Here is a 144179-nt window from a genome sequence, read left to right as displayed (position 1 = left end):
TTCGAATTTGCCGCGAACACCCCAAATTGTTCGCTGTTCGGCGAACAGCCAATGTTCAAGTCGAACATAAGTTCGACTCAAACTCGAAGCTCATCCCTATTTAACAGCCTACTAGAATGGCCTGAAGACACTGAAATAGAGTTTGTGAGAGCACACAGGGCCCTAAGAACACGAGGCCCAGACACTATGCCTCAACATGATGTTATCTTCTGCCTTCAGAGTTTTACATTAAAAGAGGAGATCATGCAGAAAGCTTTCAAATTATCAAATCATATTTAATGGGGAAAATATTATGCTCTTCCAAGACTTGTCTCAAATAACTCTAAAAAATCGCAGGGCTCTATGCCCCCTTCTTGATAAGCTCCGGGAAAAAGATCTACGCTATACATGGCGCTTCCCATTTGCTCTACTCGTGGCTCACAACGGTCGACAACATTCCCTGAGATCACCAGAGGACCTGACTGAATTTTGTGATGCCCTTCACCTGGGCCACGTTGAACTCCCGGATTGGTACCAGGAATTTGGTCTACCCCCACTGGAAAGGAGCCCACCATGTTCGCCTGTCACCTTTCCTGACAAACGTCAACCCAAAAAATGAAACAAGGCCGAAATGGAGGCACAGTGACGGGCACACCAAACAGCAGGGCACACTCTTCTAGGGCCTTAGAAGATACTTATTGAACCAGTTGCTGACAGGAGTCATTGACACTGAAAATAGAGGATTCACATGAGTTCCCATGTTCATACAACCTTTTTTCTTCATTGGTTGGTTTGACTTACATCATCTGATTATCTACGGCCTATGTCGCCATGGTCTGGATATTGCGCAATGGATGTATGCTGACTACAGAAGTTAAAGGCCTCCCTTACTTACATAGGATGAACTTTACTCTATTTCACATACTCGTAATAACACCGAAATACAGTGGAAGACTTACCACATTATGACAAACACAGGGTCCTACCATAGGCTCTGACAGGTACCCTAAATCCCACAAGTATGGAGGTTTTCGATGTCCACATGCCTCACACTGTGGACCTGAAATGCCTATCCTATAGACGCAGACCTACAGACTTTCGAGGGTCTACCATTCTTTTTTCTTTTTTCTTTATAACACATTTAATGTTGTTTGCCATGAATCAGATCCATGTTGGGATATACACGGCATATACTTCCCTGGTCAGAAAGTCCTTTTCCACCTTCCCCTGCCCTTTGTTTGGTAGGTCACATACAGTGACCATAAATGTGCAGGACTACCAACCTAGAAGCACTATATTTGTTATTATTGGTGGCTGCGGCCTCCCCACCTCTAGTTTTATTTTTTGCCATATTCCTTAGTGAGGCGGTTGGCACTAACTGTTACCCTTGTTTGACGTCTCCCTCCGTCCCTCAAAGTGTGTTCTGCGGTAAGGATTAAGTACTCCAGGGCACACTACAAACGACCTTATTGATAGTACGAAACAGGTACGAAGCAGATAACTTCCTTTGTCTCCTTCTAATCTATAATTATTTTTCACACTTCCTGTTTTATTTCAACCTCCTTTTCTCCCTCTTCCTTTTACTCTTTCTCTTTTCTATATATAACTAGTGGTTGTATACACCTTTCTGAATAACTAATAATGCAGATTGAACCTTTTTTTATTTTAAGTGCTGCTTACAGGTCCTGACTCTCTGAATCTGTCTCCAGTGAAACTATGGCGTACTCTTCTCTGGGCCGAAATCCTATGGTGATATCCCATAACGTCCAGGGATTGAACATCCCCAAGAAAAGATCCACCCTCCTATGGGAACTTAAAAAAGGTAGACCTCACTTTGCCTTCCTCCAAGAAACGCTTTTTAAATCTCACAAAATACCTAGGCTCACTGATTCCTTCTTCACTACAGCACACCATGCAACTAATGAACAGGCGAAAACGAAGGGAGTGTCGATACTAATTAGTAGAGAAGCTCCCTTTGAACTAACAGACAAATTAACAGACCCAGATGGATGGTTTCTCATACTGAAAGGGAAATATAATGACAACCCTCTCACGTTGGCTAATGTATACTTTCCCAACAAATCACATTTAGCTTTCTGCAGACATCTGGTACAAGAATTAGAAGGGTTTAGCTCGGGCTGCATAATCTTGGGTGGTGATTTCAATCTCCCTTTAATCTCCCTGACAGACACATCTACAGGCAAATCACACATAACATTCAAGGTCCTCAAAAGCATTAAAAAATCGTTACATTCTTTGCATCTTATAGATTAATGGCGCTTCTTACATCTGGAAGACAAAAATTTCACATTTTACTCCGCCCCACATGATAAATATTCTAGGATCAACTGTCTATTTGTCTCACGTAGAGATCTACATCTCATCTCTAAGGCAAAAATAGGACTCCAGTCTATATCTGACCATGCACCCATCTCAGTTAAGCTAACCCTCAAGACACCCACAAAAAACATATCCACATGGCGATTAAATTCATCTCTGCTGACAGATCCTGTGCTATTACCTAAAGTCAAGTTTCTCTTGAAAGACTTCTTTACACACAATACTACTCAGGACATAGACCCCCTAATGGTTTGGGAGGCTCACAAGTGTACCATATGGGGGGAGCTGATTAAGTTGGGAGTACAACGCAAAAGGGAAAGAGAAAAAGAGGTAACCAAATTGACAGACAAAATATCAAAATTAGAGACATTACACAAACACTCATTATCGTCATGAGTGGCAATTATTAGACACCAGGAAAACATTACAGCAAACGTTAGATGTCGTTTCACAGCGCCTCCTATTTTTCAAGAAAAAAATCTATTATGAATACGGAGACAAGACTGGCAAATTTTTAGCTAAAGCCCTGAAAGGTCCCTGCTACAAAAACAATATACTAGGCATAACTAATACAGATGGTAAACTAGACGTAACAGATGATCTGATAGCCCAACACTTTCACGATTATTATTCCAAATTGTATAACTTACTGAAGCAACACAAACCAGCTGACATTCTAGGGACCAAACACCAAGCTATACAAGACTATTTACTCACCTCTAACCTCCCCAAACTCTCTGACACTGACATTGAGCTCCTTGACCAATCAATAGATTCCACAGAAGTACAGTTAGCAATTAAAGACCTGAAAACTGGGAAATGTCCGGGCCCAGATGGATTTTCCTTGATATATTACAAAACATTCACAGATATATTAACAAACCCCCTCACAAAAGCTCTAAATTCGTTCTCAACCCCAAGAGAAATTCCCCCGACCTTTTTATCAGCCCACATAACAGTTCTGCCTAAACCAAATAAAGATCCAACACATTGTACTCCCTATTAAACTTAGATGTTAAGCTAATGGCAAAAATCATAGCAAACAGACTGAGACAACTACTACATAACCTGATCGGACCTGAGCAAGCTGGTATTATGCCAGGCAGGGAAGCAAAGGACAATGTCACAAAATCACTTAACATCATCCATGCGGCCCATGTGCGAAAAATCGAGGGCCTTCTCCTGTCCACGGATGCAGAGAAGGCCTTTGATCGAGTAGCATAACACTTCATGATGGAGACATACAGATTCATAGGCCTTGGCACTCATATGTTATCATGGATCTCTGCATTATATAAAAACCCTACAGCAAAGTTACGCATCAACGGATCCCTATCAGACACAGTACATATTTCCACTGGTACCAGACAGGGTTGCCCCTTATCACCTTTTCATACTCTCACTTGAACCATTCATCAGGAAACTAATGATGAACCCAGACACTGGAGGCTTTCAGATAGCAAATAAAGAATACAAGATACAAGACAGGATACGCAGACCACTTGCTATTCTTCCTAACAAATCCACACATGTCTCTTCCAAACCTGATACAGGAATTCTCTATATACGGCTACGTCTCAAATTTAAAAATCAATTATACTAAGTCTGAAGCAATGAACATTAATATACCGGATCATACCTTAAAAATCATACAAAACAACTGCCCCTTTAAGTGGGAGAGAACAGCACTCAAATGTCTGGGAATTTGGCTAACCCCAAAACTTTCTCAAATATTCGAGACAAACTTCCCACCACTTCTAAAAGCCATAGAGCAGGATTTGACTATGTGGCATCCAAAAAACTTTTCATGGTTCGGAAGGGCGGCCATATGTAAAATGTCCATCCTACCTAGAATTCTTTATTTATTTAGAACCCTACCAATAAAAATACCTGCAAACTTTTTCAAAAGGCTACAATCAATTCAACTTAAATTTGTATGGGCACGCAAACATCCTCGAATCAGATACTCTATAATGACGAGACCCAAAGAGCAGGGAGGGATAGGCCTACCCGATTACAAGAAATATTATTTTGCATCTCATGTCACTAGAATCATAGCTTGGCATTGCCATGCTGACCTTAAAGACTGGGTCTCCTTAGAAAAGGAATTGAGCCCTATACCCTTGAAATTTGCACCCTGGATATCGGGCTCAAAATACCCACCACTCTTAAAACAACACCCCTTAATAAACACCACTCTATCAATTTTTCATCAGTTAACTAAGAATACAAACTTCTCTACATCATTGAGCCCACTCACCCCACTACACCATTATCCATGACACACATGACACACCTACCGCAATGGACCTATTTGCAGATAGGCAGCTACGCAAATAATACTCATGGTAAAAGACACTTTACCAGACGACTTACTGAAGTGGAATCAGTGTGCCTGGAAGGAGAACATATCCAAAAAGCTACCTCGATATCGTACACATGGTTGCAAAACTCAGGAAAACCTTCTGGGGATAGATTCAGAGAGCAGTGGTCAAAAGAACTCGGTGTGGATCTAACTGATAAACAATGGCAGAATGCTTGCATAATGGCACACAAATGCTCATTAAGCACCAGAATACAAGAAACAGCCTACAATTTGCTCACACAATGGTATGCCACCCCTGACAAAATACACAAATGGCACCCTCAATCCTCTGAACTCTGTTGGGGATGTCAGAGCGATAGGGGCACGCTTCTACATATATGGTGGACCTGTCCCATCATAGCTCAATACTGGTCAGGAGTGAATGCAACCATTAAACACATCACAGAAACCTCATTGAGGTTGGACGTGGCTTGTTGCCTACTTCATGTCACTTCTTTTCCGACGGTACAGGAATCTAAACACTTACAGAATGCAGCTAAATCTCTAGTGCCGCTGTTTTGGAAATCCACTAACACCCCGTCAATCAGAGATTGGCTTTCCAGAATTAAAGACATATGTGACGTTGAGGAGACAATAGCACAATCCAAAGACTCAATTGAAAGATACCACAAAAACTGGTCCCCATGGTTTGCCTTCAGGTATTCACAAAAATACGAGGATTTAAGGGCAACTACATTCACTTGATATTTCATATTCCATACGTGAATAATGATCCCACTCTGCCATACCCCTTCTGAGATGACTGTACCCGCACCGAGAGCCGAACACCAAATAATGATTGTTATAGACCCTATAAATGATAAGTATAACATATATGCTTTTTCATAATTCCTGTAATTTTATTTAGATTGTTATATCATGATTACTTATTGGAAACAAAACATTATGGTATTAGAGACACAAAACAAATTGTCACATATGAGGATGACCACTATACCCTACCCCTCCCACTTTACTTCTTTATAATTTCTTCTTTTTTCTTCGTCACCCTTCTTTTTGCATACCCCTAACAATCCCCTCTATTTCTCTATTCTCTTTCATCAATCTATACTCTAATCTATTATCTAACTTCAGCTTGTTCTCCCTACGCTATAATACTTGATTATTTAACAAATTAAGTATACAAGACTAACTAATTACTAATAAAATATCATAGACACTATGTTATATGTATATGATAACAGAATTATATTACTTGTATTTACACGACTCATTATACGCAATATATACTTTCTGTATGTTTTCTTATGCTTAACATTAATAAAAATGGGAAAAAAAAAGAAACACAATCAAACATAAACCATTCTCATTAATCCAATCCACCTATAAAGCACCTACCTCAGACTTTCTCACTTACCATCGAATTCAAACATGCCTAGCTAAACATTCGAAAATAGAAGGATCTTTACCTATTAAGCTATGGAACTTCTATTTCTCACAATAATCCCACCCAAAAGGTATCTCTCTCATCTACTCCACATTACACGAAAAAAATACCTTTTAGAAATCCAAACCATTCAATGACTGGGAAATGGACACCCAGTTACAATACTCAGACCAACAATGGCAACAGGCACTAAAATTGATCTATAAAGCCACACGATGCACTTCCTCATGGGAACTAACAAACAAAATAACACTCAGATGGTACTTGACACCACTTAGACTGGCTAAATTCCAAACCAACACCACATCCCTCTGCTGGAGAAACTGCAACCACACAGGAACTCTAATTCACATTCTATGGCACTGCCCAAAAATAGCAAATCTCTGGAAGGAAGTAGCACACCTGATTCAAGAAATAGGCCGCTTCCACCTCACTCTCACACCACAACTAGCTATCCTAAATATGATCCCGGATACAATTCCACACACATTCAAAACAATCCTCACTCACATTCTCCTTGCAACCAGATTACTTTTAACTAGAAATTGGAAAACACTTAACATCCCAACTATACTAGATGTGATCACTCTGGTACACTCACACTACACCTACTGTCATGGAACGTCCCACACTCCGCTTGAGTGCTTCCGTCATATACCGCTTCCTAAGTTCTGGAACACGAGTCCAATGGATCTGGCTATAGGAACCCCAAGAACTAGACAACACCAGTCTTGGAGTACATCAGAACTAACTTTTATTTTGAGATCTCACACACATTTATACAGCAGGGATGACTCAAAGCTAACCTAATTAACATGAGCTAATTTACTACAAAATGTACCCAGACCAGATGACAGACATGTGGGGACCGAGCTTCACAAATTAATATAAACACAATAGCTGGAGCTAATTACAATTAACAATACAAACAACAATCTACCCCCTCCTCAGACTAGACCATTCGTCTCCTAGCCAGGGCTGGTGGCTAATGTGATCAGCTCATTCAATTAACATAAACACAGGTTGATGACACCAGCATCTCCTCACAGGATGTGTCCCAACAGAATGAATCAGTCTTATCAGCAGGGGGCTGCTGGAGGAATCCCCCCTCCCTCTTCAGGGACACAGATCCACAGCAAGGAGTCCCCAACAGAATCAAACAACAAACAATATATACATATATACACGACTGAGTCCGATTAATACAGTTCAAACCGGACCTCCAATTCACCCCACAAAGAGCACCGTTCCATTGAAAATCCAGGGCCCATAATCAAAAGGCAACAGGCTAGCGTTCAGTCCCCTCCAATAGCCTCTGTCCTGGGTAAGCCTGTCACACCTACGAACTCATAGGGTCAAGAGGTTTCGCCTCACACTCCAACATACAAAAAGATGGCTGCAATGGCAAAACTGGTATAACAGAGGAATTGCATAATTTTCCTCTTAAATAATTATCCTTCTGATTCTGTGTACATCTGTCTGAATGCTTTAACGCAAGTATTATCCGCATAGAGCTCTCACTCTCCTCCCACCCCTTTCCCCTCATACTCCCCTCCAACCCCTATTTCCCTACTCACCTCTTTCTCTCAAAAGTTCTCCAATTACACTATTGTTGTTTTAACTCAATTCCTGTTTTCTATAACAAAACGTGTACTACTGTTCTTAGATAACTAAGACACGATACAATGTGTTCAGACATACTGAAAGTGTAAATTACATTATTGTCAAAATGTAAAATTCAATAAAAATCTAATTAAAAAAAAAATATATAAAAATAGATACAAATTTATACTACACAACAACATTGTTGCCAGTACCAGCAGTTGTATCTCGGCAATAGAGTTTTATGTGCTGTTTCCATTGGAACAACATACCATCCTGATACCAGTCCGGTATTTACCATTGTTTTACCTGATATAGAGCGGTGCACTGGTGCACCTAATCTATGTGAGTACCCCAGTTGGGGTCCTTTTTTGCTTTCTGTTTATTAAACCGTTAAAACTCTATTACACTATCAAGTCTTTATTTTATATACTCACTGAGCTATCATACTGACGAGTCCAGGATTCTGGTGTAACTACAAGAGCCCAGAGGTGGTTCATATGCATGTTTTTACTGCGCTTAGTTGCAAGCTCGCACACTCTGAGTTGAGCATTAAATACCTAAGGGGAGCACCAGAGTGAGGAACACCACGGCATGTTCTGGATTTTATAATTGCATGAACTTTATTGCACTTAGCGGTTTTATAATCACATGAACTTTATAATCGCATAAACTTTATTTCATCTGGATAGACTCTTTTTGGATACCATACACTTGTACAGGAGCACTTCTTTGAACAACCCAGCAATGCAATATTGATATACTATTTAATACTGGATGCTATGCACAGGAGCACTTTTTTATGCATTAGTGGGTCACTGATAATCTATACAGGATCATAAAAGTGGGAATTGCACCTCTTTGCACAGTAGCACTTTATATCTATTATCATCATTGTTTATGCTTTTATATACACATTTTTTATTTTTAATATATGTGTAATATTTATATTTATTTTTAATATATGTGTAAATTTATTGCACTATTGTCACTTTCCACTGTTAGGAAAGACAATTTTTTCACTATTGGAGGTTTTTTATATGTTTCTTTTTACACTGGTATAGTGTATAACTTTGGAAAGCGCAGTGTATATATTTATACTAATAATACTGTCTTCATCAGCAAATCCTTGAATATAGTCCCTTATTCCCCCCTCCATTAGTAGACATAACATCGTTTCTAACATCCCCTCTAATAGTTTCTAACGTAACATACTATTTATGTTAGACTGACTGGCCTGTAGCTTCCAGGAATATATCTCTGCCCTTTTTAAAACATTGATATGATGTTGGCCCTTTACCAATCCACTGGTACCATTCCTGTCAGTATATTTTCCATAAAAAATAGCAATAGAGGTCTGGCTATAGATTTAGTTCTTTAAGGACTCTTGGGTGTAATCCATCTGGTCCTAGTGATTTATTTGCCTTAAGCTTTTCAAGTCTTTTTTGGACACTGCCCAGATAGCAAGTAATTGTTTGAAAATTACTTGCTAAGCTCTTGCTAGACTTGCCAAGCTTCACAAGTTTGTTGCACAATTGCAGCAAATCTGTATTGCATGACTCCAGATCAACTTTCTTTGCAAACATTCTGCAAGTCTGCTGCAAGTTCTGGTTCAGTTATGTTGTGTAATAGTTATCTGACCACAGGGGCCACTGTGGCTGAATTTTCATTATTGCTCCCTCCTGCGTGTAAGGTTTTTCTTTAGAGTTCAAGGGTATGCCACATGATTTGCAAAGGGGGGTATGATATCAATAATAGGTACCATCATCCTAAATGTGAATAAGACAGAAAATGGGATTGAAAGAGAAACCAGAGCAGAGACCTCTCCAATAGGGTCCTGCCTCTTTCAGAAGAAGAGGGACTATTGCGGTACCATGAGGAAAAAAGACTTTGTTTAAAAAATAGTAAATTTATTTCAAAATGACAATAAAAGGTCCTGCAAGGGACATGTACTATACATTATCATGATTTAACATACACAAAAAATAGTGATTGTTACAGCATTGTTGACACTAAGTTGGTATAACTGGTGCCCACACAGATGCATGGACAGAGGTTATATAATATGATACTTGCAGACGTGACCTCTACAGTTTCGCGGTCACAGCCGCTTCTTCAGGAGGCGTCTGATAGTATATAATCTATAAAAATGAGGGAAACAATACAGTATCAACATGACAAGCAAGAATAAATAAGCAGTTATCAGAAGAGGTACAACATTAATATTGGAGAACATAATTGAAATTTGGAAGTTGCACTCACCAAGCTATAACCTCCAAGGTTCTCTGGAGTGATACTGTGAGACGCCCTCAAGAGGCGTTCCCCCGGGGGCGGGCCAGGGAGACAAATTGGGGTGATACTATTGTAAGAAATTCAATAAAATAAAATTTAGAAATTTGTCCGGTGTGTGTTCTATTTGAGAAACCACCCGGGAGTGTCAAGTTAAAGGTGAGGAGGGGTGGAAAGAGAGGAAAAGGAGGAGGAGAAAAGAGGTCCAAGAATTAAGACCAGGGAATAGTGAAGGGGAAGGGGAAATTAAGAGAATCAGAGGAAAAGAGGGGGGGGGGGGAGGTTGGGATGAAAGGAGGGAAGGAGGGGAGGGAAAGGAGGGAAGGAGGGGAGGGAAAGGAGGGGTGATGAATGGGGGGGAGGGCGGAAAGGCAAGGGGAGGGAAAACAGGGAGGGGAAAGGAGGGAGGAAGGGGGGGAAGGGAAAAAGGGGAAAAGAGGAGGAACGGGGGGGAAAAGGGGAAGGGAAAGGAAGGTGTAAGGGAGGGGAAGGAGAGAGAAGGAGGGAAAGGACATAGGAAGGAACTGGGGAAGGGTAGGTAGAGGGAGGGGGAGGGGGAAAGAGGGTTGGAAAAAGGGGGGGGGAAGAGAGAGGTCACAGGGGAGAGGTGGAGCGGAGTGGGGGTGGGCAAAGAGAGGGAGAGAAACACAAGAGATGAAAAAGAGGGGGGGGAGGGGAAAAGGGGGGGGGGAAAGGAGGGGGGGGGAGGAGAAGAAAGGGGACAAAAAGAATGAAGGAGGGGAAGAGGTTAAGGGAGAAAGGTAATGACCCAGTCACCTGGTTAAGAAGATAAAGAAAAACACTGAATTAAGAAAGGGGTCATGGTATCAAAAAGATTACCCACCGTTACTGTGATAAAAGCTAGACTCAAAGGCTGCTGGCACCCAGAATGACGTGACTAATGCAGTCGATGGCCGATAAGCCACACCACACTGTCAGAAGGAGTCGCTGTAAGGAATGTAGATGGATAAAGGAAAGGTATTAGGAGGTGGTTTAAGGAATATGCATGGGTCGCAAGGTACTCTGAGCCAAGGAGGAGGGGGAGATACCATAAACAAGTAATGGTAATCCCTGTCCTACATGGGGGGCATTGCATGGGTACTTACAGGGGCTCCGGATAGCGTCGGTGAAGTGCTGGGTGTCCGCCTGTGACAGTGAGCAGCCGAGTCTAGGCATCTTAAATGCCTCCAACCCGGAAGTTCAACGGTGCCGAAAACGACCGCCGCTATTACTTCCGGGTCCGGTCCTCCACTGTTGCGCAGGCGCGGGAAAGTCACCCTGCGCAGGCGCACAGCTCACATAGTGATCGGTGCCGAAGCAGTGATCAGACGAAGCAGCAGCTGGGCTCCGTAGAGCCCAGCCTGCTGCCGGAGGAACGCAAGCCCGCTGTAGGGGGAGAATTAACTCCTCACATCCCTCCAGAGAAGGATGGTTTGTGCAATGGGTGATAGTAACTTGAATACAAACAATGTTGGTCAAAGAATAAACTGAGAGGGGGGAGGGGATGCATAGTCTCCAGCGATGGGAGCATATAGGGACCCACAGTTAAGGGGACATGCATCACTGCCCGTCCCAGGATGTTATAAAGACAGTTCAATCTAAATATACATAACTCTTGTTAATAAAGCATGTAATATACTGGGAATTTGGAGTCAGCCATAAAAAGAGGAACATCAAAGAATAAAAATTATATAGTGAAACCACTATATGTGAAGAGTCCACTTACATACAATGCATTAAGTCGCTCAATCCAGAGGGACTCACGTTTTAAAATTTCGCAGTCCCAGTTGCCCCCTCGGGGGTCTTCAGGGACAACGTCTAACACGGTGAACCGGATGTAGTCAAGATTAAAGCGATGGTGAATGCCTATATGGCGGCCCACAGTAGTGAGCTTGCCATTTGTAGAGGCATACAAGTGATCCCCCAGTCTCTGCCGTAACTCCCTGATTGTCTTCCCCACATAAAAAGCGCTGCAGGCGCAAGTCATGAGGTAAATTACCCCGCGTGTGCCACAATGGGCTGAGTGTTTGGGGAAAAACATTTCACCATTGGGAAGTAAAAAGTGTTGTCCTTCTTGGATCCAGGGGCAGTGTGGACAATTGCCACATTTGAAAGTGCCCCTGGGTTCCGACGGACCAGAGGAAGGAATCCTGTAGTGACTGTGTGTTAGTCTATCCCTCAGGGAGGTGGCCCTCCTGAAGACCAAATCAGGAGTTGGTTTAATGTATTTTCTAAGCGTGTGGTGGTCGGTTAGGATATGCCAATGGCTGGACAATATATTTCGTAGTTGCTGGTGGTGAGCAGAGAATTTAGTAATGATCTTAGTCATGTAAGGCTGTTTAGGGCGTGAAGGGCCAAATAATAATGTTTGTCGGTCTAGAGCTAGGGCCTTATTGAATGCTTTTCTCAACACTGTGCGTTTATAGCCTCTAGCCAAGAGTCGTGTGCAAAGAGCATTGGCCTGTCTATAGAAATTCCCGTCCTCTGTGCAGTTCCTTCTCAGTCTCAGATACTGAGCATAGGGAATACTGCGAACCAGAGGACGGGGATGGAGACTGGAGGCGTGCAACAAGGTATTGCCCGCGGTGGGTTTGCGGTATAGGTCCGTGGTTAAATGTCCTGTAGAGTTTTTAGTGATCTGTACATCCAAAAACGGGATGCTCAGTCTGTCGTAAGAAAAGGTAAAATGAAGATTGAAGGAATTAATATTAAGCTTTGCAATGAAAGTTTGTAAAAATTGCTCTGTGCCTGTCCAGATGACCAAAAGGTCATCGATAAACCTGAACCACCCTAAAACATGGTTCAAGAAAGGTTCCATAAGGTCGTCACTGAAGACAGCCCGTTCCCAACCGCCAAGATACAAGTTCGCGTACGAAGGGGCACAGGACGTGCCCATTGTGACGCCTTGAATTTGAAGATACATTTGGTCCATAAGGTTTTTCTTTAATTGGTGCTGGGTTGTGGTGTGCAGAGAGGTGAATGGTATCTGTCACAGACCTAGCCGGGACAGAGGCTGTTGGAGAGGACTGTATGCAAGCCTGTTGCCTTTTGATTATGGGCCCTGGATTTTCAATGGATTCATTCTGTTGGGGCACATCCTGTGAGGAGATGCTGGTGTCATCAACCTGTGTTTATGTTAATTGAATGAGCTAATGACATTGTCCTCTATACAATGTAGGAGACGGGACGACTGCTATTGTGTTAATTAACTGTATGAAGCTCGGTGACCACAAGTCTGGGCGAAAGGTCATGTCTCAGTCACCTAGGCTGTATAAAGGATTAGATAATTAGCTCATGTTAATTAAGTTACAGTTGTATTGTTAGAGGAGGTTCCAACGGCATATAAAGTCTTGTAACTTTGATTCATAATAAACAGTTCTGATGTACTCCAAGACTGGTGTTGTCTAGTTTTTGGGGTTCCTATAGCCAGATTCATTGGACTCGTGTTCCAGAACTTAGGAAGTGGTATATGACGGAAGCACTCAAGCGGAGTGTGGGACGTTCCGTGACATTGGTGGCAAGCAGCGGGAAAGCTTCCTGCAGTCTGGGACATCCAAACTTCCATCTGGATCCAAGGTCCAGATAGCAGGAGAGGAGAGGTACAGATACCAGCCGCCATGGATGAGGAATTCAGAAGGAGGTTGCGAGAGATGCAGATACAGCACAGAGGACCAGTATCGGAGCAGGTCCTGCTGGGATGGTGTGATTCTATTCGCTGCAAACTCTGGATGGAAGCGCTAGCCCGTGAGCAGCGATACCAGGGAAAAGTTCTCCCCTCCATCGAGGAAAGGTACTGGTCGCAGTACGGACTGCGGGTGCGGTTTTTGGGAGAAAAACCACACAAGAAGCAGACAGCTGAATTAAGCAGGCTGGTCTGGGCAGAGATAAAGCTGGATGAGAGCTACAGAGCCCTCTGGTGGCATGTATCCCAAGCATGTCCCTGGATAGCGGATGACAGCCCAACGGAAGGCTTAAGCTACGGCGGCTTGGGACTGTTGTTTGTGAAGCTGACAGGGGACCCTAACTTTGGGAGTGATTTGGAGCGGCGGGTGGACGAAATCATGGATTTCAGAGAAGGGCTACTGAACATTTCGGAAGTGCACTGGGCACAGGAAGATTTGGAGTTTCTGGCCGTTCAGGAATGGGAGCTAGAGATCGCCTACAGACGGCTGCTAGACATTGCTCAGTGCCAGGGCTGGGCTCCCTTTGCCTGGGACTATCAGGAAATACCAGCTGACAACCCTGAAATCCTGGCTGAAGAGTCGGCAATGTGGCAGAGCAATAGTGTGCTTTGCCAACCTGCCCCCACAGCTATGGAGGCGGAGGTCTTATGGCGGATGCAGCAAGTGCTGACTGACCTTGATGATCCTGTTTCTGCATGGGATGATCTTGGATGGAGGAATGTGCCTGTCAAGCAGCATGCCAGAGAATCTGCAGTGGAAAATCTGGAGATTGCCATCCCCAAAGCTGAAGTGCTGACAACAGGGCAGAGCTCTGCTAACCTCTGCCCAGCACTGATAACATCTTCTGGGTTCCATGGACAGGAGATGGTGAACCTCCATCCCCAGACACCAGTTGCAGAGACAAGGGATTTGATAGACTTTTCTGCTGAGGAAGAACCATCGGGTGAGACCCCAGCAGAAGAGTTGGGATTAGGGCCAAACTTCATTGCGCTCTGCTCAGCACTGATAGCATCTTCTGGATTCCATGGACAGGAGATGGTGAACCTCCATCCCCAGATACCAGTTGCAGAGACGGGGGATTTAATAGACTTTTCTGCTGAGGAAGAACAACCTGATGAGCCTCCAGCAGAAGAGCTGCTATCAGGGCCAAAGTTCACTGTGTTCTGCCCAGCACCAACAGTGGCTTCGGCCTTCTTGAGAGAAGAGGTAGTCGGCCTTTCTCCCACAACACTGACAGGGACATGTGATTTTCTGCCAGCAGCATCTATGGAGTTAAAACAAACTTCTCCAGCTGAAGATCTGGTAACTAGGGATGAGCTTCGAGTTCGAGTCGAACTCATGTTCGACTCGAACATTGGCTGTTCGCAAGTTCGCCGAACAGCGAACGATTTGGGGTGTTCGCGGCAAAATTCGAATGCCGCGGAACACCCTTCAAAAGTCTATGGGAGAAATCAAAAGTGCTAATTTTAAAGGCTAATATGCAAGTTATTGTCATAAAAAGTGTTTGGGGACCCAGGTCCTGCCCCAGGGGACATGGATCAATGCAAAAAAAAGTTTTAAAAACGGCCGTTTTTTCAGGAGCAGTGATTTTAATAATGCTTAAAGTCAAACAATAAAAGTGTAATATCCCTTTAAATTTCGTACCTGGGGGGGTGTCTATAGTATGCCTGTAAAGGGGCGCATGTTTCCTGTGTTTAGAACAGTCTGACAGCAAAATGACATTTTGAAGGAAAAAACTCATTTAAAACTACCCGCGGCTATTGCATTGCCGACAATACACATAGAAGTTCATTGATAAAAACGGCATGGGAATTCCCCAAAGGGGAACCCCGAACCAAAATTTAAAAAAAAAATGACGTGGGAGTCCCCCTAAATTCCATACCAGGCCCTTCAGGTCTGATATGGATATTAAGGGGAACCCCGGCCAAAATTAAAAAAAAAAATGACGTGGGGCTCCCCCTAAATTCCATACCAGACCCTTCAGGTCTGGTATGGATTTTAAGGGGAACCCCGCGCCAAAAAAAAAAAAAAAAACGGCGTGGGGTCCCCCCAAAAATCCATACCAGACCCTTATCCGAGCACGCAACCTGGCAGGCCGCAGGAAAAGAGGGGGGGACGAGAGTGCGGCCCCCCCCCTCCTGAACCGTACCAGGCCACATGCCCTCAACATTGGGAGGGTGCTTTGGGGTAGCCCCCCAAAACACCTTGTCCCCATGTTGATGAGGACAAGGGCCTCATCCTCACAATCCTGGCCGGTGGTTGTGGGGGTCTGCGGGTGGGGGGCTTATCGGAATCTGGAAGCCCCCTTTAACAAGGGGACCCCCAGATCCCGGCCCCCCCCTGTGTGAAATGGTAAGGGGGTACTTACCCCTACCATTTCACAAAAAAACTGTCAAAAATGTTAAAAATGACAAGAGACAGTTTTTGACAATTCCTTTATTTAAATACTTCTTCTTTCTTCTATCTTCCTTCATCTTCTGGTTCTTCTGGCTCTTCTGGTTCTTCCTCCGGCGTTCTCGTCCAGCATCTCCTCCGCGGCGTCTTCTATCTTCTTCTCCTCGGGCCGCTCCGCACCCATGGCATGGGGGGGAGGCTCCCGCTCTTCTCTTCTTCTTTTCTTCTCTTCTTCTCTTCTTCATTTTCTTCTCCGGGCCGCTCCGCATCCATGCTGGCATGGAGGGAGGCTCCCGCTGTGTGACGGCGCTCCTCGTCTGACAGTTCACACAGCGGGAGCCTCCCTCCATGCCAGCATGGATGCAGAGCGGCCCGGAGAAGAAAATGAAGAAGAGAAGAAGAGAAGAAAAGAAGAAGAGAAGAGCGGGAGCCTCCCCCCCATGCCATGGGTGCGGAGCGGTCCGAGGAGAAGAAGATAGAAGACGCCGCAGAGGAGATGCTGGACGAGAACGCCGGAGGAAGAACCAGAAGAGCCAGAAGAACCAGAAGAACCAGAAGATGAAGGAAGATAGAAGAAAGAAGAAGTATTTAAATAAAGGAATTGTCAAAAACTGTCTCTTGTCATTTTTAACATTTTTGACAGTTTTTTTGTGAAATGGTAGGGGTAAGTACCCCCTTACCATTTCACACAGGGGGGGGGGCCGGGATCTGGGGGTCCCCTTGTTAAAGGGGGCTTCCAGATTCCGATAAGCCCCCCGCCCGCAGACCCCCACAACCACCGTCCAGAGTTGTGGGGATGAGGCCCTTGTCCTCATCAACATGGGGACAAGGTGTTTTGGGGGGCTACCCCAAAGCACCCTCCCAATGTTGAGGGCATGTGGCCTGGTACGGTTCAGGAGGGGGGGGGCCGCACTCTCGTCCCCCCTCTTTTCCTGCGGCCTGCCAGGTTGCGTGCTCAGATAAGGGTCTGGTATGGAATTTAGGGGGAACCCCACGTCATTTTTTTTTTTTAATTCTGGCCGGGGTTCCCCTTAATATCCATATCAGACCTGAAGGGCCTGGTATGGAATTTAGGGGGACTCCAACGTCATTTTTTTTTTAAATTTTGGTTCGGGGTTCCCCTCTTGGGGAATTCCCATGCCGTTTTTATCAATGAACTTCTATTGTATTGTCGGCAATGCAATAGCCGCGGGTAGTTTTAAATGAGTTTTTTCCTTCAAAATGTCATTTTGCTGTCAGACTGTTCTAAACACAGGAAACATGCGCCCCTTTACAGGCATACTATAGACACCCCCCAGGTACGAAATTTAAAGGGATATTACACTTTTATTGTTTGACTTTAAGCATTATTAAAATCACTGCTCCTGAAAAAACGGCCGTTTTTAAAACTTTTTTTGCATTGATCCATGTCCCCTGGGGCAGGACCCGGGTCCCCAAACACTTTTTATGATAATAACTTGCATATTAGCCTTTAAAATTAGCACTTTTGATTATTCATGTTCATGTCCCATAGACTTTAACGGTGTTCGCGTGTTTGAACAAACTTTTTTCCTGTTCGCATGTTCTGGTGCGAACCGAACAGGGGGGTGTTCGGCTCATCCCTACTGGTAACTGAACAGAGGGTCCAAGACCTCTGTCCCACACTTTTACCAATTCCAGAGACTGGGGATTTAATAGACGTTTCTGTAGAGGAGGAACCACCTGGCAAACCCCCAGCAGAAGTGCTGGCAATCGGACAGAGGGTCCAAGACCTCTGCCCCACACCTGCAGCAATTGTGGAGGCTCAGGCTGAGAAGATGGCAATCACTTCCCAGCAGCAGATACAGGGGGAGAAGGGAGAGGAGGTGTGTGTTGTCCCTCCCCAACAGTTGGCCAGGGTGGAGGAAGTGGGCTTTCCTCCCCAGCAAAGATCCGTGTACCTGGGAGACAGTACCATCGACATGTCATCCCAGCAGCCAGATGAGGGAATGGAAAAGGAAGCAGCCGGCTCACCTCCCCAATGGCAGCTACACAGTTTGGGAGTGGAGGAAGCCAGCCTCCTGCCCCAACAGTTAGCCAGAGCAGAGGATGCGGAGTCCCCAGCAGAAGTGCTGGCAACAGGGCAGAGTGCTACCAACCTCTGCCCAGCACCGGCAACAACTACAGAGTTCCAGGGAGGCGGGGCAGTTGGCCTCCCTCTCCAACAGTTAGCCGGAACAGATGGTGTGGGGTTTCCAGCAGAAGGGCTGGCAACAGGACTGCTGGACTCTGCCCTCAACTAACAGAGGATGGATTTCCTGTGAAGGTGGATGGGACTTCAGTCTCCACCTGTATACCCCAGGGATGCTGGGCAGTGGGCCCCGATCCCCAACAGCATGACAGAGTGAGCCCAGACACCCTGTCTTCTCTCCAGCGGCAGAAAGGATTCCAGGGAGAAGAGCCAGTCCAGGCCTCTCCCCAGCGGCAGATATTTTCTCTGAGAGAGGCAGAGGTTGGCTGGGTGAGTAATACTCTGTTTGGAACAATTTGTTTGGGGTACTGTGTGGGTACAGGCAGTAGAGGACTGGAACTATGGACTAACTTCGGAGTCAACCCGTCTGGGGTCTCCTCCTGTGTTAGTCTCCTGCCGAAAGGGGAGAAATAATGTCACAGACCTAGCCGGGACAGAGGCTGTTGGAGAGGACTGTATGCAAGCCTGTTGCCTTTTGATTATGGGCCCTGGATTTTCAATGGATTCATTCTGTTGGGACACATCCTGTGAGGAGATGCTGGTGTCATCAACCTGTGTTTATGTTAATTGAATGAGCTAATGACATTGTCCTCTATACAATGTAGGAGACGGGACGACTGCTATTGTGTTAATTAACTGTATGAAGCTCGGTGACCACAAGTCTGGGCGAAAGGTCATGTCTCAGTCACCTAGGCTGTATAAAGGATTAGATAATTAGCTCATGTTAATTAAGTTACAGTTGTATTGTTAGAGGAGGTTCCAACGGCATATAAAGTCTTGTAACTTTGATTCATAATAAACAGTTCTGATGTACTCCAAGACTGGTGTTGTCTAGTTCTTGGGGTTCCTATAGCCAGATTCATTGGACTCATGTTCCAGAACTTAGGAAGCGGTATATGACGGAAGCACTCAAGCGGAGTCAGGGCCGTCTTTACTATTGATTGGGCCCTGGGCAAAAAAAATTCTTGGGCCCCCCAAGATCCACCCCAACATTTGAAAAAACAAAACAAACACATAAACTTATGTATTGCATTGTATTGTACTTGTACTGTCTGCCCTCATGTTGTAAAGCGCTGCACAAACTGTTGGCGCTATATAAATCCTGTATAATAATAATAATGATGGGGGGAAGAGATAGAGAAGTCCAGGATGATGGGTGGGGGGGAGATATGGGAGTCCAGGATGATTGGGGGGGGGGGAGATGGGGGAGTTCAAGATAATGGGGGAAGGGGGGAGATAGGAGTCCAGGATGACACACGGGGATTGGGGGGGTGTACTTTGAGGTGTTTGTATCATACAGGGCACAGAAAAAATCAGCACAAGGGGCAGTACTTGCATATCCTCCTCCCTCCCGCAAAGTAACTATCTATTGTTCACCTCTGCACATCACTTTGCTTACCTCTGCTTCCTCATCCACAGCTCACTTCTGTATTCCCTGTCTATCTCTGTCCCCCCCCCATACACAGCTCACCTCTGTACCCCTCTATCCACAGCTCACCTCTGTACCCCTCTATCCACAGCTCACCTCTGTACCCCTCTATCCACAGCTCACTTCTGTATCCCCTGTCTACCTCTCCCCCTCCCATCCACAGCTCACTTCTGTATCCCCCATCCACCTCTGTACCCCCCCCCCCCCATGTCCACCTCTATATCTTTCCGTCCACCTGTGTTCAGCTCTGTACCCCCATCCATGTTCACTTCTTTATCTTTCCGTCCACCTCTGTACCCCCCCATGTCCATCTCTGTACCCACCATGTCCACCTCTGTACCCCCCATGTCCATCTCTGTACCCCCCATGTCCATCTCTGTACCCACCATGTCCACCTCTGTACCGCCCATGTCCATCTCTGTACCCCCCATGTCCATCTCTGTACCCCCCATGTCCATCTCTGTACCCCCCATGTCCATCTCTGTACCCCTTCCACCTCGGTACCCCCATGTCCATCTCTGTACCCCCCATGTCCACCTCTGTACCCCCCCCATGTCCACCTCTGTACCCCCATGTCCATCTCTGTACCCCCCATGTCCATCTCTGTACCCCTTCCACCTCGGTACCCCCATGTCCATCTCTGTACCCCCCATGTCCATCTCTGTACCCCCCATGTCCACCTCTGTACCCCCCATGTCCATCTCTGTACCCCCCATGTCCATCTCTGGGACCCCCCATGTCCATCTCTGTACCCCCCATGTCCATCTCTGTACCCCCCCATGTCCATCTCTGTACCCCCCATGTCCATCTCTGTACCCCTTCCACCTCGGTACCCCCATGTCCATCTCTGTACCCCCCATGTCCATCTCTGTACCCCCCATGTCCACCTCTGTACCCCTTCCACCTCTGTACCCCCCATGTCCATCTCTGTACCCCCCATGTCCATCTCTGTACCCCCATGTCCATCTCTGTACCCCCCATGTCCATCTCTGTACCCCCCATGTCCACCTCTGTACCCCCATGTCCATCTCTGTACCCCCATGTCCATCTCTGTACCCCCCATGTCCACCTCTGTACCCCCCATGTCCATCTCTGTACCCCCCCATGTCCACCTCTGTAACCCCCATGTCCACCTCTGTAACCCCATGTCCACCTCTGTAACCCCCATGTCCATGTCCACCTCTGTACCCCCCCATGTCCACCCCTGTACCCCCCCATGTCCACCCCTGTACCCCCCCATGTCCATCTCTGTACCCCCCATGTCCACCTCTGTACCCCCCATGTCCACCTCTGTAACCCCCATGTCCATGTCCACCTCTGTACCCCCCCATGTCCACCCCTGTACCCCCCCATGTCCACCCCTGTACCCCCATGTCCATCTCTGTACCCCCCATGTCCATCTCTGTAACCCCCATGTCCACCTCTGTAACCCCCATGTCCATCTCTGTACCCCCCCCATGTCCACCTCTGTACCCCGCATGTCTATCTCTGTACCCCCCCATGTCCATCTCTGTACCCCCCATGTCCACCTCTGTACCCCCCATGTCCATCTCTGTACCCCCCATGTCCACCTCTGTACCCCCCCATGTCCACCTCTGTACCCCCCATGTCCATCCCTGTACCCCCCCATGTCCACCTCTGTAACCCCCATGTCCACCTCTGTAACCCCATGTCCACCTCTGTAACCCCCATGTCCATGTCCACCTCTGTACCCCCCCATGTCCACCCCTGTACCCCCCCATGTCCACCCCTGTACCCCCATGTCCATCTCTGTACCCCCCATGTCCATCTCTGTACCCCCCATGTCCACCTCTGTACCCCCCATGTCCATCTCTGTACCCCCCATGTCCACCTCTGTACCCCCCATGTCCACCTCTGTACCCCCCATGTCCATCTCTGTACCCCCCCATGTCCACCTCTGTAACCCCCATGTCCACCTCTGTAACCCCATGTCCACCTCTGTAACCCCCATGTCCATGTCCACCTCTGTACCCCCCCATGTCCACCCCTGTACCCCCCCCATGTCCACCCCTGTACCCCCATGTCCATCTCTGTACCCCCCATGTCCATCTCTGTAACCCCCATGTCCACCTCTGTAACCCCCATATCCACCTCTGTAACCCCCATGTCCATCTCTGTACCCCCCCATGTCCACCCCTGTACCCCCATGTCTATCTCTGTACCCCCCCATGTCCATCTCTGTACCCCCCCCATGTCCACCTCTGTAACCCCCATGTCCACCTCTGTACCCCCAATGTCCATCTCTGTACCCCCCCCATGTCCACCTCTGTACTCCCCATGTCCATCTCTGTACCCCCCCATGTCCACCTCTGTACCCCCCATGTCCATCTCTGTACCCCCCATGTCCACCTCTGTATCCCCCATGTCCATCTCTGTACCCCCCCATGTCCACCTCTGTACTCCCCATGTCCATCTCTGTACCCCCCCATGTCCACCTCTGTACCCCCCATGTCCATCTCTGTACCCCCCATGTCCACCTCTGTACCCCCCATGTCCACCTCTGTATCCCCCATGTCCATCTCTGTACCCCCCCCCATATCCACCTCTGTACCTACCATGCCTTCTCACTTCTGTACCCCCCATGTCCATCTCTGTACCCCCCATGTCCATCTCTGTACCCCCTATGTCCACCTCTGTACCCCCCATGTCCACCTCTGTACCCCCATGTCCATCTCTGTACCCCTTCCACCTCGGTACCCCCCATGTCCATCTCTGTACCCCCCATGTCCACCTCTGTACCCCCCATGTCCACCTCTGTAACCCCATGTCCATGTCCACCCCTGTACCCCCCATGTCCACCCCTGTACCCCCATGTCCATCTCTGTACCCCCATGTCCACCTCTGTACCCCCATGTCCACCTCTGTAACCCCCATGTCCACCTCTGTACCCCCCATGTCCACCTCTGTACCCCCCCATGTCCACCTCTGTACCCCCATATGTCCACCTCTGTACCCCCCATGTCCATCTCTGTACCCCCCCATGTCCACCTCGGTACCCCCCATGTCCACCTCTGTACCCCCCATGTCCACCTCTGTAACCCCATGTCCACCTCTGTACCCCCCCATGTCCATGTCCACCTCTGTACCCCCCCATGTCCACCCCTGTACTCCCCCATGTCCACCCCTGTACCCCCATGTCCATCTCTGTACCCCCATGTCCATCTCTGTACCCCCATGTCCACCTCTGTAACCCCCATGTCCACCTCTGTAACCCCCATGTCCACCTCTGTACCCCCCATGTCCACCTCTGTACCCCCCCATGTCCACCTCTGTACCCCCATATGTCCACCTCTGTACCCCCCATGTCCATCTCTGTACCCCCCCATGTCCACCTCGGTACCCCCCATGTCCACCTCTGTACCCCCCATGTCCACCTCTGTAACCCCCATGTCCACCTCTGTAACCCCATGTCCACCTCTGTAACCCCCATGTCCATGTCCACCTCTGTACCCCCCCATGTCCACCCCTGTACTCCCCCATGTCCACCCCTGTACCCCCATGTCCATCTCTGTACCCCCATGTCCATCTCTGTACCCCCATGTCCACCTCTGTAACCCCCATGTCCGCCTCTGTAACCCCCATGTCCACCTCTGTACCCCCCATGTCCATCTCTGTACCCCCCCATGTCCACCTCTGTACCCCCCAATGTCCACCTCTGTACCCCCCATGTCCATCTCTGTACCCCCCCATGTCCACCTCTGTACCCCCTATGTCCATCTCTGTACCCCCCATGTCCACCTCTGTACCCCCCATGTCCATCTCTGTATCCCCCCCCATGTCCACCTCTGTTCCTACCATGTCTTCTCACTTCTGTACCCCCCATGTCCACCTCTGTACCCCCCGTGTCCATCTCTGTACCCCCCATGTCCATCTCTGTACCCCCCCCCATGTCCACCTCTGTACCTACCATGTCTTCTCACTTCTGTACCCCCCATGTCCACCTCTGTACCAGCAATTCTCTGCAGTCTGAACAAATGAATCCTCTTCCCCTTCTCTTCACCTTGTTCTTTCTTACCTGATAACACGGCGACAGTCCCAGCCTATCAGACCCAGCACACAGCCAGAAAACTTCACTCGGCTGTGTGCTACACAGGTCTGCCAGGCGGGGGTGGGGGCGGGAGGAACACAGAGCGCCGCTCTCGCTCTGTCATTGACTAGGGTTCGCAGCTCCTGACAGAGGGAGAAGCGGGACGAGCGGGCTCAAACACATGAAGCCCGCAGCTGTCCCGCTCTCCTGTATAATGAATGTAGCCGCTTAGGAGAGCAGGGGGGATCGGCTCCCCCCGCTACTCCGCAAAAACTGCGGGCAGCGCAGGGCTTAAGTGGCAGCTGCTTTGGGCCCCACAGCAATGACAGGGCCCAGGGCAGCTGCCCTGAGCGGAGTGTGGGACGTTCCGTGACAGTATCTATGAGATCTGATATGGAGTTCAGAGAGGTAGAAATCAAGGAGTGACTGACCCTAATATCCCATTGGTGGAGCACAATTTGGAATGTTCTTTTTTTCCTTGTTTATATGCTAGCATCTCACTTTAACAACTTCAGCCCCGGAAGGATTTACCCCCTTCCTGACCAGAGCACTTTTTACAATTTGGCACTGTGTCGCTTTAACTGCTAATTGCGCGGACATGCAATGCTGTACCCAAACAAAATTCATGTCCTTTTCTTCCCACAAATAGAGCGTTCTTTTGATGGTATTTGATCACCTCTGCGGTTTTTATTTTTTGCGCTATAAATGGAAAAAGATGGAAAATTTTGAAAAAAATGATATTTTCTAATTTTTATTATAAAAAAAAAAATCCAATAAACTCAATTTTAGTCATACATTTAGGCCAAAATGTATTCGGCCACATGTCTTTGGTAAAAAAAAGTCAATAAGCGTATATTTATTGGTTTGCGCAAAAGTTATAGCGTCTACAAACTAGGGTACATTTTCTGGAATTTACACAGCTTTTAGTTTATGACTGCCTATCTCATTTCTTGAGGTGCTAAAATGGCAGGGCAGTACAACCCCCCCCCAAATGACCCAATTTTGGAAAGTAGACACCCCAAGGAAATTGCTGAGAGGCATGTTAAGCAAACTGAATATTACATTTTTTTGACCCAAGTGATTGAATAATGATAAAAAAAAATTACAAAAAGTTGTCACTAAATGATATATTGCTCACACATGCCATGGTTATATGTGGAATTGCACCCCAAAATACATTTAGCTGCTTCTCCTGAGTATGGGGATACCACATGTGTGGGACTTTTTGGGAGCCTAGCCACATACGGGGCCCAGAAAAATAAGCACCGCCTTCAGGATTTCTAAGGGTGTAAATTTCACTCTTCACTGCCTTTGACAGTTTTGGAGGCCATGGAATGCCAAGATGGCACAAAAACCCCACAAATTACATCATTTTGGAAAGTAGACACCCCAAACTATTTGCTGAGAGGCATGTTGAGTCCATGGAATATTTTATATTTTGCCACAAGTTGCAGGAAAATGACAAACTTTTTTTTTTTTTGCACAAAGTTTTCACTAAATGATACATTGCTCACACAGGCCATGGGCATATGTGGAATTGCACCCCAAAATACATTCTGCTGATTCTCCTGAGTATGGGGATACCACATGTGTGGGACTTTTTGAGAGCCTAGCTGCGTATGGGGCCCCCAAAACCAAGCACCGCCTTCAGGATTTCTAAGGGCATACATTTTTGATTTTACTCCTCACTAACTATCACAGTTTTAAAGGCCATAAAATTGCAAGATGGCACAAAACCCCCCCAAATGACCCCATTTTGGAAAGTGGACACCCCAAGCTATTTGCTGAGAGGCATGTTGAGTCCATGGAATATTTTATATTTTGCCACAAGTTGCAGGAAAATGACAAACTTTTTTTTTTGCACACAGTTGTCACTGAATGATATATTGCTCACACAGGCCATGGGCATATGTGCAATTGCACCCTAAAATACATTCTGCTAATTCTCCTGAGTATGGGGATACCACATGTGTGGGACTTTTTGAGAGCCTAGCAGCGTATGGGGCCCCCAAAACCAAGCACCGCCTTCAGGATTTCTAAGGGCACACATTTTTGATTTTACTCCTCACTAACTATCACAGTTTTGAAGGCCATAAAATTCCAAGATAGTACAAAACCCCCCCAAATGACCCCATTTTGCAAAGTGGACACCCCAAGCTATTTGCTGAGAGGCATGTTGCGTCCATGGAATATTTTATATTTTGCCACAAGTTGCAGGAAAATGACAAACTTTTTTTTTTGCATGCAGTTGTCACTAAATGATATAGTGCTCACACAGGCCATGGGCATATGTGGAATTGCACCCCAAAATACATTTTGCTAATTCTCTTGAGTACGGGGATACCACATGTGTGGGACTTTTTGGGAGCCTATCCGCGTACGGGGCCCCGAAAACCAAGCACCGCCTTCAGGATTTCTAAGGGCGTAAATTTTTGATTTCACTCCTGAAGGCCATAAAATGCCCAGATGGCCAACCCCCCCCCCCCCCCACACATTACCCCATTTTGGAAAGTAGACACCCCAAGCTATTTGATGAGAGGCATAGTGAGTATTTTGCTGCTCTCATTTGTTTTTGAAAATGAAGAAAGTCAAGAAAAATGTATTTTTTTTTCTTTTTTCAATTTTCAAAACTTTGTGACAAAAAGTGAGGTCTGCAAAATACTCACCATACCTCTCAGCAAATAGCTTGGGGTTTCTACTTTCCAAAATGATGTAATTTGTGGGGGTTTTGTGCCATCTGGGCATTCTATGGCCTCCAAAACTGTCATAGGCAGTGAAGAGTGAAATAAAAAATTTACACCCTTAGAAAGCCTGAAGGCGGTGCTTGGTTTTCGGAGTCCCGTACGCGGCTAGGCTCCCAAAAAGTCTCACACATGTGGAATCCCCAAACTCAGAAGAAGCAACAGAATGCATTTTGGGGTGTACTTTCACATATTCCCATGGCATATTTGAGCAATATATCATTTAGTGACAACTTTGTGCAAAAAAAAAAAAATTATGTCTTTTTCCCGCAACTTGTGTCACAATATAAAATATTCCATGGACTCGACATGCCTCTCAGCAAATAGCTTGGGGTGTCTACTTTCCAAAATGGGGTCATTTGGGGGGTTCTGAACTGTCATTTTATGCACAACATTTAGAAGCTTATGTCACACATCACCCACTCTTCTAACCACTTGAAGACAAAGCCCTTTCTGACACTTTTTGTTTGCATGAAAAAATTATTTTGAACCCCCAAACATTATATATTTGCAACTGAATGGCGTACCTGCTAAGCAAATGATGGTTAACATAAAACAAAATAACATTACAGTATAACAGTAAGGCTTACCATACATGCAAACATAGGCGTGCGCAGCCTATTGCATTAGGGTGTGCACCCGAAAGCTCAAGCACACATACATACATATATACTGTCAAAAGTATTGGGACACCTGCCTTTACACGCACATGAACTTTAATGCCGTCTTATTCCGTAGGGTTCAATATTGAGTTGTCCTACCCTTTGCAGCTATAAAAGTATCAACTCTTCTGGGAAGGCCGTCCACAAGGTTTAGGAGTGTGTCTATGGGAATGTTTGACCATTCTTCCAGAAGCGCATTTGTGAGGTCAGGTACTGATGTTGGACAAGAAGGCCTGGCTCGCAGTCTCCACTCGAATTCATCCCAAAGGTGTTCTATCGGGTTGAGGTCAGGACTCTTTGCAGGTCAGTCAAGTTCCTCCACCCCAAATGCGCTCATCCATGTCTTTATGTGTCCAAATCATTTGGGGGAGGGGGGATTATGGTGTGGGGTTGTTTTTCAGGGGTTGGGCTTGGCCCCTTAGTTCCAGAAAAGGGAACTCTTAAGGCGTCAGCATACCAAGACATTTTGGACAATTTCATGCTCTCAACTTTGAGGGAACAGTTTGGGGATGGCTCCTTTCAACATGACTGCACACCAGTGCACAAAGCAAGGTCCATAAAGACATGGACTTAGCAGGGGTGGTGGGAAATTAACTTCAAGTGCAAAAAATTCACATTATAACTGTAACTAAAACATATACAATTAAGTGTAACACTCTAAAAAAATCAAAAATCCAAAGTGCTATAATGGTGTGAACCTCCCAACTAAAAAGTTGTTGCACTTGAAGGTAATTTGTATTGCAATTATCTGTAGAGGGGTTTCCACCATCCCTGCTAAGGCAGCACTGATTGGCAGTGTTGATGGGCACTAATTGGTAGCACCGATGTGCACTGATAGGCAGCACTTATTGGCACTAATGGGCACTGATTGGCACTGATAGGTGGCACTGATGGGCACTGATATGCATCACTGATGGGCTCTTATTGGTAGCACTTATGGGCACTGATAGGCTCTGATTCGCAGCACTGATTGGCAGCACTGATGGACACTGATAGGCAGCACTGACTGGAAGCACTGATGGGCACTGATAGGCAGCACTGATGGGCACTGACTGGCAGCACTGATGGGCACTGGTAGGTGGCACTGATAGGCAGCACTGATGGGCACTAATTGTCAGCACTGATTGGCACTGATAGGCAGCACTGATGGGCACTAATATGCAGCACTGATGGGCACTGATATGCAGCACTGATGTGCACTGATTGGCAGCACTGATGGGCAGCACTTATGGGCACTGATAGGCAGCACCGATGGGCACTGATATGCAGCACTGATAGGCAGCATTGGTTGGCACTGATAGGCAGCACTGGTTGGCACTGATAGGCAGCACTGGTTGGCACTGATAGGCAGAATTAGTTGGCACTGATAAGCAGCACTGGCACAGATAGGCAGTACTGGTTGGCACTGATAGGCAGCATTGGTTGACACTGATAAGCAGCACTGGCACTGATAGGCAGCATTGGTTGGCACTGATAGGCAGCACTGGTTTGCACTGATAGGCAGCACTGGTTTGCAATGGTTGGCACTGATAGGCAGAATTGGTTGGCACTGATAAGCAGCACTGGCACGGATAGGCAGTACTGGTTGGCACTGATAGGCAGCATTGGTTGGCACTGATTGGCATTTGTTAGCACTGATTGGCAGCATTGGTTGGCACTGATTGGCAGCACTGATGGGTACTGACTGGCAGCACTGATGGGCACTAATTGTCAGCACTGATTGGAACTGATAGGCAGCACTGATGGGCACTGATATGCAGCACTGATGGGCAGCACTTATGGGCACTGATAGGCAGCACTGATAGGCAGCATTGGTTGGCACTGATTGACAGCATTGGTTGGCACTGATTTACAGCATTGGTTGGCACTGATAGGCAGCATTGGTTGGCACTGATAGGCAGCACTGGTTTGCACTGATAGGCAGCACTGGTTGGCACTGATAGGCAGAATTGGTTGGCACTGATAAGCAGCACTGGCACAGATAGGCAGTACTGGTTGGCATTGATAGGCAACATTGGTTGGCACTGATAGGCAACACTGGCACTGATAGGCAGCATTGGTTGTCACTGATAGGCGGCACTGGTTTGCACTGATAGGCAGCACTGGTTTACAATGGTTGGCACTGATAGGCAGAATTGGTTGGCACTGATAAGCAGCACTGGCACAGATAGGCATTACTGGTTGGCACTGATAGGCAGCATTGGTTTGCACTGATTGGCAGCATTGGTTGGCACTGAGAGACAGCATTAGTTGGCACTGATTGGCAGCATTGGCTTGCACTGATTGGCAGCATTGGTTGGCACTGATAGGCAGCATTGGTTGGCACTGATTGGCAGCATTGGGTGGCACTGATTGGCAGCATTGGGTGGCACAGATAGGAGAGAGGGGGAGTTTCACATTCACAAGATGGTGAGAATTGCCAGAGCTGTTCAGTGTATGAAACTGTCAGATAATGACACTGCATGCAGGGAGAGACACCAGCTGTTAAAAGTCAACGGTGATGTTGGTGGTGGGCGGGACTGAACAGTTATCAAACACCAGCCAATAGGATGGGTCTGGGCGGGCGGCTACATTTCTCTGGCTCCGCCCCCTCTCTGAAGCAGCCCAATCATTGGCTGGTGTTGGCGCTTGATCCCGCCCACCCCCGACATCGCGGCTGAGCTGTGATGACTTACAACTCAGCCGCGATGTCGGGAGTGGGCGGGACCAAGCGCTATAAACACCAGCCAATGTTTGAGCTGCTTCAGAGAGGGGGCGGGGCCACATAAATGTAGCGGCCCGCCCAGAAACCATCCCATTGGCTGGTGTTTGATAGCCGTTCTGTCCCGCCCACCCCGACATCACCCAGACATTTTGACAGCTGGTGTCTCTCCCTGCATGCAGTGTCATTATCTGACAGTTTCATACACTGAACAGCTCTGGCAATTCTCACGCTCTGCTGCCTGTGAAACTGTTTCACAGGCAGCGCGGGCCACACACTCTCTTGGATGCAGCATTTTGGGGCAAATCTCTGGACACAGCAGGGGGTGATTAGGGTGTGCCCAGGCACACCCGGCACACCCCGTGCGCACGCCTATGCATGCAAAGCAAATACAAAAAAAACATAGTAAAAAATAAAACATTTTTTAACGCAACCTGTGCCTAAAATATATATATGCCGAAGCATGGGGGCATCCTCCCACAAAAAGTAGGAGCAAAGCACTCCTTCACCCCTGCTGCCCCCATGCTTCAGCATATATGATGAAGTGTGTAACTGTGGTGGTGAAATCACCTCCGACAGCGCTGGAGTCATGGCTTTATGTATTGTGGGAGCAAACGCTGTTGTTATCAAGATACATAAATCTGCGCTGCAACTGAATGGCATACCATACCTGCAAAGCAAATACAAAAAAACATAGTAAAAAATAAAACATTTTTTAACGCAACCTGTGCCTAAAATATACATATGCCGAAGCATGGGGGGATCCTCCTGCAAAAGGTAGGAGCAAATCGCTCCTCCCCCCCTGCTGCCCCCATGCTTCGGCATATATGCTGAAGTATGTGACTGTGGTGGTGAAATCAGTGCTGGAGTCACGGCTTTATGTATTGGCAGAGAAAACGCTGTTGCTGTCAAGATAAATAAATCCGCGCTGCAGCTGAATGGCATACCTGAAAACAAAAAAATGATTAACAATAAAACACAGTAAACAGTAAAGTATAAAAAAATTGCATATCTGAAAAGCAAACATGAAAAAACATAATAACAATAAAACATTGCAGAATAGAATACAGTAAAAAAAGAGCAGAACAATAGAGAGAGAATAGAGAGAGAGAGAACAATAAAACGACAACTATTTTTGTTTTTTTTATTTTATATATTTTTTGTGTTTTTTTTTTTTACCCCTCCCATGTTACCATGTTAAGGTTATATTCGTGGACACAGAGGGGTTTCTCCACAACACCAGGCGCCGTAGGAATTTGGACCGTCGTGTCTGCATGAAGGGAGGTAAGAACAAAAACATTCTTATTATCTCTCCACTTCATAGCGAGCAAATTATTACACTGCAAGCAGGCTCTCTACCCCAGCCTAAGACGGGAATCTACAAGCTGCTGTGGAAAGCCCCGGCGATTAGGTCGCACGGTGCCACATGCTCCAATCTGATGATTAAAAAGGTGACTAAAAAGTGGTAATAATTGTCCACGTACAAGTGGTACCACTTTCCGAATAAGGGTGACACCAAGTCCCACACAATCTTGCCAGCGCTTCCTATGTAGTCAGGGCAGTTTGTCAGCTCTACGTGACTATCTTTTCCCTCGTAAACCATAAAACTACATGTATAGCCTGTGGCCCTGTCACAGAGCTTATACATCTTGATCCCGTATCTGGCACGCTTGCTGGAAAGGTACTGTTTGAATGACAAGCGGCCAGAAAACTTAATCAGGGACTCATCAACGCAGACAACTTGATGGGGTGTAAACAAGTCTGCAAAACGTTGGTTGAAGTGGTTTACGAGGGGCCGAATTTTGTAGAGCCGATCGTATCCAGGGTCTCCACGAGGACGACAGAGTTCATTATTGTTGAAGTGCATGAACCGCAAAATCTGCTCGTATCGTGCCCTGGTCATGGAGGCAGAGAACAAGGGCATATGGTGAAATGGGTCAGTGGACCAATATGACCACAACTCACTCTTTTTAGTTATGCCCATGCGAGGGAAAGGCCCAGAAAGATCTTAAATTCGGAAACCGTAATTGGTTTCCAATCTCTGGCAAGGGAGGACTGGGGAATAGTGGCGATGTGTTGACCAGCGTACAAATTGCTTTGGTCCACAATAGATCTAAAGAGATCTTCGGTGAAAAACAGCGAATAAAAATCAAGTGACGTAAAATCAACTGTTTCCACCTAAATGCCAGGTTGGCCAGTGAATGGGGGAAGTGGTGGGTTCCCAATTAGGATTGGCGAATGCAGCAGGAAGGGCACTATGGGCACGAAGGGCCTGTGTTCATCTTCTTCTTGGTGGCAGCGGGACACTACTTGTGCTTGCCACCTCACCAGCTTGAACTGCACTTATGGGACTCGCCACATCACCAAGTGTTACTGCAGTGCTGGATGTATGACCAGGGTGTACTAGGCTGCTGGTGCTTGCCAGTTCACCAGAAGGAATAGCGGCGCTAGTACTGCTCTGCTCCATACGAGGGACCTGCGATTCTTGCACCTCAACAACAGCAGAAGATGTTCGGGGTCTGGTACGCCTGACCTTGGCAGGGACCACAACTTCGATTTGCCATTTTGGGCTCTAAATTTAGTGGTACACTAGTGAGACTCACAGGTAAAAAAGCTCCTGACTGTTGGCGACTGTATCAATACACTACCAAAAAAACTGTTAGCGATCGCAGAGATCAGGCCTGACTCTGCCAACGCTGCAGTTATGTGTATTTAGTGTTTTGTAAGTGACAGTGATCGATCAATACTGCACTTGGGTGGGCTGGGCCGAGGGGCAAAACGCAGGTGCTAGCAGGTATCTGGGCTGATCCCGCTAACACTGCATTTTTGGGAACCCTAAACTGCTGGGGATGCTAGTATAGATCTGATCGGATCAGATATTGATCCGTTCAGATACTATACCACTAAGGGAGGTGTATGTTGCGTGCATGGGTGTTAGCGGTACTGGCACTAACCTGACGCTGCCTGGGGTGACGCAGACCCTATCTGACCCTAAAACTTAACTTATATCACCCTCGATCAGGGGGTTAAACCTTTATTAGGTAATAAACGGCGGGTGCCCTGACACTATAAAAAATAAACTAACTAACCAGCGTCACCCGTAACAGTTATGCGATGATCACTGGTGAAAGGGTTAACTAGGGGGCAATCAGGGAGTTAAAACCTTTATTAGGTAGTATATGGGGGTCCCTGACGCTATAAAATGCTGATGGCGAACCTAAATACTTACCTCCCTAACTAGCGTTACCAGTGACACTATAATACAGCGATCAGAAAAACGATCGCTTAGTGACACAGGCGACGGGGGGTTATCAAGGGGTTAACCTTTATTAGGGGGGGTTGGGGGGTATCCTAGACCTAAAGGGGGCTAATACTAACTGCCCTACCACTTATAACTGTCACAAACTGACACCAATGCAATAATCAGAAAAAATAAAAAACTGCTATTGGTGTCACTGTGACAGGGGGTACAGGGGGGTGATTGGGTGGTGAAATGTGTGCCTAGAGTGTTCTACTGTTAGTGTAGTGTTGGTGCACTTACTTGATGTCTTCTCTCCTCGGCGCCGGAACGGAAAAGACCGACTCGAGGAGAGATGACATCACTTCCTCTGCCGCTGTTTACATTTCAGAGGCAGAGGAAGAATGTCATTGGCTGGGAGCGATCGCGAGGGGGTGGCCATGAATGGATGGCGTCCCCGTTCACCTCTGATCGCTCAGGGAAAGATGCCAACCTCCTCGGGCACCGGGAGAAGGTTCGACAGGACCCCCCGCCCACGGGAGGCGAGTAACGTACCCATACGTTACTTTGCCTGTCCGTGCCATTCTGCCGACGTATACCGTCATGAGGCAGTCGGCAAGTGGTTAAATGACTTTTTTTCCTTTGAAGCGTCATTTTGCTGTCAGACTGTTCTAAACACGGGAAACATGCGCCCCTTTACAGGCATACTATAGACACCCCCCAAGTATGAAATTTAAAGGAATATTACACTTTTATTGTTTCACTTTAAGCATTATTAAAATCACTGCTCCTGAAAAAACGTCCGTTTTTAAAACTTTTTTTGCATTGATCCATGTCCCCTGGGGCAGGACCCAGGTCCCCAAACACTTTTTATGACAATACCATGCATATAAGCCTTTACAATTAGCACTTTTGATTTCTCCCATAGACTTTTAAAGGGTGTTCTGCGGCTTTCGAATTTGCCGCGAACACCCCAAATTGTTCGCTGTTCGGCGAACTGGCAAACAGCCGATGTTCGAGTCGAACATGAGTTAGACTCGAACTCGAAGCTCATCCCTAGCAAGGAGGGAGAAAGTTGGTGAAAGTGAATTCTTGTACTAAATTTGACATATGGTGGACTCTGTAATCCTATCATGTTACCCATTTTTAATCAAGTTATTACCAGTTACCGCTGTTTAAGGAATTGATGCTATGATTAATGCGTATTTCTATTTGTATGTATATGGCAATTATGTTTGTAACCATGTTATTTACGGAACAATACATTTTCGATTTCCACCATTGTATTGGTTTTAACCACATGCCTTGCTCAAAGTCCCACGCTCTTGCTCCCAATTTTAATATGTAGTTTTTTTTTTTTTTCTGTTCTTTATTAGTTTTCACTCTACCACTCAATAAGGCCTCAGTGCAAGCATTTTGCAGCAGAACATGTAGTACCTGCAGGCACATAAGAATGTTGTTTGTAAAAAGGAATTACATATAGAAATGTATTAACATTATCTTATGTTGTTTTACTGGTGTTGTGTGATTGTTTTGCATGCAATTATGAACCTGGATTTTTCATAATCCAGATAACCTTTAATTTGTCTGCAGGCCTACATTGGCTCAGATAAATTAATCTTTTGTGTTATGTGATCTATTTAATTCTCTCTTTCTGGGATTTAGTTGGAGTGTCCTCTGTTGCGAAGTGTTGCAAAGGTTACTGTCATAGATTTTAGACAAACCTCTGGATGGGTTATGCATACATAAAAGCAAATAATAAATGTAAAGTACAGCCCGGAACTGAGCGCAGCATAGGTGTAGGGTTAGCATGACTGGGGTGGGGCTGTGAGGCGGAGATATAGGGGTTAACTAGTCAGGCAGTGGGGGGAGTTTGGGATACTTTTAGGGGGTGGAGCTTAGGCGCAGTGGTCAGTTGGGAAGAAGAAGGTAGTGAGGAAGGTGAATTTCGGCGGTGCAGGTTTAGTTAGTTAGTATGGGGGACGTAGAGCGCTTATTGCAGCAGCTGAGGGAGGAGGCGGCGGCTAGGGGGACGGAATGGCTGCAATCCACCATGGCATCTCTGCTTCAGGGTCCCAGCCGGGCGTCCGCTGGCCCGCTCGCCTCCCCGCGGCCCGCGGAACGGCCTCGTGCTAGGAGGTCGCGCCCTCCGGAGCGCTTCAGTCCCACGGCCGATGTGGACAGAGGGAGGAATGGGGCCAGCGTGATGGAAGGGGAGCCGCCTGTAAAGAAGTCGTCGGCGGTGAGTCCACGGACGCGGCGGGCATGGGGGGGGAGCGCATCAGTGGGACCTGCTCCCGCTCCTCCAGCGGGTGAAGAGAGACGGAGAACGGCGGCCTTGGCAGGCTCACCGCCTGGCCGGAAGGCGGCTCGGCGGGGGAGAGAGGCCGCGGCGGGTGACGGCTTGGCAGAGAAGGCGGCCGGGGCCTGTAATCCAGATAGGAGAGGCCGCAGTAGGCCGGCGGACGGTGCGGGAGGATATCGGGGGGACCTTGTCGCTTCACGGTCCAGGAACATGGCGAGGCGGGTTTCGCCAGCCCGGCCTGTAGCCCGGCAAAAAAGTAACAGGCCTCGTGAGGAGATGGAGAGAACGGCGCAGGGTGATGACGTCACGCCTGGGCGCTCAGCAGCAACGGGGAATCCAGACCAGCGGCCTGGGGAGAAGGAGCATGAGATGGCCGGGAGTTCCCAGGACAGCCTGTCCGAGGGTGAAGTAGATGAGCGGGACACATCAGACGGACGGGAGACGACGCACAGAGTTGGAGGCGCGGCTGGATGTCCGGTGCAACGGATGCAGCCAGGTGAGAACATTGTGGTACCGATTTCTTCTGCTGGTAAAACTGCTAGGCCCTCAAGGGGGGGGTCTGTGGGGACAAGAGATAGGGAGGCTGGGGAGGGGCCCAGTGCGGGTGTCCAGTCATTTGGAGCAACTGGGGAATAGGCTGGGGGGATGGTGCAGGTGTTATTAGCAGGTCTCAGGGAGGTGCTTGCGCGCTGTGAGGCTGGCACACGGCCGGTGGGTGGCATTTCTCCTGTGGCTGCGTGGGCGGTGCCCGGCACCTCTATGGGTCCGGGAGCTGCGCCTGCGGCTCCAGGCCCGGTGGTGGCTGCGGGAGGCACAGTGTTGGTGGGGGGCACGAGTGTTGGGGGACTGGGGGTGGCTAGTACGGGGCCCCCACCGGCAGCGCCGGTGGTGGCGGCCGCAACGACCTCAGTAGCTGGGGATGCGGCAGCGGCCGGAAAAGGGTTGGCTGGTGTGGATGGGTTGCGTTTGGCGGATGCTGCCAAATGTGAAGTGTACGTTTGTTTTGAAGGGCCGTTGGGAGCGCATTTAAAAGCAGAGATTAAGGAGCGCATTTGGAAGGGGGAGTATGTTGAAATTTTCTCTTTGTTGCCCTTAGAAAAGTTTAACCTGGACAAGGTTAGGCCGGATGAGAGCAAGAAAGAAGAAGAAGAAAAGCGGCGCTATCGTTTGATTCCGCGTACGTTTGCAAATTGGTTGCAAGCGTTCGCGATTTTGGCGAGTGTGATTGGGGAAAAGGCGCCTGAGAATTGCTCACCGCTCTTCTGTTACCTTGATTCCATCGGGGAAGCACAAAGAGTGCACGGTGGTACGGCATGGCTGCGCTATGATGAGCAGTTCAGGCAGAGAAAAGCGGTTCGTCCTTCGATAAGATGGGATCACAAAGACATTAGTCTTTGGATGAAGCTGATGTCTTCTCCGAGGGGTTCTGTGCCGCCCTTTCAGGGGGGGCCGGGGGTTCGGGGTTGTCTGGACAACCGGCCGGAGGGCGAGCGGGCTTCTGCTGGCAATTTAATGCGGGGAATTGCAAATTCGGGGCTAAGTGTCGGTTCCGACATGAGTGCTCCGCATGTGGGGGCTCCCATTCGCAGTCCAGGTGTTTTAAACAGGGACGAGGAAAGGGAGGGGACGTTGGAAAAAGGGAAGACGCCAGTGATGGTAGGAAGGATGGTTCCCTTTCTAAAGCGGTACCCTGATAGGGATGCGGCCCGGCTGTTGGAATTGGGTTTTAGGGAGGGGTTTCAATTGAATAGTCAGCTCCGGGCGGTTCCGCCTGTGGCTGAGAATTTGAAATCGGCAAAAGAACACGCTGAGATAGTTACGAAAAAATTGTTAAAGGAGGTGGCGTTGGGCCGGATGGCCGGCCCGTTTAAGGCACCGCCGGTACCGGATTTGGTAATATCCCCGTTGGGAGTGGTGCCCAAGAAGGAGCCGAATCAGTTTCGGCTCATTCACCATTTGTCCCACCCTCGGGGGGGGTCGGTTAATGATTCCATTGATCCGGAACTCTGCACGGTGTCGTATACGTCTTTTGATGAGGCGGTTGCGTGGGTGCAGCGTTTGGGCCAGGGGGCCTTGCTGGCTAAGACGGATATTGAGGCGGCTTTTCGAACTCTTACCAGTTCACCCGAAGTGTTGCCGATTGTTGGGTTGTCGATGGCAGGGAGAGTATTTTGTAGATAGGTGTTTACCTATGGGGTGTGCTATTTCATGTTCGTTGTTTGAGCAGTTTAGTTCGTTTTTGGAATGGGCAGTGCGGGATGTATCCGGCCTGTCCTCTGTCCTACATTATTTAGATGATTTCTTGTGTATGGGGCCTCCAGGGAGCAATGTTTGTGCATCTTTGCTGGCCACAATTCAGCATGTGTTTGCCAATTTTGGGGTGCCGTTGGCTGCAGAAAAAACGGAGGGCCCGGTCACCGAGTTGTGTTTTTTGGGGATTGTAATTGATACTGTGGCCATGGAGTGCCGGTTGCCACTAGATAAACTGGATGGTTTACGGCTGGAGGTGGCGGAGGCCATCAAGGGGAAGAAGATTCAGCTTCGTGGGTTGCAATCGCTGCTTGGGAAGCTGAATTTTGCATGCAGGATTATGCCCATGGGGCGTGTGTTTTGCCGGCGTCTGGCGGCTGCCACGGCGGGGGTTCGGGCCCCACATCACTTTATCAGGTTGGGGTCGGAGCTAAAAGACGATTTGAGGGTTTGGGATTCTTTCCTGGCGTCCTATAATGGCCGTTCACTGTGGTTGGAAAAGGCTGTTTCCAATTTTGATATGGAATTATTTACGGATGCGGCTGGGTCTGGTGGTTTTGGGGCCTTTTTTCAGGGTGGGTGGAGCGCCGGGGAGTGGCCGGAGCATTGGAAGGAGGAGGGTTTGGTGCGTAACTTAGCGGCTTTGGAGCTATTTCCCATCGTTTTAGCAATAGAGCTATGGGGTGATGAGTTCCGGAATAGGCGGGTAAGGTTTCATTGTGATAATATGAGGGTGGTGCAGGCCATCAATAACAACACCGCGTCTTCGCCACCGGTTGTGCGTTTGCTGCGTCATTTGGTGTTGCTTTGTTTAAATAAGAACTGTTTTGTTACTGCTGTGCATGTTCCTGGAATTGAGAATACCGTAGCTGATGCATTGTCTCGTTTCCAGTGGGACAGATTTCGTCAACTGGTGCCGGAAGCGGAAGTGCAGGGGAGTCCTTGCCCAGAGAGTCTGTGGAGCATCGTGTTACCACGGCGCAATGGTTGATTCGTAGGTCTGTCTCGGCAACTACTTGGCAAGCATACAGTAAGGTGTGGTTGGAATGGGAGGTGTTAATGCGGGAAGTAGGGGATGAGGTTGATAGGGCGAGCAAGGTACAGCTACTCCTTTACTTTATAGGACGGAATTTTGAGCAGGGGGTATCGGCGTCATACATGGCTCGCAAGTTGGCTGGTTTGGCGTTTATGTTCCAAATGGCGGGCAAACGGGATGTTACAAAAGATTTTATGGTACGGCGTGCTATGCGCGGATATCGCGCTGGTCGAGCGGCTGCCGACACAAGACGCCCGGTTTCATTTGCCGTGTTAAATGAAGTGGTTACACAGCTGGAAAATGTTTGTCGGTCTAGGTTTGAGTATGTGTTGTTCAGGGTGGTATTTATATTGGCTTTTTTCGGGGCGTTTCGGGTTGGTGAATTGGTGAGTAAGAATAAAAGGGGGGAAGGCGGTTTGGATGTACAAGATGTACGGGTGCAGGGGGATGCTTTAGGTGTATTCCTCAAGAAGTCAAAGACAGACCAATTGGGAAAGGGGGCATGGGTGGAGTTGAGGTCTGTCCCAGGTTCCCCCTTGTGTCCGGTGACGGCTGTGGGGGAATTCTGTAGGGTTAGGCCTGACGGGGGGGACATTCTTTCGTCATGAGGATGTTTCGGCCCTGTCCCGTTTTCAGTTTCAGACTGTCTTTAGACAATGTTTGAGGGCGACTGGGCGAAAAGCGGAGGAGTATTCTTCCCATTCGTTCCGCATTGGGGCGGCTACCGAAGCGGTTCGTTGGGGTTTGGATGAGCAGGTAGTGCAGCGTATTGGGCGTTGGGAATCAGCACGCTTTAAGCTTTATGTTCGCCCTAACTTGTTGTAGAATGGGGGGGGGGAGGTTGTTGTTTTTTGGGAACTGGAAGGAGCGTTATAACTGATTTGCTATATTTTCTCTGTGTTTTGTTTCTTGTTTTTCAGGTGCAGCAACCTGCCTAGTATGGATATTTGGACACTCTTATGTCTATTGGGGTGCCAGAAGGGCAGATGTCAGGAAGGACGGCAGGTTGTTGGGTTTGTCGGGGGAGGAAGGGATGGTGCGGTGGATTGGTTTTCCGGGGATGTTGTGGTCTAGGGTTGTTCCGGAAATGCACAAGTTTGCTGGTCTTGATCGCCCTCCGGATGTAGTGGTATTACATGTGGGGGGTAATGATTTGGGCGTGAGGTGTGCTCGGGAACTGATTAGGGATATAAAATTTGATCTTCTGCGACTGCAATACAGCTTTCCTGATACTATATTTGTGTGGTCGGATATGGTGGCCAGGACAGCTTGGCGTTTGGCGCGCTCTGTGGCAGGATTGAATAGAGCGCGTGTGAAAGTTAATAAAGCGGTAGCAAAATTTTTTGTGAGGAATGGAGGTTTGGCTGTTCGGCACAGGGAGTTGGAGGAGGAGACATGGCGTTTTCTGCGCTCGGATGGGGTACATCTGAACGCGATTGGCATTGATTTGTGGCAGTTGGGATTACAAGATGGTGTGCAGCGAGCAGTTAGAGTTTGGAGGGCAACGCACACGTAAGGTTGTCACGTGTTCGTCCCGTGACAGTAGGTATTGGGGGTCTTTGAAGGCGGTGATGAGAATAATTGAGGTTTAAAATGGGGGTTGGGCTCATACGGATGTATGGGTGTCCTTTCCCAAAATAAAATGGCAACATTGGTGGTAGAAAAATTGCATCTGGAAGGATTAATGTGCTTGTCCCTGAGCTTTCGTAATGCACGGCGTGGGGCCTTACATGGGGATACCGATGCAACGAGTTGGAGAAAGTTAGAGTTGGCCTTCAAAGACCTCCTAGGAAAATAAAAGTTGTTATGCTGTATAGTTGGTTAATGTTATTTAAAGATATATTTATAAGCATTTAAGTTATATGTTGAAGAATGTTGATATTACTGGTATTTTTTGTTATAATAAAAAGCTGCTATGGCCATTCGACTCCAAAAGAGAAGTTTGTGTCGTCTGGTCATTGGGTAAGAAATAGATAGTGAATAAGTTTGGGTTTAACTAAGGGAGCCTCACTATATGCCACATCCCATAGTCAAGTACAGCCCGGAACTGAGCGCAGCATAGGTGTAGGGTTAGCATGACTGGGGTGGGGCTGTGAGGCGGAGATATAGGGGTTAACTAGTCAGGCAGTGGGGGGAGTTTGGGATACTTTTAGGGGGTGGAGCTTAGGCGCAGTGGTCAGTTGGGAAGAAGAAGGTAGTGAGGAAGGTGAATTTCCCGCCCGCCCTCCCTATAGGTATGTAGTAGTGTGTTCCGGGAGCTTGGAAGGATAATTTTTGTTTCTTTTAAGGGGTGTTCAATTTTAAGGGTTAGGGGTAATTATTTAAAACGTCGTAGCGGCAGTAGGTATTGGGGGTCTCTGAAGGCGGTGATGAGAATAATTGAGGTTTAAAATGGGGGTTGGGCTCATACGGATGTATGGGCGTCCTTTCCCAAAATAAAATGGCAACATTGGTGGTAGAAAAATTGCATCTGGAAGGATTAATGTGCTTGTCCCTGAGCTTTCGTAATGCACGGCGTGGGGCCTTACATGGGGATACCGATGCAACGAGTTGGAGAAAGTTAGAGTTGGCCTTCAAAGACCTCCTAGGAAAATAAAAGTTGTTATGCTGTATAGTTGGTTAATGTTATTTAAAGATATATTTATAAGCATTTAAGTTATATGTTGAAGAATGTTGATATTACTGGTATTTTTTGTTATAATAAAAGGCTGCTATGGCCATTCGACTCCAAAAGAGAAGTTTGTGTCGTCTGGTCATTGGGTAAGAAATAGATAGTGAATAAGTTTGGGTTTAACTAAGGGAGCCTCACTATATGCCACATCCCATAGTCATGCTCACAGTAAATACTTACCAAAATACGTGTAAGTTCATACATGCCAGAAGTCATTTTGGTCAGCTACGGCATAATTTAGCTTTCAAAAGTTTCTATACTGTAATGCCCCGTACACACGGTCGGACTTTGTTCGGACATTCCGACAACAAAATCCTAGGATTTTTTCCGACGGATGTTGGCTCAAACTTGTCTTGCATACACACGGTCACACAAAGTTGTCGGAAAATCCGATCGTTCTGAACGCGGTGACGTAAAACACGTACGTTGGGACTATAAACGGGGCAGTGGCCAATAGCTTTCATCTCTTTATTTATTCTGAGCATGCGTGGCACTTTGTCCGTCGGATTTGTGTACACAAGATCGAAAATTTCCGACAACGGATTTTGTTGTTGGAAAATGTTATCTCCTGCTCTCCAACTTTGTGTGTCGGAAAATCCGATGGAAAATGTCCGATGGAGCCCACACACGGTCGGAATTTCCGACAACACGCTCCGATCGGACATTTTTCATCAGAAAATCCGACCGTGTGTACGTTGCATTAGTCAGCCCAAAGTACACATCCATCTACCTGCAAGCAAAATTGGCCTACAAACTGGGAAATACTCCTAAATCTGCCTGGTTGAAGGTTAAACTGAGTGTTTTCAGTATACAGTTATATACTGGGACTAGCAAAAGTAATTGTATATTTATTCTGCAGTGCTTCTTCTAGTGATATTTGATACTCAGGCTTCTACAATGAGATCTAAAATACTCTACAATTATTTGTTGTATGTAAAAAAAAATTAGATATTACTAAAGGCCAACTGAGAACAATAAGCAGTACTTTGCTACTGTTAATTCTGAGTACCGTTTTAATTACAGAATGCTAGTGAATATAAAATTGTTTGAAAAACTTTGTGCTTTCATTGTCAATTTTTTTTACCTTCTTTTACAGCTTTATGACTACTATATTTTCTCTGTATGTGCAGTGAATATGTGATTTCTGTTTAAATGGTATACGTTTGGGATCTCACCAAGCGTAAAACGTGCTATTACTTTAATTTTAATTATGATTGCAATTAAAAATATAAGAAAGTTACACCATCAAAAACACATTTTTATGGTCAATGTTTGAAAGTTTTGTAGTAATCTCTGTAAGGTAATTCTTAGTTCTAGGCCATAAAATAAAAAAGTATACAACAAAATGTACTTCTAATTGAAAAATATAAAATGGCATTATGCCTTCATAAAAATACTTAATACGTTGTTATTATTCTATCAATATTAACTTTTTAATTGTGTATAACTATTTTATTGCTATGCTTACAATTACATTTCTAGATATAAACCATCATTTCAGGGGTAGTAATTCATAGCCTGTAAAATATTCTCAGGGTGAAAATTTGCCTTACCGGTTCTTAAAAAACAAGGTCTAAATGCAATACTAGAAGAAAAGTTCAAAGCTAATGTTTAGCAATTTTAATCTGTGTCCAGATATAAGAAAAGTATAAAACGGTTGTCTTCCAGAACTAAAACACATATATGTTCAAAATATATTGCTTTTGGCACCATTCAAAGTAGGGGTGAAAGCATATCCCTGAGTCCCAGAACATGGAGTGCAGGCTTATTCCGATACCATTCCAGTGGGCTAGTAAGTGTAAAAGAGGAAAGGATTGCCGCTACCCCCGACCAGCCCAGGTGAATAAACGGTAAGGAGCGACCTCAGCCTATCATACCACACACCCTGATACATTTCACCCTGCCCACTGGGGCTTAGTCATAGGACATATGAGAGTCATGGCCTTAGTGATATTGAATTTGCAGTACAAAGGTACACAACAGTACACAGGAACCCAGGGTCCTGCCCAAAGAGAACAGGCTTTAAATGTCTCTTTAGATCCCTGAAGTCTCCACAAAGCAAATCTGTCCTACACCAACATTGGTTGGCACCTGCACTAAAACAATGGAGTTAAAGAGGAAGTAAACCCCGATGGGTTTTACTTCCTCTTTTGCTCCCCGGAAGGCCTGTAAATAAAAAGCATAATGGCCTAGCATGCATCACATACTAGCCCATTATATGACATTTACCTGCAAAGAAAGCCTGCGCTGTCCCCTGAGCAGGCCACGTCCATGGACTGGCCGGAATCACGTGATGTCACAACCGCGCATGCACACAGGAGTGTCAGTCACGGCACATGCTGGGGGAAGAAACAGCACAGTGGTCCATTTCTTCACAGCGCATGCGCCGAAGATGACATTGGCGCACTACAAGTGAAATATCTCCTAAATGGCGCATGTTATAAATGAAAAAAGATCAAAGATTTAAAAAAATGCATGTTCTTCATTTCTGTTATAACATTTTGCAAATGAGTAATTTTTCTTCATAAATTTTGGCCAAAATTATACTTAAAAATAACCCAAATCAGAGTATGTTATTTGGTCTGTGTGAAAGTTATAGGATCTATAAGCTATAGTGCCAATCGCTGAAAATTTATCACACCTAATGTACTCTGTAACCCAAAATGGTGCAGCGTAACTCTCCTATAAACATAAATACCATAAATCAACAGTGTCAAAAATACATAACATGTAACAGAACGCATAAAATGTGCATCAAAAATTGGATAATTTCTTCCAAAAATATATATGTATAACATAGTCCAACCAATGTCCACGTGTGCAACTAAAATATGTGAAAACTGAAATCTAACTTCAGTCAACGAAAAACACCATGGTGACAAAACTGAATAAAGTGAATCCATCAACCATGCAGATTGGCCTCTCACCTCACTGAAATGACCACTGCATTACCAGTAGGTCACACCAAGCAGTAAAACCAATTAAAGTATTTGTCATTTGGCCCCCTGTAACACCTAAGCAACCTGGCTGATCCTGACAGTTTCTCCCCACCCCTCTGTAAACTGACCATGGTGTAACATGACTGCTGAGACCAGATACCGTGGTCAGCTTACATGCCTCCTTCATCAGCAGCCTGCTATCTGCTCTCCTCTCTGCTCCTGTGTCCTCCTCCCCCTCTCCTCTCTGTCTGTGTGTGAGTCACCCCTTCCCCCTCCTGCTTCTCTCATAACATTAACCTGTATACACCATCAGCACTGCCTCCTATTGCAGTGTCCCCGTCTGTGAATGATTTATAAATATAAATGCTATGAATACCTTATTTCAGAGCTGAGATTGCGATCACATGACCAGCCAGCTCTCTACTTCTCTCATCCTCTCCTCCTCCCCTCCAGACTGACATCAGCAGAGGAATCTCGGCTCCGCCAGGTGCATCTCTCAGAGGAGGAAAGGAGAAAGCTGGCCAGTCATGTGATCGCAATCTCGGCAGTGAAATTTGGTATTTGCAGCATTTATTTTTCATAAACCACACACAGAGGGGGATACTACAAAAGGAGGCACTGATGGTGTATACAGGTTAGAGTGGCTTAACAACCACTTTAAGTTTTGAATCACTTATAGGTGTTGGCTAGCAATTCACTCAGCACAGATTTATATACCAATTAGATTGCGCTGATTGATCACTTATGCCGCGTACAGACGATCGGACATTCCGACAACAAAACCATGGATTTTTTTCCGACGAATGTTGGCTCATACTTGTCTTGCATACACACGGTTGCACAAATGTTGTCGGAAATTCCGATCACCAAGAACGCAGTGATGTACAACACGTACAACGGCACTATAAAAAGGAAGTTCAATACCAAGTGCACCACCCTTTGGGCTCCTTCTGCTAATCTCATGTTAGTAGAAGTTTGGTGAAAGACGATTCGTGCTTTTCAGCCTTGTGCTTTTCAGTTTTTTACTGCTCTTCAGTTTGTGCTTGTGGGTTCATATCTGCTTTTCAGTGCGTTCTTCTCTGCTCATTTCTGATTTTCAGCTCGCTCTTCTTAGGCCTTTCTGATTTTCAGTGCGTTTAGTTCGTTCTGGCCAGCTGACAGTTTTGAAGCCACGTTGCGGGTACGTACTCGTCGTAGAGTTTGTGCTCCTGTAAAATCACATTCTATGTATTTAATGTTTGCTAATGTATTGTAGTTATTTCATCATTTCTTAATTACCATGATTTTAATATGCTGTGAATGTCCTCTTTGTCCTCATGCATGTTGGAAGCTTTTAAAGTTCCTTTTTTGTTCTTCATGCATATTTGCCTTCACTAACCTGCCCAGCATGCTATCCTGGGCCCATACACACCTAGCCTAGTCACTTAACAATGTATTTTGTCTGCTCCATTGTAGTGTTTACCCTAAACACCCCCTAAAATGTGTTTAAATGTTATTTGTGTCCTTAAATTCAGGCAGAGTGCAAGAGGCTTTTTTTGGGGGGCTCAAACTCATTTGGAACCCTCCCTCCCCCCGACCACTAAGTTAGCTGATACCAATACTCTGCTGACTTTGTCAAACCCATACACACTATACGTACCTCTTTTTTATGCAGATTTATGAATTAATTCACCAAGCATGCAGTGCAAGGGCCTGCCTGAATACTTTCAAATGGTACTGTTTAAAGTTTTGTTCTCCTATTATCTTAATAGGTAATTGCAGAATGTAAAAATGTTGTTCAATTTGTACAGTGTTTATTCATATTTTTGTATTATGACACTTCTTACCTGTCCAGTGGTAATGAGGGGCTGGCCAAAGTAACACACATTATGTATGGAGAGGGTTACCTGTCCAAAACACCCCCCCTCTAAAATTTTTACAATGTGCCATCAGAGGGTGTGAGGAATCTGATAATAGGACCCTATACTTTTGTCTTTAAATACTCCTTAAAATAAATGTTATACTGATGTTGGCCAAGAATGCTTGTGTCTAATCTGCTTGCAATGTTATGTGCAAAAGTACAATTTTTTCTTTTCTTGGTTGACTGCACAGTTTCCTTCAAACCCACAGGAATGGCAGACGGTGGCCTCCCAGTTTGCCCAGCGGTGGGACTTTCCTAACTGCGGAGGGGCAATAGATGGGAAACACGTCCACATTGTCCCACCCCCCAACTCGGGGTCATACTATTATAGCTATAAGGGGTTTAATAGTATTGTGTTGTTGGTGGTGGTGTTGGTGACATACAAGTTTTTGTATGTGGACGTGGGGAAGAATGGCCGGATGTTGGATGGTGGAGTTATCGCCCAGACCGAGTTCTACAGATGGCTCCAGAATGGTGGCTTGGGCTTGCCACCTGCGGAATACAACGTGGCTGGTCTTCCGTTTGTGTTCATCGCTGATGAAGCATTTGGGCTAGGTAAACATTAAGGATGAGCCCAATGTTCGAGTCAAATGTAAGTTCAACTCGAACATCGGGTGTTTGCTGAATAGCGAACAATTTGGGGTGTTCGCGGCAAATTCGAAAGCCGCAAAACACCCTATAAAATTCTATGGAAGAAATCATATGTGCTAATTTTAAAGGCTAATATGCAAGTTATTTTCATAAAAAGTGTTTGGGGACCCAGGTCCTGCCCCAGGGGACATGTATGAATGTAAAAAAGTTTTAAAAACGGCCTCTTTTTCGGGAGCAGTGATTTTAATAATGCTTAAAGTGAAACAATAAAAACAATAAAAATGAAATATTCCTTTTAAATTTCGTATCTGGGGGGTGTTTATAGTATACCTGTAAAGTGGCACATTGTTCCTGTGCTTAGAATAGTCTCTGCACAAAATGAAATTTCTAAAGGAAAAAAAGTCATTTAAAAGTAATAGTGGCTATAGTGAATTGTCAGGTCTCGGCAAAACAGATAAAAGTCATTGAAAAAAATGGCATGGGATCCCCCCCAGTCCATTACCAGGCCCTTTGGGTCTTGTATGAATATTAAGGGGAACCCCAAACCAAAATTTAAAAAAAATTGCGTGGGGGTCCTCCCAATTTCTATACCAGGCCCGTCGGGTTTGGAATGGATATTAAGGGGAACCCTGCGCCAATTTTTTTTTTTTTAAATGGCGTAGGGGTCCTCCTCAAAATCCATACCAGACCCTTCAGGTCTGGTATGAATTTTAAGGGGAACCCTGCGCCAAAATAAAAAAAATGGTGGTCCATAAAAATCTATAGCTGACCCTTATCTGAGCACGCAACCTAGCAGTCTGCAGGAAAAGAAGGGGGATGAGAGAGTGGCCCCCTCCTGAACTGTACCAGGCCACATGCCCTCAACATGGGGAAGGTACTTTGGGGTAGCCCCCCAAAGCACTCTGTCCCCATGTTGATGGGGACAAGTGCCTCATCCCCACAACTCTTGCCCAGTGGTTGTGGGGGTCTGCGGGTGGGGACTTATCAGCATCTTGAAGCCCCCTTTAACAAGGGGACCCCCAGATCCTGGCCTCCCCCCTGTGTAAAATGGTAACGGGGTACAAATGTACCCCTACCATTTCACAAAAAAAGTGTCAAAATGGTACAAAAGACAAGACACAGCTTGGTACAAGTTCTTTATTAAAAAATTATAAAAAATATGTCACACGAAGTCCATTCATCTTCTCTCGCTCCGCCGTTGGACCGAAAAATAAAAAACCTCGCAGGCCACCGCCAATCCACCTCCATGGGAGGCACCCGCTGTATGATGTGTCCTCGCAGGTGACAGTTCTTTTATAACTGAGGGTGGGGCCACACAGTGATGTACCCGGGTGACCCCACCCCCCTTGGTTACATAACTGGGTGGCCCCAACCCCTCTGACGCCCCAGGAAAGCCATGGGGAAGTCCCTGTATGTCAGATGGGGTAGGGTCACCCGGGAACATCACCGTGTGGCCCCGCCCTCAGTTATAAAAGAACTGTCAAAGCAAAGATGCGTCATACGGCGGGTGCCTCGCATGGAGGCAGGTCAGTCGCGGCTTTGTTATTTTTCTCTTTTTTGGTCCGTCGGCGGAGCGAGAGAAGAAGATGGACTTCGTGGGACATTTTTTTTTTTTAATAAAGGACTTGTCCCAATCTGTGTCTTGTCTTTTGTACCATTTTGACACTTTTTTTGTGAAATGGTAGGGGTACATTTGTACCCCATTACCATTTGACACAGGGGGGAGGCCGGGATCTGGGGTTCCCCTTGTTAAAGGGGGTTTCCAGGTTCTGATAAGCCCCCTGCCCGCAGACCCCCACAACCACCGGGCAAGGGTTGTGGAGATGAGGCCCTTGCCCCCATCAACATGGAGACAAGGTGCTTTGGGGGGCTACCACAAAGCACCCTCCTCATGATGAGGGCATGTGGCCTGGTACAGTTCAGGAGGGGGGCACTGTCTTGCCCCCCACTCTTTTCCTGCGGCCTGCCAGGTTGCGAGCACGGATAAGGATCTAGTATGGATTTTTGGGGGAACCCACGCCATTTTTTTTATTCTGGTGCGGGGCTTCCCTTAAAATCCATACCAGACCTGAAGGGTCTGGTATGGAATTTGGGGGGACCCCCACGCAATTTTTTTTAATTTTGGTTCCCCCTAATATTCATACCAGACCCAAAGGGCTGGGGGGATCCTATGCCATTTTTTTCAATGACTTTTATCTGTATTACCGGGACCTGACAATTCACTATAGCTGCTATTACTTTTAAATGACTTTTTTTCCTTTAGAAAAGTCATTTTGTGCAGGGACTATTTTAAACACAAGAAAAATGTGCCACTTTACAGGAACACTATAGTCACTCCCCATGTACAAAATTTAAAAGGAATATTTCACTTTTATTGCTTCACTTTAAGCATTATTAAAATCACTGCTCCCGAAAAAACAACCATTTTTACAACTTTTTTTGCATTCGTACATGTCACCTGGGGCAGGACCCAGGTCCCCAAACACTTTTTTATGAAAATAACTTGCATATTAACCCTTAAAATTAACACTTTTGATTTTTCACATTCGTGTCCAATAGACTTTAACGGTGTTTGCGTGTTCGAACAAATTTTTTGCCTGTTCGCATGTTCTGCTGTGAACCGAACCGGGGGTGTTTGGCTCATCCATAGTGAACATCTGATGAGGTAATTTCCCATGTGGACCCTCACCAGAGGGTTTTTAACTACTGGCTGGCCAGAGCTAGAAGAGTGGTGGAGCATGCTTTCGGCATAATGGCCAGCCGGTTCCGCCTATTTCTGAAACCAATCCACATGGCGGAATATAAATTGAACCATATTGTGTTTGCCTGCTGCATTCTGCACAATTATCTATGAAAAATGCCACAAACTATGTGGCCTCAGTTGGGACCGAGGCCGGCTTTCCTGATCCTTCAACCCTGATGGCACTTGAAGCTGGCCGTCCTGGCTTGCCCCCCCAAAGCGCCGCAAAGTGAGACAAAAATATCTGCAGTACTTTGTGGGTAGGGGGGCATTGATATGCCAGCAAATGTGTGAAACATTTTTGAATTGAATTTTTATTTTAAACTGAACTAATATTTCATTTGATTTACTGCTTGTGTTTCTTTTAGCTGTCTCCTAGGTTCTCCAATGGGCTTTTCTTTTTGGCCATTTTCTTCAATAGTGCAAACATAATTTATTTGATACATGAGGTGACAATCTCTTCTTCAGCTAACTATTATGTTGTGGGTTTGCTACACACACACATTGTTTTTGTTGTTAATGTATGTAATGTATTAATGATAAAAATATTTATCCTTTTCAGCACCATGAAATAATTGTTTTGAGTCCCTAAAATGGCCTGATTGGGGCCAATTTTAGAGCACTGTGTGGGTTATTTACTAAAAGCAAATCCTTGAAAGTGCACTTGTAGTGCAAAGTGGATTTGCCTTTAGTAAATACCCCCATTGTCACTGTAAACACCAACTTACTGCAAAAACTGGTATGGAGCATTGAAAGAAGAAGCCACACATTGTTGAGTAGAAAACATTTTACTCTGTGCACATTCAAATGTGTGTTAGAAAAGGGTCTTTGGTGTATAACATTTTTATGTTTGACATTAGAAATATAATTTTTTGGGTTAAACAGGCATGTTTAAAACCATAACATACAAAACTCAGGAACTTACAAAGTTCAACTTTGAAAAAGTGAAGGCAATATCAGACATTAGTATGTCAAAACTGTGTTGATCTTGCCTTCATCAGATGGGGTGATGTCACCCCTGTAAAAGCCAAATTTTGAAGATGCACACAAATTAGGAGTCAAAATGTGGATTTCCCTCCTGATCCCATGCCTAATATCAACATGTGCTAGTGCCCATCATGGGGGATCAATGGATGTGTTTCGGGGGTGCAACCCCTTCCTTCCTCTCATCTACTTGAGTTGCGAGGAAGGGGTTGCACCCACAAAACGCGTACATTGATATCCTGTGATGGTAGATAGCATATGTTGACACACTGTGTGCATCTTCAAAATGTGGCTTTCAAATTACTTTAAAACTTGATTTAAAATAGTAAAGTCCACGAAAAAACGGTTCAATTTGTGTTTTTTTAGATCCTGCCTAAAACATCAACGATGTTCTTAATTTTTTGTTGAACATCATTGATGTTTTCCTTTATCTTTTCTAAATCACGATTGCACACCATGATCTCCCCAATGATGACGTGTGCACTTGCACTGGTGAAATGAGTTTCTTCTTCCACAACATCCACATCACCTAAACAAAACACACCATGTATTATAAATATGCAGGCATGCATCTATTACCTGAAGCTGTGGTCTCAGACACTGACCTGTTGTGGTCACTATTTCGCCCCCTTCATGTACCTCGGAATTCACATCTTCAGGTTGTGATGTGGGGATTTCCCCTTTAGAAGGTGTGGGGTTCGTGGTATCCTCAGATGTCCTGAGTCTTTTCTCCACATGTGAAAAAAAAAAAAAAGGTATACTTAGCACACAGATATTTGAGGCAAGAAATAGGAATATGAAACATTGCTTGGAAGTGTCGTACAATTGTCTGTTTTGGCAGGGTTCCAAGCTGAAGACATGTTTTTTTCCCCTTTCTTCAAGCTGGAATACTTACCTTTTTTGTTAAAGTTTCACACATGGAGACACCCCTAGTATCCACTGGAGCACCTGTGTGGGACACCCTAAAAAGGGTGTTCTGGTGTGCCACACTAGTGCTCCTGCATCCAGATGTGTAAACAGCTGCTGAGTGTCCTTTCCTAATGCCCCGTACACACGGTCAGACTTTGTTCGGACATTCCGACAACAAAATCCTAGGATTTTTTCCGACGGATGTTGGCTCAAACTTGTCTTGCATACACACGGTCACACAAAGTTGTCGGAAAATCCGATCGTTCTATACGCGGTGACGTAAAACACGTACGTCGGGACTATAAACGGGGCAGTGGCCAATAGCTTTCATCTCTTTATTTATTCTGAGCATGCATGGCACTTTGTCCGTCGGATTTGTGTACACACGATAGGAATTTCCGACAACGGATTTTGTTGTCGGAAAATTTTATCTCCTGCTCTCCAACTTTGTGTGTCGGAAAATCCGATGGAAAATGTCTGATGGAGCCCACACACGGTCGAAATTTCCGACAACACGCTCCGATCGGACATTTTCCATCGGAAAATCCGACCGTGTGTACGGGGCATTACACTGAATTAGGTTTGCATTTCATTCTAGTTAAAACACATCTAGACAACATTGTAATAAACTTATTTTAATACAAATAGGCCTGAACAAATGTAGTTTGTAGCAAAAACATTGTATTAGTGGGCAAACAATGTTTACTATGAACGATTACTGTCCCCGTGAACCTGAAACTTGCCATTTTAAACACCATTTTAAACTGTACAACAGTAAAGAAAAGCACATGGAGCAGCATGCAAGTAATAATCATAATTGGAACACATGACAAATATTTACTTTTTTGCAGCACTCTCTTGATCCTTCTGTACTGATCGTGCTCCCTCAATTTGAGGTCTGACCATCGTTTCCTCAGTTGCTCCTTGGATCGTTGTACCCCAAAATTCTTCTGTAGACTTTTCACAACTTTAGTCATGATTTTGGCCTTACATTTGGGTTTCTGTACGGTCCATATTTCCCGTCATAGTTGGCCCTCTTCAAGATGTCCACCATCTCAACAAAGGCCATATTTGAGGCCTTAAATCTTCTCCAGGATCAGGACGTTTCTGTCTCCGGGCTTTAGTCATTTATGCTCTCTGCTGCATGCACCTGTTGTTTTCTGGCATGTGCTCTCCCATTTCTCTCTTCCTTCCACTCTTCCTTCCACCTCAGATGAGGCTTCAGACGTACAACCTGGGTCCACCCAGGAAGAAGATATGGAGGAGCCCAGCTTGAGCCAGGTATAGCATTGTTCAACTAGATGTTATTATTGATCACTAATTTTCATATTTAACAAAGTGGTTTACATATCAATAGACAGTAGTAACCAAAAATTATTGGGACAAGAATGAAAAATGCTGGGGTCAGAAGGATAGTCTTTTCTAACCAAAAAACAAAAACTATGTCCCATTTTCATACACAGGAAAGTCTCAGCCAGGAGAAGGCTGTGGAAAGTGGCAGCCAGGAGGTGGCCAGGGAAAGTGGCACCCAGGAGGTGGCCATGCCCAGTAGCCTGACCGAATCACAGGTTCCTCCCCTCCGCCTTCCAACAAGAAGGCCCAGGAAGAGGAGGAACGTGGAGGGGTCAGCGCTTGGTTTGATTCAGCAGGCTACTGCGGTCCTCACAACAACCCCCAGTGTTCAAGAGGCCTTTGCGTCTATTATGGCCAGTAAGATACACGAAATGGAGGTGGGCCAACACCTCATCAGTGAGGAGCTCATATTTCACGTCCTAAATAAGAGGGTGATGGGCGAACTCACAAAAAAAGTAATGTATGTGAGTTGGACCATACTCCTCCTCCACCTCCTGCCACAACTCCAACACCACAGCCACAGCCTGGAAGGAAGCATGGAAGGAAGACAAGAGAGTGATAGCCTGGGTTCGGTCTGGTCTGGCAAAAGACGCAGGCTGTTGTAAGACCACAGCCTCGGGACATATATGTCATCTGCTGCTGCTCCTGATCTCTCTGAGTCCTGGACCGGATTGTGCTCCCTATTAAATGGACTCCTCAGGCTACCAATTTTGCCTGTCAAATAATTGATGTCTACCCTGGGGTACAGTCAACAGTTTATTCAACGTTGCCTTCCTCTTTATTTTGTTATGACCCCTAATAAATTTCTATTTTTTTTTAATCCTTGGCTATGTGTTTTACTTCAAATAGGACAGTTTGTTTGTGATTAGGCAGGTACATTTCAAAAATACAATGTCAAATTAATAGGGGACACCAACACCAACCAACCTCTTTGAGGTTAAAACATACAACATAATAACAGTGTTGTGGTAACTTGACACAAAACGACAAAAAATATTATGGAGATCATTATAAAAAAAAAATCAGGATATCTTGATAAAAAGAAAAAAAAAGTAGATCACTGTAAAAAAAAATTATAAACATTATTCTGGAGATATGGCGAAAAAAAAAAAAAGATTATTCAGGAGATCACGAGAAATAATAAAGAAATCAGTTTGTCAGAACTCTGTGAATATCAGCAGCAAAACGACTTCATTATTCTAGCATTATAAAGAAGAAGAGAATGTGCTGCATTGAAAGATTAAAAACTTTGCAGCGTGACCAGTGCCATCTTAAGAGCATTTTAGGCCCCCGGGCAATATAGTGCACTGGGGCCCTGTCTACACAATCACACATGATTGCCCATCAAATGCAGCTTTACTGTCCCCTTGAATGCAGCCTCACTGTGCCCATCAAATGCAGCCTCACTGTGTCCATGAATGCAGCCTCACTGTGCCCACCATTGCAGCCTCACTGTGCCCACCAATGCAGCCTCACTGTGCCCACCATTGCAGCCTCACTGTGCCCATGAATGCAGCCTCACTGTGCCCACCATTGCAGCCTCACTGTGCCCATGAATGCAGCCTCACTGTGCCCACCATTGCAGCCTCACTGTGCCCGTGAATGAAGTCTCACTGTGCCCACCATTGCAGCTTCACAGTGCCCATCATTGCACCCTCACTGTGATAGGTGGAACCGGGGGCATTACTAGGTATAAAAAAGACCAGGGGCTTCAGTCCGAAGTCCAAGGCCGGCAGTGGCGGCGGCAGGGGGGGTGTTGGGCTCACTTGTTGGTTGCTGCCTGGCTCACCATTGCCCATCCATGCTGACCACTAAACTGAACTACAAGACCCCTACACTACTGATCCCCCCTGACACATACACTGATCCTCCCTGACACCTACACTGACCCCCCCTGACACCTACATTGACCCCCTGACACCTACACTGATCCTCCCTGACACATAAACTGATCCCTCTCCTGACACATACACTGATCCCTCTCCTGACACATACACTTTACCCCCCCGACACATACACTGACCCACCCTGACACATACACTGATCCCCCTGACACATACACTGATCCCTCTCCTGACACATACACCGATCCCTCCCCTGACACATACACTGATCCCCCTGACACATACACTGATCCCCTGACACATACACTGATCCCTCTCCTGACAGTACACTTATCCCCCTGACACCTACACTGATCCCCCTGACACATAAACTGATCCCTCTCCTGACACATACACTGATCCCTCTCCTGACACATACACTGATCCCTCTCCTGACACATACACTGATACCCCCTGACACATACACTGATCCCTCTCCTGACACATACACTGATCCCTCTCCTGACAGTACACTTATCCCCCTGACACATAAACTGATCCCCCCTGACACATACACTGATCCCCCTCCTGACACATACACTGATCCCCCTCCTGACACATACACTGATCCCTCTCCTGACACATATAGTTACATAGTTACATAGTAGGTGAGGTTGAAAAAAGACACAAGTCCATCAAGTCCAGCCTATGTGTGTGATTATGTAAACATACACTGATCCCCCTCCTGACACATACACCGATCCCTCTCCTGACACATACAACGATCCCTCTCCTGACACATACACTGATCCTTCTCCTGACACATACACTGATCCCTCTCCTGACACATACACTGATCCCCCCTGACACATACACTGATCCCCCTCCTGACACATACATACCTCCCAACTTTTGAACTTCAGAATGAGGGACACTTTAAGGAGTGAGTGAGCTGTGGCGCAAAGCGTGCCATGCAAAATATGGCTGTGGCCAAACACCTATCAGTGGGAGAAGCTTAAGGGTGAAGGGCTTGTGTACAAACTGCAGGGTTAAAGAGTATGCTATGTATAGAGTGCAGGGTTGAGGAGTGTGCTGTGTACAAAGTGTAGGGTTGAGGGGTGTGGCTGTGGCACTGTTAAAAAGACAGGGAGAAGGCTGACATTATAATTGTTAGAGGGATACAGGCTATGTACTATACAGTAACAGTAAATCACAGAGCCAGATGTAACCTACTAACCTGTGTGATCATTTACTAAATGTCCTCAGTCTGGTCACCTTGTGCTGTGCCAGGAAGAAACTGTCCCCTATATGGGAGCTCCCTGTCACCATCTGTTGCCACCCCCATGCCCAGAGCAGTCATTGCCCCCCCCATGCCCCCAGGTGAGTGGCATCCTCCCCAGTCACTGTTTGCCCACCTGTCAGCAGGCACATAACTACATACCTGTATCCTGTAGTTAGGGGGGCAGCCCATTGCTCAGCACAAACCATCTCCAGACTGGCAGTGGTGTGGTTGCTCTTCAGGTAGTTGTTCATTTGAAGAGCCAGCCTTTGTAGGTGTCAGGGCCGGGGGTTTAAAAATGTAAGGCAAATGGAGAGAAGAATGCCCAAAGGACCACAACATTGAGCCACTGAGCAACAGTGACCAATCTGAATAAGAAAAATAACATATACAGAAATGAATTACAAAAAAATCCTTTATTACTACAAAAAATTATATAAAATAAAGTGCAAAAAAACACAGAAACCACCTTCTGTCACCAGTAAAAGACAATGTTGTCTATGAAAACCAAAAATTGCATCCAGGCGCCATGCTCACATACATACAGTCCACACATTCATTGAATAGTACAGCCAAAAGATGGAATATTGTGTATGAGGGCCACCTGAACAATGTCCTCAGAGAGATGCTGCAGATAAAGGTTCGACAATGGCACAGTGAACCAGCCTAATGGCTCAGATCTGTAACAGCCAATGAAGGCTTAAATTATGCATTTTCTGCTGCAGCACCCCTACACAGAAACATACCGGGTACACATAGAGGGTCACATAAATCAAACAAAAGCACCCAGAGCATCAGCTGCAAGAAGAGAAATTAATAATGGCATGCCTACGTATACTTCAATAGATAGTGACTGTACCTGCCTAAATTAATTATTCAAAAAGTACCACTGACCATTAGTGAATGGGCTGGTAATATAAAAAAACTTATGCTCAAAAATTGTCTACATACAGTCACTCCTCTCTATCCTTGGGTATGAGCAGGCTAGGAATTGAATAGAAGGTAGTGGCCGCTAGGGATGAGCCGAACACCCCCTGTTCGGTTCGCACCAGAACATGCGAACAGGCAAAAAATTTGTTCGAACACGCGAACACCGTTAAAGTCTATGAGACACGAACATGAATAATCAAAAGTGCTAATTTTGAAGGCTTATATGTAAGTTATTGTCATAAAAAGTGTTTGGGAACCCGGGTCCTGCCCCAGGGGACATGGATCAATGCAAAAAAAAGTTTTAAAACTGACTTTTTTCGGGAGCAGTGATTTTAATAATGCTTAAAGTGAATTAATAAAAGTGTAATATTCCTTTAAATTTTGTACCTGGGGTGTCTATAGTATGCCTGTAAAGGGGCGCATGTTTCCCGCGTTTAGAACAGTCTGACAGCAAAATGACATTTCAAAGGAAAAAAAGTCATTTAAAACTACTCGCGGCTATTAATGAATTGCCGGTCCGACAATACACATAAAAGTTCATTGATAAAAACGGCATAGGAATTCCCCACAGGGGAACCCCGAACCAAAATAAAAAAAAATGACGTGGGGGTCCCCCTAAATTCCATACCAGGCCCTTCAGGTCTGGTATGGATATTAAGGGGAACCCCGGCCAAAATTAAAAAAAAAAAATGGCGTGGGGTCCCCTTCAAAATCTATACCAGACCCTTTAGGTCTGGTATAGATTTTAAGGGGAACCCCGCGCCAAAATTAAAAAAAAATGGTGTGGGGTCCCCCCAAAAATCCATACCAGACCCTTATCCGAGCACACAACCTGGCAGGCCGCAGGAAAAGAGGGGAGGACGAGAGAGCAGCCCCCCTCCTGAACCGTACCAGGCCACATGCCCTCAACATTGGGAGGGTGCTTTGGGGTAGCCCCCAAAACACCTTGTCCCCATGTTGATGGGGACAAGGGCCTCATCCCCACAACCTTTGCCCGGTAGTTGTGGGGGTCTGCGGGCAGGAGGCTTAACGGAATCTGGAAGCCCCCTTTAACAAGGGGACCCCCAGATCCCGGCCCTCCCCCCTGTGTGAAATGGTAAGGGGGTACGAAAGTACCCCTACTATTTCACAAAAAAAGTGTCAAAAATGTTAAAAATGACAAGAGACAGTTTTTGACAATTCCTTTATTTAAATGCTTCTTCTTTCTTCTATCTTCTTTCTTCTATCTTCCTTCAGTTTCTTCCTCCATCTTCTTCTTCTTTTTCTGGTTCTTCTGGATTTTTCTCCGGTGTTCTCGTCCGGCATCTTCCTCGGTGGCGCCGGCGTCTTCTTCCCTTCGTCTTCTGGGCCGCTCCGCATCCAGCATGATGGGAGGCTCCCGCTATGTGACGCTTCTCCTCTTCTGACGGTTCTTAAATAAAGGAGGGCAGGGACACCCGGTGACCCCGCCCCCTCTGACGCACAGGGACTTCCCTGTGGCATTCCCCATGATGTCAGTGGGGGCGGACAGGGAAGTCACCGTGCATCAGAGGGGTGCGGGGTCACCGAGTGGCCCCACCCTCCGTTATTTAAGAACCATCAGAAGAGGAGAAGCGTCACACAGCGGGAGCCTCCCATCATGCTGGATGTGGAGCGGCCCAGAAGACGAAGGGAAGAAGACGCCGGCGCCGCGGAGGAAGATGCCAGATGAGAACACCGGAGGAAGAACCAAAAGAAGATGAAGGAAGAAACTGAAGGAAGATAGAAGAAAGAAGATAGTAGATAGAAGAAAGAAGATAGAAGAAAGAAGAAGCATTTAAATAAAGGAATTGTCAAAAACTGTCTCTTGTCATTTTTAAAATTTTTGACACTTTTTTGTGAAATGGTAGGGGTACTTTTGTACCCCCTTACCATTTCACACAGGGAGAGGGCTGGGATCTGGGGGTCCCCTTGTTAAAGGGGGCTTCCAGATTCCGATAAGCCCCCCACCCGCAGACCCCCACAACCAATGGCAAGGGTTGTGGGAATGAGGCCCTTGTCCCCATTAACAAGGTGTTTTGGGGGGCTACCCCAAAGCATCCTCCCAATGTTGAGGGCATGTGGCCTGGTATAGTTCAGGAGGGGGGCGCTCTCTCGCCCCCCCTCTTTTCCTGCGGTCTGCCAGGTTGCATGCTTGGATAAGGATCTGGTATGGATTTTTGGGGAGACCCACGCCATTTTTTTTTAATTTTGGAGCGGGGTTCCCCTTAAAATCCATACCAGACCTGAAGGGTCTGGTATAGATTTTGAGGGGGGCCCCACGCCATTTTTTTTTTAAATTTTGGCCGGGGTTCCCCTTAATATTCATACCAGACCTGAAGGGCCTGGTATGGAATTTAGGGGGACCCCACGTCATTTTTTTAAAATTTTGGTTCGGGGTTCCCCTGTGGGGAATTCCTATGCCGTTTTTATCAATGAACTTTTATGTGTATTGTCGGACCGGCAATTCATTAACCACTTCAGCCCCGGAAGGATTTATCCCCTTCCTGACCAGAGCACTTTTTACAATTTGGCACTGCATCGCTTTAACTGCTAATTGCGCGGTCATGCAATGCTGTACCTAAACGAAATTTGCGTCCTTTTCTTCCCACAAATAGAACTTTCTTTTGATGGTATTTGATCACCTCTGCCGTTTTTATTTTTTGCGCTATAAACGGAAAAAGACCGAAAATTTTGAAAGAAAATGATATTTTCTACTTTTTGTTATAAAAAAAATTCAATAAACTCAATTTTAGTCATACATTTAGGCCAAAATGTATTCGGCCACATGTCTTTGGTAAAAAAAATGTCAATAAGCGTATATTTATTGGTTTGCACAAAAGTTATAGCATCTACAAACTAGGGTACATTTTCTGGAATTTACACAGCTTTTAGTTTATGACTGCCTATGTCATTTCTTGAGGTACTAAAATGGCAGGGCAGTACAAAACCCCCCAAATGACCCCATTTTGGAAAGTGGACACCCCAAGGAAATTGCTGAGAGGCATGTTGAGCCCATTGAATATTTATTTTTTTTGTCCCAAGTGATTGAATAATGACAAAAAAAAAAAAAAATTACAAAAAGTTGTCACTAAATGATATATTGCTCACACAGGCCATCGGCATATGTGGAATTGCAGCCCAAAATACATTCAGCTGCTTTTCCTGAGTACGGGGATACCACATGTGTGGGACTTTTTGGGAGCCTAGAAGCGTATGGGGCCCCGAAAACCAATCACTGCCTTCAGGATTTCTAAGGGCGTAAATTTTTGATTTCACTCCTCACTACCTATTACAGTTTTGAAGGCCATAAAATGCCCAGATTGCACAAACCCCCCCCAAATGACCCCATTTTGGAAAGTAGACACCCCAGGCTATTTGCTGAGAGGCATGTTGAGTCCATGAAATATTTTATATTTTGACACAAGTTGCGGGAAAGTGACAAATTTTTATTTTTTTTGCACATAGTTGTCACTAAATGATATATTGCTCAAACATGCCATGGGCATATGTGGAATTACACCCCAAAATACATTCTGCTGCTTCTCCTGAGTACGAGAATACCACATGTTTAGGACTTTTTGAGAGCCTAGCCGCGTACAGGGCCCCGAAAACCAAGCACCGCCTTCAGGATTTCTAAGGGTGTAAATGTTTGATTTCATTCCTCACTACCTATCACAGTTTTGAAGGCCATAAAATGCCAAGATGGCACAAACCCCCCCAAATTACCCCATTTTGGAAAGTAGACACCCCAAGCTATTTGCTGAGAGGCATGTTGAGTCCATGGAATATTTTATTTTTTGACACAAGTTGCGGGAAAATGACAATTTTTTTTTTTTTTGCACAAAGTTGTCACTAAATGATATATTGCTCACACAGGCCATGGGCATATGTGGAATTGCACCCCAAAATACATTCTGCTGATTCTCCTGAGTACGGGGATACCACATGTGTGGGACTTTTTGGGAGCCTAGCCGCGTACGGGGCCCCGAAAACCAAGCACCGCCTTCAGGATTTCTAAGGGCGTAAAGTTGTGATTTCACTCCTCACTACCTATCACAGTTTTGAAGGCCATAAAATGCCCAGATGGCACAAACCCCCCCCAAATGACCCCATTTTGGAAAGTAGACACCCCAAGCTATTTGCTAAGAGGCATGTTGAGTCCATGGAATATTTTATATTTTGACACAAGTTGCGGAAAAGTGACAATTTTTTTTTTTTGCACAAAGTTGTCACTAAATGATATATTGCTCAACCATGCCATGGGCATATGTGGAATTACACCCCACAATACATTCTGCTGCTTCTCTTGAGTACGGGGATACCACATGTGTGGCACTTTTTGGGAGCGTAGCTTCATACGGGGCCCCGAAATCCAATCACCACCTTCAGGATTTCTAAGGGCGTAAATTTTTGATTTCACTCCTCACTACCTATCACAGTTTTGAAGGAAATAAAATGCCAAGATAGCACAAAACACCCCCAAAATGACCCCATTTTGGAAAGCAGACACCCCAAGCTATTTGCTGAGAGGCATAGTGAGTATTTTGCAGCTCTCATTTGTTTTTGAAAATGAAGAAAGACAAGAAAAATGTTTTTTTTTTTTCTTTTTTCAATTTTCAAAAGTTTGTGACAAAAAGTGAGGTCTGCAAAATACTCACTATACCTCTCAGCAAATAGCTTTGGGTGTCTATTTTCCAAAATGGGGTCATTTGGGGGGGGGGTTGTGCCAGTTTCTGGGCATTCCATGGCCTCCAAAACTGTGCTAGGCAGTGAAGAGTGAAATCAAAAATGTACGCCCTTAGAAAGCCTGAAGGCGGTGCTTGGTTTTCGAGGTCCCGTACGCCGTCTAGGCTCCCAAAAAGTCCTAAACATGTGGCATCCCCGTACTCAGGAGAAGCAGCAGAATGTATTTTGGGGTGTAAATTCACATATTCCCATGGCATGTTTGAGCGAGATATCATTTAGTGACAACTTTGTGCAAAAAAAAAAAAAAAATTTGTCTCTTTCCCACAACTTGTGTCACAATATAAAATATTCCATGGACTCGACATGCCTCTCAGCAAATAGCTTGGGATGTCTACTTTCCAAAATGGGGTAATTTGGGGGGTTTTGAACTGTCCTGCCATTTTATGCACAACATTTAGAAGCTTATGTCACACGTCACCCACTCTTCTAACCACTTGAAGACAAAGCCCTTTCTGACACTTTTTGTTTACATGAAAAAATTATTTTTTTTGCAATAAAATTACTTTGAACCCCCAAACATTATATATTGTTTTAAAGCAAATGCCCTACAGATTAAAATTGTGGGTGTTTCATTGTTTTTTTTCACACAGTATTTGCGCAGCGATTTTTCAAACAAATTTTTGGGTAAAAAACACACTTTTTAAAATTTTAATGCACTAAAACACACTATATTGCCCAAATGTTTGATGAAATAAAAAAGATGATCTTAGGCCGATTACATGGATACCAAACATGACATGCTTTAAAATTGCGCACAAACATGCAATGGCGACAAACTAAATACATTTTTAAAAGCCTTTAAAAGCCTTTACAGGTTACCACTTTAGATTCACAGAGGAGGTCTACTGCTAAAATTACTGCCCTCGATCTGACCTTTGAGGTGATACCTCACATGCATGGTGCACTTGCTGTTTACATTTGACGCCAGACCGACGCTTGCGTTCGCCTTTGCGCGAGAGCAGGGGGGGACAGGGGTGCTTTTTTTTTTTTTTTTCCTTTATTATTTTTTTGATTTTTTTATCTTATTTTTAAACTGTTCCTTTCATTTTTATTTTTTTTTAATCATTTTTATTGTTATCTCAGGGAATGTAAATATCCCCTATGATAGCAATAGGTAGTGACAGGTACTCTTTTTTGAAAAAATTGGGGTCTATTAGACCCTAGATCTCTCCTCTGCCCTCAAAGCATCTGACCACACCAAGATCGGTGTGATAAAATGCTTTCCCAATTTCCCAATGGCGCTGTTTACATCCGGCGAAATCTAAGTCATGAAATGCTCGTAGCTTCCAGTTTCTTAGGTCATAGAGATGTTTGGAGCCATTCTGGTCTCTGATCAGCTCTATGGTCAGCTGGCTGAATCACCGGCTGCATTCTCAGTTTCCCTGTTGGGACAGGAGAGCCAGAGAAAAACATGGAAGACGGTGGGGGGGGGGCATTCCCTCCCACTGCTTGTAAAAGCAGTCTAGAGGCAAATTAGCTGCTAGCATTGCTTTTACATGAAAGCCGACCACTGGCTGAAAAGAATGAAACCAAGATGATACCTAAACCTGCAGGCATCATTCTGGTATAACCACTCAAAGTCCAGCAACATACCAGTACGTTGCTGGTCCTTGTTGGGCATATATTGTAAACTTTTTTTTCATGCAGCCTGTGGGCTGAACGAAAAAAAATATTGATCGTTGGGTATGCCCACCATTAGAATACTTCCCTTCATCCACCCACTTCTTTTTTTTTTTATAATCAAAATTTTTTATTTTCTGTTATACTTTTCACAATTCACAATTAAACATCCTTAATTTCATATTTTACAATAATTACGCAGGATTAACATATTAAACATTAATAAGAGACCAATTGGTAACATCGTTCTCTTACAACTGACCCTATCCCCTCCCAAAAAAAAAAAAAAAGGGGGAATGAGAAAACCGCTGCCTGTCTCAACCCCCTCCCTCCCCCAACATATGTTCGACAACCAAATATATCCTGTGATTGATGAGATTCCCAATATTTGTGCGTATCGGTCTGTGTATCCAATTCCACATTGACACCCCCACCCCCTACAACCAACATATTAAAACAAGCCTAAAACATACCAACAAAAAAAAAAAAAAAAAAAGGGAAAACCCCCAGCCCCGTCCATACATTCCCCGTGTTTATTATTGTTATTCCGTAATTGTTCCTCACTTCTAAGAAAAAAGAAAACCCACCACACCTGTACATACCCTGTGGTTATTGTTAATTATCCCATAATTATGTTTATTGGCCAATCATGGCCTAGTTCCTCACTTCTATTAAGTAATTTATTTAAAGTGATCCAATTAATCCTAAAATACCTTCATGTGTTACCCCCTATTGTGTAAGAGGCCACTAACGGCCATATTAAATATAACATCTATAAAAAAATAAATAAATAAAAAAAAAAAAAAAAAAAGGGAAAGAAAAAAAAAACAAAAAAACAAAGACCCTAGGTGATTAGCATAATTCCCATTGATTGTGTGTTTCACTCTTCATATCCCCTTCCTTAGTGACGTTCCCTACACAATGCGCTTACAAACCAGCACATTAAACAACAATAAGAAAAAAAAAAAAAAAAAAAAACACAAGAAAATTCACCTTGCCACCTCCCTCCCCCTTTTCACCAAATCAGGCATCTCATTATACGGGTAAAAGGGACGGGGGGGGGGAGAGACAGCAGTCTAAACAAAAATAAATAAATAAAAAAAAAAAAAAACCCAATTCTTTCCTTTTCCTCCCTGGCTAAACCCCTATGCAACTAATCCAAGGTATTTATATGGCCCTGGCTCCCTGCACCTTCTCATTTCATATTTCCCTCTTAATCTATCCCCTGTACACACTGTATCCAGCCTGCCCATATGTCCTCAAATTCCCCTTTTTTGTCTTTAACTACATGAATCCATCTTTCCGCTTCCATTGTTCGGTTGACCTCCCTTTTCCAATCCTCTAATGTTGGGCAGGTATTCTGCTTCCAGAATCTTGGAATTAATACTTTGGCTGCATTTAATAAATGTGGTGTAATGCTCCTCCTATAGGCCTTGATTGTGCCAGTTGTTCCATAAAATAAGAAGTCCAAAGGTGTACACTCTATAGATCTAGGGGCTAACCTCTTGATCCATGGTGCAACTGCATCTCAGAATTCCTTAATCCTGGGGCATTCCCACCACAGATGAAGAAATGTACCCCTTTGCTCGCACCCTCTCCAGCATCGGGCATCTGCTGTTGGATATATCCTATTTAATCTTGCTGGTGTCCTATACCACCTTGTCAAAAATTTATAGGCCATTTCCTGAGAATACGAGCTTATGGATGTTGAATAAGTTGATTGGATCATTTTTTTAATTTGTTCGTCTGATAGTACTTTATTTAGTTCTCTTTCCCATTCCCTGACAAAGTATGGGATTGTTTTCTTTTGGGTACTAAGTATCAGGCTGTACATCTGGGACAACATATGTCTGCCTTCCCCCAGGTTTACACACCGGCTCTCAAACATAGTTATTGTATTTAATGGTCTCAGAAGGGGTTTAATTTTTTTGAAAAAACTTTTCATTTGATTATATCTCCATCCTGTTATAGATATATTCCCTAGTGCTGTAACCAGCTCTGAATAAGTTGCTAAGGTCCCCCGTGGGGCAAACTTGCCACAGGTGACATCTCCATCCCTCCCCCATGCCCCCAGGAATCCTCCTCCCTCCCCCGGTGGGAACCATGGGAAACCCTCCAGTGGAGCTAAGGGGAACACCCATGGGGAGTACTCTCCTGTTTTATTTAGATTATCCCATGTTATCAGTGCGTTCCAGGTCAGGGGGGATGTCCATTTCGAGAGTCCTCTTTCAGTATTCGGAATCCAGGGAGCTCCTGCCAGGTTCCTCCCCGCTATAGCTTTCTCTAATGGGACCCAAATTTTACTAGGGGAATCATGACACCAATTCAAAATACGGACCAGCGACATTGCCTTATAGTATGTTGATATATCAGGAAGGCCCAATCCTCCTTCAACCTTACTTCTACACAGGATGTCATATGTCAGCCTTGGTCTTTTATTATTCCACACAAATGCTGTAAAAGCCTTCCGTATCTGTTTAAAAAAGATTCCTGGTAACTTAATCGGAACTGTGTGTAACATATAAATAATTCTAGGTAGTATACACATCTTAATGGCACTCACTCTTCCAAACCATGTTAAATATTGTCCTGTCCATTTCTTTAAGTCCTCCCTTAACCCGGCTATTAGAGGAGTATAATTAAGATCATACAACATTTTTTGATCTGAGGTGACATGAATCCCTAAGTAAAACAGTGAATCTTTCTTCCACACAAAGGGGTATTCCCTCTTCAATATCTCTGCCATCTCTTGAGGGACATGACTGGGAAGAAGTATTGATTTTTCATAATTGATTTTAAAATTAGATAGCCTACCATATTTACCTACTTCCTGCATGAGTGACACTAGGGAAGTCTGAGGTGCTGAGAGATAAAACAGCAGATCATCAGCATATGCTGATACCTTATACTCTACGCCCCCCACACCTATTCCCCTTATCTCCCCGTTACCTCTAATCTTACAGAGAAATGGTTCTAACATTATGGCAAATATTACATCCACCCACTTCTAATGATGGGCATACATGCACCGTATATATATGCCGAAGCATGGGGGTATCCTCCCGCAAAAGTTAGGAGCAAATCACTCCTCCGCCCTCTGCTGCCCCCACGCTTCGGCATATATGCTGAAGTATGTAACTGTGGTGGTGAAATCACCTCCGACAGCGCTGGAGTCACGGCTTTATGTATTGTGGGAGCAAACGCTGTTGCTGTCAAGATAAATAAATCCGCGCTGCAACTGAATGGCGTACCTGCTAAGCAAATGATGGTTAACAAAAAACAAAGTAACATTACAGTATAACAGTAATACTTACCATACCTGCAAAGCAAATACAAAAAAAAAATAGTAAAAAATAAAACATTTAACGCAACCTGTGCCTACCTAAAATATATATATGCCGAAGCATGGGGGCATCCTCCCGCAAAAGGCAGGAGCAAATTGCTCCTCCACCCACTGCTGCCCCCACGCTTCGGCATATATGCTGAAGTATGTAACTGTGGTGGTGAAATCACCTCCGACAGCGCTGGAGTCACGGCTTTATGTATCATGGGAGCAAACGCTGTTGCTGTCAAGATAATTAAATCCGCTCTGCAGCTGAATGGCGTACTTGAAAACAAAAAAGTGGTTAACAATAAAAAAAAAGTATAAAAAAATTGCATACCTATAAAACAAACATGATAAAAACATAACAATAAAACATTGCAGTATAGAATGCAGAACAATAGAGAGAGAATAGAGAGAGAACAATAAAACGACAACTATTTTTGGTTTTTTATTTTATATCTTTTTTTGTGTTTTTTTCTTTTTTTTTTACTTTTTTTTTTTTTTTTACACTTTTTTTTGTAACTTTAACTTTTTTAACTGGTACCAGGTTTGGGTCTCTCAAAGTGTGATGGCATCTTGGGAGACCCTGGGAAAGTGTGTCCTAGTCTGTGCAGTGCTGTACCCTACGCTAATACTCAACTAGTGTATGATAGCGTTCAAAACATTCACCAATGCAAAGACCAGGATTGTCAGGACAGAAGGGACAATAATACCGGGTGTCACGCCTAAATCCGCGCTTGCTGCAGACACAACATCTTTTTTGGGGGGCTCGTTGGGTAGGGGTACTCGGGAGGACATAATGAAAATGCCTCTCATGCAGCCGGCTTACTGCATTTGGTTGGGGATGGTGAGGTGGAGCACCATCTGGAAACAGAAGGGCTTTCACGATCTCTTCCTGGAATTTAAGGAAGGATCCAGTCCGTCCTAAAGCTCTGTATAGCACATAAGCATTCAGCAAAGCCAATTGAAATAAATAAACAGACACTTTTTTGTACCAGCGTCTGGCGTTACGGGCAACTATGTACGGCGCCAACAACTGGTCGTTGAGGTCCACCCCTCCCATATTAAGGTTATATTCGTGGACACAGAGGGGTTTCTCCACAACACCAGTCGCCGTAGGAATTTGGACCGTCGTGTCTGCATGAAGGGAGGTAAGAAAGAAAACATTCTTATTGTCCCTCCACTTCATAGCGAGCAAGTTATTACACTGCAAGCAGGCTCTCTCCCCCAGCCTAAGACTGCAATCTACAAGCTGCTGGGGAAAGCCCTGGTGATTAGGTCGCATGGTGCCACATGCTCCAATCTGATGATCAAAAAGGTGGCTAAAAAGTGGCATGCTCGTGTAATAATTGTCCACGTACAAGTGGTACCCCTTTCCGAATAAGGGTGACACCAAGTCCCACACTATATTGCCAGCACTTCCTATGTAGTCAGGGCAGTTTGTCAGCTCTACATGACTATCTTTGCCCTCGTAAACCATATAACTACATGAATAGCCTGTGGCCCTGTCACAGAGCTTATACATCTTGACCCCATATCTGGCACGCTTGCTGGGAAGGTACTGTTTGAATGACAAGCGGCCAGAAAATTTAATCAGGGACTCATCAACGCAGACAACTTGATGGGGGGTAAACAAGTCTGCAAAACGTTGGTTGAAGTGGTTTACGAGGGGCCGAATTTTGTAGAGCCGATCGTATCCAGGGTCTCCACGAGGACAACAGAGTTCATTGTCGTTGAAGTGCATGAACCGCAAAATCTGCTCCTATCGTGCCCTGGCCATGGAGGCAGAGAACACGGGCATATGGTAAATTGGGTCAGTGGACCAATATGACCGCAACTCACTCTTTTTATTTATGCCCATGTTGAGGGAAAGGCCCAGAAAGAGCTTAAATTTCGGAAACCGTAATTGGTTTCCAATCTCTGGCAAGGGAGGACTGGGGAATAGTGGCGATGTGTTGACCAGCGTACAAATTGCTTTGGTCCACAATAGATCTAAAGAGATCTTCGGTGAAAAACAGCGAATAAAAATCCAGTGGCGTAAAATCAACTGTTTTCACCTGAATTCCGGGTTGGCCAGTGAATGGAGGAAGTACGGGTGCTGCAGAAGTGGTGGGTACCCAATTCGGATCGGCAAATGCAGCAGAAAGGGCACTATGGGCACGACGGGCCTGTGTTCGTCTTCTTGGTTGCAGCGGAACACTACTTGTGCTTGCCACCTCGCCAGCTTGAACTGCACTTATGGGACTCGCCACGTCACCAAGTGTTACTGCAGTGCTGGATGTACGACCAGGGTGTACTAGGCCGCTGGTGCTTGCCAGTTCACCAGAAGGAATAGCGGCACTAGTACTTCTCTGATCCATACAAGAGCCCTGCGGTTCTTGCACTTCAAGGACAGAAGAAGAAGATTGGGGTCTGGTACGCCTGACCTTAGCAGGGACCACAACTCCGTCGTCAGAGCTATCTGTCATGGAGCCGCTGTCCTCTACAAGATCGTATTCTGAGCCTGAATCTGACAGATGAGTGACTTCCTCTTCACTATCTGTCATGCTCAGAAACGTGTAGGCCTCTTCACTAGTGTACCTTCGATTTGCCATTTTGGGCTCTAAATTTAGGGGTACACTAGTGAGACTCACAGGCAAAAAAGCTCCTGACTGTTAGCGACTGATTCAAAACACTACCAAAAAACTGTTAGCGATCGCAGGGATCAGGCCTGACTCTGCGAACGCTGCAGTTATGTGTGCTTAGTGTTTTGTAAGTGACAGTGATCGATCGATACTGCACTTGGGTGGGCTGGGCTGGGCCGAGGAGCAAAACGCAGGTGCTAGCAGGTGTCTGGGCTGATCCCGCTAATACTGCGTTTTTGGGAACCCTAAACTGCTGGGGAGTATAGATCTGATCGGATCAGATATCGATCCGTTCAGATACTATAGCATTAAGGGAGGTGTATGCTGCGTGCATGGGTTTTAGCGGTACTGGCGCTAACCTGTCGCTTCCTGGGGGGACGCAGACCTTATCTGATCCTAAAAACGTAACTTATATCACCGCCGGGCAAATAGGGAGTTAAACCTTTATAAGGTAATAAACGGCGGGTGCCCTAAAACTATAATAAACAAACTAACTAACCAGCGTCACCCGTAACACTTATACAGTGATCGCTGGTGAAAGGGTTAACTAGGGGGCAATCAGGGGGTTAAAACCTTTAGTAGGTAGTATATGGGGGTCCCTGTCGCTATAAAACACTGACAGCGAATCTATATACTTACCTCCCTAACTAGCGTCACCTGTGTCACTAATACAGTGATCAGAAAAACGATCGCTTAGCGACACTGGCGACGGGGGGTGATCAAGGGGTTAACCTTTATTAGGGGGGCTAGGGGGGTACCCTAGACCTAAAGGGGTACCCCAGACCTAAAGGGGGCTAACCTAACTGCCCTAACACTTATAACTGTCACAAACTGACACCAATGCAAAAAAAAACAAACTGCTATTGGTGTCAGTGTGACAGGGGGTACAGGGGGGTGATCGGGGGGTGAAGGGGGTAAAAAGTGTGCCTGCGTGTTCTACTTAACGTGTAGTGTTGTGCACTTACTTGATGTCTTCTCTCCTCGGCGCCGGAAAAAAAAAGACCGGCTCGAGGAGGGATGACATCACTTCCTCTCCCTCTGTTTACATTACAGAGGGAGAGGAAGCATTTTCATTCGCCGGGAGCGATCGGGAGGGGGTGGCCAACAATGGATGGCCTCCCCCTCACCTCTCATCGCCCGGGAACTAGAGCCGACCGCCTCTGGCACCGGGGGGGGGGGTCTGATTGGACCCCCCAACCGCGGGAAGGGTCCGATCGGATAGGTACGGGATTTTGCCTGCCTGTGCCATTCTGCCGCAGTATATCTGCGTGAGGTGGTCGGCAAGTGGTTAATAGCCGCGAATAGTTTTAAATGACTTTTTTTCCTTTGAAATGTCATTTTGCTGTCAGACTGTTCTAAACACGGGAAACAAGCGCCCCTCTACAGGCATACTATAGACACCCCCCAGGTACGAAATTTAAAGGGATATTACACTTTTATTGTTTCACTTTAGGCATTAATAAAATCACTGCTCCTGAAAAAACGGCCATTTTTAAAACTTTTTTTGCATTGATCCATGTCCCCTGGAGCAGGACCCAGGTCCCCAAACACTTTTTATGACAATAACTCGCATATAAGCCTTTAAAATTAGCACTTTTGATTTCTCCTGTAGACTTTTAAAGGGTGTTCCGCTTCTTTCGAATTTGCCGCGAACACCCCAAATAGTTCACTGTTAAGCGAACAGCCGATGTTTGAGTCGAACATGAGTTTGACTCAAACTCGAAGCTCATCCCTAGTGGCCGCAGAGCAGTTAAGTGGCAGCAAGTGAAGAGTTAACATAACTTCTCTGCAGAGCACAGTATATGCAGCCTAGGAATGCAAACATAGATTAGACTTATGGCAGAAGCAGGAAGTAAATCAACAGGCTTCATTGTGGGACACAGCACATCATATACACACTCATACACACACACACACACACACACACTCACATGCAGACCAATGCAGACACATACAGCACAGTAAACTGACCTGCTGAACTTCTGTGTAGACCCCTCGCCCCTGGCATTCTCTACTACACATGGGAGGGGGCGTGGCTGAGCTGAGATTGAGGGGGCGGATTTCTTTCTTTAGTGAATGCAGCCAGCAGGAGCCAGGAGGAGAGCTCAGTGAGTGAAAACACAGGGCAGCTCTAAAGGGCTCTGCAATCACTTGTGCTGCCGAAGGGACTGGAGGTGTTATAGGAAGCTCAGCCTGATGTGCTCCAGACTAGACTGGCTACCATGTGACCTCCTTCTTCTCACATGCAAACTCTGCCTCCATGGAACCTGTCTAGCCTTTGTCCCAGCCCTGCTCTTACCTTACTTTTGAAACTTGTAGCCAGGAGTCGGGGGGCGGAGCTGGGAGAGAGAGCCGCTCTGATCAGAGGTAGCTTCCTCGACACGTGCTCCCCTGTAAAGTGCATCATCAGTTGCCAGGCAGCAACTGGCAACCAGTGTCTGGCCCCGCCGCCCATCCCCGACATAAGTGCTTAGATTTGACAGCTCCACTCTTACTGGGGCCGCACACCCCGGCTTGCCCACCAATCACTGGATGTTTACACTCGGGGCATGAGAAATACGAGACCCGGGGCTTTTTGGGGATGCAGGGCAGGTGGAGCCCCCCAGGCAAGTGGGTCCCCCGGGCAACTGCCTAGCGTGCCCATGCGAAAAGACGGCCCTGAGTGTGACGAATGTGCTATCTCTATTATGAACGCTAGTTTTACCAGATCGAGCGCTTCCGTCTCGTACTTGATTTAGAATTTTGTGTGTCGGAATTGTGTACACACGCTCGGAATTTCCGGCAACAAGTTTTTTTGTTGGAAAATTTGAGAACCAGCTCTCAAACAGTTGTTGTCGGAAATTCCGAAAGCAAATGTCCAATGGAGCATACACACGGTCGGAATTTCCGACAACAAGCTCACATCGAACATTTGTTGTCGGAAATTTTGATCGTCTATACGCGGCATTAAACTTACACCTAATGTACAGCCTATCTAGTTTCTTGAGACACTAACCAGACACTAAGCCAGGACAGTATAAATACCCCCAAATGACCTTTTTTGGAAAGTAGACATTCCAAGGTATTTAGTAAGAGGCATGGTGAGTTTTTTGAAGTTGTAATCTGTAACGGAACGTCCCACACTCCGCTTGAGTGCTTTCGTCATATACCGCTTCCTCCCAGTCTGAATACAGATATCAGATATTCCAACCGCACACAAGCACAAAACAAGACAATACTTGTTTAGCTGCTGAACCTGGACTCCACAGTTGCTGCCGGTGCTGGGCAGAGTTTGATAGCACTTTTCCAGCACTTCTGCTGGGGACTCCACATCATTTACTCCAGCTAACTGTTGGGGCAGGAGGCTGGATTCCTCCACTCCCATAATGTATAGCTGCCATTGGGGAGGTGAGATGGCTGCTTCCTTTTATGTTCCCTCATCTGGCTGCTGGGACGACATGTCTATGGTACTGTCTCCCAGGTGCACGGATCTTTGCTGGGGAGGAAAGACTGCTTTCTCCACCCTGGCCGACTGTTGAGGAGGGACAACGTACACCTCCTCTCCCTTTTCCCCTGTATCTGCTGCTGGGAAGTGATTGCCAACCTCTCACCCTGAGTCTCTGGAACTGCCACAGGTGTGGGGCAGAGGTCTTGGACCCTCTGTCTGGTGACCAGTGCTTCAGCTGGGGAAGTTCTTTGCAACTCCACAGATACTGCTGTTGGTGCTGGGCAGAGCACAGTGAAGTTTGGCCCTGATACCAGCTCTTCTGCTGTCTGCTATCAAATCCCCTGTCTCTGCAACTGGTGTCTGGGGATAGAGGTTCCCCATCTCCTGTCCGTGGAACCCAGAAGATGCTATCGGTGCTAGACATAGGTTAGCAGAGCTTTGCCCTGTTGTCAGCACTTCAGCTTTGGGGATAAAGAGATGAAGAGAACTTCAGAGATTTTCCACTGCAGATTCTCTGGCATGCTGCTGGACAGGCACATTCCCCCATCCAAGATCATCCCATGCAGAAACAGGATCATCAAGGTCAGTCAGCACTTGCTGCATCCGCCATAAGACCTCCGCGTCCATAGCTGTGGGAGCAGGTTGGCAAAGCACACTGTTACTCTGCCACATTGCTGACTCTTTAGCCAGGATTTCAGATTTGGCAACTGCTATTTCCTGATAGTCCCAGGCAAAGGGAGCCCAGCCCTGGCGCTGAGAAGAGTCTAGCAGCCGTCTGTAGGCGATCTCCAGCTCCCATTCCTGAACGGCCAGAAACTCTATATCTTCCAGTGCCCAGTGCACTTCCGAGATGTTCAGTAGCCCTTCTCTGAAATCCATGATTTCGTCCAACCGCCACTCCAAGTCACTCCCAAAGTTAGGGTCCCCTGTCAGCTTCACATCCAACAGTCCCAGGCCGCTATAGCCAAAGCCTTCCGTTGGGCTGTCATCCGCTATCCAAGGGCATGCTTGGGATACATGCCACCGGAGGGCTCTGTAGCTCTCATCTAGCCACATTTCTGCCCAGACCAGCCTGCTTAATTCCGCTGTCTGCTCCTTGTGTGGTTTTTCTCCCAAAAACAGCACCCGCAATCTATACTGCGACCAGTACCTTTACTGGATGGAGGGGAGAACTTTTCCCTGGTGTCGCTGCTCACAGGTTAGCGCTTCCTCCCAGGGTTCGCAGTAGATAGAATCAAACCACCCCAGCAGGACCTGCTCCGATACTGGTCCTCTGTGCTGTATCTGCATCTCTCGCAACCTCCTTCTGAATTCCTCTTTCATGGCGGCTGGTATCTGTACCTCTCCTCTCCTCTCTTGCTATCTGGACCTTGGATTCAGGTGGAGATTTGGATGTCCCAGACTGCAGGAAGCATCCCACTGCTTGCCACCAATATAACGGAATGTCCCACACTCCGCTTGAGTGCTTTCGTCATATACCGCTTCCTCCCAGTCTGAATACAGATATCAGATATTCGCACCGCTCACAAGCACAAAACAAGATGATACTTGTTTAGCTGCTGAACCTGGACTCCACAGTTGCTGCTGGTGCTGGGCAGAATTTGATAGCACTCTGCCCTTTTGCCAGCACTTCTGCTGGGAACTCCACATCATCCACTCCGGCTAACTGTTGGGGCAGTCGGCTCATCTCTCCAGCCACAGATTACAGAATGTAAGGACTTAATGGAATGTTCATCAGAGGATGTTATAGATTATGCATCACTTGCTCAAGCGCTGGCAGCTGGACAGAGAGTAAATGACCTCTGCCCCACACCTACTGGTGTCAACTATTCCTTGCAGCCAAGAAAGGAGATCATGCGGGCAGACTATGTGAGTTCATTCTGCCTGAATAATGCATGTGCAGACCAGGTAGAGGTCTGGGACCTTGTTAGTCAACTTTTAATGGGGGAGAAATGTGACAGACTCACCCAGGACAGAGGCTTTTGGAGGGGACTGAATGCTAGCCTCTTGTCTACCGATTATGGGCCCTGGCATTTGGGGGCATTTGGGTGCTCTTCGTGAGCTGTATGCCTGGGGACCCTTGAGGTGGTGAACTTTAGATTCAGGTCCATGTCCCCCAAGACACACAGACACTGGGAACCCTGTATATGCCATATTAGAAATAGTTACTGAGAAAATATATCTTGGATTACTTAAAATGGGACAGTAATATTTATTCACAATATCTCCCAGGCTATATGTAAAGACTATTCTTGGTTTGTTTGATTCTGAACTCAACGTGTTAGTTGAGAGAGCTGATCACATTGGCCTCTAGAACTGGGTAGGAGCTGGACAGTCTACTCCTACTATAGTTTGTTGTCTACTAGGCTGAGGAGGGGGGAGATCACTGTTTGTTTTGTTAATTGTAATTAGCTCCTGCTATTGTGAGAAGGTGTCTTGTGTTTATACTAATGTGTGAAGCTTGGTGACAACAAGTCTGACCTGTAGTGAAATCCTGATTAATCATAACAATGCTCAGGAGGGCTCGGAGTCACATTGGCTGCTTTAAGGGATTAGTTAATTAGCTTATGTTAATTCTGTTTCTGGTTACAGGTGTATTGTTAGAGTAATATGAGCAGGAGGGGGTGTCTCCTCTTCTACTGTATATAAGACTTGTATTTTGGTTCTAATAAAAGAGTCCATGTTCAGCAATCAAACAAGTTTCGTCTTGTTTTGTGCTTGTGAGTGGTTGGAATATCTGATATCTATATTCAGACTGAGAGGAAGTGGTATATGACGAAAGCACTCAAGCGGAGTGCAGGGACATTTTCATTACATAATCTTTACCCATAATTCTTTGCAAAATGAAGATTTTTTTCCACAAAATTGTCATATTAACAGGTTATTTCTCTCACACGGCATATGCATACTTGAAACAAAACACAGTCTGCTACTCCTCCTGAGTATGGTGATACCACATGTGTAAGACTTTTACACAGCCTGGCCACATATAGAGGCCCAACATCCAAGTAGCACCTTTAGGCGTTCTAGGAGCATACATTACACATCTAATTTCCTGACAACCTATCACACTTTGGAAGTCCCCAGAGCACCAGGACAATGAAAACACCCACAAAATGACCCCATTTTGGAAAGCAAACACCCCAACGTATATTTCATAAGGCATAATGAGTCTTTTAAACATGTCATTTTTTTCCACAAGTTTTTGGAAAATGTGGAAAGAGAGTTAAAATGCATTTTATTTTTACACAAAGTTGTCCATTTATAAGATATTTTTAACACATGGCATGTACATACAAAATACACCCCATAATACATTCTGTTACTCCTCCTGAGTATAGCAATATTACATGTGTGAGACTTTTACACAGCCTGGCCACATATAGAGGCCCAACATCCAAGTAGCACCTTCAGGCATTCTAGGAGCATAAGGACAATGGAAAGCAAACGCCCCAACGTATATTCTATGAGGCATAATGAGTCTTTTTTTCCACAAGTTTTTGGAAAATGTGTAAAGAAAATTAAAACACATTTTTTTCACAAAGTTGTCCATTTAGTACACAAAAAACCCTAACATACTAAATTGGTAGGACTTTACAGGTACCAATAGGAGTAAAAGGTATCAAAAGATTTATTAATACAGTTTTAAAATATGAAAAACATACACATATATCACACACACAAATAGCAATGTAATGCTCCTCTTAATGTTAAAACCCCCACTGCAGTAGGGAACAGACTTGCTGTAGCTTTGACGTAGTTTGCCTTTCGTGTGACATAGCCCGCTTCTTCAGGAAAGTACATTGTAGTTGAACACTAGAATAAGAGATATTGTAAACATCAGTTTTAGTCTCAATTCATTCAATGAGTATAATGGTTTGATGATTTGTTGCCACAAACCTCAGAGTTTATACAAAAGCATGTAAATAGAATCACAATACATGGTCCTCCTACAGCCAGCTGCTGCCAACCTCCGGTCACATGGGATAGTCCACGAAGGATCTTTTTAAGGAAAGCAAGCTCCCATTCACAGTTGTAAGTGAATACCTGAAAGAATCATACAGAGATCCTAATGTAAGTGAATACCTGAAAGAATCATACAGAGATCCTAATGCCAGATGCCAAGAGGGTAGCTTTGTGTGGGACCCTTTATAAATACAAACTACACCTCTATTCCCAAATTTGAGAAACATATCAACTACGGTCATTCATACTGGCTATGGTTATTAGCAGTAGCAGGGAAATTACCCATACTCCTTGTTACACCCTCATATAATAGATGATAGTATACCCAAATCAAGTAAGCATATAAATCTATCCAAAACCCAAATGCTTACCCAAAGTGTGTGGTGTTGGATCCACTCACCACGTGTAGGGTGGAAAGCAGTGTTAAAATATGTAATACAGCGTGTCAGTTTCGGGGTCCCAGTATGGCATTCCTCAAGGCCTCAACGATAATGTGACTCCTCAATCTCCTCATGCAATGACGAGTCCTAAATAGGGCATAAGGCGGGGCCTATCTCATGGCATGATAAAGATGCCAGGTTGTATATCCAGGTGGAGAAATCAAAGTTGGCGCTGTAAATGATGCACCGCGCGTGCGCGAACACCGTGTCATAAGCAAGGGACCCTAAGGCATAAACCACACAGCCAATTAGGGCACCATGGGAAAAATATATAATCCTGCTCATCTGCCAGCCAATAGAAGGCCACAAGGAGCAAGAGAACACAACAGGACCTGCCCTCCGCCCTGGAGAAAAATCACCACCCGCCTGGGGGGACAAATACAGACAGCAAGATCGCCAAAGAGGAGGAGGCCCAGCACCGCAGGCACAAATGCATAAATTCTAACTGGCCCATCATACTACCCAAACATAGGAGACCCCCTGGCAGACAATCCAGAATGAATCCACACTAGTTGCCCATATGGGCACATCCATAAATTGAGAAAGCACAAAATATGGATAACATGGGTTATGTATGTATGAGTATATAAAAACTTTTTTAGAAATTAGGGACCCACCCATCTCCACAAGAGGGGAAAAGCCGGCTGTTTACACACGGAAGACCATATATGTATAATAGTAAAGCATGTGAGTTCAGCCTTACTCAGTGGTGTATTTAGGTTTTGTGCTGCCCTAGGCCTGACTAAACTCATGCACCCCCCTAATTTAAATACGACCCATCCCTTGCTGCTGAGGCCACACCCCTTCCTGTTTAAGACCCTCCCTATCATCTGTAAACCACACCCCTTCCTCTTTAGGCTCATTTGGCACCTTTCAGGGGGGAGGGGGGAACAGGTACCCTTCCCCACTCCCTGGAGACTGCAACTAAATGTGGACTGTTTAAAGGGTTTGCATTGATCTTAGCATGCATGGAGCACTTTGCACATGCCAGTGGCGGCTGGTGCTCAAAATTTTTGGGGGGGTGCAAACAAACTAAGAAATTCAGAAAAAAAGACATCAATTGCAGCCTCACTGTGCCCCATCAAATGCAGCCACTGTTCCATCTAACGCAGCCACTGTGCCCACCAAACGCAGCCACTGTGCCCACCAAACGCAACCACTGTGCCCATCAGTTGCAGCCACTGTGCCCACCAAACGCAGCCACTGTGCCCCATCAAACGCAGACACTGTGCCCCACCAAACGCAGACACTGTGCCCCACATAAACGCAGCCACTGTGCCATCAAACGCAGCCACTGTGCCATCAAACGCAGCCACTGTGCCATCAAACGCAGCCACTGTGCCCACCAAACACAGCCACTGTGCCCACCAAACACAGCCACTGTGCCCATCAATTGCAGCCACTGTGCCCACCAAACACAGCCACTGTGCCCACCAAACGCAGCCACTGTGCCCACCAAACGCAGCCACTGTGCCCATCATTTGCAGCCACTGTGCCATCAAATGCAGCCATTGTGCCCCATCAAACGCTGTCACTGTGCCCCATCAATTGCAGCCACTGTGCCTTTAAACACAGCCATTGTGCCCCATCAAACGCTGTCACTGTGCCCCATCATTTGACAGCCACTGTGCCTTTAAACGCAGCCATTGTGCCCCATCAAACGCTGTCACTGTGCCCCATCAATTGTAGCCACTGTGCCTTTAAACGCAGCCATTGTGCCCCATCAAACGTGTCACTGTGCCCATCATTTGCAGCCACTGTGCCTTTAAACGCAGCCATTGTGCCCCATCAAACGCTGTCACTGTGCCCCATCATTTGCAGCCACTGTGCCTTTAAATGCAGCCATTGTGCCCCATCAAACGCTGTCACTGTGCCCCATCAATTGTAGCCACTGTGCCATCAAATGCCAACACTGTTCCCATAAAACTCTTATACTTTTTTTCAATAACTTTACCTGTTGTGCCGAGGAGAAGGGTCAAGCAGTGTTGAGGAGGGTAGGCGGAGCATAAGGCTCCACCTCCGCCAGTCATCGGCCGCTTATGGGGGCATGAGTCACACGCCGCCCCCCGCATGAGAGAAAGTCCCCCCACCCGTCTTCCTGATTCCCGGCTCCCGCGCCCGCCCCCGCACACATGCAGCCCACGGCAGCCGCCTTGCTGTAGGGCGGCCCTGCTGTGTATGGGCATGCTTGTCAGAGGGTGGAGGGGCGTGAGCTCTGCTAAGCATGCCCATACACACGCCCCTCCACTCTCTGCCAAGCATGCCCATACACAACAGCGCCGCTACAGCAAGGCCAAAACACAGCCCTGGCCTTACTTATATACAACAAAACCATAACAAATGACATAGGTACAAATTGACATGACATGTAATCCTTCATTGCCCCTCTATTCCCAACAGCTAACTCCACCTCCCACCCCAGCTCTCCAAGACCCCCCATCCACCATAGTTCTAACAGAGGTAGAACCCTAGTATTGGCGGCGATCAGCGACTTAGGCATGGTTCACACTGGGACAACTTGTCAGGCGACTTAGTCGCCTTACAAGTCACGCCCCATTCAGTGCAATTAAAGCATTCTAATCAGAGTGACTCAAGTCGCTCCACCTTAGAAAAAGGTTCCTGCACTACTTGGGGGCAACTTTAGAGCAGCTTGCATTGACTTCTATTAAAGAAGTAATTTGCAAGCTGCGCTGATGTTGTGATGTGTGGCTTCAAAGTCGGATGACACTGGCTGGGAAGGGGTTAACATCTATGGGGCAATCAAGGGGTAAACTGTGTGTCTAACAAAGTGTAATGTGTGCTGATTCTTTTTTTTTTTTTGCACCAGTCCTGGAGGTACTGCAATACCAGGTTGATGCGTGCGGTGGACAGAGCAAGCTCTTCTTCCATCACCTTGTTCTAAAAATCCATTTAATATATGGTCCCCAGATAGGGGAATATATCAGATATTAAACTGATAAAACAGATACTACACTTGATCTTAGCCAAAGGGCCGAGAAGCGATATGCTGATTTTTACTACTAATTGATTTGTTTCATTTCCCTGCTTTGCACGTGATCGTTTCCCTCTGTACAGAGCGCTGTGTTGATTGTCAACACAGAGCTCTGGGCTGTGATTGGACACAGCTGATCAGCAGCTCCGAGCCATGAATAATTGGCTGGGATATGCTGACAGACTCTTGCTGTGTACAATAACAGGGGAGTAGGTGGAAGGAGCTTGCACCCAAAACAGGCAGCGACGTGTGGGTACATCCCGGTGCCTGTAGCTGCCACCTGCGGTGGGTTAGCAAGTGGTTAATTAGTAATGGTATTGGTAATATGCAGCAGGAAGGGGGTTAATGCACTGTCACTGATGCATTAGTGGCCAGTGGCAGTTTATTAATCCCTTTGTGCTGCACCAGTGTCCATCTTAATTAATCCACTGGTGCCACAAATGCAGCAAATAAATGGGGAGTACTCAGAATGGTCAGGGGTGGGTGGTGGGGTCCCCCAGGGTTCTGTGCTGGGACTAATCCTGTTTAATGTGTTCATAAATGACCTGGAGGATGGGGTAAACAGTTCAATCTTTGTATTTGCGGATCATACTAAGCTAAGCAGGGCAATAACTTCTCCTTAGGATGTGGAAATCTTGCAAAAAGATCTGAACAAAATAATGGGGTGGGCAACTACATGGCAAATGAGGTTCAATGTAGAAAAATGTAAAATAATGCATTTGGGTGGCAAAAATCTGAATGCAATCTATACACTGGGGGGAGAACCTCTGGAGGAATCTAGGATGCAAAAAGGACCTGAGGGTCCTAGCAGATGATAGGCTCAGCAATGGCATGCAATGCCAAGCTGCTTCTAACAAAGCAAACAGAATATTGGCATGCATTAAAAAGGTTATTAATTCCATGCCAATTATGCCATCTGCAGATGGTAATCTTCTTACTTGAGTGACGATGCCCTGCTTGGTTCCTCCTTCTTGATCGCACTCCCATGTTATAGCTCCGGCGGGCGGCAGCACTCCATACTCGTTTCCCATCCTGCCTCCCGGCCAACCTCTCAGTGGCATCACGCCAGAAGTGTCTGATGGGCACAGTGGCAACTCTAGGAACAATATATAGGGGGGCACATAAGATGCCACAGTCAAAATTTGGGGGGGCACTAATAATTTTTACCACTACATCATACAATATAACTGGGTACTAAAATGTATAGGTAAAGTTGATCCAGGGAAAATCTGATTGCCCTCGGGGGATCAGGAAGGAATTTTTTCCCCTGCTTTTGCAAATTGGAGCATGCTTTGCTGGGGTTTTTTGCCTTCCTCTGGATCAACTGTAGGTGAAGGATTGTGTATATATGATTTTTGTTTTTTTGGTTGAACTTGATGGACTTGTGTCTTTTTTCAACCTGACTAACTATGTAACTATCAAAATAAACTAAATAAGTAAATATATATTTACAAAATACGAGAGTAATGTGGTATTTTTATTGTCTTATTTTGGAACCACACCAGCAATGTTAGGACTCATTCACACAAGTGGTGAGGGGGCTGTTAAACCTTGCAGTTGAGCCAAGTTTTTACCACCCTCCACTGCTACCCCCTTTAGCTGCATAGGCAGTGGCTGGGTACACAAATTGCAGCAATGTCGTTAGTGTCATGGCAGAAATTATACACTTTGTTGCTTTTGGCAGGTGCTTCCACCCACTGGGTACAACCCCTTCAACTGAATGGGGATGTACAATGCACACTGTTGTGATACACTAGTGTGGGGGATCAATAGGTTGAAGCATGTAGCTAGAAGGTGATGCACCTCCTCATTGCCTTTATAATGCTTTCTAAAAAGTGATCTGCATGTGGATTGCTCTTCAGAAAGCAAGACTAGTGTGAATGAACTATAACACTTCACGGTGAAGCAGAGAGACATTACACACAGACCCTGCATTCTTTTCTCCCAGCTAGAGATCTACAGTGGGGACGGAAAGTATTCAGACCCCCTTAAATGTTTCACTCTTTGTTATATTGCAGCCATTTGCTAAAATCATTTAAGTTTATTTTTTTCCCCATTAATGTACACACAGCACCCCATATTGACAGAAAAACACAGAATTGTTGACATTTTTGCAGATTTATTAACCACTTAAGGACCGCCTCACGCCGATGTACGTCGGCAAGGTGGCACGGGCAGGCAAAATCACGTACATGTACGTGATTTGCCTCCCGCGGGTGGGGGGTCCGATCGGACCCCCCCGGTGCCCGAGGCGGTCCCGTTTTGTTCCCCGGCGATCAGAGTGGAGGGGGAGGCCATCCGTTCGTGGCCCCCCCCTCGCGATCGCCGCCGGCCAATGGGAACATTCCTTTGCTGCTGTATGCTAAACAGCAGCAAAGGAAATGATGTCATCTCCCCTCGGCTCGGTAGTTTCCGTTCCAGCGCCGAGGGGAGAAGACATCAATGTGAGTGCACAACACACACACACACACACAGTACAACATGCCAGGCATACAAAACACCCCGATCCCCCCCCGATTGCCCCCCGATCCCCCCCCCAATCACACCCCCCCCTGTCACAAACTGACACCAAGCAGGTTTTTTTTTTTTTTTTTCTGATTACTGCATGGTGTCAGTTTGTGACAGTTACAGTGTTAGCACAGTTACTGTTACCCCCCTGTAGGTCTAGGGTACCCCCCTAACCCCCCCTAATAAAGTTTTAACCCCTTGATCACCCCCTGTCACCAGTGTCGCTAAGCGATCATTATTCTGATCGCTGTATTAGTGTCGCTGGTGACGCTAGTTAGTGAGGTAAATATTTAGGTTCGCCGTCAGCGTTTTATAGCGTCAGGGACCCCCATAAACTATCTAATAAATGTTTTAACCCCTTGATTGCCCCCTAGTTAACCCTTTCACCACTGATCACCTTATAACCGTTACAGTTGACGCTGGTTTAGCCCCCTAATCGCCCGGCGGTGATATGCGTCGCCCCAGGCAGCGTCAGATTAGCGCCAGTACCGCTAACACCCACGCACGCAGCATGTGCCTCCCTTAGTGGTATAGTATCTGATCGGATCAATATCTGATCCGATCAGATCTATACTAGCGTCCCCAGCAGTTTAGGGTTCCCAAAAACGCAGTGTTAGCGGGATCAGCCCAGATACCCGCTAGCACCTGCGTTTTGCCCCTCCGCCCAGCCCACCCAAGTGCAGTATCGATCGATCACTGTCACTTACAAAACACTAAGCGCATAACTGCAGCGTTCGCAGAGTCAGGCCTGATCCCTGCGATCGCTAACAGTTTTTTTGGTAGCATTTTGGTGAACTGGCAAGCACCAGCCCCAGGCAGCATCAGGTTAGCGCCAGTAGCGCTAACACCCACGCACGCACCGTACACCTCCCTTAGTGGTATAGTATCTGAAGGGATCAATATCTGATCCGATCAGATCTATACTAGCGTCCCCAGCAGTTTAGGGTTCCCAAAAACGCAGTGTTAGCGGGATCAGCCCAGATACCTGCTAGCACCTGCGTTTTGCCCCTCCGTCCGGCCCAGCCCACCCAAGTGCAGTATCGATCAATCACTGTCCCTTACAAAACTCTAAACGCATAACTGCAGCGTTCGCACAGTCAGGCCTGATCCCTGCGATCGCTAACAGTTTTTTTGGTAGTATTTTGGTGAACTGGCAAGCACCGGCCCCAGGCAGCGTCAGGTTAGCGCCAGTACCGCTAACACCCACGCACGCAGCATACACCTCCCTTAGTGGTACAGTATCTGAACGGATCAATATCTGATCCGATCAGATCTATACTAGCGTCCCCAGCAGTTTAGGGTTCCCAAAAACGCAGTGTTAGCAGGATCAGCCCAGATACCTGCTAGCACCTGCATTTTGCCCCTCCGCCCGGCCCAGCCCAGCCCACCCAAGTGCAGTATCGATCGATCACTGTCACTTACAAAACACTTAACGCATAACTGCAGCGTTCGCAGAGTCAGGCCTGATCCCTGCGATCGCTAACAGTTTTTTTGGTAGCTTTTTATTGAACTGGCAAGCACCAGCAGCATAGTACACCCCGGTCGTAGTCAAACCAGCACTGCAGTAACACTTGGTGACGTGGCGAGTCCCATAAGTTTAGTTCAAGCTGGTGAGGTGGCAAGCACAAGTAGTGTCCCGCTGCCACCAAAAAGACAAACACAGGCCCGTCGTGCCCATAATGCCCTTCCTGCTGCATTCGCCAATTCTAATTGGGAACCCACTACTTCTGCAGCGCCCGTACTTCCCCCATTCACATCCCCAACCAAATGCAGTCGGCTGCATGAGAGGCATTTTTATGTCCTCCCGAGTACCCCTACCCAACGAACCCCCCCAAAAAAGATGTTGTGTCTGCAGCAATCGCGTATATAGGCGTGACACCCGCTATTATTGTCCCTCCTGTCCTGACAATCCTGGTCTTTACATTGGTGAATGTTTTGAACGCTACCATTCACTAGTTGAGTATTAGCGTAGGGTACAGCATTCCACAGACTAGGCACACTTTCACAGGGTCTCCCAAGATGCCATCGCATTTTGAGAGACCCGAACCTGGAACCGGTTACAGTTACAAAAGTTAGAAAAAAAGTGTCAAAAAAAAAAAAATATATAAAATAAAAAAAAATAGTTGTCGTTTTATTGTTCTCTCTCTCTATTCTCTCTCTCTATTGTTCTGCTCTTTTTTACTGTATTCTATTCTGCAATGTTTTATTGTTGTTATGTTTTATCAAGTTTGCTTTTCAAGTATGCAATTTTTTATACTTTACCGTTTACTGTGCTTTATTGTTAACCATTTTTTGTCTTCAGGTACTCCATTCACGACTTTGAGTGGTTATACCAGAAAGATGCCTGCAGGTTTAGGTATCATCTTGGTATCATTCTTTTCAGCCAGCGGTCGGCTTTCATGTAAAAGCAATCCTAGTGGCTAATTAGCCTCCAGACTGCTTTTACAAGCCGTGGGAGGGAATGCCCCCCCCCACCGTCTTCCGTGTTTTTCTCTGGCTCTCCTGTCTCAACAGGGAACCTGAGAATGCAGCCGGTGATTCAGCCAGCTGACCATAGAGCTGATCAGAGACCAGAGTGGCTCCAAACATCTCTATGGCCTAAGAAACCGGAAGCTACGAGCATTTTATGACTTAGATTTCGCCGGATGTAAATAGCGCCATTGGGAAATTGGGGAAGCATTTTATCACACCGATCTTGGTGTGGTCAGATGCTTTGAGGGCAGAGGAGAGATCTAGGGTCTAATAGACCCCAATTTTTTCAAAAAAGAGTACCTGTCACTACCTATTGCTATCATAGGGGATATTTACATTCCCCGAGATAACAATAAAAATGATTTAAAAAAAAAAATATGAAAGGAACAGTTTAAAAATAAGATAAAAAAAGCAAAAAAATAATAAAGAAAAAAAAAAAGCACCCCTGTCGCCCCCTGCTCTCACGCTAAGGCAAACGCAAGCGGTGGTCTGTCGTCAAACGTAAACAGCAATTGCACCATGCATGTGAGGTATCACCGCGAAGGTCAGATCGAGGGCAGTAATTTTTGCAGTAGACCTCCTCTGTAAATCTAAAGTGGTAACCTGTAAAGGCTTTTAAAGGCTTTTAAAAATTTATTTATTTTGTTGCCACTGCGCAATTTTAAAGCATGTCATGTTTTGGTATCCATGTACTCGGCCTAAGATCATCTTTTTCATTTCATCAAACATTTGGGAAATATAGTGTGTTTTAGTGCATTAAAATTTAAAAAAGTGTGTTTTTTCCCCCAAAAATGCGTTTGAAAAATCGCTGCGCAAATACTGTGTGAAAAAAAAAAATGAAACACCCACCATTTTAATCTGTAGGGCATTTGCTTTAAAAAAATATATAATGTTTGGGGGTTCAAAGTAATTTTTTTGCAAAAAAAAATAACTTTTTCATGTAAACAATGAGTGTCAGAAAGGGCTTTGTCTTCAAGTGGTTAGAAGAGTGGGTGATGTGTGACATAAGCTTCTAAATGTTGTGCATAAAATGCCAGGACAGTTCAAAACCCCCCCAAATGACCCCATTTTGGAAAGTAGACACCCCAAGCTATTTGCTGAGAGGCATGTCGAGTCCATGGAATATTTTATATTGCGACACAAGTTGCGGGAAAGAGACAAATTTTTTTTTTTTTTTTTTTTTGCACAAAGTTGTCACTAAATGATATATTGCTCAAACATGCCATGGAAATATGTGAAATTACACCCCAAAATACATTCTGCTGCTTCTCCTGAGTACGGGGATACCACATGTGTGAGACTTTTTGGGAGCCTAGCCGCGTACGGGACCCCGAAAACCAAGCACCGCCTTCAGGCTTTCTAAGGGCGTGAATTTTTGATTTCACTCTTCACTGCCTATCACAGTTTCGGAGGCCATGGAATGCCCAGGTGGCACAAAACCCCCCCAAATGACCCCATTTTGGAAAGTAGACACCCAAAGCTATTTGCTGAGAGGTATAGTGAGTATTTTGCAGACCTCACTTTTTGTCACAAAGTTTTGAAAATTGAAAAAAGAAAAAAAAAAATGTTTTTTCTTGTCTTTCTTCATTTTCAAAAACAAATGAGAGCTGCAAAATACTCACCATGCCTCTCAGCAAATAGCTTGGGGTGTCTACTTTCCAAAATGGGGTCATTTGGGGGGGTTTTGTGCCACCTGGGCATTTCATGGCCTCCGAAACTGTGATAGGCAGTGAAGAGTGAAATCAAAAATTTTCACGCTTAGAAATCCTGAAGGCGGTGATTGGATTTCGGGGCCCCGTACACGGCTAGGCATGTGGTATCCCCATACTCAGGAGAAGCAGCTAAATGTATTTTGGGGTGCAATTCCACATATGCCCATGGCCTGTGTGAGCAATATATCATTTAGTGACAACTTTATGCAAAAAAAAAAAAAAGTGTCACTTTCCCGCAACTTGTGTCAAAATATAAAATATTCCATGGACTCAATATGCCTCTCAGCAAATAGCTTGGGGTGTCTACTTTCCAAAATGGGGTCATTTTGGGGGGTTTTGTGCCACCTGGGCATTCCATGGCCTCCGAAACTGTGATAGGCAGTGAAGAGTGAAATCAAAAATTTACACCCTTAGAAATCCTAAAGGTGGTGATTGGTTTTCGGGGCCCCGTACGCGGCTAGGCTCCCAAAAAGTCCCACACATGTGGTATCCCCATACTCAGGAGAAGCAGCTGAATGTATTTTGGGGTGCAATTCCACATAGGCCCATGGCCTGTGTGAGCAATATATCATTTAGTGACAACTTTTTGTAAATATTTTTTTTTTTTTTTTTTTGTCATTATTCAATCACTTGGAACAAAAAAAATAAATATTCAATGGGTTCAACATGCCTCTCAGCAATTTTCTTGGGGTGTCTACTTTCCAAAATGGGGTCATTTGGGGGGGTTTTGTACTGCCCTGCCATTTTAGCACCTCAAGAAATGACATAGGCAGTCATAAACTAAAAGCTGTGTAAATTACAGAAAATGTACCCTAGTTTGTAGACGCTATAACTTTTGCGCAAACCAATAAATATATGCTTATTGACATTTTTTTTACCAAAGACATGTGGCCAAATACATTTTGGCCTAAATGTATGACTAAAATTTAGTTTATTGGATTTTTTTTATAACAAAAAGTAGAAAATATCATTTTTTTTCAAAATTTTCGGTCTTTTTCCGTTTATAGCGCAAAAAATAAAAACCGCAGAGGTGATCAAATACCATCAAAAGAAAGCTCTATTTGTGGGAAGAAAAGGACGCAAATTTTGTTTGGGTACAGCATTGCATGACCGCGCAATTAGCAGTTAAAGCGACGCAGTGCCAAATTGGAAAAAGACCTCTGGTCCTTAGGCAGCATAATGGTCCGGGGCTCAAGTGGTTAAAAAAGAAAAACTGAAATATCAGTCCTAAGTATTCAGACCCTTTGCTGTGACACTCATATATTTAACTCAGGTGCTGTCCATTTCTTCTGATCATCCTTGAGATGGTTCTACACCAGTGGTTCTCAACTCCGGTCCTCAGGACCCACTAACAGGCCAGAATTTATGTATTACTTTGGGGAGATGCTGACTAGAATACTGCAATCACTGAACAGCAAATGATATCACCTGTGATGTATTTCAGTTATCTTGCAAACCTGGCCTGTTAGTGGGTCCCGAGGAAAGGAGATGAGAACCACTGTTTTACACCTTCATTTGAGTCCAGCTGTGTTTGATTATACTGATTGGACTTGTTTAGGAAAGCCACACACCTGTCTATATATGACCTTATAGCTCACAGTGCATGTCAGACAAATGAGAATCATGAGGTCAAAGGAACTGCCTGAAGAGTTCAGAAACAGAATTGTGGCAAGACACAGATCTGGCCAAGGTTACAAAAAAATTTCTGCTGCACTTAAGGTTCCTAAGAGCACAGTGGCCTCCATAATCCTTAAATGGAAGACGTTTGGGATGACCAGAACCCTTCCTAGAGCTGGCCGTCCAGCCAAACTGAGCTATTGGGGGAGAAGAGCCTTGGTGAGAGAGGTAAAGAAGAACCCAAAGATCACTGTGGTTGAGCTCCAGTGATGCAGTTGGGAAATGGGAGAAAGTTGTAGAAAGTCAACCATCACTGCAGCCCTCCACCAGTCGGGGCTTTATGGCAGAGTGGCCCTACGGAAGCCTCTCCTCAGTGCAAGACACATGAAAGCCCGCATGGAGTTTGCTAAAAAACACCTAAAGGACTCCAAGATGGTGAGAAATAAGATTCTCTGGTCTGATGAGACCAAGATAGAACTTTTTGGCCTTAATTGTAAGCGGTATGTGTGGAGAAAACCAGGCACTGCTCATCACCTGTCCAATACAGTCCCAGCAGTAAAGCATGGCGGTGGCAGCATCATGCTGTGGGGGTGTTTTTCAGCTGCAGGGACAGGACGACTGGTTGCAATAGAGGGAAAGATGAATGTGGCCAAGTACAGAAATATCCTAGACGAAAACCTTCTCCAGAGTGCTCAGGACCTCAGACTGGGCCAAAGGTTTACCTTCCAACAAGACAATGACCCTAAGCACACAGCTAAAATAACAAAGGAGTGGCTTCACAACAACTCCGTGACTGTTCTTGAATGGCCCAGCCAGAGCCCTAACTTAAACCCAATTGAGCATCTCTGGAGAGACCTAAAAATGGCTGTCCACCAACGTTTACCATCCAACCTGACAGAACTGGAGAGGATCTGCAAGGAGGAATGGCAGAGGATGCCCAAATCTAGGTGTGAAAAACTTTTTTCATCTTTCCCAAAAAGACTCATGGCTGTATTAGATCAAAAGGGTGCTTCTACTAAATACTGAGCAAAGGGTCTGAATACTTAGGACCATGTGATATTTCAGTTTTTCTTTTTTAATAAATCTGCAAAAATGTCAACAATTCTGTGTTTTTCTGTCAATATGGGGTGCTGTGTGTACATTAATGGGGAAAAAAATGAGGGGGGAGAAATCCCCCGCAGGAACTGACAAGCGCTCTCTCGCTTGTGAGATTACTCTGCCTGATAGGGAAGTAAGGGGTGTGGTTGGTCTTGGGCTTGTGCCGGGTGCAGGAGCTCACTCGACACATACTTTTTTTATTTATCTAGCGCGGGCGGTACACCAGCACTTCTACTGCACTCCCCTTCCTCCAGTAAATGGTCCCTCCCAGGGCATCAGCCCCTTCTGCTCCCCCTTGTATCGGCCCTGTGTATATCCGTGTGGATTTGTTCAAGGGCAAAGAATCTAACACTGTGAGGATTCTTGTTGTGTTTCCATGTTTCATGTCTTCCGATAGGGGACATAATGTCCCCTCCCTTGGTAGTGGATACATTGTCATAGATCCGTTTCCAAAAATGGCGTTTAGTCTTACCGACATAGTAGCTGCTGCATACACATGTCATAAGATAAACGATGCCCATTGTTTGGCGATTTGTAAAGTGTTTAACCTGATGGATTTCACCATTTGGTAGGATATGTGTCTTTCCGGGCCACAAGAATTGGCAGTATGAACAACCGCCACATTTGTGAGTCCCCGGATATTTGCATTTACATTGACTACCTTCCCTTAAGTGACTCTTAAAGTGACTCTGAACCAGTTGGTCACATATAGAGTTGTTCCTGCGATATACAATCTCAGCTTTATCCTACAGTGTACTTTCCTGAAGAAGCGGGCTATGTCCCGCAAAACGCAAACTGCGTTGAAGCTACAGCAAGTCTCCTGTCCCCTACTGCAGTGGGGGTGATAAGAAATAACACTAAGAGGAGCATTACATTGGTATTTTGTGTGTAATATATGTGTATATTTATGTTTTTCATATTTTAAAACTGTATTAATACATCTTTTGATACCTTTTACTCATATTGGTACCTGTAAAGTCCTTCCAATTTAGTGTCTTAGGGTTTTTTGTGCAGTCTATTTTTCAGGACGATGTACCGGACATATATTGTCCACTATTTGAGGGCTCTCTAATGAGGCCCTCCTCCCCAGTCCCCTTCTTTTCTGAATAATGTGGTGTTAAACACCATAGGGGGCTTTTTTTATTCAGCCACTATTGTCAACGTTGTTGTTTGTTCTTAATGTCCTGTTCCCTTTTTTTCTCGTTTCCATTTTCTTTTCCTTCTGGTTCTCCCTCCTGCTCCACCTTTATTCTGTTGTGGTTATATCGGTTGGCTTTTTCCATCATGACTGACTCTCAAGGTACACATTGGAAAAACCTAATGTCTAAACTGCCAACACAAAACATCAAGGATAACAAAGAAGATATAGACATTAATTTGTTTTCCTTTGCTTTAAAAAGGTCATTAGAAATCAAGTCCACTAAATATTGGCATATCTTTTACTTGGAGAAATACTTGGAGGAAAATATTATCCCTATGGGATTGTGAGTACAAATTTTTCCTAATCTCAAGATTTTACCAGATGAATTCAAAACCAGGTGGAAGAATAATGTATCTAAATGTTCTCAAGGCATGATGCAACTTCTAACTGAGAAGTATAACAAGAACACCATGCAGTTGGATACAGAGACCAATGTACTTTATTCCACTAATAGGGAAATTACCTCGCATAGTACTTTTTTGAGTAAGGACACTGAACTTAAAGCCCATATAGGGAAATTTATACAGGAAAAGGAGAAAAAGATCTTTAAAGACAGAATGGCTTTTCAAACTTATCGAGCATTTAAATGGTCAACACAAAATAATTGTTCAAAAAAAAGAAAAACTCCTGAGACAATTGTAACCGATGTAACCACTCATTAAAATGAGAAGAAAATAGGTTTAACCTTAAACTACGTAGAGGGTTCTTTACTGTAAGAGCGGCAAGGATGTGGAATTCCCTTGCACAAGCGGTGATCTCAACGGGGAGCATCAATAGTTTAAAAAAACTATTAGATAAGCACCTGAACGACCACGACATACAGGGATATACAATGTAATACTGACATATAATCCCACACATTTTGGTTGGATTTGTGTCTTTTTTCAATCTCACCTACTATGCAACTATGCAACTATGATGACATTGTTTCTGATGCATCTTCTCACACTTCTGCTTCTTCCCGACAGCAATCTTGTGGTGGTGGGGCTGGAAATGCACAACCGTACTAGCATAAGCGTAAATATGGTGATGTGCACTTCACACAATGAGGTGGTAGGTCTAAATCAGCTAGAAAGCAGGCACATAACACGGGTAATTCAGCTCTTAAAACAATTTCTAAACATAATACCAAGGGTAATCCCTCTGTAAGCACTCCTATTACTACATGTATTTGTACTCCTGTACCAGCAGAACAGATTCACTCTGCACTGATTAATACACCTGTTAACAATGCCATTGCCAAGCAAGCACAGGCACATGTAAAGATTAATACCACATGGTGTGGTCCATTGGACATACCCACGGATGAGACTGAACCCATCATTGCTCAGAAACCATTTTCTTTTTTAGTGGATCATACTCCGGATCCCAACAAAACTGTTCAAACCAATATACAAAATTACATGACACGAACTCAGACAGAACAAACAATTTAGAGGTGATTAATCTCTCACTAATTTCTTTGTTCCAAACTGAGTTGGAGGTTCTTTCCTTGGGTTTGGGATTCTGCCCTGAAAAGCACTTTTATGCCTTTGAAACCATCAAGGATATCAATTTCTTTGCCAGGAAGTTGCTTCTAAAAGTGATCCATTACAAAAAACAAACTCAACAGGACTGTATGGCCAACTTTGATCGGTCCCGGTACAAGAGGCAGGACTTTAAAGCCCTGCAACAGTCGATTGAACTACTTGAAGAGAGCGATGTTTCTGAGGAAGTTGATCTCATCGATTAGATTAATTTGGATACATTAATTGCAACTAATGAGATGGCCCCTAATGCTGCTAACCTCCTTCTGCCAAATTAATTTAACCGAAGATCTATACATTTTCCCTCTCTGTCATTGAATGGCAATATATTAGCATTTGTTTTATAAACCACACTCACGCGGGCCCAAAAACAGGCAATGAAGGATCTGAAAGATAGATCTGATCTAGTAATAAAGCCATCAGACAAAGGAGGGGGCATGGTCGTTATGACCACAGACCAATACTCCCAAATGTGCAAACACATCCCTAAGACCACACAAAATGGTATAGAAAAGTCCCAAAGGGCAAATTGGCAAAAGTTTAACAATAATTCAATCAATTAATTAATCAATAATACAATCAGGGCACTATTCCCGAATCCACATGGGATGTGACAGTCTGACAGAAAATGCCAGCATCCTTGTTGATACACATCAACGTCCCCATGTCCTATCTTTGCCTTGTTATATGAAGGATACATCCACCTTCTACAGATTATCAATAATATACAAGTCCCCCTGGTGTGTGGTTGGTAGCTGTTGATGTTGAAGCATTGTACAGCAGCATACCACACAACTGGGGAATTTCAGTGGTTAAGTCTTCCCTACAAGAAAGAAGTGCCAACCAAAAATCGTACAGTGAGTTCATTGTTGCGCTTCAAGAGTTCATTCTGTATAACAATTTTTTTTCTCTTTGGCGATTCCCACTACCTCCAGGTGCAGAAAGTGGCGTTTGGGAACTCCTGTGCCCTATCGTACACTAACCTGTACCTGGGGGGGTGGGATTACCAAATTATGAGTGATGAGGCTCTCTCTATGTACCTGTGCCACATTTTGTCATGACACAGGTACATAGATGACATCCTCATATTCTGGGACGGGTCCAGGGAGTTACTCAGTACCTTCATTCAAATATTAAATTTGAATTATTTTAACCTGTCATTCACCATGACATGCAGGCAGGAAATGATTTATTTCCTGGATGCTGAGATATTTATCAAGACAGATATGACACTGGGAACTACCCTTTTCCGTAAGCCCACAGCTGGTAACATGATTCTAAGAGTGAACAGTGGACATCCAACAAGTCTGGTTGAGTCCATTCCTTATAGACAGTATTTGTGCATCAAGCGCAACTGTTCATTACAGGAGGATTTCCAGCATAAAGTCAACAAACTCAGGAACAGACTAATAACTCGAGGATATTCTAAAAGGACCTTGAAAAAAGCCTATCAAAAAGCCAATGGCAGGAACAGAGAGGGAGTAGTTTTTTAAACAACCAAACAAAATAGTGATGACAATATAAGTACAACAAAACAAATCATTAGATACTCCAGGCAACAATATCAGATCAAACACATCATTGCTAGATACTGGTATCTACTGAAAGCCGACCCCCGGGTTGCTGGATGCATCAGGGATAAAGCTGAGATTGTATATCGCAGGAACAACTCTATATATGACCAACTGGTTCAGAATTACTTTAATAAGGAAGGTAATCAATGTAAATGCTAATATCTGGGGACTCACAAATGTGGCGGTTGTTCATACTGCCAATTCTTGTGGCCCAGAAAGACACATGCCCTACCAAATGATGAAATCCATCAGGCTAAGCACTTTGCAAATTGCCAAACAATGGGCATTGTTTATCCTATGACATGTGTATGTGGCAGCGACTATGTCGGTAAGACTAAACGCCATTTTTGGAAACAGATCTATGATCATGTATTCATTATCAACCCGGCTGTATAGCCCACCACTACATCCAGGGCTTGCCCAAGACTAGGGATGAGCTTCGAATTCGAGTTGAACTCATGTTCAACTCGAACATCGGCTGTTCACAAGTTTGCCGAACAGCGAACAATTTGGGGTGTTTGCGGCAAATTCGAATGCCGTGGAACACCCTTTAAAAGTCTATGGGAGAAATCAAAAGTGCTAATTTTAAAGGCTTATATGCATGGTATTGTCATAAAAAGTGTTTGGGGACCTGGGTCCTGCCCCAGGGGACATGGATCAATGCAAAAAAAGTTTTAAAAACGGCCATTTTTTTGGGAGCAGTGATTTTAATAATGCTTAAAGTGAAACAATAAAAGTGTAATATCCCTTTAAACTTCATACCTGGGGGGTGTCTAGAGTATGCCTGTAAAGGGGCGCATGTTTCCCGTCTTTAGAACAGTCTGACAGCAAAATGACATTTCAAAGGAAAAAAGTCATTTAAAACTACTCGCGGCTATTAATGAATTGCCGGTCCGATAATACACATAAAAGTTCATTGATAAAAACGGCATAGGAATTCCCCACAGGGGAACCCTGAACCAAAATTTAAAAAAAAAATGACGTGGGGGTACCCCTAAATTCCATACCAGGCCCTTCAGGTCTGGTATGGATATTAAGGGGAACCCCGGCCAAAATAAAAAAAAATGGCGTGGGGTCCCCTCAAAATCTCTACCAGACCCTTCAGGTCTGGTATGGATTTTAAGGGGAAGCCTGCGCCAATATTTAAGGAAAAATGGCGTGGGGTCCCCCCAAAGATCCATACCAGACCCTTATCCGAGCACGCAACCTGGCAGGCCGCAGGAAAAGAGGGGGGATGAGAGAGTGCCCCCCCTCCTGAACCGTACCAGGCCACATGCCCTCAACATTGGGAGGGTGCTTTGGGGTAGCCCCCTAAAACACCTTGTCCCCATGTTGATGAGGACAAGGGCCTCATCCCCACAATACTTGCCCGGTGGTTGTGTGGGTCTGCGGGCGGGGGGCTTATCGGAATCGCGGTAATGATGAGGAGTCCACCCGACATGTTTCGGCTACAGAGCCATCATCTGTCGGGTGGACTCCTCATCATTACCGCGATTGATCTTTTTTGAGCTATTTGTGATCTCCTACCATGTGAGTGTTTTCTTTTATTATTTTAATAAAATTGATGTTTTTAAACGATATCATGCCATGTGAGCTTTATTTCTCGCATGGTATTTGAAACATCCTTTTGGCCTGTTGGACGATTTTGGGGATGTTTGAAGTTGTGGTGAGACCCCTCCTCCCATTGGAAGCTGTGGATATCTGACGATTCATCTTGCCAGACCTGGTGGTTAATAAGCTTTCTTACACTTGTAAGACGTAGGTCTTTTCAAGTCACCTGATTCTGGTAAGCCTCTTCTGATGCTTTGGTGATGGTCCCGCCACTCATTTAGACCCTCCATCCATCTGTGGTTTCTTACCTATTTATTCATCTGCCAGAAGTGACCAACTTTGTTTACAAGGAAGCTTGGGAGTTCATTTCCTTTATTTTTCAACATTTAAACCCCATCGATTTTTGGTGGTGGTCTTCTATTTCACTAGTCACTATTAATACATTTGTCAATCTTATGGACTATATTGGTTGATTTGTTACACATGTATGATTAATTTCGTATTATAGATTTAATACAATCACTTATCTCAAGGGTCATAACATTCACTGTATTTCAAGAGCTGTTGTGAATCACTCAGAGTTGTCTTTATATTATCTTGCCCTGTAAAGGTTGGCTTGATTTTTTGCTCACTGCCTATTTATGTAAAATGTATTATTTATATATACACATAGCGCTACACTATTATATAGTATGCGATCCGAGCCAGCCTACGTGGCATACAGAAACAACAGCCAATAGTCAAGGCCAACCATTTGCCTATAACAAGTGACATCTTTAGAGACATGTCCACTATCCTTGCCAGTTCTCCGTTTGGTCTTCTCCCTAGCTTGGTCATACAAGAGGCTATCTGGCCTATTACGGGTTCCTGCGGCCTGGTGAGTTCACCTGCAATAACTCCGCAGGCCAAGTCCTGTGTAAACATCACTTGGTTCGCTACCAAGGCCATTTCGTCCTCCATCTTGCGGTACCCAAAACCCAGCAATCAGGCACTGGAGTAGACATCCACCTCTACAAAACTAAGAATAGCTGGTGTCCAGTTACCATACTTAACAGCCTACTGTCACTCCTGCCTGAACTGTCAGATTCTAGTCCCCTTCTACCCTTTCCGGTCAAACCTTTAAGTGCAAGCCAGTTCGTGGAACACGTGACGATTCTTCTCTGCAACCTACACCTCAACCCCACTCCGGTCACTCTTTCCGTATCGGAGCAGCCTCGACAGCATCTCGGCATGGGGTCCCAGATCATGTTAATAAGAGACTAGGCAGGTGGAAGTCTGCCTGCTTCACCCAGTAGATTCCTAATCCTCAGGTGGAAATGTCACAAGCATTTACCAAACTCGCTCAATGAATAAGACTAAAACCATTAAAACTTAACCCTACCTGAATGTTTTTTCCCCCTTATTTTGGTATGCCGGCCATCAGACCAAGGCACACTTCAGGTCCATTTCATGTTGTAAGTCTTATCATAAGTCTATGTTGTTCATATCCGTATCGGCCATAGGACTTCAACCATAAGTAAGAAGGCCAGTATGCTGGCCTGAATTTATGGGAGGAGCCCGGGGGGGTATTTAACCAGCCCGCTCACCTGTGGTCTTTGTCGGTTTCCTGTGCGCGATACTCACCCTCCCATCCCCTTTTTAGGGCATTTCTCAAATCATTTCTCTTTCACAAATATTAATTTCTAATCTTGGGTATGCCCTCTTATTTTGTTATGCCGGCCATTAGACCAAGGCACACTTCAGGTCCATTTCATGTTGTAAGTCTTATCATAAGTCTATGTTGTTCATATCCGTATCGGCCATAGGGCTTCAACCATATATATATATATATATATATATATATATATATATATATACACAGTATCTCACAGAAGTGAGTATACCCCTCACATTTTTGTAAATATTTTATTTATTTATATTTATCTTTTCATGTGACAACACTAAAGAAATAACATTTTGCTACAGTGTAAAGTAGTGAGTGTACAGCTTGTATAACAGTGTAAATTTGCTGTCCCCTCAAAATAACTCAACACACAGCTATTAATGTCTAAACCGCTGGCAAGAAAAGTGAGTACACCCCTAAGTAAATTTTGTGTGGCAACCATTATTTTCCAACACTGCCTTAACCCTCTTGGGCATGGAGTTCACCAGAGCTTCACAAGTTGCCACTGGAGTCCTCTTCCACTCCTCCATGATGACATCACAGAGCTGGTGGATGTTAGAGACCTTATGCTGCTCCACCCTCCCTTTGAGGATGCCCCACAGATGCTCAATAGGGTTTAGGTCTGGAGACATGCTTGACCAGTCCATCACCTTTACCCTCAGCTTCTTTAGCAAGGCAGTGGTCGTCTTGGAGGTATGTTTGGGGTCGTTATGTTAGAATACTGCCCTGCGGCCCAGTCTCTGAAGGGAGGGGATTATGCTCTGCTTCAGTATGTCACAGTACATGTTGTCATTCATGGTTCCCTCAATAAACTGTAGCTCCCCAGTGCTGGCAGCATTCATGCTGCCCCAGACCACGACACTCCCACCACCATGCTTGACTGTAGGCAACACACACATTGTATGTATACTCCTAAACTGGTTGCCACCACACACGCTTGACACCATCTGAACCAAATAAGTTTATCTTGGTCTCATCAGACCACAGGACATGATTCCAGTAACTCATGTCCTTAATCTGCTTGTCTTCAGCAAACTGTTTGTGGGCTTTCTTGTTCATCATCTTTAGAAGAGGCTTCCTTCGGGGACGACAGCCATGCAGACCAATTTGATGCAGTGTGTGGTATATGGTCAGAGCACTGACAGGCTGACCCCCTGCTCCTTCAACCTCTGCAGCAATGCTGGCAGCACTCATACGTCTATTTCCCAAAGACAATCTCTGGATATGATGCTGAGCACGTGCACTCAACTTCTTTGGTCGACCATGGCGAGGCCTGTTCTGACTCGAACCTGTCCTGTTAAACTGCTGTATGGTCTTGGCCACCGTGCTGCAGCTCAGTTTCAGGGTCTTGCCAATAATTTTATAGCCTAAGCCATCTTTATGTAGAGCAACAATTCTTTTTTTCAGATCCTCAGAGAGTTCTTTGCCATGAGTTGCCATGTTGAACTTCCAGTGATCAGTATGAGAGAGTGAGAGCGATAACACCAAATTTAACATACCTACTCCCCATTCACACCTGAGACCTTGTAACACTAAGGAGTCACATGACAGCGGGGAGGGAAAATGGCTAATTGGACCTAATTTGGACATTTTCACTTAGGGGTGTACTCACTTTTGTTGTCAGTGGTTTAGACATTAAGGGCTGTGTGTTGAGTTATTTTGAGGGGAGAACAAATATAAACTGTTATACAAGCTGTACAATCACTACTTTACATGGTAGCAAAGTGTCATTTCTTCAGTGTTGTCACATGAAAAGATATAATAAAATATTTACAAAAATGTGAGGGGTGTACTCACTTTTGTGAGATAATATATATATATATATATATATATATATATATATATATATATATACTGTATTCTTGTGACTTTCCCAGCCTTATGCCTTGTACACACGAGCGGAATGTCTGACAGAAAAAGTCAGACGGAAGCTTTTCATTGTCTATTCCGATCGTGTGTATGCCTCATCGGACATTTTTTTCGAAAATTTTGACGGGCCTAGAAATGGAACATGTTCTAAATATTTCCGACGGAACCAATTCCTATCGGGAAAACCGCTTGTCTGTATGCTGTTCCGACGTACCAAAAAAACGCAGGCTCTGAAGCAAGTACGAGATGGAAGCTATTGGCTACTGGCTATTGAACTTCCTTTTTCTAGTCCCATCGTACGTGTTGTACGTCACCGCGTTCTGGACTTTGGTGTGACTGTGTGTAGGCAAGACCGCTTGAGCGGAATTCCGTCGGAGTTCGGTCGGAGAAACCTTCAGAGTTTATTCCGGCAAAACCGGTCGTGTGTACATGGCATAACAAGCCATTCAGGCTTGGTGTGTTTGCTCAGGTTTTCTGCAAGTGGACACTTGTCCAACAAATGTCCTGGCATGCTTACATAGTATACCCTCTATGATACCATTGTTTATACAGGTGTTCTGATCATCTATAAATATCTAGCTTGACCTTTTGCTATATTTGACATCAGTGTAATGAGGGAAAAAAGGATATGCCCAGGTGGGATTGTCTTCTCAAAACTTTCCAAATAAAAGCGAAGAACAGAGATTGAGAGCTGGACTTTATAACGACAACACCAAAGAAGGTCTTTTCCAGAACCTAAAGACACTTTTCACCCGATCTCCTGCAATTGCCTGGAGTTCTTATTGCCAAGGAGATCATGATTTTTCCATAAGCGGAGCTAAGTAACCTTTTTGTGTATTCTTATTTTATACAGACCATAGTTTCTGCTTATTTGCTAGGCATCTTGCTTGTTATATCTGTCTATCTTGTATTGTATTTCTAATATTGTATTAGTTTTGTATGTAAAGCACATTTTTACACTGCAGAGGTCTGAGCTTCCTTCCTTATACTGCAAAGTAATCTTAATAGATAGACGCAAACATAACACCTGTCCATCATACTGATGATTTGGCTTTAGTGATTTCCAAGCCACTAACCTGGAAAAGCTGTAGAGATAAGGAAGTCTTAAACCTTTTGGACATTATTTACAGCCTGCTTGTTGAGGGATCAAAAATGCAAATATTTGAAGCCAGAGACAGCCAAACAGCTAGTATTATTAAAAGGAGAAAACAATGGTGGTCACAAGTCTCTTCTGACAAGTGTACATTAAGATCACAGAGGATCCTCATTTGTGCTTGAGTTATACATTTCTGTCAGTAGCAATTTACTGCACTATCTATGAACAGTGCTGAGGCTTCATAAAAGTAATGGAAGTCAGGGAAGCTTTATCCATAAAGGCAAAGCAGGCAGTTGCCCTGGCCCACCTATGAAAGGGGGCCTCCAACTTGTGACAAAAACAGTTCTTTTTGTCTGGCATCAAGGGTGTCATTCTCATGAGACAAACAGTGCTAAAAAGAAATAGCAAGGAGCAACAGCAACGCCTTGATATATGTAAGCTGTCAGTTTTGCTAACTTGTAAAATATCAAAACTTGCCAACAGCTCATAATCACAGTGGCTTCCATTCAGTAGCTGCTGCATCCAGGTTAACTATTGAGCATTTGGAACTTGATACACTGGCAAGCTAAAGAGGACCCATTGCAGGGCAACAGCTTTACTACCTTCCTCTTCTCTCCGAGTCACATATATGCATCACTTTAATAGACTGTAAGTTCCATGACCTTCTGTATCATTCTATTTCTTTTATTAGATCCCAAGTTCTTTAACATTGTGTATCTAAACCCTTACATCCTGATTGTAAGCCCTCCTCCTTTTGTATCTATCTTTCATACACTAATATTGTAGATGGTAAGTTCTCTAGCCTTCTCTATCTTTCCCTTATAACCAAATATATTGTAAGCTCTTCAGCCTTATTCTAAATCCTTCCTTATACCATATTACCATAATGATGGTTTCTTATAAACTAATAGGTGTTACGTTCTTCCATCTTCTGAAATTTTCTTATACCTGAATAGATTGTTAGTTTTTCCAACCTCTGCACCCTTCCCTTACATGTGAGATACTTTCCCATACAAGACTATGCAAAATCCATTTGAATCAGGTCAGAAGGAGGTCAACCGCAGGTCAAATGCACCTGTCAGTAAATTCTGAAAGAACTCAATAGCAAACGGATGTCAAACCAATGCCATCAACAATAGGCCAAAGCCTATTTACAGACAAATGTATAGGATGGGATACCACAAGCCACATGTTCTTTATTTTCCTTTTATTTTGTACTACATAGAGTAGACATGCGCACAACAGTTTTATTTTGTTTCTGTTGGTTTCCGTTGTCGTAACGATTCGTAATTTCGAAAGACATGGGTTTTCGTATTTGGACTCATTCGTATTTTCGTAAGAGTTATATTTTCGTTGATTTGAAATGATTCGTATTTCCGTGAGTCTAATTTCCGTTGATTGGAAAATCGTACTTTCATTAGAATACATTTTACGTTTACTCGAAACTCTACTCGTCGTAATTTTGTAATTCGTACTTTCGTGAGATTGACTGCCTCATTTATTCGTACTTTCGTAACATTGTTTTCGTAGATTCGTAATAGGAGCATAATTCGTATTTTTACGTAATGTGTCAGAATGGCGCTACACTACTAACATGCTTTGAATGGATTTGTACTTTCGTAAGTACATCGCGGTTAATCGTAATTATTCGAAATCTCGTAATTTACTTTTGTTTTTGACATGCGGCTATAGCCTCCGCCCCTGGATGCCATTTTGAGAGGGTGTACAGTGGTGAGGCAAGGGAGGAGCAGAGAGCAGAGGGGGATTGTTGGATTTGTGGTTGTTTTTGTGTGGTGATTTAGTCTTTTTTTTGCAATTAGAATGTCTGGGAGTGAGAGTGGACGTTTGAGTCTTGTGAGTGAGAATGTTGGTTTTAGTCAGTGTGTTGATGTGAGAGTTGTTGGTGTGACTTAGAGGGGAGGGGAGCAGGGAAGTGGAGGGGAGGTGTGGAGTGGAGTAGAGGAATGGAGGGGAGAGCAGACGTGGAGGGGAGGAGAAGCAGGGATCGTAGGGGAGGCGTGGAGTAGAGGAGAGGCATGGAGGAGAGGGGTGGCATGGAGGGGAGGCGTGGAGGGGAGAAGAGACAGGGATCGGAGGGGAGGCATGGAGTAGAGGAGAGGCATGGAGGGGAGGTGTGGAGGGGAGGAGAGACGGGGATTGGAGGGGAGGCGTGGAGGGGAGGAGAGGCGTGGAGGGGAGGAGAGGCAGAGATCGGAGGGGAGGCATGGAGTAGAGGAGAGGCATGGAGGAGAGGGGAGGCATGGAGGGGAGGCGTGGAGGGAAGGGGAGCTGGGGATCAGAGGGGAGGCGCGGTATATATATATAGATATATATATCTATATATAGATATATATATCTATATATATCTATATATAGATATAGATATATATATCTATATATAGATATATATATCTATATATAGATATATATATAGATATATATAGATATATATATAAAACCATCACTATGTGAAACGAAAGGTTGTTTTTGAAAAAATAAATCTCTTTGGTTTCTAATTTATGTAATTAATAATGTTTATTTTCATTTGCAGGTTCTATGATTGTCGGTCAACAGTCAAAAAAAAGATGAAGAAGCTTCTACTAGGAGAATAGGGATGAGCTTCGAGTTTGAGTCAAACTCATGTTCGACTCGAACATTGGCTGTTCGCAAGTTCGCCGAACAGCGAACAATTTGGGGTGTTCGCGGCAAATTCGAATGCCGCGGAACACCCTTTAAAAGTCTATGGGAGAAATCAAAAGTGCTAATTTTAAAGGCTTATATGCAAGTTATTGTCATAAAAAGTGTTTGGGGACCCGGGTCCTGCCCCAGGGGACATGGATCAATGCAAAAAAAAGTTTTAAAAACTGCCGTTTTTAAAACGAAGAGAAGAGCGAGAGCCTCCCCCCACGCCATGGGTGCGGAGCGGCTCGAGGAGAAGAAGATAGAAGACGCCGCGGAGGAGATGCTGGACGAGAACGCCGGAGGAAGAACCAGAAGAACCAGAAGAAGAAGAAGATGAAGGAAGATAGAAGAAAGAAGAAGCATTTAAATAAAGGAATTGTCAAAAACTGTCAAAAACTGTCTCATTTAACATTTTTGACAGTTTTTTAGTGAAATGGTAGGGGTAAGTACCCCCTTACTATTTCACACTGGGGGGGGGCTGGGATCTGGGGGTCCCCTTGTTAAAGGGGGCTTCCAGATTCCGATAAGCCCCCCGCCCGCAGACCCCCACAACCACCGGCCAGGGTTGTGGGGATGAGGCCCTTGTCCTCATCAACATGGGGACAAGGTGTTTTGGGGGGCTACCCCAAAGCACCCTCCCAATGTTGAGGGCATGTGGCCTGGTACGGTTCAGGAGGGGGGGCACACTCTCATCCCCCCCTCTTTTCCTGCGGCCTGCCAGGTTGCGTGCTCGCATAAGGGTCTGGTATGGATATTTGGGGGGGCCCCACGCCGTTTTTTTTTTTTTTTTGTTGCGGGGTTCCCCTTAAAATCCATACCAGACCTGAAGGGCCTGGTATGGAATTTAGGGGGACTCCCACGTCATTTTTTTTTTAAATTTTGGTTCGGGGTTCCCCTGTGGGGAATTCCCATGCCGTTTTTATCAATGAACTTCTTTGTGTATTGTCGGCAATGCAATAGCCGCGAGTAGTTTTAAATGGGTTTTTTCCTTCGAAATGTCATTTTGCTGTCAGACTGTTCTAAACACGGAAACATGCGCCCCTTTACAGGCATACTATAGACACCCCCCAGCTACGAAATTTGAAGGGATATTACATTTTTATTGTTTGACTTTAAGCATTATTAAAATCACTGCTCCTGAAAAAACGTCCGTTTTTAAAACTTTTTTTTGCATTGATCCATGTCCCCTGGGGCAGGACCCAGGTCCCCAAACACTTTTTATGACAATAACTTGCATATAAGCCTTTAAAATTAGCACTTTTGATTATTCATGTTCATGTCCCATAGACTTTAACGGTGTTCGCGCGTTCAAACAAACTTTTTTCCTGTTCGCATGTTCTGGTGCGAACCGAACAGGGGGGTGTTCGGCTCATCCCTATAGGAGAATACATTAGAGGAAAGCCTGTTAAGTTCTGAGAGTGGGAGGCAGAGCTAAGAGATGGCCTTCTGGCAAAGGATGTCCCTGGATTCAGCAGCAGGGGTCCACATCAGAGAGCTGGTGGTGAGTAAAATTAAATATATCATTATATATTTCAGTTATATGGTTGTTTCAAGCTATTATTTTTTATGACTAGGCATGTATGACTTACGTTTTTTTTTTAACATTCATGTTTTCCAGATCGAGCAACATCATCTGTGGAGGGATCAGCTCCAAGTGCATTCTATCAACATTCTGGTGAGTACCTAACACAAACACAAAGGATATATAATGAACTTCTATTTAACATTTAAAGCAGGCATCACTAAATGGCGGACTGTGGGCCGGCTGTGGACCAAGTCACTGTGCCATCCGGACCGTCACAGTGCAGCCATTTAGGTGACGGTTCTCTTTCCCTGTCTCCTCAACTGTCACTATCACAGCAGAGAGCAGGAGGCAGAAACACGTCCAATCCCAGGACGGGTGTCAGTTGAAGTTCCCCGGACAGGGGGAGGGGCTGTATGTGATGTTGAGCAGCGGGAACACAGCAATTGAAATGAAAGCTGTTATCGCTGTGTTCCCTGTGCTCTGATCATCTGGGCGGCTCTCCTGTTCCTCTCCTCCCCTACACAGGTAGGCTGCATTGTGGGCACAGGCTGCATTGGTGAACACAGGCTGCATTGGTGGAGACAGGCTGCACTGGTGGACACAGGCTGCACTGGTGGACACAGGCTGCATGGTGGACACAGGCTGCATTGGTGGGCACAGGCTGCATTGGTGGGCACAGGCTGCATGGAGGACACAGGCTGCATTCGTAGGCACAGGCTGCATTGGTGGGCACAGGAAGGCTGCATTGGTGGGCATGTTTAGGGGTGCAATTAGGGGTGGGGCAAGGTCAGGGTTGGGTGGGTCAACTGTTGGTGATTAACCCTGGCTAGTAGCTCAGGACTTGAAATTTTGAGCCCTGGTAGTATGTATATGGGGGCTGTAGTAAATTGGTGACCCCGCCCCTTATGATGTCACAGTCCCGGGGCATGCTGGGACTGTGCCATCATAAGGGGCGGGGTCACCACACGTGACCACGCCTCATGCCTATATAAGTCGTTGCGCACCTCAAACACAGCATTAAATCTGGAGAGAGCATTGTCAACATCGGAAGAAGAGAAGAGGGAGAAAGATGGCGGAGAAGACTGGGCCACCGCTAGCAAGAGAGCGGCAAAAGAGCAGAAGATAGCAGAGGAGCCCGGCAGAAGAACCGGAGAGCATGAGAAGAACCGGAGAATGGAGAAGAGGCTGGAGAGCGGGAGAAGAACCAGACACTGGGAGAAGAGGCCGGAGAGAGCGGAGAAGTCAGAAAAGACCCCCCGAAGTCGGAAGAAGACCCCTGGAGCTGACTAATAAACTACTTTAAAAACCTGTGTAGTGTGTTTTTTATTGACACTTTTTTCCCCCAGGTGAATGGGTAGGGGTACGATGTACTCCATACTCATTCACATAGGGTGGGGGGGCCGGGATCTGGGGCCCCCTTATTAAAGGGGCTCCCGGATTCCGATAAGCCCCCGCCCGCAGACCCTGACAACCAACAGCCAGTGTTGTCCAGAAGAGGCCCTTGTCCTCATCAACATGGGGACAAGGTGCTTTGGGGTGGGGGGCCGCAGGGAGCCCCCCTTCCCCAACACACCCCCCCATGTTGAGGGCATGCGGCCTGGTACAGTTCAGGAATGGGGGCGCTCGCTCGTCCCCACCCCCTTTCCTGACCGGCCGGGCTGCGTGCTCAAGTAAGGGTCTGGTATGGATTTTGGGGGGACCCCCACACCGTTTTCTTGGTATAGGGGGTTCCCCTTAAAATCCATACCAGACCTGAGGGCCTGGTATACTCTGCGACGGGGCTTGCAAGCTGTCAATCTTGCCGATAAAAGCGGCGAGATTGACTTCCTTTTCTAGTCCCGTCGTACCTCATCATGTTCAAAATGAATGGACTTTAGTCAATGTGTGGGCAAGTCCATTCATTCAGAAGTCTGCCGTAACTCCATTGAAAGTCCGTCGGGAAGACCGGTGGACCTAGTCTGCCAGAAAGTCCGGTCATATGTAGGCAAGTCGGTTCGTTTGGAAAGTCTGTTGTAAGTCTGCCGGAAGTCTGTCGGGAAGACCGTCGGACCTAGTCTGCCAGAAAGTCCGGTCGTGTGTACATGGCATAAGCAGCAGAGAACAGTCTCCTTCTGAAAGCTGAAGGCTACACCTTCCTCTGCCCCAGGACCCATGCCAGCTCAGCTCACATTTTTAGGCTGCATGCAGACTGGATGTTTTTACAGTTACTGGTTTTGGCTTCCAACGTTTTTTTCTGCAGTCAATTAACTCCCCAGCATGTTATCCTATGTGTCCATGCACACATAGGCTGTTATCAGCAGTTTTTGGCAGGGCCGTTTTTTTGCTGTATAGCTATTCAGCGTTTATCAGCATTTTAGACCCCTAAGATTTTGGGGGAATATAGTTTAGAAAAACTCATTCTACAGCTGCAGCTTAGGTACATCTATCTGCAGTGTTTTTTTATCTAGCTTCAAAGCACAAAGTCCTGTGACTTTCTCCTGCTCAGTTCTTCTGTTATCAGCATGATAACTTCGGACAAGTTCTCCCACAACTTTTAAAAAACCAGCCTGAAATTTGTGTCAGGGTGTGTGCTATAAATAGATTAGCAGAGAGCTGGTCTATTCACAGCACAGCTCTGCACGTCTCTGTCTGCGTACGTGGAGGGGGGTGTGTGCCTTTCCTACAATCAGCTGTCACACAGTGTATGGTAAGAATCCACACCCACAGGTAAATCAGGAAGAGAAATTCTAACAGGACGTACACTTTCTAAACAGTATATAAAGCTGAAGGCAGCATATATACATGTAGTACTTGTGTAGGGAGATTTGTTTAATCTCTGTGTATAATCTGAGGCTGTTCACTTCACTGGGTATGTGAGGCTGTACATCTGCTTTACCGTACATGTAAATAAATGATAGACCTTAATACATATGTGTTGTTTGGTACTTTTACAAATTCTTTTCTTACTGTAAATAAAAATATTTTTGGTGTAATACTTTGATAATTATTTATTGATTTATTTATTTTTTAATACATCACATATCTGCTAAATTATTAATTTATTCCCACACACATGGTATTAATTATTCAGAACTTCAAACTCTAAGTCCACAATAGTTAAAAAAACAGTTCCTACTTCCTTTAAAGTGGAGGGCCACCCTAAAAAAACAATTGCATTCAAAATCCTAAAAAAATTAAAAAAAAACATTTAAAAAAAAAAAAATTTAAACTTACCTAAACCCTTGTTGCTAGGCAGTCTTCCTAATCTGCCTCTTCCTATTCCATGGCGTGTTCTGCTCCTCGGTGAGCGGCCCCGTTGCCTTCTGGGAACTGTGTGTGTTCCCAGAACACCACAGGGCCATTCACAGAGTGCTGCGCCGCTCGCGCGTGCGCAGCAGGAAACTGGCAGTGCAGCCCTTACTTAGGATGGCGGTGCTGGGACCCGAGAGCCGAGGGACGGGTCGGTCTTGGGCAGCCAACATCGTGGGCACCCAGGACAGGTAAGTACTTATTTAAAGTCAGCAGCTACAGTGTTCAGGGACAGAATCCCGCTTTAACTATTCATTTAGATTTTATGTGCCCCACTGCACTTATGCCGCGTACACACGATCAGATTTTCTGTCCGAAAAAACTTGGATGGTTTTTCCGACGGAATTCCGCTCAAGCTTGCCTTGCATACACACAGTCACACCAAATTCTGACAGTCAAGAACGAGGTGATGTACAACATGTATGACGGGACTAGAAAACGGAAGTTCAATACCCAGTGCGCCACCCTTTGGGCTCCTTCTGTTAATCTCGTGTTAGTAGAAGTTTGGAGAGAGACGATTCATGCTTTTCAGCTTTCGTGCTTTTCAGTTTTTTGCGTTCTTGTCCGCTCGTTTCTGATTTTCAGCTCGCTCTTCACAGGCCTTTCTGTTCTTCAGTACGTTCTGTTAGTCCGTTCTGACCAGCTGACCGTTTTGAAGCCATGTTGGGGGTACATGCTCGTCAACGAGTTCATGCTGTGCGAGGGGTTGGTGTTGGGGTTCTTGCTTTGACCCAAGCCCAGTCCATGAACAGGGTGGGGAGGAGTTCATGGACCAAGAATTGTTTGCTCTCGTGTGACTTATTCTCTCATATGCCTTTGCTGCATGAGATCCAGGAGAATAACCCTGATGATTTCAGGAACTTTCTCCGAATGACGGACCCCCTTTTTCACAGTCTGTTGGCTTTGCTATCCCCTTATATTATGAAGCAGGACACCTGCATGCGGCAAACCATCACTCCGGAGCAGAGGCTAGTCGCCACGTTGCAGTACTTGGCAATGGGGAGAAGTCTACAGGACCTCAAGTTCTCTGCAGGCATCTCCCCCCCAGGCTCTGGGTATCATTATCCCAGACACCTGTTCTGCCATCATACAGGTCCTGCAGAAGGACTATATTATGGTAAGTTTTCTCCTTTAACATCACATTCTATGTATTTAATGTTTGCTAATGTATTGTATTTATTTCATCATTCCCTATTTACCATGATTGTAATATGCTGTGAATGTCCCCTTTGTCCTCATGCATGCTGTAAGCTTTTAAGGCTCCTTGTTTGTCCTTCATGCATATTTGCCTTCACTAACTTCCCCAGCATGCTATCGTGGGCTCATACACACCTAGCCTAGTCACTTAATGTATTTTGTCAGCTCTATTGTAGTGCTTTACCCTAAACACCCCCTAAAATGTGTCCAAATGTTATTGTTGTCCTTAAATTCAGGCAGAGTGCCAGAGGCTTTTTTTGGGGTCCAAAACTCATTTATAATCCTCCACCCCCTAAAATGTTTCCAATGGGCCATTATAGGGGGTGAGGAATCTGATAAGTGGATCTTATATTTTTGTCTTTGTCCTTAAAATAAATGTTATATTGATGTTTGCCAAGAATGTTTGTGTTTAATCTGCTTGCAATGTTATGCGCAAAAGTGCTAATATTTTTTTTTCTTTTTTGACTCCACAGTTTCCTTCAATGCCACAGGAATGGCAGACTGTGGCTTCCCAATTTACTCATTGTTGGGACTTTCCCAACTGTGGAGGGGCAATCGATGGGAAGCAAGTCCACCACCCCACTCAGGGTCATACTATTTTAACTATAAGGGGTTTCATAGTATTGTGTTGATGGCGGTGGTGTCGGTGACATACGAGTTTCTCTATGTGGACAGGGGGAAGAATGGCCGGATGTCGGATGGTGGAGTCTTTGCCCAGACCGAGTTCTACTGACGTCTCTAGAGTGGTGGCTTGGGATTGTCACCTGAGGAAGAGAACATGGAAATTTGTTTTTATCGCTGATGAAGCATTTGGTCTGGTGATCACCTGATGAGGCCATTCCCCCAGAGAACCGTCACCCCGGAGAAGAGGGTTTTGGCCAGAGCCAGAAGAGTCATAGAGAATGCCTTTGGGATAATGGCCAGCCGGTTCCGCCTATTTCTTATGGCAATAAATATGGCGGAGTACAAACTTAACCACATAGTTCTAGCATGCTGCATTCTTCATAACTTCATAACTGTTGAAGAGAAATGCTCAGAATTATGTTGCCTTAGTTGGCCCAGAAAATCCACTGACAGCCCTGGAAACTTGGTGTCCTGGCTTGCCCCCCCCCCAAAGCGCCTATGAAGTGTGTCAAAAATATGTTAATTATTTTATGGGTAGGGGGGGCATTGCTATGCCAGCAAATTTGTAATTATTTTAGATATTAAAAAAAATTGATCTGATGAAATCTTGATTTTGATTTACTGCTTGTGTTTCTTGTAGCTGTCTCCTAGGTTCTCCTAGTGCACTTGTATGTGCCAAGTGTTTTTTCCATTATTAAAAAACACCCATTGTCACTGTAAACACCATCTTAATACAAAAAATGGTATTGAGTATTGAAAGAAGAAGCCACACATTGTTGAGTATAAAACCTTTTACTCCATGCACATTCACATGTGCGTTGTAATTTTTTTTTTTTTTTAAACATATTTTTTTTTTTTTTTAAGTTTTACCTTGAAAATATTTTTTTACTACATAAACAGGCATGTTTCAAAACATAACATACACAACTCAGGAACTTACAAAGTTCAACACTGAAAAACTGAAAGCAATATCAGACATAATAGTGTCAAAAATGTGTTGATATTGCCTTCATCAGATGGGGTGATGTCCCCCTGTAAAAGCCAAATTTTGAAGATGCACACAAATTGGAGATTTTCCTCCTGATCCCATGCCTAATGTCAACATGTGCTATCTTCCATCATGGGGGATCAATGGACGCATTTTGGGGATGCAACCACTTCCTCTCACCTACTTGAGTTACGAGGAAGGGGTTGCACCCACAAAACGCGTACATTGATATCCCCTGATGGCAGATAGCACATGTTGACACACTGTGTGCATCTTCAAAATTTGGCTTTTAAAATGCGTAAAAAAAATAGAAAAAAATTGCCCAAAACTAGAAAATGGTGTCATTTTGTTGTTCTTAGATTCTTCCTAGTACATCAATCATGTTCTTCAGTTATTGTTCTATGTCATTTGTTTTTTGCTTGATGAGGTCTAAATCCTGACTACAAAACATTATGTCCTGGATTAGCCTTTGTGCACTGTCAGTCGTGAAATGAGTAGATTGATCTTCCACAACATGCACATCACCTAAAAGAAAAAAAATACACACCATGTATTATAGATATGCAGGCATACATCTATTACCCGAATCTCTGCTCTGGTGTCAGACACTAACCTGTTGTGGTGACAATCTCAACCACCTCCCCTTCCTCCACATCCTCAGGTTGTGGTGTCCTCTGTTCCCCTTCTTCAGGAGGTGGGGGTTTCCTGATGTGCTCAGATGTCCGGAGTCTTTTCTCCCCTATGAGAATGAAACCAAAGGTATACTTAGCACACAGATATTTGAGGCCAGAAATAGGAATATGAAACATTGTATGGAAGTGGGGTACAATTGTCTGTTTTAGCAGAGTTCCAAGCTGAAGACATGATTTTTTCACTTACCAAAGCCAGAATACTTACCTTTTTTGGACAAGTTTCACACATGGAGACACCCCAAGTATCCACTGGAGTACCTGTGTGGGACACCCTAAAAAGTTTGTTCTTGTGTCCCACACTAGTGCTCCTAAGTCCAGATATGTAAACAGCTGCTGAGTGTCCTCTCCTTACATTACATTGAATCAAGTTTGCAATTATTTCTAGTTTCTAACACATCTAGACAACAATGTCCTAAACTTCTTTTAATACAAAGTAGCATGGAGGGCGTGTCCGGATGTGAGCGATGGTGGACATCTTTGCAAGGTGCTCCAGAATCCTGATTGCTAATCTGCCGCCATCCGAATGTTTAAAGACCTACTAAGCGCAAAAAACCTGCCAGCCTACTCATCTAGGTGCACCTACAGTGTTCTACGCCAATATCTCCCAGAAACTTGGCCTGTAATCGGCAGAGGGAGATAGCCTCTGGACTCTCGCGGCCGCCGCCATCTTGCAGATCCTAGGCCTCCTGGGGAAATCTTAATCCGGACAGATCTGGAGGTAGGGGACTCTCATCTGCCCCTATACCATACCCATCTACCCACCTGGTACAGTCCGGTGGCCTCGCCGGGCTCCGGGGACATCCGTGGCGGCCGCGACCTGGTCCAGCCTATTGCAGCCTAGCGAGGCCTGTGGATCCCTGGTGTTTCCTGTGGCTGCTCCCCACCGGGGGTCGCCGCGGCCGGTCCGGCCCACGTCGGAAGTGCAGGCATCCTCTCCACATCCTGCCTACCAGTCCCCCAGGTCCTTGCCAAGGCCTGGGGTGCTTACAAGGACTGCCTGAATGGGTGAAGGTATTGTGCCTCATCAGCTGCTGCCTCTGTCGCATTGTTCTGGGCCATCTGCACCCTGGCACTCCCAGCCCACCATCTTAACTACCTTACTCCTGTCTGCCTGTTACTGTGAGGGGAGAAGTTGCTGATGAGCATTGTCTGTCTGTCCATAGTGAGAACATCATGGACTAGAGGTATAATTCCAGCTTAGGTTGCATTTAGTTGCCTCTTAGTACTACACTTGGGCCGGGGTGGGGAGGAAGGTCGCATTGAGAAGAGCTTCTGTCACCCTAAAACAACAACATCCTTCTCAGCACCAAATGGGACTCTGTTCGGACGGCCATTGTTGCCCGGAACGGATAGTACTTGTTACTGTGCTTCCATCCATGCCGGCAAAAGGTAAAACAGCGTCCCCGAACTCCAGTAAAAAGCAACGGCCGGCGCCGGTCGGACGCCCAGACGCCATCTTAGCTGACAGGCTCCACGCGCTTCTGGCTAAGCTAAACATGGCCACGAGCCAGGAGAGCCCTCTCGCTCCAGTGGCCCCGGAATCCTCCACCTCTGGGGACATGGCGGTGATTCCTGCTAGCCATAAAAAACAGTAGATCCTCTGTGCTGACTAGGGATGAGCTTCGAATTCGAGTCAAACTCATGTTCGACACGAACATCGGCTGTTCGCAAGTTCGCCGAACAGCGAACAATATGGGGTGTTCGCGGCAAGTTTGAATGCTGCGGAACACCCTTTAAAAGTCTATGGGAGAAATCAAAAGTGCAAATTTTAAAGGCTTATTTTCATGGTATTGTCAAAAAAAGTGTTTGGGGACCTGGGTCCTGCCCCAGGGGACATGGATCAATGCAAAAAAAGTTTTAAAAACGGCCGTTTTTTCGGGAGCAGTGATTTTAATAATGCTTAAAGTAAAACAATAAAAGTGTAATATCCCTTTAAATTTCATACCTGGGGGGTGTCTATAGTATGCCTGTAAAGAGGCGCATGTTTCCTGTGTTTAGAACAGTCTGACAGCAAAATTACATTTTAAAGGAAAAAAGTCATTTAAAACTACTCGCGGCTATTAATGCATTGCCGGTCCGACAATACATATAGAAGTTCATTGACAAAAACCGCATGGGAATTCCCCACAGGGGAACCCTGAACCAAAATTAAAAAAAAAAATGACATGGGGGGTCTCCCTAAATTCCATACCAGGCCCTTCAGGTCTGGTATGGATATTAACCATTTGCCGACCGCCTAACGTATATATACGTCGGCAGAATGGCACGGGCAGGCAGAATCACGTACCTGTACGTGATCTGCCTCCCGCGGGCGGGGGGTCCGATCGAACCCCCCCCCGGTGCCAGCGGCGGTCGGCATTTGACTGGGAGCGTCGGGAGGCGAGGGGGAGACCATCCGATCGTGGCCCCCCCCTCGCGATCGCTCCCAGCCAATCGGAATCCTCCCCTGCCTGTGTGTAGTTTCACACAGGCAGAGGATGTGATGTCATCTCTCCTCGGCTCGGCAGTTTCCGTCCAGCGCCGAGGAGAGAAGACATGTAAGTGCACAACACACACAAACACACACAGTAGAACATGCCAGGCATACTTTACACCCCCGATCCCCCCCCCGATCGCCCCCCGATCCCCCCCCAATCACCCCCCCCGTCACAAACTGACAGCAAGCAGTATTTTTTTTTTTTTTTTCTGATTACTGCATGGTGTCAGTTTGTGACAGTTACAGTGTTAGGGCAGTGAATATTACCCCCCTTTAGGTCTAGGATACCCCCCTAACCCCCCCTAATAAAGTTTTAACCCCTTGATCACCCCCTGTCACCAGTGTCACTAAGCGATCATTTTTCTGATCGCTGTATTAGTGTCGCTGGTGACGCTAGTTAGGAACGTAAATATTTAGGTTCGCCGTCAGCGTTTTATAGTGACAGGGACCCCCATATACTACCTAATAAATGTTTTAACCCCTTGATTGCCCCCTAGTTAACCCTTTCACCACTGATCACCGTATAACCGTTACGGGTGACGCTGGTTAGTTCGTTTATTTTTTATAGTGTCAGGGGACCCGCCGTTTATTACCTAATAAAGGTTTAGCCCCCTGATCGCCCGGCGGTGATATGCGTCGCCCCAGGCAGCGTCAGATTAGCGCCAGTACCGCTAACACCCACGCACGCAGCATACGCCTCCCTTAGTGGTATAGTATCTGTACGGATCAATATCTGATCCGATCAGATCTATACTAGTGTCCCCAGCAGTTTAGGGTTCCCAAAAACGCAGTGTTAGCGGGATCAGCCCAGATACCCGCTAGCACCTGCGTTCTTCCCCTCCGCCCGGCCCAGCCCACCCAAGTGCAGTATCGATCGATCACTGACACTTACAAAACACTAAACGCATAACTGCAGCGTTCGCAGAGTCAGGCCTGATCCCTGCGATCGCTAACAGTTTTTTTGGTAGCGTTTTGGTGAACTGGCAAGCACCAGCCCCAGGCAGCATCAGGTTAGCGCCAGTGCCAGTAGGGCGGCACAGTGGTGTAGTGGGTAGCACTCTCACCTAGCAGTAAGAAGGGTCGCTGGTTCGAATCCCGACCACGACGCTACCTGCCTGGAGTTTGCATGTTCTCCCTGTGACTGCGTGGGTTTCCTCCGGGTACTCCGGTTTCCTCCCACACTCCAAAGACATGCTGGTAGGTTAATTGGATCCTGTCTAAATTGGCCCTAGTATGTATGAATGTGAGTTAGGGACCTTAGATTGTAAGCTCCTTGAGAGTGTAGGGACTGATGTGAATGTATAATGTATATGTAAAGCGCTGCGTAAACTGACGGCGCTATATAAGTACCTGAAATAAATAAATAAATAAATAAGTACCGCTAACACCCACGCACACACCGTACACCTCCCTTAGTGGTATAGTATCTGAACGGATCAATATCTGATCTGATCAGATCTATACTAGCGTCCCCAGCAGTTTAGGGTTCCCACAAACGCAGTGTTAGCGGGATCAGCCCAGATACCTGCTAGCACCTGCGTTTTGCCCCTCTGCCCGGCCCAGCCCAGCCCAGCCCACCCAAGTGCAGTATCGATCGATCACTGTCACTTACAAAACACTAAACGCATAACTGCAGCGTTCGCAGAGTCAGGCCTGATCCCTGCGATCGCTAACAGTTTTTTTGGTAGCGTTTTGGTGAACTGGCAAGCACCAGCAGCCTAGTACACCCCGGTCGTAGTCAAACCAGCACTGCAGTAACACTTGGTGACATGGCGAGTCCCATAAATGCAGTTCAAGCTGGTGAGGTGGCAAGCACAAGTAGTGTCCCGCTGCCACCAAGAAGACAAACACAGGCCCGTCGTGCCCATAGTGCCCTTCCTGCTGCATTCGCCAATCCTAATTGGGAACCCACCACTTCTGCAGCGCCCGTACTTCCCCCATTCACATCCCCAACCAAATGCAGTCGGCTGCATGAGAGGCATTTTCTTTATGTCCTCCCGAGTACCCCTACCCAACGAACCCCCCCAAAAAAGATGTCGTGTCTGCAGCAAGCGCGGATATAGGCCTGACACCCGCTATTATTGTCCCTCCTGTCCTGACAATCCTGGTCTTTGCATTGGTGAATGTTTTGAACACTACCATTCACTAGTTGTGTATTAGCGTAGGGTACAGCACTGCACAGACTAGGCACACTTTCACAGGGTCTCCCAAGATGCCATCGCATTTTGGGAGACCCGAACCTGGAACCGGTTACAGTTATAAAAGTTAGTTACAAAAAAAGTGTAAAAAAAAAAAAAAACACAAACAAAAATATAAAATAAAAAAAAAATAGTTGTTGTTTTATTGTTCTCTCTCTCTATTCTCTCTCTATTGTTCTGCTCTTTTTTACTGTATTCTATTCTGCAATGTTTTATTGTTGTTATGTTTTATCATGTTTGCTTTTCAGATATGCAATTTTTTATACCTTACCGTTTACTGTGCTTTATTGTTAACCATTTTTTTGTCTTCAGGTACGCCATTCACGACTTTGAGTGGTTATACCAGAATGATGCCTGCAGGTTTAGGTATCATCTTGGTATCATTCTTTTCAGCCAGCGATTGGCTTTCATGTAAAAGCAATCCTAGCAGCTAATTAGCCTCTAGACTGCTTTTACAAGCAGTGGGAGGGAATGCCCCCCCCCCAATGTCTTCCGTGTTTTTCTCTGGCTCTCCTGTCTCAACAGGGAACCTGAGAATGCAGCCGGTGATTCAGCCAGCTGACCATAGAGCTGATCAGAGACCAGAGTGGCTCCAAACATCTCTATGGCCTAAGAAACCGGAAGCTACGAGAATTTTATGACTTAGATTTCGCCGGATGTAAACAGCGCCATTGGGAAATTGGGAAAGCATTTTATCACACCGATCTTGGTGTGGTCAGATGCTTTGAGGGCAGAGGAGAAATCTAGGGTCTAATAGACCCCAATTTTTGCAAAAAAGAGTACCTGTCACTACCTATTGCTATGATAGGGGATATTTACATTCCCTGAGATAACAATAAAAATGATTTAAAAAAAAAAAAAAATGAAAGGAACAGTTTAAAAATAAGATAAAAAAATAATAATAATAAAGAAAAAAAAAAAAAAGCACCCCTGTCCCCCCTGCTCTCGCGCTAAGGCGAACGCAAGCGTCGGTCTGGCGTCAAATGTAAACAGCAATTGCACCATGCATGTGAGGTATCACCGCGAACGTCAGATAGAGGGCAGTAATTTTAGCAGTAGACCTCCTCTGTAAATCTAAAGTGGTAACCTGTAAAGGCTTTTAAAGGCTTTTAAAAATGTATTTAGTTTGTCGCCACTGCACGTTTGTGCGCAATTTTAAAGCATGTCATGTTTGGTATCCATGTACTCGGCCTAAGATCATCTTTTTTATTTCATCAAACATTTGGGCAATATAGTGTGTTTTAGTGCATTAAAATTTAAAAAAGTGTGTTTTTTCCCCAAAAAATGCGTTTGAAAAATCGCTGCGCAAATACTGTGTGAAAAAAAAAAATGAAACACCCACCATTTTAATCTGTAGGGCATTTGCTTTAAAAAAATATATAATGTTTGGGGGTTCAAAGTAATTTTCTTGCAAAAAAAAATTATTTTTTTATGTAATCAAAAAGTGTCAGAAAGGGCTTTGTCTTCAAGTGGTTAGAAGAGTGTGTGATGTGTGACATAAGCTTCTAGATGTTGTGCATAAAATGCCAGGACAGTTCAAAACCCCCCCAAATGACCCCATTTTGGAAAGTAGACACCCCAAGCTATTTGCTGAGAGGCATGTCGAGTCCATGGAATATTTTATATTGTGACACAAGTTGCGGGAAAGAGACAATTTTTTATTTTTTTTATTTTTTTTTGCGCAAAGTTGTCACTAAATGATATATTGCTCAAACATGCCATGGGAATATGTGAAATTACACCCCAAAATACATTCTGTTGCTTCTCCTGAGTACGGGGATACCACATGTGTGAGACTTTTTGGGAGCCTAGCCGCGTACGGGACCCCGAAAACCAAGCACCGCCTTCAGGCTTTCTAAGGCCGTAAATTTTTGATTTCACTCTTCACTGCCTATCACAGTCTCGGAGGCCATGGAATGCCCAGGTGGCAAAAAAACCCCCCAAATGACCCCATTTTGGAAAGTAGACACCCCAAGCTATTTGATGAGAGGTATAGTGAGTATTTTGCAGACCTCACTTTTTGTCACAAAGTTTTGAAAATTGAAAAAAGAAAAAAAAATTTTTTTTTCTCGTCTTTCTTTATTTTCAAAAACAAATGAGAGCTGCAAAATACTCACCATGCCTCTCAGCAAATAGCTTGGGGTGTCTACTTTCCAAAATGGGGTCATTTGGGGGGGGGTTTGTGCCACCTGGGCATTCCATGGCCTCCGAAACTGTGATAGGTAGTGAGGAGTAAAATCAAAAATGTACGCCCTTAGAAATCCTGAAGGCACTGATTGGTTTTCGGGGCCCCGTACGCGGCTAGGCTCCCAAAAAGTCCCACACATGTGGTATCCCCGTACTCAGGAAAAGCAGCTAAATGTATTTTGGGGTGCAATTCCACATATGCCCATGGTCTGTGTGAGCAATATATCATTTAGTGACAACTTTGTGCAAAAAAAAAAAAAAAAAAATTTGTCACTTTCCCGCAACTTGTGTCAAAATATAAAACATTCCATGGACTCAACATGCCTCAAAGCAAATAGCTTGGGGTGTCTACTTTCCAAAATGGGGTCATTTGGGGGGGTTTTATGCCATCTGGGCATTTTATGGCCTTCAAAACTGTGATAGGTAGTGAGGAGTAAAATCAAAAATGTACGCCCTTAGAAATCCTGAAGGCGGTGCTTGGTTTTCCGGGCCCCGTACACGGCTAGGCTCCCAAAAAGTCCCACACATGTGGTATCCCCATACTCAGGAGAAGCAGCTAAATGTATTTTGGGGTGCAATTCCACATATGCCCATGGCCTGTGTGAGCAATATATCATTTAGTGACAACTTTTTGTAATTTTTTTTTTTTTTTTTTGTCATTATTCAATCACTTGGGACAAAAAAAATGAATATTCAATGGGCTCAACATGCCTCTCAGCAAATTCCTTGGGGTGTCTACTTTCCAAAATGGGGTCATTTGTGGGGGTTTTGTACTGCCCTGCCATTTTAGCACCTCAAGAAACGACATAGGCAGTCATAAATTAAAGGCTGTGTAAATTCCAGAAAATGTACCCTAGTTTGTAGGCGCTATAACTTTTGTGCAAACCAATAAATATACACTTATTGACATTTTTTCTACCAAAGACATGTGGCCGAATACATTTTGGCCTAAATGTATGACTAAAATTGAGTTTATTGGATTTTTTTTAGAACAAAAAGTAGAAAATATCATTTTTTTTCAAAATTTTCGGTCTTTTTCCGTGTATAGCGCAAAAAATAAAAACGGCAGAGGTGATCAAATACCATAAAAAGAAAGCTCTATTTGTGGGAAGAAAAGGACGCAAATTTTGTTTGGGTACAGCATTGCATGACCGCGCAATTAGCAGTTAAAGCGACGCAGTGCCGAATTGTAAAAAGTGCTCTGGTCAGGAAGGGGGTAAAACCTTCCGGGGCTGAAGTGGTTAAGGGGAACCCCGGCCAAAATAAAAAAAAAATGACGGGGGGGTCCCCCTAAATTCCATACCAGGCCCTTCAGGTCTGGTATGGATATTAAGGGGAACCCTGGGCAAATTTTTTTTTAAAAATGGCGTGGGGTCCCCCTCAAAATCTATACCAGACCCTTCAGGTCTGATATGGATTTTAAGGGGAACCCCACGCCAAAATTAAAAAAAAAAAAAACGTCTCCCACTGTGTGACACTCCTCCTCTTCTGACGGTTCTTAAATAACGGGGGGCATTCCCCGTGACACCACAGGGAAGTCCTGTCAAGTCACCGTGCGTCAGAGGGAGGCAGGGTCACCGGGTGGCCCCCCGTTATTTAGGAACCGTCAGAAGAGGAGGAGTGTCACACAGCAGGAGCCTCCCTCCATGCCATCATGGATGCGGAGCAGCCCGAAAAGGAGATGAAGAGAAGAAGATGAAGAGAAGGAGATGAAGAGAATAGCGGGAGCCTCCCTCCATGCCATCATGGATGCGGAGCTGCCCGAGGAGAAGAAGGGAAGAAGACGCCGACGCCGTGGAGGAGATGCTGGACGAGAACACCGGAGGAAGAACCAGAAGAACCAGAAGAACCAGAAGAAGAAGAAGATGGAGGAAGAAACCAAAGGAAGATAGAAGATAGAAGAAAGAAGAAAGAAGAAGCATTTAAATAAAGGAATTGTCAAAAACTGTCTCTTGTCATTTTTAACATTTTTGACAGTTTTTCAGTAAAATGGTAGGTACCCCCTTACCATTTTCACACAGGGGGGAGGGCCGGGATCTGGGGGTCCCCTTGTTAAAGGGGGCTTCCAGATTCCGATAAGCCCCCCGCCCGCAGACCCCCACAACCACCGCCAGGGTTGTGGGGATGAGGCCCTTGTCTTCATCAACATAGGGACAAGGTGTTTTGGGGGCTACCCCAAAGCACTCTCCCAATGTTGAGGGCATGTGGCCTGGTATGGTTAAGGAGGGGGGCGCTCTCTCGTCCCCCCTCTTTTCCTGCGGCCTGCCAGGTTGTGTGCTCGGATAAGGGTCTGGTATGGATTTTGAGGGGGACCCCACGCCATTTTAAAAAAAATTTTGGCCGGGGTTCCCCTTAATATCCATATCAGACCTGAAAGGCTTGGTACGGAATTTTGGGGGACCCCCACGTCATTTTTTTTTTTTTAATTTTGGCCGGGGTTCCCCTTAATATCCATACCAGACCTGGAGGGCCTGGTATGGAATTTAGGGGGACCCCCACGTCATTTTTTTTTTAAATTTTGGTTCAGGGTTCCCCTGTGGGGAATTCCCATGCCGTTTTTATCAATGAACTTCTATGTGTATTGTCGGACCGGCAATGCAATAATAGCCGCGAATAGTTTTAAATGACTTTTTTGCCTTTGAAATGTTATTTTGCTGTCAGACTGTTCTAAACACGGGAAACATGCGCCCCTTTACAGGCATACTATAGACACCCCCCAGGTATGAAATTTAAAGGGATATTACACTTTTATTGTTTTACTTTAAGCATTATTAAAATCACTGCTCCCGAAAAAACGGCTATTTTTAAACCTTTTTTTGCATTGATCCATGTCCCCTGGGGCAGGACCCAGGTCCCCAAACACTTTTTATGACAATAACTTGCATATAAGCCTTCAAATTAGCACTTTTGATTAATTATGTTTGTGTCCCATAGACTTTAACGGTGTTCGCACCGGTGTTCGAACAAATTTTTTGCCTGTTCGCATGTTCTGGTGCAAACCGAACAGGGGGGTGTTCGGCTCATCCCTACTGCTGATCCGTATTAATAAGCTCACGGAGGAATGCAATTGCATAAGGGCAGATCTTGATAAGTTCAGAGGATGCCTCACAGAATCTGAATCACGTATTTCAGCCACAGAGGACCTGACTGCCAGCCATGACCATCGCATTGAAGTGCTAGAGAACACAGTCAAATCACTGGTAGCTAAATCAGATGATGCCGAGAATCGCCTCAGGAGGAATAACGTGAGGGTGCTTGGCCTACCAGAGGGAACAGATGGCGCTCGACCTGCAGAGTTCACTGAGGCTTTCTTCAAAGACATCCTCGAGCTAGCGCCGACTCCTGGTTCTCTACTCTGCGGTAAGCTGTTGTTGCCTGACATGTCCAATGGTGTTTGACAGATACATTATCCTACCCTAATGGGTCTGAACATCCTGGCGCTTTTGTCATCCTTTACTAACTGGAGTAACCAGAGCAATACAGAATGGAAGATCTTTACACCCTTTGACGTTGCCCCCTTTTGAGTTTAAGTCTGTTTTTCACTGCAAAGTACTGTTGTTGCACCACAAAAGTATAGGAGGAATATGACTAACTAGTTTCTCTTAGTTTAGCAACTAGTTTGGATTAAAGACTGTTCCAGTTTTGTTCAGGGATGAAGCTGACCTGTCCTAATGGTTCTGGTGGGTTGGCAGGGGTTGTTTGCTTGCTGCTATATTGCTTTTCATTGATACTGTTCATTTACACATGTGATTGTGACACTGAGTTCATACAGGTAATTATTCTCTTATCCTTCTATGGGGTGGCTGGCCGGGGGGTTGGTGAAGCGGTTGGCTCCCCCCCCTCCTCCGGTGGGTGGTCCCTTTTAATGTTTCCACGCTAGATGGAGCTTAGATTGGTATTGTGGAATGTACGTGGTTTGAACAATTGTTTCAAAAGAGCACTCACGTTTAAGTATCTACAAGCACATAAGCCACATATCCTATTTCTCCAGGAGACCCATCTGACGGGCAGTAGACATTTGGCCCTCCGCAGGAGATGGGTGAGACAGTCTTTTCACGCCACATACTCTAATTATGCCAGAGGAGTGTCCATTCTCCAGAACAGATCTCTGAACTGCCAGGTGGAACATGTTATCTCAGACCCTAGGGGACAGTTTGTCATATTGCTGTTATCCATAGAGGCCCAGATGTTCGCCTTTGTGAACATATATGTTCCGCTCCCTTTTTCCACATCTATACTCTATGCAGTGTATGACAGACTGGCTCCTTATATGGTCACTAGACTCATTATAGTAGGGGATTGTAATGGCATCCTGGACCAGACTTTGGACACCTCCAACCCGACTAGGCTGCCGGACTCCGAATTGGAGCAATGGGCCACGGCCCTGCAGCTCACAGATGTTTGGAGATGGAAAAATCCATAAGCACGACGCTACTTCCACTTATCTGAGGTCCACCTCTCGGGCTCCAGAATAGACCTGGCTTTTTGCTCTCCGGCCACACTTCCGTATGTGGCCTCAGCAACTTACCTACCGGCTGGGATTTCAGATCACTTCCCCCTAGAGGTCATTCTACAGCTTGGAGGGGGGGAGCGCAAGGGTTGTTGGCGGCTGGCAACACGCTGGCTACAGGATGAAAAAGTAGAAGAGCATATGCAAGGGAAAATTGCCCAATATTGGGAATGTAATGACAATGTGACAAATGCACAGGTGACCTGGGATGCCTTTAAGGCAACTATAAGAGGGGATTACATATCTGCAATCAAAGCTGCCAGGGTGGACTATGCCTCTGAGATTAAAGAACTAGAATCCTGTGTGAATTTGGCAGAGGAGGTGTTTGCATCAGATTCTTCTCCTGGGGCATATACCTCCCTGGCACAGGCTCGAAGGGCACTCTCTCTACACCTCTCTGGTTCGAGGGCCTCATCGGAGAGGTTACTTAGGGCCAGAATATTTGAGTCTGGGCACAAGAACGGGAGGCTTCTAGCCAGTCTGGTGACCGACCCCAAATTTCAAACAGTTATACCCACAATACATACTGATACTGGAGGGGTCACTTCGAGCCCGTCTGACATCCTTAATGAATTCAACGTTTTCTATGCCTTGTTGTATAGATCTACCACCTCGCAGATATCCCCTGAACCCCTCTTGTATCTTCGTGAACTGACTCTGACAACTCTGGCAGAGGAGGATGTGGCCTCTCTTGAGGTGGAGATCTCGGTGACTGAGATTGAAGCGGCAATTCGCTTGCTCCCCCCTAACAAGACACCGGGCCCTGATGGGCTACCAGAAGACTGGTACAAAATGTACATAGCTGACTTAGCCCCGCATCTCCAAAAGTTTTTTTCCCCTTAGTTTAGAAGGAGGAAGCCTGCCTGACTCAATGTCGCAAGCCCACATAGTACTGATAAAAAAGCCAGGGAAGGATGCCTCATACTGTTCAGCATATCGACCCATATCCCTGCTTAATTATGATTTAAAGATACTAACAAAAGTGCTAGCCACCAGACTGATGGGGATCCTCCCTTTCTTAGTTAATATGGATCAAACTGGCTTCATGCCAGGGAAGTCGACGAATGTTAATATCCGTAGGGTATTCACCCACTTACAAATTCCTCCTGCAGAACAGAGTACTAGGGTCTTGGTTGCCTTGGACCTAGAAAAGGCATTTGACTCTGTTGCCTGGCCCTACATGGAAGACGTACTCAAAATATATGGTTTTGGCTCCGCTTTTAGGAAATGGATTCAGCTCTTATACCAAAAACCGACAGCACAGATTAAACTTGGAGGGATGTTATCCTCTTCATTCCCTGTGGCGCGAGGTACCCGACAGGGGTGTCCTCTATCCCCCGCCCTCTTCTCCCTGATGGTTGAGCCCCTGGCAGTTACACTGAGGTCCTCGGATGCTGTTAGGGGGTGCGGGTCGGATCCCTGGAGGAAAAAATTGCACTCTATGCTGATGATATTACCTTTTCCTCCAGGATCCGGGGCCCTCCCGGCATTGGAGCTCCTCTCACGTTTCACTGACATGTTGGGACTGAGGGTCAACTGGGACAAGTCCCAGATACTGCCAGTAGACCCGGGTGCTACACAGCTAGCGGATCTGTCACTTCCACTACAATGGGCCGAGAGTATAAAATATCTTGGCATTATTATCTCCCCCAGAGTACAGGACTTCTGTAGACTTAACCTACTTCCTCTCCTACAAACTATTTAAAAAAGGCTGAAAGCGTGGGCTAACCTCCCCCTCACGCAGATTGGAAGGATAAATTTGATTAAAATGAAATTGCTTCCCCCTCTTCTGTACGTAGTGTGCCATTCTCCAATATGGATACCCAAAGCACTCTTTGTGACTTCTGGGTGTCGGAGCTGCCGGAGCTGGATGGGGAGAACTGGGAGGATGTCTGGGACACTTGGTCTCCTCTAGAGATCGGTTGATCCAGTTTAAGATATTACACAAGTTTTATTATACTCCATACAGACTCCACAAAATATACCCAGACTGCTCGTCGCAGTGATGGCGCTGTCGAGCTGATTCTGCGGGTTTCATACACATGATCTGGTCATGCCCCGAAGTGCAACATTACTGGTCTTTAATTATAACCTTCATCACTGAATTGACCACTATTCCTATAAACCAAAAGATAGAAATTTGCCTGCTTGGCTTGGTGGATGCTCTTGCCCCTTCTAGGGCAGTTCGTACACTACTAGGATTGCTTCTCTTCTATGCCAGGAAACTCATTGTACTCAAGTGGAGGGCTCCCACGTCTGCCCTTACCCTGAATGCATGGAAATCATTAGTTAACCTTGCAGTACCTTTATATAAAGAAACATACTCCAGTAGAGGATGTCCCCTAAAGTTTCAAAAGGTTTGGAACATATGGTTAGAGTCTGAAACGACAACTGTTGAACGAGAGGACCCCGTAAGATTACCGTTCTGATTCTGATTTACATATGAGATGATGGTTCTTCTGGCTGTCCCCCCCAGGGGTGCATTTTTTGACTGACCACATATCTATAGCCACACACTTGTAGATTTTTTCTTTTTTTTTCTTGAATGATGCCTGTTGTATATCACATTTCTATGTAAATTGCTGAGCATTACACTTATCCTGTCAATTTTAGCAGCAAGCTACGGGGTTGTTTTGTTGTCTGTTCACTAGGTTAGGCTAGTAGTCAAGTTATGATATGCCTTGCCTAATGTTTTATACACTTTGAGCTGGGGTATACCCAGAGGCTCTGTTATGTAACTTTTCTTTTTTCTGAAATAAATAAAAAGAATTAAAAAAAAATAATAATACAAATTAGCATGACCAAATGTAGTTAACCCTGTATCTGCCCAAAACATCGTATTTAGTTGGCAAATGAACTATGTTTCCTACGAGCACATGGAGCAGCATGCAAGTAATAATAATAATCAGAACACACGGCATCTACTTAGTTTTTAGAATCACTTTCTTGATCCTTCTGTACTGATCCCCCAATTTCAGGTCTGACCAGCGTTTCCTCAATTGCTCCTTGGATCGTCGTACCCCAAAATTCCTGTGCAGACTCTTCACAACTTTAGTCATGATCTTGGCCTTTCTCACATTTGGGTTTAGGTACGGTCCATACTTCCCGTCATAGTCGGCCCTCTTCAAGATGTCCACCATCTCCACCATCTCTACAAAGGCCATATTTGAGACCTTAAATCTCCTGCGAGATCGGGACATTTTGGGCTCCGGGCTTTTCTCCTCCTCATTACTGCTATTATCACGCACCTGCTGTGTCTCCGCCATGTTCCTCTCCCACTGCGATGAAATAGAAGGGGCAGGGAATATTCGTGAAAGAAGGTCAGGAGTGGGCGATGTGGGCGGAGTTTCACGCATGCGCAGTGTATATAAAGCTAACGTGTCTAACGTCTAAGCTAACGTGTGTCGTACGTATGATCTGTGAGTGGAGAAAGCGCCGAATGTTCTAATGAAGGTAACATTTTAACTTGGGACATCAGTAGCCTATACTGATTCGAGATTGAGGCCTATATTGGGATAAGATTAAGAGAGTTTAGTCTGATATTAGTGTTTTTGTCTTGTGTTTTGTTTTTCAGCAAATATGAAACAATTCAAAGACCTTGAATTCATGGCCAGTTCATAGACAGATACAGGGATATGAGAAATTTGTGGGAGGTTAAAAACCCCTTATATCGAAATAAACCAGCTAGGAAGGCATCGCTGGAGAAAGACACAGGTCCCCGACGCAGACATCGAGTTTGTGGGTAAGAAAATTGGTAGCTTGAGGAGCACGTATAGGAAGGAGCTTAATAAGGTCCAGGCTTCCAGGTTGAAGCCAGACCAGATTGAAGCCAGGAAATCACTTTCTACACTTCCATCCACCCTTCCCTCAACCCATCCCTCAACCCCAGCTGAGGCTTCCGAGGACCAACTGGGGCCTTCCATCCTGGAAGAAGTTGAGAAGCCCAGCTGGAGCCAGGTATAGTATTTTTGAACATATTTATTGTCCGAAAATTATTGTTGTTAACTAGATGTTATTATTGCTAACAAATGAATGATTGAACAAAAACTGTTTGACATATCAATAGACAGTAGAGGCCAAAAATGATTGGGACACGAATGAAAAATGCTGGGCTCAGAATGATAGTCTTTTCTATTTATTAACATTCAATTTGCAACAGTCATGAGCTGAAACTTGTGTGTGAGTGATGAACCAAAAACTATAAGTATGTCCCTTTTTCATACAAAGGAAGACCTTAGCCAGGACGAGGCTCTGGAATGTGGCAGCCAGGAGGAGGCGGGGGTAAGTGTCAGCCAGGAGGAGGTGAGGTAAGTGTCAGCCAGGAGGAGGCGGGGCTAAGTGTCAGCCAGGAGGTGGCCAGGCCCAGTAGCCTCATCCAATCCCAGGTGCCTCCCCTCCACCTTACAGCAAGAAGGGCCAGGAAGGGGAGTCACGTGAAGGAGGCAGCACTGGGCCTCATTAAGGACACTAATGCGCCCGTGAAAACACCCCCCGATGCTGAAGAGGCTTATGGCTGCTATGTAGCTGCAAAATTGCAGCAAATGGAGGAAGGCCAATGCTTCATGCGTGAGAATCTTATTTTTCAGTCCCTTCGTAGGGGGTTGAGGGGCCAAATTAGTGAGAACATGCACTTATGTGCGCTCGCCCATCCTCCTCCTCCTTCTCCTCCTCCTCCTGCCACAGAGAGGGAAAGCTGCAGGGAAGACAAGAAAGTGATGGCCTGGGTTCAGTCTGGTCTGACAGAAGACGCAGGCTGTTGTATTAGCACAGCCTGGGGACATATATGTCATCTGCTGCTGTTCATGATCTCTGGGAGTCCTGGATCAGATTGTGCTCCCTATTATATAGACTTCTCAGGCTACCAATTTTTATTTACAAAGAGTTGAAGTGTGTCCTGGGGTACAAAGGCTTCGCAAATTCAAGCAGTTTCCCCAGCGTTGCCTTCCTCTTTATTTTGTTATGAGCCAGAATAAATGTAGATTTTTTTTATATGAAAATACTTGCCTATGTGTTTTTCTTCAAAAAGGACAGTTTGTTTGGTACATTGCAAAAATACAATGTCAAATTAACAAGGGACAACAACCAATCTCCTTGAGCTTTAAAAATACAAGATAATAATGTTGTTGTGGAAACTTGACACACAAAAAAAAATGGAGATCACTAAAAAATTATTTAAAAATAATCAAAAAAACAGGAGATCTTGATTAAAAAAAAAAGACTATAAAAAATAATTCTAAACATTATTATGGAGATCTGGCTTTAAAAACAAAAAAGATTATTCAGGAGATCACGAGAAATAATAAAGAAATAAGTTTGTGAGAACTCTGTGTGAATAGCAGCAGCAAAACAAAAGAATGCGCTGCATTAAAAGATCCAAAAATTGACAGCGTGACAAATGTGCTATCTCCATTGCGAACGCTCGTTTTACCAGAACGAGCACTTCCATCTCGTACTTGATTCTGAGCATGCGTGATTTTTTGCGCGTCCGAATTGCATACAGGCGATCGCATTTTCGGATAGGAACTTTTCCCGACTGAAAAATAGAAAATATGCTCTCAATCTTTTGCTGGCTGGAATTCCACCAGCAAAAGACTGATGGAGCATACACATGGTCGCATTTTCCGACAAAAAGCTTTCATCAGAGTTTTGCTGGCGGCATTTCCGATCGTGTGCCTGCGGCATAATGCCCCGTACACATGATTGGACATTGATCGGACATTCTGACAACAAAATCCATGGAATTTTTCCGACAGATGTTGGCTTAAACTTGTTTTGCGTACACACGATCGCACAAAGTTGTCGGAATTTCTGATCGCGGTGACGTACACCATGTACGACGAGTCTAGAAAAGGCCAGTTCAGAACCAAGCGCGGCACCCTTTGGGCCCCTTTTGCTAATCTCATATTAGTAAAAGTTTGGTGAGAGACGATTCGCGCTTTTTTAGACTCGTGGTTTTCAGATCGTTTTCTGCTGTTCAGTTTGTGCTTGTGGGTTTGTATCTGATCTTCAGTGCGTGCAGCAAGCTATGCGTGATTCTGTCATTGTGTTCTTGTTCGTTCCTTACTGTTTTTCAGGTCGCTCTTCACAGGCCTTGCTGTTCTTCAGTGCGTTCTGTTACTTCGTTCTGAGCAGCCGACCGTTTTTTAGCCATGTTGCGTATACGTACTCCTCGTAGAGTTCGTGCTGTGCGGGGGCTTGGTGTTGGGGTCCTTACCTTGACACAAGTCCAGTCCATGAACAGGGTGGGGAGGAGTTCATGCACCAAGAATTGGTTGCTCCAGCGTGACTAGTTCCGTCATATGCCTTTGCTCTGTGAGATCCGTGAGAATAATCCTGATGATTTCAGGAACTTTCTCCGGATGACGGACCCCGTATTTCACCGTTTGTTGGCTTTGCTGACCCCCTATATCAGCAGGCAGGATACCTGCATGAGGCAAGCCATCACTCTGGAGCAGAGGCTCGTCACCACCCTGCGGTACTTGGCGACGGGGAGAAGCCTGCAGGACTTGAAGTTCTCGACAGGCATCTCCGCCCAGTCTCTGGGTATCATTTTCCAGAGACCTGTTCTGCCATCATCCAGGTCCTGCAGAAGGAGTATATTAAGGTAAGATTTTTATCCTTTAATATCACATTTTATTTTATTTAATGTTTGATAATATATTGTATTTCTTTCCTCATTCCCTAATTATCATGATTAGAATATGCTGTGAATGTCTCCTTTGTCCTCATGCATGCTGGATTTTTATGTAATTATTTTTGTTGTCCTTCATACCTATTTGCCTTCACTTACCTCCCCAGCATGGTCTCCTGGCCCTATATTCACCTCATGTAGTCACTTAACAATGTATTTTGTCAGCTCCACAGTAGTGCTTTACCCTAAATACCCCCTAAAATGTTTTTAAATGTGATTTGTGCTTTAAATTCAGGCAGAGTGCCAGAGGCTTTTTTTGGGGGGTCCCCAAATCATTTGGAACCCTCCCTCCCTTCAACTGCTAAGTCAGCTGATACCAATTCTCTATCTATCCTCAATCATCTATCTGCTGACTTTGCCAAAGCCATACACACTATACCCATCTCTTTTGTGGTCAGATGTATGGATGAATTCCCCAAAGCATGTATTGCAAGGGCCTGCCTGAATACTTTCAAATGGTACTGTTTAAAGTTTTTTTATCCTATTATTATCTTGATAGGTAATAGCAGAATGTCCAAATGTGCTAAAATGTGTACAGTGTGTATTTATATCTTTGTATTATGACACTTCTTACCTGTCCAGTGGGCTGCCAATAGTGTAACTAAGGAGGGGCTGTTCAAAGTAATACCCATTATTTAAGCATTCATCTCTCAATGAAGTGGAGAGTGTTACCTGTCCAAGAGCCCCCCCCATAATGTTAGAAATGGCCCATGAGAGGGGGGGGATCTGATAGGTGTACCTTATACTTTGGTCTTTAAAAACTCCCGCAAATAAATGTTATCTTGATGTTGGCCAAGAATGTTTGTGTGTAATCTGCTTTCCCTGTTTATGTGCAAAATGAATAATTTTTATTTTTTGGTTTGACTCCACAGTTATCTTCCACGCCACAGGAATGGCAGACTGTGGCCTCCCACTTTGCCCAGCGGTGGGACTTTCCTAACTACGGAGGGGCAATTGATGGGAAACACGTCCACATCGTCCCACCACCCAACTCGGAGTCGTACTATTCCAACTACAAGGGGTTCAATAGTATTGTGATATAGAGTAGTTGGGGGGAAACGGCGCTACCCTCTGTGGCTTTAATTTAGGATTTAAAATATTCCAGCTTACCTCCAAGCCTAATTCATATAATCAGAGTGTGGGTCTCAAAATATCGTTTTAACATAAATCGTGTGTAAACAAGGTGATCCTCAAATATAATTGTGTAATAAATCGTGTACAAATATCGTGTAAAAAAGAAAAGAGAAAGGTGGCACCTTGTAGATACTCACTAGGTATGTGAGTTTAGGAACTACTACAGTAATAAGGGGATAGTGATGAGAAATGTTGGGATGCAACTCCACTAAATTCACTGTGGGATGCAAATCCACACTCATCCATCCATCCAAACGATAGAAATATGTGCCTAGTATAAAACACTAGTGCAAATCCACAATGAAAGACGTGAGTATCTAAAGTACAGCACTCTCCACCATAGATGTAAGCACTAAGGATATGTGCACACCCTAATAAAATGTGCAAAAAATATATATATATAAAATATCCACAATGGTTGCATATTATAAGTAAGTGTCCAGTGTACAGTCCAAGTCCTTGAACAAACATAATAGCTTGAAAGCAATAAGCGCAATATGTTAAAGGAAAAAATCTTCCACAGATTCCACAGGATCAGGTGACTTTTGTGCACATCAGGTATGGTGAATTGGTGCTCCCCCAATGTGTCCCCACTCACCGGATGTAGTTACCCCTACAGGGGTAATAGGCATAGAGTGGGCAGCTCTATCCAGGTTTTCTACTTGGGTGGCTATATTAGATCGTCTGTACCTCCGCCAGCTGTATATCTCGTCACTGGGGTTCCGGAATGTACTCCAATTAGGGCTCCACCTCGGCAGCAGACAACACAGTCCTCACGGGAGAAAGCAACAAAGGGCTCCCATAGTGTAGTGCACACCCTAATAAAATGTGCAAAAAATATATATATAAAATATCCACAATGGTTGCATATTATAAGTAAGTGTCCAGTGTATAGTCCAAATCCTTGAACAAACATAATAGCTTGAAAGCAATAAGCGCAATATATTAAAGGAAAAAAATCTTCCACAGATTCCACAGGATCAGGTGACTTTTGTGCACATCAGGTATGGTGACTTGGTGCTCCCCCAATGTGTCCCCACTCACCGGATGTAGTTACCCCTACAGGGGTAATGGGCATAGAGTGGGCAGCTCTATCCAGGTTTTCTACTTGGGTGGCTATATTAGATCGTCTGTACCTCCGCCAGCTGTATATCTCGTCACTGGGGTCCCAGAATGTACTCCAATTAGGGCTCCACCTTGGTAGCAGACAACACAGTCCTCACGGGAGAAAGCAACAAAGGGCTCCCATAGTGTAGTATAAAGGATTTATTAAGAGAAAATGCATAAAAAACACAATCGCTATGGCGATGATAAGCTAGGACACACAGGAGCGGTATAGAGAAGCCAGTCCATGGCGTGCACACCACCTGCGTTCCAAGCTGGATATTTCCGGGTATGACGTAAGAGCGTGTCTCCGACTTACGCGTTTCGTCATAGGAAGTTCTCAAAGGCGGTGTCGACACTCCACGCTCTATGTCTCATATAGGCGAACGGGTTCAGCGGCACCTCCCCTTTCTTTGCAAGCAGCAAATGAATAAATAAATAATAAGGGACGGCCGAGAGCACGGACATTCATAGAATACCGCCTCCTAGAGCTAAGTAAGCTAAAACCCATTCTTCTATATGCAGCAACAGACAGATGTAAAAATCAGAGTTAAAAGCAAGGCACATTGAAAACACATTGCCCATACTCATAATGTATGAATACACAACAGATCATATGGGTAAGTCTTCTGAAAGTATAACGTGTTTAAAAATAAAAAAATATATAAATAAAATAAGAAGTAAAAATAATAGATCAAAAAATTATAAAAATAGAAAGTGAAGAATTAAAAATATAAAAAATATACATATAATATATATACATATAATATATATATATATATATATATATATATATATATATATATATATATATATATATATATATATATATATATATATATATATATTACCGATAATAAAAAATAGGAACAAATGTAAGAAAAATTGTATTTAAATATATATATATATATATATATATATATATATATATATATATATATATACAGTGGGGACGGAAAGTATTCAGACCCCCTTAAATTTTTCACTCTTTGTTATATTGCAGCCATTTGCTAAAATCATTTAAGTTCATTTTTTTCCTCATTAATGTACACACAGCACCCCATATTGACAGAAAAACACAGAATTGTTGACATTTTTGCAGATTTATTAAAAAAGAAAAACTGAAATATCACATGGTCCTAAGTATTCAGACCCTTTGCTGTGACACTCATATATTTAACTCAGGTGCTGTCCATTTCTTCTGATCATCCTTGAGATGGTTCTACACCTTCATTTGAGTCCAGCTGTGTTTGATTATATTAATTGGACTTGATTAGGAAAGCCACACACCTGTCTATATAAGACCTTACAGCTCACAGTGCATGTCAGAGCAAATGAGAATCATGAGGTCAAAGGAACTGCCTGAAGAGCTCAGAGACAGAATTGTGGCAAGGCACAGATCTGGCCAAGGTTACAAAAAAATTTCTGCTGCACTTAAGGTTCCTAAGAGCACAGTAGCCTCCATAATCCTTAAATGGAAGACGTTTGGGACAACCAGAACCCTTCCTAGAGCTGGCCGTCCAGCCAAACTGAGCTATCGGGGGAGAAGAGCCTTGGTGGGAGAGGTAAAGAAGGACCCAAAGATCACTGTGGCTGAGCTCCAGAGATGCAGTCGAGAGATGGGAGAAAGTTGTAGAATTTCAACCATCACTGCAGCCCTCCACCAGTTGGGGCTTTATGGCAAAGTGGCCCGATGGAAGCCACTCCTCAGTGCAAGACACATGAAAGCCTGCATGGAGTTTGCTAAAAAACACCTGAAGGACTCCAAGATGGTAAGAAATAAGATTTTTTGGTCTGATGAGGCCAAGATAGAACTTTTTGGCCTTAATTCTCAGCGGTATGTATGGAGAAAACCAGGCACTGCTCATCACCTGTCCAATACAGTCCCAACAGTGAAGCATGGTGGTGGCAGCATCATGCTGTGGGGGTGTTTTTCAGCTGCAAGGACAGGACGACTGATTGCAATCGAGGAAAAGATGAATGCGACCAAGTGCAGGGATATCCTGGACAAAAACCTTCTCCAGAGTGCTCAGGACCTCAGACTGGGCCGAAGGTTTACCTTCCAACAAGACAATGACCCTAAGCACACAGCTAAAATAACAAAGGAGTGGCTTCACAACAACTCCGTGACTGTTCTTGAATGGCCCAGCCAGAGCCCTGACTTAACCCCAATTGAGCATCTCTGGAGAGACCTGTAAATGGCTGTCTATCAACGTTTACCATCCAACCTGACAGAACTGGAGAGGATCTGCAAGGAGGAATGGCAGAGGATCCACAAATCCAGGTGTGAAAAACTTGTTGCATCTTTCCCAAAAAGACTAATGGCTGTATTAGATCAAAAGGATGCTTCTACTAAATACTGAGCAAAGGGTCTGAATACTTAGGACCATGTGATATTTCAGTTTTTCTTTTTTAATAAATCTGTAAAAATATGTCAACAATTCTGTGTTTTTCTGTCAATATGGGGTGCTGCGTGTAATTAATGAGGAAAAAAAATGAACTTAAATGATTTTAGCAAATGGTTGCAATATAACAAAGAGTGAAAAATTTAAGGGGGACTGAATACTTTCTGTCCCCACTGTATATATATGTCTTTCCCAAGAAGAATTAAAAGTGCTTTAACTGGGGCTTAAATATGCCCCTGACAAGCCTCTGGATAAATTTGAGGTCTATATCGACCTCCAAAAGTTCTTGAGGAAACTTAATATAAAAAAACCTTTTGCCCTGAACACAGCGAATACGATGAGAGAGGATTTAGAGTACATACAGACAAACCTTAAAAATAATTCTATTTTCAACCCAAAAATGCCAGGGAATCAATGCATAAGTGCATTTAAGAGGATGGTAGAGGACGATATTAAATCAATAGGAAAAAGTAACAAGAAAGTTAATAACATCTGGAAAACTATCAAAGAAATAGGAAGTAAGCATGAGGTGGTAATACGGCCTGCAGACAATTGGTGGTTTTAGGATTGGTGATCCTAAATAAAAAGGATTACCAAGAATAGATGGATAATTTATTGAAAATAGAAAATACCTATAGGAAATTGACGGGAAATCCCAAGAAATAATATGAGAAGAAACTGAAGAGCTTTGTGGAAAAAGGGAAAAGGAATGGTATCTTAAATCCCAAAGAAGCAGAATATCTGGTCTCGAATTCCACTAAAACACCAGTGAATTATTATACACCCAAAATTCACAAAAGATTGGAAAAGCCCCCAGGCAGACCCATCATTAGTGGGATAAATTCAGTCTTCTCTAGATTAGGGGAATACCTGGACAAATACCTAAAACCTTTGGTACAGGAAGGCAAATCCTATCTACGAGATAGTATGCAACTTATCCAAGAGCTCCAGAGGATAAAAGTTGTAGAACACTGGTTGCTGGCTACAATAGATGTCAACTCATTGTACACAAGTATTGAACAAAAGGATGGCCTCTTAGGAGTAGAGAAAGCACTACATGCCAGTACAGGGATGAAGCAACAACAAATTGATTATATTCTAGAGGGCTTCAAACTCCCCATGGAGTGTAATTACTTTTGGTACAACAAGGAGTACTTTGTACAAACAAAGGGTGTCGCCATGGAAGCTCGCTACGCTCCGAGCGTAGCAAACTTATTCATGAATATGTGGAAGGAGAAGTACATTTACAGTAAGAATATCCCTCAAATTAAGATGTACAGAAGATATATAGATGACTTGATCATACTATGGGATGGAACATCAGACAGCTTTAGCAAATTCCTTGGAGATCTAAATACAAACAGTTATGGCATTACGTTACAGGAAAGTGGAGCCATCAGAACATAGACTACCTGAATTTGGAGATCTTCAAAGTAGGGGATACTTTATCCACCCGTACATTTTTTAAGGCAACTGACCGGAATGGGTATATTCCCACCTCAAGTTGCCACCATCCACGATGGAAGTATAATATTCCCATAGGCCAACTAATGCGGATACGCCGCAATTGTGATACACTTGAAGACTTCAATGCCCAGGCTGACATCCTACTTAAAAGGTTCCAAGAAAAGGGCTATGCATGTGATAACCTTCTGAAATTAAAAAGCAGAAATTATGGCCATGGATAGAAATACTCGATTTCAAAACAAAACCAACAAGAAGAATGAACAAACAGACATAGCCTTCGTAACTGGGTTTAACAGCCGGTTCAGAGATCTATAACGAATCGTGAAAAAATACTGGCCGATATTAAAAGAGGATCGTGTCCTATTTAAAATCCTGCCCACAAAACCTAAATTCATATATAGATAGGAACCCACCTTGAGTAACCATCTAGTATATAATGCTATAGACCCCACTAAACTGATCAAAATTTTTCCGGACCTCAGGGGATTTTATAGATGCCAAAGATGCCTACCCTGCAAGGTCAGCAAAAGGCAACCAAGAAAAAAGACCTCATTCAAATCGCTTAACGACCATAAGGAATACCAGATCAAGCAATTAATTACATGCCGTAGTACACATGGTACATATATCATCGAATGCCCGTGTCACCTTCAGTATGTGGGCCTAACCACCCGGCCCCTGTTTGTCCGCATACGAGAGCATATTAAAAACATAAGAAAAGGCTTCCCTAACCACAACCTGTCAAGACATTTTGATGAGGCCCACCATAGAGTTCCAAGTGGGCTCATCTTTTATGGGATTGACACAGTACAGGAACATTGGAGGGGGGTAATAGGGAAACCCTAATCTCCAGGAACGAAACTAGCTGGATCTACCAGCTGGGATCCCTTGCCCCTAAAGGGTTGAAATTAGACATCAACCTGAACTGCTTTATAGCAAACCCCTGATAGTCTACCAATTACTAGGGTGACTGTGGGACATATAGCTGGGTTGAATTACCTTAATTAGGCTAGATACTGGAAGAAATTATCCCTTTAGTAACATCCTTAAGCCCCGGCTAATATTTGCAGCGAGTAGTGTGATTTTCATTAACCATTACCAACCCCACGGCCATCTATGCATAAATAGGGGCACTGGCCCCCTTCCCTTACCTGGTCACCCTCTGTGAGAACTAGTAGATCTGGGGCGTTAACTTAATTAGCCACATAGGAAATTTATTAGGAATATTACAATTAGCGGATGGTGTAGCCTTTCTGATAACATGATTATGGCTATCCACCCTTTCATCCAGGTCTGGCACAAGGATTTTTGACACCCTAGGCGAAACCTCATTTTGCCGCCCCCATTGGCTCCACCCCTGACTCCACCCCCTTTGCCATGCCCATGTGACAGGAGGCGGCGCTATACAGGAAGCATCGGCTCCAGTGCTGCGCTGTGCCTCTAATTACACTACCGGTCAGATGAAGCAGCTGCCTGAGACTGAGTTAGTTACAAGCTGCAGGCTGCAGAGCATGCAGATGCGGAGGGAAACCAGTGGCCTGGCGCCCCTAGGCAGCAATGCACCCTAGGCGGCTGCCTAGTTTGCCTAGTGGTGGCACCAGCCCTGCTTTCATCCTTTCCTTCTAGTTTGTAATATCATATGTGGCTGTGTTTGCTAGTTAAACCTCAGGTCACTGCTCCTTTTTGTTAATACAACTTACCATATGAGGGGAGTTTCACTGAATGGGAAACGAATTTGGAATATGAAGAAGTAATTTTACATGCCTAGGGACATGTTGGTGTAGTAATGCACCCCCCTTGGCTTACACATATTTTATATATTTGGTATACGACATTGCTAATGGATAAGATAGCACCAGAAGTGGGAGATGGGCCCCCTAAAACAAATATGGGTTAAGTTATTCATATAACCATTAAATGTACATATAAATATACTCCTCCTATTATTTATCTCCCACATACCTCTAGACGCATTTATGTAAACTCAGTATTCATTCATATGACCCACCAGGGCTGACATACTGCTAATTTTGTTCACTTGACCGTTCCCCTCTTCCGGTTTTCCATAAGCAATATAATTAATTATATATCTTTTTAAATACAATTTTTCTTACATTTATTCCTATTTTTTATTATCGGTAATATGTATTATATATATATTTTTTATATTTTTAATTCTTCACTTTCTATTTTTATAATTTTTTGATCTATTATTTTTACTTCTTATTTTATTTATATATTTTTTTATTTTTAAACACGTTATACTTTCAGCAGACTTACCCATATGATCTGTTGTGTATTTATACTTTATGAGTATGGGCAATGTGTTTTGAATGTGCCTTGCTTTTACCTCTGATTTTTACCTCTGTCTGTTGCTGCATATAGAAGAACGGGTTTTAGCTTACTTAGCTCTAGGAGGCGGTATTCTATGAACGTCCGTGCTCTCGGCCGTCCCTTATTATTTATTTATTCACTTGCTGCTTGCAAAGAAAGGGGAGGTGCCGCTGAACCCGTTCGCCTATATGAAACATAGAGCGTGGAGTGTCAGCACCGCCTTTGAGAACGTCCTATGATGAAACCTGTAAGGCGGAGCCACGCTCTTACGTCATACCCAGAAATATCCAGCTTGGAACGCAGGTGGCGCGCACGCCATGGACTGGCTTCTCTATACCGCTCCTGTGTGTCCTAGCTTATCATCGCCATAGCGATTGTGTTTTTTATGCATTTTCTCTTAATAAATCCTTTATACTACACTATGGGAGCCCTTTGTTGCTTTCTCCCGTGAGGACTGTGTTGTCTGCTGCCGAGGTGGAGCCCTAATTGGAGTACATTCCGGAACCCCAGTGACGAGATATACAGCTGGCGAGGGAACAGACGATCTAATATAGCCACCCAAGTAGAAAACCTGGATAGAGCTGCCCACTCTATGCCCATTACCCCTGTAGGGGTAACTACATCCAGTGAGTGGGGACACATTGGGGGAGCACCAAGTCACCATACCTGATATGCACAAAAGTCACCTGATCCTGTGGAATCTGTGGAAGATTTTTTCCTTTAATATATTGCGCTTATTGCTTTCAAGCTATTATGTTTGTTCAAGGACTTGGACTATACACTGGACACTTACTTATAATATGCAACCATTGTGCATATTTTACATATATATTTTTTGCACATTTTATTAGGGTGTGCACTACACTATGGGAGCCCTTTGTTGCTTTCTCCCGTGAGGACTGTGTTGTCTGCTGCCGAGGTGGAGCCCTAATTGGAGTACATTCCGGAACCCCAGTGACGAGATATACAGCTGGCGGAGGTACAGACGATCTAATATAGCCACCCAAGTAGAAAACCTGGATAGAGTTGCCCACTCTATGCCCATTACCCCTGTAGGGGTAACTACATCCGGTGAGTGGGGACACATTGGGGAAGCACCAAGTCACCATACCTGATGTGCACAAAAGTCACCTGATCCTGTGGAATCTGTGGAAGATTTTTTCCTTTAATATACTGCACTTATTGCTTTCAAGCTATTACGTTTGTACAAGGACTTGGACTATACACTGGACACTTACTTATAATATGCAACCATTGTGGATATTTTATATATATATTTTTTGCACATTTTATTAGGGTGTGCACATATCCTTAGTGCTTACATCTAAGGTGGAGAATGCTGTACTTTAGATACTCACGTCTTTCATTGTAGATTTGCACTAGTGTTTTATACTAGGCACATATTTCTATCGTTTGGATGGATGGATGAGTGTGGATTTGCATCCCACAGTGAATTTAGTGGAGTTGCATTCCAACATTTCTCATCACTATCCCCTTATTACTGTAGTAGTTCCTAAACTCACATACCTAGTGAGTATCTACAAGGTGCCACCTTTCTCTTTTCTTTTTACACGATATTTGTACACAATTTATTACACAATTATATTTGAGGATCACCTTGTTTACACAATTTATGTTAAAACGATATTTTGAGACCCACACTCTGATTATATGAATTAGACTTGGAGGTGAGCTGGAATATTTTAAATCCTAAATTAAAGCCACAGAGGGTAGCGCCGTTTCCCCCAACTACTCTATATTAATCTTTTAAGTTTCCTTGGGAACCCATTAGGGGAGGCTGCAACCTATTTTCCTAAGCGCAAATTTTTTTATATAATAGTATTGTGATGTTGGCAGGGATGTCGGCTACTTATGAGTTCCTGTATGTGGACGTGGGGAAGAATGGCCGGATGTCCGATGGTGGAGTCAGCACCCAGACGGAGTTCTACAGGCGTCTCCATAATGGCAGCTTGGACTTGCCACCTCCAGAAGACAATGTGGACTCCCATTTGTCTTCGTTGCGGATGAAGCATTTGCGCTGGGGGACCATCTTATGCGGCCTTTCCTGATGAGGACCCTCACCCCGGACCAGAGGGTTTTTAAATTACCAGCTGGCCAGAGCCAGAAGAGTGGTGGAGAACGCGTTTGGAATCATGGCCAGCCGGTTCCGCCTATTTCTTACACCCATACATATGGCGGAGTACAAACTGAATCATATTATCCTGGCGTGCTGTGTTCTACACAACTTTTTACGGCAACATTCTGCCAACTATCCTGGCTCAGTTGGGCCTGAGGCTGGAATTCCAAATGAACCAACCCTGACGGCGCTTGAAAGTGGCCGTCCTGGCTTGCCCCCCCCTGAGTGCCCGTGATGTCCGGCTAAGATACCTTGAATTCTTTGCGGGTAGGGGGGCTATCAATATGCCAGACAATGTCTAAAACCTTTTTCAAATTTAAAAAAAAATACTAAAATCTTTGGTGACATTTACTGCTTGTGTTTGTTTTAGCTGACCCTGACAGAAATGTGGTGAGTCCTGAAAATGGCGTGATTGTGTAACCTTACAAAGCACTGTTGGGTGTTATTTACTAAAGGCAAAGACACTTTGCACTACAAGTGCACTTGAAACTGCACTAAAACTGCACTTGTAGTGCAAAGTGGATTTGCCCTTAGGAAATAACACCCATTGTCACAGAAAATAGCAATTAGAGCACCACAAAAGTGTTCTAGCGTTGAGACAATAATCAACACATTCTTGATTAACAATCTTTTTAATACCAGCACAATCACATGTGCATTTAGAAAAGGTTTTTAAAACAAACCAACATGTTTGTTGTATAACAATTTTTGGGGTCACATTCGAAAAAGTAGAAATGTCCATTTAAGATAAAACAGGCATGTTTAAAACCAACAAGAAAGACACAAATCTTGAACTTACAAAGTTCACATTTGGTAGAACTTGAAGGCAATATCAGTATTTACAAACTGTGTTTGACATTGCGTTCAGATGGGGTGAAGTCACCCCAGGAAAAGCCAAATTTTGAAGATGCACACAAATTTACGAATGTCAAAATGTGCTACCTGCCATCACGGGGGATCAAGGGACGTGTTTTGGGGGTGGAACCCCTTCCTCATAGCTACTTTATTATTGAGGAAGGGGTTGCACCCCCAAAATGCGTCCATTGATCTCTCGTGATGGCAGATAGCACATGTTGACACACTGTGTGCCTCTTCAAAATTTGGCTTTTCTCCAATTTGTCAAAAAATGTCAAAAATTTGTAGCACACAAAAAAACAAAGGGATTTGGAGGGGTTTTAAACTCTACCTAAAACATCAATTTTTTGAAGAACATCATTGATGTTTTTCTTGATGTTTTCCAAGTCCCTATTACACCCCATGATCTCCCCGATCAGGATCTGTGCACTTTCTGAGGTGAAAGGATCTGGATCCACAACATCACGATCACCTAAAAAGATAGAAACCAAAAAACACCATGTATTATAAATATGCCGGCATCCATCTCTTACCTGAGCCTGTGGTCGCAGACACTCACCTGTTGTGGGGCCAATTTCCACCACGTCTTCCTCCTCCTGCTCTACTTGTTCTGGGTGGATTTCCCCTTCTTCCAGAGGTGGGGGTCTCTGGTCTCCTTGGATGAGGGGTGTCCTCCGAGTCTTTTTTCCCCTATGTAAAAAAAAATAGGTCTACTTAGCACACTGATATTTGATGTCAGAACTATAAATATTAAACATTGCTTGTAAGTGGGGTACAATTGTCTGTTTTGGCAGAGTTCCAAGATGTTGCATTTTTCTTGTCCTTTGTGAAGCTTCAATACTTTCCTGTTTTGTACAAGCTTCACAGATGGAGACACCCCTATAGTATACACTAGAGCACCTGTGTGGGACCCCCTAATAAAAAGGGTGTTCTTGTGTCCCACACTAGTGCTCTAGCGTCCAGATGTGTAAACAGCTGCTGAGTGTCCTCTCCTTACACAGAATCTAGTTTGCATTTCATTCTAGTAACAAACCCATCTACACAACCAAATTAGTTTCACACAAGTAGGCCCTAAAAAATGTGGGCAAATGCATATGGCCAAAACAATGGTGATTTATAGGCCGAAAGAAAAATGTTTGATACGAATGAATAATGTGCCCATTATACAGTTAAGAAAAGCACATGGAGCAGCACGAACGTAATAAACATAAAAAGAATACTAACACAGCACAACTACTTTCCCTTTTTGCAGCACTCTCCGGATCTTTCTGTACTGCTCGTGCTCTCTTAATTTTAGGTCCGACCACCGCTTCCTGAGCTGATCTTTCGATTGACGTACCCCGAAATTCCAGTGCAGACTTTTGACCACTTTCGCCATGATCTTGGCCTTTCGGACATTGGGGTTGGGGTAAGGTCCATACTTCCCGTCATAGTCGGCCTTCTTCAGGATGTTGACCATCACCAACATCTCCCCAAAGGACATATTTGATGTCTTAAATCGTCTCCTTCTGGATCGGGACGTTTCTGCCTCCGGGCTTTCCTCCTCCTCCTCCTCGTTGGTGTAATTATCAGACACCTGCTCTGACTCCGCCATGTGCTCTTCCCCACTGCGACGAACGAGAAGTGGTGGGAAATAGACTATAAAGAACGTCTGGGGCTGGCGGAGTTTCACGCATGCGCAGTGTCTATAAAGCGTAACATGCGTGCGTAGTACATACGATCTGTGAGCGGAGGAAGGAGTAACGGAGGCACGATCGTGACTGCGAAGGTAAGATTTAACATTGGGCCTATACTGCTTCTAGATTGATGCCTGTATTTGCACAAGTTTAGAAGACTTTAGGCTGACATTAGGGTTTGTCTTGTGTTGTGTCTTGCAGTGAAAATGGATATCTTGAAAGATAAGGACTTTATGCCAATCTTCATTGATATGTTCAGGGAGCTGCCCTGTCTATGGGAGATAAACCACCCTGAATATAAGAACCAAACAAAGAGGAAGGCAGCGCTGGATCAATTGCTGGAATTTGTGAAGATGGTGATCCCCACGGCAGACATCACCTATTTGAAGATCCTAATTGGTGGCCTGAGGAGCACTTATCTAAGGGAGCACAAGAAGGTCCAAGAATCCCAGAGATCAGGAGCTGCAGATGAGATTTATGTTCCCAGGCTGTGGTACTATGACAGGCTGCATTTTCTGGCAGGTCAGACTGAACGCAGGCCAGCACTCTACAATCTTCCTTCCAGGCTTCCTTCCCCCCCAGCTGAGGCTTCTGAAGCCCAACCTGGGCCTTCCAGGCAGCAACATGTGGAGGAGCCCAGCTTGAGCCAGGTATAGCATTCCTCTAAATCTTCATGGTTTTCCAATCAATGATGTTAACTAGATGTTAGTTTGAAGTACTAATTTATAATTGTGACTGATGATGCAAAAACTACAACCATGTCCCTTTTTCATACACAGGGAAGTCTCAGCCAGGAGGTGGCCAGGCCAAGCAAGCTGCCTGATATCCAGGTCCCTCCCCTCCGCCTTCAAAGACAAAGTGGCAGGAAGAGGAGTAACCTGGAGGAGGCTGCCATAGGCCTCTTTTGACAGGCTACAGAGGCCCTGAGAAGCCCCCACAGTGTGGAGGAGGACTTTGCTGGCATAACTGCCTGCAAAATGATGCAGATGGAGGAGGGCCAATGACTCCTGTGTGAGTCCTTAATTTTGGAAGCTCTCAATAAGGGGTTGAGGGGCCAAATAACATGTGCTACCCACATTTGTAACTTCACACATAGTCCTCCTCCTCCTCCAGGTCCTACTACTCCTCCTCCTCCTCCAGATCCTACTCCTCCTCCTGCCACATCTCCAACACCAGAGCCACAGTCGGGAAGGAAGCGTGGAAAGAAGGCCAGAGAGTGATGACCTTGGGTTCAGTCTGGTCTGGCAAAAGATGCAGCCTCTTGTAGTACCACAGCCTGGGGACATAGATGTCAACTGCTGCTTTCATGATCTCTGGGACTTCTGGACCAGACTGCACTGCCTTAGATATGGACTCCTCAGGCCACCAAGTTTGCAGTAAAAGAATTGATGTCTGCCCTGGGGGTCCAAGGCTTTGCCAATTTATGATGTTTCTCCAGCGTTGCCTCCCTCTTTGTTTGGTTCTGAGCCCTTAATAAAGGATTTTTTGTTTCAATTATACTCGCTATGTGTGTTTTCCTTAAAAAAGGACAGTTTGTTTGTGAGGATTCAGGTACATTTCAAAAATACAATGTGAAATTAACAAGGGACACCAACACCAAGCAATCTCCTTGAGATTAAATAATACAAGATAATAATGGTGTTGTGGTAACTTGACACACAAAACACACACAAAAATATTGGAGTAAAACTAAAAATAAAATAAAACAAAGATCAGTCTTGAAAAAAATACAAACCCCCAAAAAAAAAAAAAAACAGCCTTGAAAAAAAAATAAATAAATAAAACAACAAAAAATAAATTTGGTCAGATGTGACAAATCAAAATATATTGAGGGAATCACGATAAATAATAAAGAAAGAAGTTTGTGAGAAGTCTGTGTGAATATGAGCAGTAAAACTAGTTCATTCTTCTCACATTATGAAGAAGAAGAATTGTTTTTTACATTGCAGCATGACGAAAGTGCTGTATCCATTGCGAACGCTAATTTTACCAGACCGAGCTGTTCCGTCTCGGAATTTCTTCTGAGCATGCGTGGCACTTTGTGCGTCGGAATTGTACACACACGGTCGGAATTGACGCGATTGGATTTTGTTGTCGGAAAATTTTATAGCCTGCTCTCAAACTTTGTGTGTCGGAAAATCCAATAGAAAATGTCCGATGGAGCCCACACACGGTCGAATTTCC

At 44.9% G+C, this 144179-nt stretch overlaps 1 non-coding gene across 1 annotated transcript; it reads right to left on the bottom strand.

Annotated features, from left to right (window-relative positions):
- Positions 1–79759: 79759 nt before the first annotated feature.
- LOC141141789 (U2 spliceosomal RNA) lies at positions 79760–79950 on the bottom strand. The gene has a single exon (XR_012244234.1). It is a non-coding gene; the product is annotated as a U2 spliceosomal RNA (small nuclear RNA).
- Between the last annotated feature and the right edge of the window lie 64229 nt (positions 79951–144179).

This window comes from Aquarana catesbeiana, linkage group LG04 (assembly GCF_042186555.1).
Source record: "Aquarana catesbeiana isolate 2022-GZ linkage group LG04, ASM4218655v1, whole genome shotgun sequence".
Classification (NCBI taxonomy): Eukaryota; Metazoa; Chordata; class Amphibia; order Anura; family Ranidae; genus Aquarana; species Aquarana catesbeiana.
Note: the sequence above shows the minus strand (reverse complement) of the source record. Positions and strands in the feature narration are given on the sequence as shown.